The following is a 144,179-nucleotide window of genomic DNA, read 5'->3' as shown; positions in this document are numbered from 1 at the left end:
TTAGTATCTTCAACCTTCAGTGATCTTCCAGAAAACCACAAATTTTATGAGGAACAGACCAAAAATATGAGACAAAAATCTGGACAGTCTACAAAAATCTGTATAGTTGAGAGGTATGCACCCTATCCACAAGGGCCAAGGGTGCTAGACCAGATATGAATTTTCAGTTTCCCACCCATTCTTCCAGATTATGGTTGAATAGAGTAAGGGAAGTACTTTGCTTTATGTGCAAAAGAATTTGATTCCAAAGAAGCAGTATACCTATCTATTCCTCCAGCACGTCTTATTTATGTGGTAGAAAAGATGAAGATTTCTTGTGTGGATGTTTATGACACAAGTGGATTTGTGGATATACGGTTTAGCTAAAAGGATAGGGTCTGCTGAGGCTCAGTAGGCAAGGTAGTGATTATTCCTCAGCATCCTGTATGATATCAAAAACAGGGACAAGGCTTTGAGATAGACAGTGTAGTTTGTATGATTTAGGCCTTTGATTTTCTTGGTGAAAATGTTTTGTGCTCTTTCAAGTTGTGTTAAGTGTTTGGACAGGTAAACAGTGAAGGGTGCATTCTAGTCAATGATCAGCCTAATAAGTGCAAAGTGAGAATGTTTCCAGCTTAAGCTAAAGCTTATAAGGGTCTCACTGCCATATCATCAACATCCTTCTAAACACCCCAATCAGATTTATAGATGCCCATCTCCCTTTAACATAATCACCTGCTTTACACAGCTGTAATAGGCTTCAACATCTTCATAAATCCCCCATTCGGATATATAGCAGCCCATGATAGTGGCATTATGAAGTACAAGAAGGGTCTTGCTATCATAACTTCAGTGTCTTGATAAAGCCTCAGTTGAATACATATCTCCTACCATCTTTGATAATTAGGGATAACTGCTGCAGGTCTTCTCTCAGGCAATCCATCACATTGCTGGATGCCTTCCTTTCCTCTTGCCTGCTTCCTGTCCCTTCCAAATCTTCTTCACCAAATCATCTTCTACTTTCTTGTACTTGTGACCAAACAATCATAATCTGTTGTCTTTAGCCTTCTCTGCAACATGAGCTACTTTGGTTTCTGCTCAGTTGTCCTCATTTCTTCATCTGTCCCACAATGTGCATATTACCACCCATCTCAGGCACTACATCTCCATCATTTCTAGCTTCCTCAACTACTTGCCTCCATTACCCAGGCTTCTGCATCATACAGAAGAATAGGACTAATAACTGTTTTGTACTTCTTACTTTTCATCTTCGGTGGTATATTTCTGTCACACACTACCTTCGACACTCTGTGGCAATTGACTGCAGTCCTTCTGATTCTAGACTCCTCCCTTGTCCACATCAACCCTCCAAGATACTTGAAGCTGTTAATCCATTCTACTATTTTCCCCCCAATTTTCAGTGCCTTCTGATTTTTCCATTTTCTGCTAAGACAACTCTATTGTTTATACTCATTCATCCCATGTGCTTTCAGTTTTGCATTCCATTCCACTACCGTTTACTGGAGTTCCTTTCTTGAGTCTATTTGTAATGCCACACTTTTTTAAACAAGAAACATCTTTATTAAATTATCATGTATGACGTAGGCAATCTTACATTAAAATAAATAAAAATAAATCATAGAGACACAATCTCAGATGCAAACATTATACATTAAAAACCCTATCGACACAACTGTAGCTACAAACATTTGCATAGCTCATTCAAATACTGCCTTCTTTTAAACCTTGTTTCTCCTCTGTATGTATTGATCCCACGTTTCCATTTTTTTGCATGTAATTTACTCTTAACCTTTTCTAAAGATCTAAGTTTCAATTGTTGCTATTTTCGCTCCTTCTAGTAAAGTTGGTTTAGACTTTGATTTCCATTTTCTAGTAATTGCTTTTTTGGCAGCCATCATAGTTAGACTCAGCAAAGCCTTACTATGTCTAGGTTATTCCAATTCGGTATCATAGCTCAAAAAAAAATCATTTGCCTAGTTACTCCAATTTGCTCCCCCAGCATCTCCGACAGAGCAGTCTGTACGGAATCTTTAAAATTGGCCATCTCATTACACTCCCAGAAAATATGTTAACAGTCATCTTTTTCTTCCTCATCACACCTCCAACATTTGCTTTTTACCTGAGGAAAAAAAATCTTTGGAGTGAACTTAGGGTATAAAAATACCTATGTAAACACTTCCAAGCAAAGATCCTAAATCTTCTAGATTTTGGTGCACATTTGGGAGACATACATATATCCCTCATTGTTTCCTTGTGAATTGCTTATCCAGTATATGTTCCCAATCCTTCTTAACCTCCTATGATTGATTCTTATAGTTATCATGCAATATTTTATATGCTCTACTAATAACGCCACATCGTCTGGATACAACAGCTTTGTTGATCTGTCCTCTTCAACCCATTGCTAATTAGATCTATCAACAATATGAACAGTGGTGGGCTCAGGACCCATTTCACCCCTAACTTACCCAAACTCTTCATCATATCTGCAGTGACCTCATCTGAGCCTGCCCCTTTTTGTGAACTAATTTTCCTTATTGCTGTTCTTTCTTCATCTAAAGTGGGCCCTTCTTCTTTCATCATAGATTGAAAATCAAACAGACCAGCTTCTTTATGGATTTTTTTAATCAAAAGCTGATGGAAATATCCCATCCATCTGCCTTTGCTGCCCTCATGACTGTTGAAGAGATTGTTTTTGGCATCCCCTGTGAATGGTGTTTGATGATTTCTTTATTTTTCTGTCTTTGCCTTTTAACCTGATAGAGTTTTGTTGTACCATCTGCTGAGTCACCTTCAAGATTTTCAACTAAATTCTATAAACAGTTCCACTACTGATGCTAAGATATGCATGCTTTAAGACATACATTTGGAGTATACAAATGACTAAATACTGGTTTTGCATGGGGGGAACATGTACCTCACACCTGCTACTTACATATAGCAAATTTGTGATCATACAAATGTATATAAATGTGTGTGTGTGTGTGTGTGTGTGTGTGTGTGTGTGTGTGTGTGTGTGTGTGTGTGTGTGTGTGTGTGTGTGTGTAAAAATGTATAATACGTATGATTATGTCACGAAAAGCAGAAAATTAAGAAGAGAGAAAGAATCCAAATGACATAACAAAAATGAGAATCACAAAACATTGAATGACACATAGCAGTGCTCACAAAACATTGAAAACTTCTCTCCCACTTAAAAAAAGAAAAAATAAAACTTATATAGGTAATCCCCAGCTAAAAACAGGCATTGAGTATCCTCTTTATAGTAATCCTGTTAGGCAAAAATATTTTAGTAATGTAATGGGTTAGGGGCAGGGGTTCAGTTAGGGTTATGGCTAAAGTTAGCAAACATGGGTAAGGTGGGCAAGAGTTAGGGTTGCTATCAAGCTTAGCAAATGTCAGAAACGTGAGCAGGTGGATTTTGCACAACTGAAAGATGCACATAACACATATATCTACATAATATATTTAATAATTCGCAAAAAGAAAAATTCAGTACCAAAAGATCTCCAAAAAGATTTTTAATATGTGTAAATATCACAAATCACATGTATACTCTTCAAAATATCAGACCATCATTTTTGCGGCCTTATCATTACTTAACCTAAAAATACAATACCAGTGTGCCCTAACTACAATCAGATAATATCATAAAAGATAAACAAAGACCGGAAAAATAACATAAGATCTTTCAAAGAGAAAATAACTAATAAATATTAAAATAAAGATGTTCTCTAACATGCACATATTGAATCACATCATATGAAATGTTAAAGACAGATCAATATACAGGGCATGTATTGTGATGATCAATAGAGAATAAAAAGATGTAGAGGCAATCATAATAAAATAATAAAAAAAGAGTGAATTAGCTAAGAAAATATAAGAACTACTGAAATTAAATCAACTGCTTATATTATTTATAAATCTAATATCTATTCCTAGATAAAATTCAAAAATGACTAATATGAGTAAACATTGACATAGTGGGAACCAAAAATGTAACATAATAAAATATCTTCCTTATTAAATTCTTTAGCCTGAAGGAAATAACACCAACATGTTAGATTTATACAAATTAAATATCCTTAAATACTTCATATATTCGTTTAAACTGGGTGCATAAATAGTGACCAGTTTAATTATCCATCCTTGTTCTTTCCTATCAAGTACCTTTTGTCACATTGATTTAGAGCTGACTGTGTTGATTTTACTAAAAATTGATCTGGCTGTTTCATGGTTTAAAACATGTTTGGAAAGAGCACTTCTGTTCCTACAACACTTAATATCACTATGTTATAAAGAAATGCATTCCAGGGGTTCTTAGTGTGGCCCACATGAAATGATCACAGATTACATAGTACCATTTTTAAAACTAACTCAGATGTACCGATAATCAATTGCCTTAAATCATATGCTTTTCTATTATTTGTGGAGGTAAAGTGTTTAATAGAACAAACATTGTCACAAAAGGAACAATTGACACGCAAGTATAACCTGAAGACTTGTATGATGTTATTACATCAATGTCGAAGTGTTTATAAGCCAACATCTGTCGTAAATGCCTCCCTTTGTTATAAGGCAAAAAGACAAGTTTCTTTAACCACATTTGAGAAAAAAGTATTTGTAGCAATTATCTGTCAATGTTTATAAAAACATTCTTAATTTGAAAAGTATTAGTTCCATATCTGATCAAAAATCAGGGACCAAAATCATTTCTTGGTTAATCAGTTATATAGCTATATGTCAACAGATCAGATCATAAGACATTGCTTGACTTATCAAAAGCCTGAGCTAAAACAATTTTACCATAATCCAACTAGCAAATCTATTCATCAAATCCTGGTTGTCACTCTGAAACTCATTTTCTTACTACAAATAAGCTTAGCTCTCAAAAATTTAGAGTATGGAGCATTTTTAACAATATTCCAGAATGGCAACTTGTAGTAGCACTTTCAAGTGAAAGCCTTCCTATATACTGATACTCTAACTCTACCACTCAAAAGTTTAGTCACATCGACATCTAGAAACCTGATGGTGTACAAATGATATGAAAACGTATAACTTAGACCAAACATATTCTTATTAAAAACCATTGCAAATTCCTTAGGTTGATTTAAAGAACTCTTCCAAAGTAACCATCAATCATCAAGGAATCAATATCACATATCTCTGCATTCTATATAAGGATTAAATGTTGTGCTATAAATATATACTGAATTTCCAGAAAAAATATAAAAAATTGCATTAGTCAGGGCAAAAGCTGCCCCATAATTGTTCCATTAATTTAATAATACATAATCCTATTTGTTAACTATGTAGGCTCACTGGACACACACAGTATACATTCAGGTCAGCCTGGGAGTAATATCTGGTTAAGGGACTTGCTTAAACTTACAGAGCAGGCAAATGAGGAATGAGGGAATTGATCCCTGTATCACAAGAACTAAGGCTCACAACATTAACCTCTGTGACAACTTTGATTTGATTACAAATGTTGCCCTTATAATAAAACTCACTACATTAAAGTACTAATTCCAAAAGGGACACAATAAAATCGCTGAATTCTGAACTTAATGATGAAACATCCATATAATATCTAACAATTTTAATATTCTTTATATGAGGAATACTAGAATATAAACCCTGCACCTACAAAAGCACAAATGTATTCCTATCAATGTGTACATCATTCATTAGCTGAAAAATGGGTAGTATCCTTAATGTGTGCAGTTACTAAGGCATTTAAAGGCTTTAATAGCTTTTCCAAATACACAGAAACAGGCTCAGTGAGGTAACCATGTCCTGATGGTGAGTTTATCATTACATACTTTCAGAAGCAGCACAATGTGGGTATTGCGAGTACAATCACCCAAAAATCTGTATTGCCTAATCTTTTGAATGTAGTCAGTGGGTCAAGAACAAAATATTAGTGGGCAAACTGCTGAATCCTAGTTCATCAGTCCAAACTCACTAGATTGAACTTCATCAAAATATGTAGTATTACAATGTAAATTAATGACTGGTAGGGGAGTAGGCTTACTTACATTTGTTCTGTATATTACATCTGGGATCAGACAACCTGAACAGTAGGGTGAACATTTTCAAAAATAATTTTCTTTGAAATTTAACACTTCAAAATTTTATTAGCTTTAAATATCATGTTTGTTTCGGATAAATCAGATTTTACATTTTGTATAGCTGTTAATTATAACCTGTTGTTAAAATATCACAATCTGATTGCATAGATGGTCAAAAAATACTCCATTGATAGGCACTTCATCAGCAATTGTACAGTGAAAATGCACCAATCAACAAGATACTCATATTAACCATTGATATAAGTACTGATAGCACTCCCACCACACGTAGAGGTAAACCATCTGCCAAGCACCTATCTTCCTTGTACCATTTGGTGAAAATGCGCATACAGTTGCTGCAACACATCGAGCAGCAGTTCACTGCATAGAATGGAATGACAGAACAGTGTACTATACCAACAAAAACAAAATAAGCACTACACGGAGGCCCTGCCCCCTCAACCCCCTATGTGAGAACTTTGCATCCCCACACACTTACTTATATATGCTAACTCCATGGTCACACAGCTAAGACCAAAGAGAATTCTCCACTAGAATGCTATAGATAACTATAGCACATATTAACCCAATATGGGTTTGACTGGTTGGACCAGATTTTAACTCCCTGTCAAAAAGGAGCCTTTGGCATTATTGACTTCTACCCAAAATTTAGTCTCATTTGGATAAATGCTGTCCCTTATAAAGTGTTCCAAAGACCTATAAATTATGATTCAGCTCTAAGGATGCAGTAGTATTGTTCAATAATTTGCCCAGGCATATCTGTTCAGGGTATTTTTGCAAAGATTTATCTGCCTACAGCTTTTTGTAGTGCAGGCTGATAACCTAAAACTACATGCTATCTCAAATGTGGTTCATTCCTGGAGACGAAATAGCCTATTATTTTTTATGTTCAACAATTACTCTTTCTCTAGGGTGGTCCATCCTAAGAAGGAGAATAATTAAACAGGGATGACATGCAGGGGACTTGTATATTGTACAAAATACTGGTTGGTGTTATTTTTTAGTGGCTTTTACATTAAATGACATTATGATTGAGTAACTGATTATAGATGCCATGAGTAGTCAAGTAATCAGTTTAGTGGAAATGATGCACAGTTTTGGTAAGTTTCAAGGTATTATATTAAAATCATATAGTTATAATAAATGTGAATATGTTTCTGACTGCATGATACTACCATTATATAATAATACAACAATTTTAATTATTTAAAAAAATTGTTCATTATGTGTTTTGATGTAATATTTTGCCAGGGATTCTGAGCTTGAGTCATTCAGCCATTTTTTCTCACAGTATTCATTTCTGCCCAGCAAAATTCTCTACAAGAGTAATCGTTCTCATGCTAAGCAATGTGTTGTGTGTGGAATCTCACAGTATGACCATGCTAATAATATAACCTCATGAGAAGCATCATATGATAAAACATTAATGTGCACAGAACCATCTATAGTTGTAAGAAGGCCTGTTTGAACCACGCATGCAGATAAATTAGACCAGCTTTATTTATACCCAGAAAACTCTTTATCAGTATTCCATTGGTGACTGGCTTTGCAGCCTGCTTTTTTTTTTTTAGTGTGTGTGCGTGTGTGTGTGTGTGTGTGTGTGTGTGTGTGTGTGTGTGTGTGTGTGTGTGTGTGTGTGCTGTCAAATGATCAAATTAAAAGAAACATTTTGTGCATAGAATGATTCATACTTACTGCTTGAGTAATACTCAGAAATCGGTCATGGCTGATAAGGACTATACTATATTCTGATGCAAGGCAGAGAACAGAATCTGTTACAAGCCAGACTTTACAAAGTTCTTCCCCAAGTATCCACGCCCCAGATAATAGATTGGGAGTATACACAGAGATAGAAAATGCACCTTAAAATGAAATTCAGAAAAGGAATGATTACTAACAAAAAGTAAACAAACCAGAAATAGAAATCAAGCACAACAAAATGCCAACAGTGTTTAAATCTTATTTTCTAATGCCTTCTTACACACTTATATCCACAAATTTTAACTCAATTAAAGGCCTTTTATTTTTTCCATGGACTGATTATAGAGATAGATAGATAGATAGATAGATAGATAGATAGATAGATAGATAGATAGATAGATACATAGATACATAGATACATAGATACATAGATACATAGATAGATAGTGAGCAGATTTGTTTTTATAGATACTGAGTCTGAAGCCAAAACAAGAATATCCTGAAGTACGACTAAGGAAAGGCAAGAAAATAGGTTTTCTACTGCACATACCATGTTAAAAGATTTACTGAACTATAGAAGGATATTAGAAAATTCAGAAGTGCAAGCCAATATAAAACATGATATGGTTAAAGTAATCAAAAGTGTACAAAGTAGCATGTATAGAAAGACAGGTATAGAAAGAAAATATTAGAAAGAAATAATGCTACAGACAAATGGCATATAACAGAAAAATGTGTCAGGATGAATGTGAAAAAAGTGACAACTATTTACATAGAAATGCCTGCCATGTAGAGTAGAAAACATGCATGAATTCCAAAATATAAACCACTTTGCAAAGTTTTAGAGATCAATATCAAATCAACACAAAAACTTCATGAATAAATAAAATGAAAGTGGCAGAATATCAGAAATTAGCAATTTCAAAATAAAATGATTATGAGAGTGACTGAAGAGTCAGCATTAAAGAATGAAAGTGAAAATAGACAGTTCACATGTACTGACATATTTGTGAAACATAATAATCAGAAATAGAATACCACCTCTAAAACATAAAAATAGCTGTTTAGGGATATAGGCATGTCAATCAAAACAGTAAATGAAAGAGTATTGTATCAGTTGAAGACAATACTGGATTTGTGCTGGTGACAAAATGTATAGACTTATAGTTCAATAGTGTTAATACAATGTTGGAATTCTTTGAACATGTCCATATCAATAGAAATATAGCCTGGGAAAAGTCTATGCCCTTCAAATAAAAGTAAATATTCAACTTACTCAACAAACAAACTAGTCTTCGATTAAATTGTACATATAACACAAAATGTAATGCAAAGGTTAACATGACAGGCTAACTTACTGAATCTAATAATTAATTTAAAGAAAACAGCTTTATGAATTATCTCACTGCACATCCATCTCAGTTTATGGAATGGAGAGGAAGTGTGACATATTATCACAGTAAGTACTTTTTATGGCAGACTATACAGTTCCTAGAGCAATCTCACTGACTGAAAATAAGAATGAATCTGAAAAGGATGGCTTGTTATGGAAAGTAAAGCAATTATGTGTGAATAATACCTGCATTAGAAGACAAAAGAATAATCCATCTATCCCCAGACTTAAAAGATATGGATAATACAAAGATGACATTACCCTTCCAACATTAACAATGGATACTTTTAGAATTACCATGGTGGCCATCCCTGGTCCTTTGCAAACCAGAATCACAGAAATGCACACTGCTTGTCTAAATATTATAGAAACAAAATGAATTGCAAAAAAAGATCTGGATCGTTAATATAGATAATATAACAGTAAAAATTATGAACTACCATTTAAAGTGTCAATAAAACACATTTATAAACTACATTGTACCTATTCAGATATTAGAACTGCTAAATGTCATTTGGATAAGCATTGGCATTGATTTTATGGTTATCTTCTAGTTATGACTGATAAATACTCTGGATAACCTGACATAAGTTCCTGATATAAGTTTATCTTAAATTGCTCAATAACCAAGAAAGTGAAACTATTTTTTCATCCAGTTTTGGTCATGGTCTTTTCCCCAAAGAGATATTTAGACTACTTTGAAACATTGACTTTTTAAGTCTAGGATAACTGCATTTTGTAGAAAGAGTAGGACACAAATTTGTACTTTATAGCATATGGTTTCTCTTTTTCCAAGATGTAGTGATCTCTTTCTTGATCATTTGCATACATTCCTGTCAACCTATAACCATTAGAAATGTGAGCAATGCACAGTACCAACATCAGGCTCAGATTATAAATATTGATCTTACAAATGTAGAAAGCTGCTATACAATTTCCAAAGAGTATGAAGAATGAAAATCGAAAGTTTGTAATTATTTAGTTACTTCAGTCCTCAATGATTTTCCAGAAAATCACAAGTTATATGAGAGGTATATCAAAATATGACACAAAAATCTGGACATTTTGCAAAATTCTAGACAGCTGAGACACAGGGTGTCATATGTAAATTAGGGGAGCATGGGGGTGGTTATATTTTTTACTGTAGAAATTTGAAGTGTGACTATGAGACCTCCAATTTTTGCAATGAAAAAAGTAGTTTATTACACAACTTCAAACAACTAAGACCTAAATAGTTACAACATAACTTTAAGACATGAATCAGGCCGATTTGCAGCAATGTTAGCTAAAATGTAATGCTTAAGTAGGGTTATAATATCTGACAAACAGGCTCTGCAAAATGTCAAGCCTTTATACAGTTTTTAGTCTCTGTGGCTCTGGCATGTCCATGAATTTGTCAAGTCTTTGATGTCTATTTTAAGTACACATTTCTGCAAGACAGTCTTATTTGATTAAATATAGTTCTTGCTTGTCAAGGATGTAGGCCTCATTCTGGTGATCATACTTGTCTCTTTTTGACAAAGGTCAGGTGAAGAATTCTTATCTGTGACGTGATAAATATGATATTTCTGTTTTTGTCTGAGATTAGTTATGAGGCCTTTGTCTTGTCATAAAATTCAGTACTGCTGCATGCAAACTGTTTTTAAACCTGAAGACTTTGAATCAGTCTCCAGAGCCGTGGATGAGAGTAAGATGGTTCACACAGCCTACTTGGACCTCGCCAAGGCTTTCGACACTATCCCCCACTCTAAAATCATAGATAAACTTACTAAGCTGGGCAATAATCCCTATGTCACTCAATGGGTTGCAAACTGGCTTACTGACAGAACACAAACTATAAAAGTAGATGACTCCAAATACAGCTCCAGACAAGTGACAAGTGGTGTACCGCAGGGTTCTGTCCTGGGACCACTCTTGTTTAGCATCTACTTCTCTGAAGTACGGGCCAACACTAAGGGACTCTGGCTTACAAAGTTCGCAGATGACTGCAAGCTGGGAGCCATTATTGAATCGTCAAATTATGTGGATATACTATAAAAGGGCCTTACCGAAACAGATACCTGGTGCCAGAGCCATGGGCTCAAGCTAAATGCCAAAAAATGTATATTTGTCCCCTTTTGGAAAAAACACATACCTGTGAACTACCACATAGGTGGCAGGACACTAAACACTGAAAGTGTGATAAGAGGCCTAGGGACTCAGGTGGACAGTGGTCTCACCTTTGATAACCACATAGCCACAACAGTTAGAAAATCCTTCTACGTGGCACACCTCATCACTAAGGGCTTTTCATCCAGAAAAAAGGAGGTCATTGTCCCTCTGTACTCATCCTTCATTAGAACCATTATAGAATACAAAGCCCGGTTTGGTATGTACCTCACAAGATATCTGCAACAACTAGAAAGGCAGCAGAAATACTTCACAAAAAGAATTACAGGCCTAAAACAGATGCCTTATGCTGACCATCTAAAGAAACTCCAGCTATACTCTGTCGCATATCGCCTACTCATTGGCGATCTCTGCCTAACATACAAGGCCATGTCAAGCCCAGAGTTGTTGGACATGCTACACTTAAAGAAATCCCAATCCCTCTGAACCACATGCTCCAGGGATCTTAACCTTGTCATCACAATGAATAGAACATGCTGGAGGGATATGTTCCTGACCTAGAAACTTTTCATACTCTGGAATAGGCTGCCCATACATGTCAGGCAGAGTGCCTTAATGGCCCTCTTCAAGAGTAACCTTGATGATTGGATGGGAGATAGGAAATTCACCCCAGGGATCACATCAGTAGCCCTGCTTGACAGGGGCCCAAGAAAGTAAATAATTGTAAGGAGCAATAGCCAGGGAATCGTTATGGCTAGGCTTATATAGGCCCTAGGGCCAATAGCCTAGTACCTACCTATGAACTGATCACATCTCTGCAATTAGTAAAACATGAATCTTTATAGTACACACAATGTAAGTCTGTATAGCACAAAAAGGGGAAACAGTTTAGCTTTATTTTATATCATGCTATTAGTTACAAAGCACCATTTGGGGTATGCAGGAACCAGCCTACTACAGAAATGTTTTATGGAACTTGTTAAAATGTTTCTAAGATAAAGGCACTTTTAAGTTTTAAAATAATACTGCAGAGCTGTTTATTTTCACTGTGTTGTCTTTCACAGTGGTATAGCAGACCACTGACAGTGTACCCACATGACATTATCTTAAGTAAAAAACTCAAATCTTCACAGGACCTATCTTACTCTTTACAATAAAAAAAATATTGATCTGAAACTGATGTGCTGACACCAAATTAGTAATCAATACTAAGAAACTGTCTGTGATGGTATTTGGTACAGCTAAATGGTTATGCAAAATTTAAACATTTTACATTGCAGACCCCAGTGGAGTCATCATTCCTTTAAAACAGTACAAGATTCCCTAGGCATCTTACTTGACAACACCATCTCCTCTCACACTAACACCAACCTCATAACCACTAAAATTCTATGTCAGCTTAAACAGTTCTTAGTTAATCCCATCTTCTTACTACAGAAGCATGTCATGCAGTGGCCATTGGTATGTTAATTCCTAAAGTAGAGGATGCATACCTATTACAAGTACCCTATCAGAACATAACACTAGTGTACTAAAAACACTGAAAAATAAAACATTGAGATTCAAAAATCTTGCAGGTAACATCAAATAATGCAATCTCGGTGTACAGAAAGCTAAATGGTTTATCACTGCTGCCAAAGCCAACTACTTACCAAACTCACTAACTTTCAAATTGCTAAAAGATAGATACTGTCTCCAACTTGCAAACATCTAAAAGCACACAAATCCTCAAACCCTTTGACAAATACAGACAGCCTGATCTAAAGACTACAATTCTTAGGTGTTTCTGAAAAATCATTTACCAGTCTAGCCCATCTCCTGGAACAGCTTTCCTAATGTACTTACTGTAATAGAAACTGTACAGAGCTTCAAGAAAAAAAATGCAACAACATTTAAAGGAAAAAATTAATGTACATAGAGTTTCATTCTGTATATTGTGTGCTTACAGCACAGTGAATCACATGGCGTAAAAGTCATGTCTTTGAATAAGAATGTAATGAAAAATAAAATCATGAACTGTTGTGCCTGAGTATTTTTAAGACTGGTTCGGAAATATTCTTCTTTCAATAAGGTGTGAGTGCAGTTTGCTATCATGACATGCCACAGGTAACTGTGAGTACATACTGAGTTTTGTAATCCACTGAAGTATTTGGTGAAAATAAGGAGCTAGAAAGGTGAATCTATCAAGCAGAGATTCTGCCATGTCTTCTAGGGATTAGAAACAACAGATAACCTGTAGTCTCCCCATGGAGCTATACCCACTTTAACTTAAATTGTCTTGAACTGCAAGCTGGTTCCTGCAGGCATGTGAACCAACAGGATAGCATACTCTTTTTACATTCATTACTCATCTCAAAACCATTAACAAAGACAGGCAGATCAGCAGTACTTTCTCATCTTTCTTCTGCCAAAATACGTCTAAGAACATTGGAATGCACTCATGACCAAACAAAAGTAATCATCAATTTTTGTTAATATATATAAGTAAGATTGCTACAAGACACAAATATGTCTATGTTTGTGTGCTTTGTGTGTGCGCGTGTGTGCTCGTGTGTGTGCGCGTGTGGGTGGGTGTGCATGTGTGGGCCTGTGTGTGTGTGTGTGTGTGTGTGTGTGTGTGTGTGTGTGTGTGTGTGTGTGTGTGTGTCTGTAGTTACTTCAGTGAGTATATGAAAATATGTTGTACTATAAATACATAGAAAGTTGCATAAGCTGCGCACAAACGAAGAGAGAAAGAAACTCCAAGATCACATGACACCAGGAAAAATGTATAACTAACTTATTTCAGTATTCAATAATGCCAGCTCAATTATTCCACTTCAGTGTTATGTTCTTGATATGCATGTTACTTGGCCCCTGAACAAACAGGCACTTCAAACAGCCTCATTACAAGTCTAGCCAATAACCAATGATCAGCATCAAACCCATACCTTGTATCACAGAGAAGAAGAACTTAACATTTAAGCCAACTCCACTCCAATGAAAATTATTGAAGAATAGTCTCACCAAACAAAATGTGGAAATACCATGCAAGTGTATATACACATATGTCTCTACTTCACTTCACCTAAAACTCATTTGACCGACTTTCATTTGACCGAAACCAAATCACCTAAATTTCAAATTACTGACAACTCATTTGACTGACTCTCATTTCACCGAAAGCTTACAATGCTGAATTTCAACATACTACATTTTACACCATAGACATGCACACTTATAACACCAATGACTACCTCTTTCAAAAACTTGAAAACTACTTACTTACCCTCTTAACAGAATCTGGACAATATAAAACCAAACTAAGTGAGGGCTATGACCCCCACACCCCCCTAACTATATATACTAACTCCAGGATTGCACTACAGTGGGGAAAAGAGCATATATGTTTTTCTTGCCTTACAGTACTCTACAAACTGCCACTACTGCTGGGAATGCACAAAACACCCACCATATTACTTTAGATACTTCCCATAAAAATGTAAATAGACATACCCACATTTAAAAACACTACAACACTACTTTCTACTTGACTATTGGTATTCTGACAGTCATTACTGTAAGTTACAGTAATTCTTTTTATTACAAGCAAGTCACAGTTGCAGGGAAACCCACATCATGTCTATAGCTTAAAAGTTGGTGAAATGAGAGTCAGTCAAATTAGTTGTCACTAATTTGAAATTGAGGTAATCTGGTCTCAGTCAAATGAAAGTCAGTCAAATGAGTTTTAGGTGAAGTGAAGTAAACCAACACACACACACACACACACACACACACACACACACACACACACACACACATATGTGTGTGTGTGTGTTTATGTGTATAAATTTGTTTTATTCAGCTTTGTCTCTTGTTTTAGTCCCAGATTTGTGGTGTTCCTTTGTAAAATAGAATATAATTCCTACCAGAAATGTTATTCTATAACTGCAAGTTGCCTATAATTATTGTGTTTAAAGGGATATAAGTACGACAAGAGCTTTGTAGTAGTCAGGGAGTGACCAGCAATGATTAAATAACACAAAGACCAGGCAAACTTGTGTCAGGAGAAAGTCATGGGTGGTATACCCTTTGCCAGTCGACTTCTGGTGTGGGATGTATGCTGGTGCCTCATAGCCTTTGAAATTAAACAAGTGAAGCAGCACAGCACCAAAATGACATCACAACTAGGGATGCACAAGCTCCTTCAGCTTGCAGCCATTTCCTGGAACAGAGCATTCAAAGCAGTGTACTAGGAATGTTAACATACCTCACTTTCAAAAAAGCAGCATGAGTTAATTTAGTCTGACAAATATATATATATATATATATATATATATATATATATATATATATATATATATATATATATATCACGAGGAGCCTGTCCAAAATTTAAATTCATGGTCAATCTCTGTTGTTCCCATTGCTTCCACTTCCTCCGATTGTTCTCCAAATGACATTCGAGTTCCAACTTCACTTGATAATCTGGACAGAACTTTACTTCAAATGGATGCTGCAACTTTTAATTTGACAAACAGAAATTTCTCTGATGCACACATTCAATTATTACAAAAAGGGTTTAATTTTATACCTGCGCAAAGAGCACACTTACCTGATCTGATTCTACATCTTAAACTGTATGCAAGAAAGCTTAATTTGTGTTTTTTACACAGTTCTAATAGTAACCATGAAAGCAGCTCAGACTCTGATACACCTGAAACATCTGTATTAGCTTTAGATGAGAATAATTCATTACATTTGAGGTCCTTCAGACCTAAAAGTTTATTTAACCCTACTCTTCATCATTCCATCCAATAACTGGGACTTACTAACTGAAACTCAACACATGATTTCTGCTATTGGCACTTCTCCTTCTTTCTCATTTAAAAGAACAAGAACCATCAGAATGGAATTAGAGAATAGAGACTCTCCATTTTTGTTAAACAGTAACACTACTTCCACTGTACCTTTAGGCTTGTAAACACAGTAAAGCATGTTCATCTTTTAACAAATTTAACTTTATTATTTTAGAACAAATTGAAAGCTTTTATGGTGATTGGGAATTATATCTAGAATTAAGGGAACTAAAGTGGCAGTTACTTCTTAATTCAGAAGTATTTCCAGGCTTAAATGAAAATGTTAATATTAAGTGTGCATTAAAATGGAAATTGTGAACTTACACCACTTTTACTGTATGTACTGTTTTACTTCTATATGAATATTCATTTTTTATTATGAATATTCATAACATTCCACATTCTCTTTCCAGTTATAAGCATTATTTGAATTTTAACAGAAAGGATTCTGATCCTGCTATTGGCCTTTGTATTTATGTTCCAATATTTTCACTGTATTAATTGGCTACTGTAAATGCATGTCATTTCTTATGATTTATACTGTATGCTGTAACCTCAAGGAGTTATTCTGAAGAAGCTCTTTCATCCAATAAGAGCGAAAGCTTAACTAACTGTTCGGTGTCTGCATGATTTATTTATTTATTTATTTTTACTTTATTTTGCAGTTGTTATAGTACATTAAGATAGAAGTTTTTATTATATATATATATATATATATATATATATATATATATATATATATATATATATATGTATATATGGGCAGCAGCTACAAGTGAGTGATCCACCATCCCTTCAAAACATGTGATTCTGCCACCAATGATGCCAACTAAAATACACATCTCCAACCTTTGAAACAGTAAAATGTCATATGGAAGTTTTTAACTCTAGCATGCTGGACAACACACGAGATGCTAGAAATAAAACTGTTCTGTTTAGATATGGTAAACCAATGTGTCAGATTAGAGTTTAGGTTTCCAATGGTGCAATAAGTACAAATATAAGATACAGACTAACTAATTCTGTATCATTCCAAAAGTTAGGGGGTATATATTCAGGAAAGCCACTAAAATGTATGACTTTAATTGAAGACTGAAATAAAACAGATATTTGGAACATTGTAGAGAAAAAACAAACATGATAATAATTTCAAGGTTACATTTAACACTGCATACATTTAGAGAGGTAATGTTATTGTGACATCCCTGCACTGGCCCAGTAATCAAGGAGCCGTAAGTCTCAACACTGGAAAAAGTGAGGGATGTACACAATGGAAGGATTACAAGTACACACACTGTAAAGTACAATTTCCCTTAAGAGCAGACAGAGATCACAGTCAGTCTGGGGCTAGTTTCTCCATATTTCTCCAGAACCCCAATAAGACTCCCGACTGGCACAGCTATAGGGTTGAGATCTCAACCGAGTGTCCAAGCTAAAACCTCCAGCACCCTCTTTGTCCAACCAGTGCTTTGTATCCCTGCCCAAGTAGCTGACTCATGCACACTTTGAGATTTGATTTCTATACAAACACACACACACACACACACACACACACACACACACACACACACACACACACACATGCACACACACACACACACACACACACACACACACACACACACACACACACACACACACACACACACACACACACACACACACACACACACACGCACACACCTGGGAAGGGCTGGAACAGGTTCACTAGCTATGTCATTTCTGCCCAGACTATAAGGTAGTTATCACTGCCACCAGCCAGCTCTTTATCAGCTACTCTGAGGCCCTTACAAAGAGTGACCAATCTTATTGTGTAATGTTAGTATTATCCAAATGGTAAGTGTGACCAAGAGCAAAGCTATTTAGGAGTGGCCTGTGCAGTGTCACCAAATACATATGCAAGTACACCAAGAGCTTAAATATGTCTCATAAATATCAGCCACAAAGACAGGTTTAAATATATTTAATAATAAATAATAGAAGAACAAGACAATACTCAATCAACACAGTTCAGAATTGCAGGAAATATTTTAAAACAGCATCGCAGGACAGTCTCACATAAATACAGAAAACATCTTAACTAATCTTTACTACATTCCTATCTATATCTAAAATAAATTACTTTTCCCTAGTTAACTACTATTAGCAAGGCAAGTCCTGATGATGTTGATGATGGATGTTTCTAGGTCCCAGACAAGATTATTTATTTATTTATTTATTTATATTTGTTGGCCGGGAGTGTCCGACTGGACGTAGGTCCATTTTCAGCGGAGACCTGGGGAGAAAAGCTCCACAGTTAAAATAAACAGACAGTAGTTACATTGGATTACATAGTGATTAACAATTTACATAGCAATTACTTACAACATATTTACAGATGAAGAACATAGTACATCAGTAGACAACTAGAATCTTTATCTGTGAAGTACATAACAGACATTAACAAATGTTACAAGAAGAAGTTCCTGCTGTATAATAAGTACTGGCTTATGAGCATCTGAGCTTGCTATAATCAAAGTAGTTATTGGAGTGGAAAGAAAGGTAGTGGTTGGATGGGGAGGGTGATATTAGAGTGGGAGTTGCAAGGGCATAGCCAGCATGATTTTAGGTGCGCTTTTAGTAAAGTTTTGAAGTGGGTGCATGATGGTACGGAGGTAATTGTGGGTGGGAGAGAGTTCTATAATTTGGCTATGGTGCAAGAGAATAGTGCTTTACCAGCAGAGTTATTGGCTTTAGTGATCTGCAAGTGATTTTTGTTGCTGGATCTTAGTGGTCTGGTGGTGCAATAGGGTTGGAGTAGATTCTGGAGGGAAAGGACATTTAGTGGATGATTTACTAGTTTGTGGGCGAGTGAGAGTTTATACCATTGAAGGAGGTGAGGGAGTTCAAGCCAGCCCAGTTCAGCAAGTGAGAGACAATGGTGACTACGGTAGGATGCCCCTGTGGTGAATTTGGCAATTTTGTTGTAGCAGGTCTCTAGCTTGTTTAGATCGCATTGCCTTAGGCTGGTATATATTGGACAGGCATAAAGTAGGGTGGAGATAAGGTGGGAATTTGCTATTGAAATCTTTGCTGCTTTGGTGAGAAGTTGCTTATTTCTGTATAGTGCTCCTAGTTTTTTGTGGACTTCTTTTATGGTCAAGGATATGAGAATGTCAAATTTTAGTTTATTGTCTATTTCCACTCCTAGCAATTTGGTGTGTTCAGTTGGGTATATAGTGGTGTTGTCTTTTGCTGTGATGTTAAAGTGAGAGTTGTTTTGAGTATGTTTGGTGGATTGGAAGATGAGTAGTTTAGTTTTGTTTGGGTTGAGTATTAATTTGACATTGGATAACTAAGTTTCAACAGAGGAAAAGGCTTCCTGTGTGACTTTTTACAGTTTGGGTAAGGACTGGGCTGAGCAGATGATGGTTGAGTCATCTGAGTATTGTATGAGTGTGCCATGTTTGGTGGCAGAGGCTAGATTATTGGTGAAAACAGAGAAGAGTAGGGGTCCAAGGATGGATCCTTGGGGAACCCCTACGGAGAGAGGTAGTTGGGGAGATATGTCATTCTGCCATACAATGGATTGTTGGCGGTCAGACAGGTAACGCTGAAACCAGTTGGTGACTGATTGTGAGAAGGATAGGTTATTGAGGACAGAGATAAGTTGTTTGTGTGGGACCATGTCAAATGCTTTAGATAGGTCTCGGAAAGTAGCAGAGGAGAGATAGCCATTGTTTTTATGCTAAAGGATAGTGTTAGTAAAGGAGAGTAAGGCAGTGGTGGTGCTATGGTTTGGTCAGAAACCATGCTGATTAGAAAGGAGGTTGTTAGTAAGAAGGTAGTCTGAGACCTGAGAGTGCATGCATCTCTCTAAGATTTTGGAGAGTGGAGAGAGAATAGCTATGGGGCAGTAATTGGTTAGTTCTGTGGAGGGTCCGCCTTTGTGGATGGGAATTATATGTGATACTTTCCACAGTGTGGGAAAGTAACTTTCTGACAGAGATTGGTTAATCAAGATGGATACTAGGTAGGCCAGAGCAACAGCTGCGATTTGTAGGTATTCACTTGGGAGGTTGTCTGCTGCTAATCTGGTGGGCTTAAGTTTAGTTAAGAGTTTTTTTATGTTGGATGTAGGTACAGGATAAAAAGAGAAGGCAGTGGGGAGATTACTAGTTGAAGGTGTGGGTTGGAGGTGAGGGGGGTTGTGTTGTTTATCTAATGATAGTATGGTTTATGTAAAGTGTGTGTTGAATGAGGTAGCAATATTTTCTGAGGAGTGAGGGATGTTAGGAGGAGGGGTACTGACTTTACCTGGGTGGAGAATGGAGTATATGGAGGACCAGAATTGTTTGGGGCTGTGTTGAGAAGAGTCTAGGGCAGACTGGTAGTTTTGGAATTTGTCCTGTTTTATTAGCTTTTTGACTCTATTGCGTAGTTCTAGGAATTTCTGTCTAGTTGAGGGGGTTTTGGTTTTGCGCCAGTGCTCCCAGGCTTTATCCCTGTTTTTAATTTCTGACTTAGTGGTTTTCTGTAGCCATGGGGAGGGTTATGCTTTGATTCTGGAAAGTCTTATGGGGGCATGGTAATTAAGGATGCTCAGGAAGGTAGTATTAAAAAATTCAACTGCGTCATCAAGACTGAGGTACTTTAGAGGATGCCAGTTACATTCTTTGAGGGATGAGACAAATGTGAGTGGGTTCAAGTTTAGTTTTTTACGTATTTGATGGTAGATGACAGGTTTAGCTTGGTATAGGTATTTTTGAGTAGGAATGTTGGGGAGTGATCACTGAGGCTATCTGATAAGCAGCCTGTTATATATGACTGAGGGTTCTTACTGACTAGTATCCAGTCCAAGGTAGTGTGCTTGCTGGAGTTTTTATTTATCCTGGTTGGCGACTGGACTAGTTGGCTAAAGCCATGAAGGTTTACATGATGGGTTGGATGGTTGCCAGAACAGGATTGCCAGTCAATACTGAAATCACCTAAAATGATAGTTTCTTGGGGGAGATGGTGGGTAGACCAGCTGAGGAGGTGTTCTAGTGGAGGGATGTTTTGTCCAGGTGGGAAGTAGCATCCAATTATGTTGATAGTTTTGTTTTGGTTTATTTTGAGGTTGGTATATATTATTTCTTCATTGCCTATTTGTGGAGCCGATGATTTTAAGATCTGGATGTTTAGATGCTGTTTAAATATTATAGCTACACCACCTCCTTTCTTGTTTAGCCGGTCTACTCTTAGTATGCCATAACCTGTAGGGAGTATTTGCTCACTGGCAATGTGAGGTTTTAGCCAGGTTTCTGTCAGGATGACTATATCTGGGGAGTACAAGTCTATGGAGGCATGGAGTTCATGGACGTTGTTGGATATACTTCTAATATTTAGGCTTAGTAGAAGGAGGTCACTTGGCTTTCTATTGGCTGTAATATGGGAGAAGTTGTGGTTTCTAGTCTGATGAGGATTGGGGTTGGAGATGGTAGGGTCAGGGTTGGGGTGGATATCTCCACTTAGGACTAGTTTAGATATGCATGAGGTTATTAGTTTTCTCAGTTTTTGAATGTGTTTGTTTATAAGGGAAACTTTATGATTGTGCTCTTTGGGTTATAGGTATGGTGGGAGAGTTACTGTGTTAAGTTATAGGGATGCTTTATGTTTGAGTAATATAGTTGGTAGAATATGTGGGGGTGCATAGGGATGTTTCTTGAGTTGGTGGGAGGGGAGCTGAGTGATGGTGAGACATGAGTGGTGGTGTGAGTAGTAGTACAGTGGTAGTGGTTGAGTGGGGGAATGATGGAGCTTTGGTAGGATGTAAGATATGCAAGGAGAGTGCATGCAATGAGCATAGGTAAGGTATGCTTGTACATGTTAGTTGAGAAGGTGTGCAGTAGTGGGAAGATGGAGGAGGTAGTGTTGGGTTAGTGCTGTGGTTGGCTACTGGAAAGATGGGAGGGGTTTGTGAGTATAATAAAGGTGGGACCACTGGGGGTGGCAGGGAATAGGGGGCAGGGTGGGGAGCGAAGTGGGTAGAGACGCTGTTAGTTGCTCTTATGAGGGGGCTGGAAACAATCAGATAACAGAGTTAACTGATAAATGAACATATGATAGTGACAAGGGTGGTTGTAGTTGTAAAAATGGTGCCTGCCACAGGTAATATGTATTAACTTTGGGATTGTCTTAAGGTAATAAACAGGGAAGGGGGATTGGAGAACAAGGGTGTGAGCAGCACTTCTTTGTACTGCTGCTAATGAGCCAAAGCAAAGACAAGTTTGTGTCTAAGAAACAATCACAATTGACCAAGGACTGCTCTGAAACTGTAAGTCATTTCTTAACCATTACTCAGGTGGAAAAACAGGATAACCTTGTATCAGTAGGCTACTCTGGTCTCAGTGTAAATTAACAAACATACAGTATTGATCAGTTATGGATACTATTTGCTAATAGAAGGGAATAAGAGAGAAAGTGAAAGATGAGTGAGTGAGTGTGTGTGTGGGGGGTGGGGGGAGCTGCTTACAAGCCAAAGCAGAGTGCTCTCCAGGGGAAAATGAATATTGGCTCAAACAGGTAGACACATACTCAAAGTTAACTTTAGCTGTTTGCAGACAGTTCAGACCCGGACTGTGCTTTTCTTATAAGAATGATAAAGGTGGTACCGCAGTTGAATACTTAAGAGTGGTGTTAGGTCTAGAAAAAAAGAGTACAGTGAGGAGTAAGCACTTTGAAATGGTAAAGATATATTAAAAAGATTACAAATAACAATCTGAGCAAATAGCTACTGTATATGCAGGAAAATGTCTTGAACCAGCAATTAGTATATGCAGATACTGAGCCAATTGGAAAGATATCTGTTAGAAAAACCTCAAGACAGTTATGCAGTCTCAGATAAAAATATAGCGAGCAGCACTCTGTCGAGGTTGTCTAATATGATTCTATCCACCAGTAACAGCACAATTATATAGAAATAATTTAGACACCAGTATGAGCTGTCTACACACAACACAATTACATGAATAACATTAGTGAACAAGGTGCAGCTATGCAAACAGACCATACTAGTATACTAAAAACAACTTGGTGCAGATAAAATGCTAGCATGGCATAGTAACTTCCAATAATAAAGCATAAATCATATTAACAAATGGGTATTACTACCAAATGTGGTAACTAGCCTCAAGCACCCTGATCCGTCCCCTTTAGTTTTAACTTTATACTCAAGTAAACTGGATCTCTCACAATTGGTCACCCAATCAATGGCCTTATGTACTACTGGTTCCCTATAACCCCTATCAATAAATCTGCACTCAAGGTCTTGCCTGGCATTCTGAAAATCAATGTCTGCTGAACATATTCTTTTTTATTCTCATAAACTGAGATTTAGGAATGTTGTTGATAGTATGTTTGGGGTGTAAACTAGTTGCATATAGTAAATTATTATATTGTGGATATTTTCTATAAACTTAAGTTTTAAGTGTACCATCGGCCTGCCTCAATATATTAACATCCAAAAAATCGATCTCATTGCTGTGATACATAACAGTAAATTCAATACCCCACCGATTACCATTAAGGTATTCCAAAAACTCTAACAAGTAGTCTACACCCCCACGCCAAATAAGTTTTCTATTTCAGGGGTGAATGTTATTGGCAGCAGCAGGGAACAGCTATGGGGGCCTCTTCCCCCCCCCCATTTATGCTGACCTCTTTATGGGGTATGTTGAAGATCAGATTATATATCATGTGATGCACAACATTTTCCTTTCTGAGATGGATATATGGAGACATTTTTTAGATGATTGTTGGCTTGTTTGGCATGGGGTGTAGACTACTTGTTAGAGTAGTACCAAAAATGCCCCTCTTTGGGCATTTGAAAAAGTGGCAACCCTAATTGACCCATAATACTGGGTGCCCACCCTGCCAACCAGTATTGCACTTGAGTTAACCTCATTGACTGTAATTTACCTCTGGAAACTAGTCCAGTCTAATCACATCTGTTTACACTGCTGAAAACTAGAAGATCAAACTAGAAGGATCCTCCCCTTAGACTGCTAAAGTTCAAATTACTTGACTTTTGATCTCCCTGCTGGCTCACTATTTTCATATTTCTTTAAAATCTGCACATTCTAGTGTTGCAGTACACAGAGATTTATTACAACTTAATTTTATTAGCATCATTCATTTAGTACCCTTCTTCTAGTGTATATATATATATATATATATATATATATATATATATATATATATATATATATATATATAAACACACACACACACACACACACACACACACACACACACACACACACACACACACACACACACACACACAACACACACACACACACACATGCACACTTACTGGGATATATGACTCTGTGACACAATTGCCTTGTTTTAAACTGCATGGAGGAAAATTTATGCCATTTTTAGGCAACTGGTTGCTTATAGATCCTTGAGATGTGTTGTTTGTTATTGGCCAGTATGCAGATTAACATTGTCATTTTTCTCATTACTCAACACTTTAGTAAACACCTAAACTGATAATAAATGAAAAACAACAGCTGTAGAAAATAAGGCAGAACTTTAATCCTCTTTGTCAAACTCTACTGAGGCCACTCCCACTGCAGCCCATGACACATACCATATGAACTATGTAGATTCACTTTCCAACTGTCTCTGTAGCCAGCTTGGTTGAAATGAGCATCCTGAGACAATGTAGTAACTGTCTCATGTTTATTAACAACTACTTACTACTTAAACGTACTGACACAATGTGAGAGAGATGTAGTTAAATAATGAATCTGGAGACAAAACTCTCACATAAGATCATCTTACTTAGCAAACATTTTGTGAGTAACACACAACACCTTACTATACAACTCTCACTCAATGCAGACCAAGCACATGAGCATACTTATACTGAGGTTCATAAAGGTAACTAACCTAAACCACAAAGGTACCCTAAGTATAGCCCAAGAAGCAACTAACCTCAGCAACCTCACAAATATTCAACTCAGGCAGGACCTGTCAAGAAACATTTATCTAAGAATCTTAATGTCTCAGAAGTCCATAAAGCAAAGCTCAACACTATCCAACATCTTAGCCATAGGTGACTGCATAGTGAGACACACTGATGTACCACTCACCAGGTTGTACAAGGAGGGAATTAGGGTGAGTGCCTGTCAGGAGCCAGAATTTGCCACATCGCACATGCACTCAAGTCCTTCCACTACAAGTAGACATATAACACAATCACAGTACATGTGGGTATAAATCACTTCAGATGTATCTCCTTGGACTATATGATATTCTTGAGCAGATTTTTACTATAATTGAGTATGATGTCACAATACAAATAAAAAATTATGGATTTTAACAACTGGCTTAGCTTCAGGTATCATTCAAAGGGGATGTAATATTTATCAACCTGAGATGAGATGGCTAACAATTCAAACTGCTTCTCCCAAGATGGCCTGCTCCTCTTTCTTCAATGTTTTGTATATTGGCCAAAACATTGTCCTCCCCCATAGTGCTTTTTCAGTCAGTGCCAGTCTACAACACCATCCAACATTAATTCTTTGTTATGTTGGATGGTATTGAAGATAACATAATTTTTTTTCTACTGAACCTTAGGTCCCTTAAACATTGAAAATTAGCATATGATTATTGATAATGAAGAAGTGAATGATGAGAGATTCTGATAAAGTATAGTTGTAGGATGACATCACTTTTTGACATTGTAATAAAAAGAAGGGATGGGATAAATAAAGTGTAAGTCAATTTAAGTTTTGGTAAATGAACAATTCAAAAAGGGATGCCATCACAAAGTAGGAATAGTTCCTGAACAACTAAACTTGCAGTCATCTTGCATGATTCATGAAAAGCTACAGAGACTGAAAACTAGATATGTGATTATATCTAGATTAAATAAAATAAAATGCATAAAATCTCTGGAATTAATAAAAAATTTTAACTGGAATTTAGCATATATCTGTATTTAAGAGTTAGTATGTGAGATGAATGAGGATTTTTCTGAAAGTTGTTCTAAGTCTTTTCTATTTATGAAGACAACATAAGTGCCAAATAGATATGTTAAATCTCTTTTAAAACCAATAACTATTTAGAAGTAAATCAGCAAATTAAAAAATACAAAAAAGAAATCCTTGTAATCAGATGGGATAAATACTGAAATATGCAACTATTTCCTCAAAAAGTCATTCACTTATTAAAAATCTATATACATGTACAAATGGAACATATTGTCTACCATGCTGAAAATATGCAGTAGTTGCCCTAACATTCAAATAAGATAAACAATCAATACTCCATTCATCCTATGAAACAATTTCATTGTGAAATATTAATTATAAAATGTTGGTATCAATCTTTCTATCAATCTTTTCCAACTTTCTATCAATCTTTTTATCTCATTTCATTGCACAGTTGTCACTGTTATGCACAACCCAAAGCAAAACCTTGCATATGTAGACAAGAGGATGCACCTTCAAAAATGCCTTGATGAACTTGCTTGTGTATGCGTTCATAACCTTACAGTGGTTACTCAACATGTAAAGGTTTATAAATGTGTAGCCTACAGGCTATGTACTTGTCTTGCAAATCTGTTATGTTAAAGCGACAGTAAATTAACTACTGACACAAGGGTTCATAAGTTCATAGGAGATTACTAGTAAGTTCATAGAAGATTGCTAGACCAATGGCGCAAGAGTCTTTACAAGCCTAGCCAATAATACCCAGTATATGACAATAATATATCTTAATTCCCCAAATATAGGATGGGGTAGTGTCAGAGTAGTGGGACTTTGAGTGTTGAAGCCCTGAGTCATTTTATAGACTGCCTCTGTCCATAAGGGACATGAACAGTACCCTGGGAGTGAATTTATGGTTACCTATCCATTTATCCAAATTAGTTTTGAAGTGTGTAAGTGACAGACTTTGTTTTAGGAAGATTAGAAGTTTATTTCATAGATGAGGTAGTCTTTGGGATATGAATCTGTCTCTCCAGCAAGTTCTGTTAGAGTCACAAATAAGGGTCAGGTCAATGGAATGAATATCCCTTGTATAATTTTTCTTCTGAATATGTAACATTTTCATCAGGGCTGGATCAGAGAATGCGTTGTAGGTCTGAGTTAAGAAATAGGACCTTTAGTCAGTCTGCATAAGATCTGTCTTCTGCTTTGTACTTTTTAGTGAGAAACCTCTGGGGTTGCTCCATTTGGTGTAATTCCCTGGTTAGGTCTATGCAGAAGCTATGGGCCTGATGAGGGGTGAATATAATGGTACAATGACTTCCTTTGATCTTGATCTCATGCCTTAACTTATAACTTGAGCCATGCATAAGGATTTCCGCAATTCCATAGCTACCTGGTGGTCACAGTTTAGTTTACTATTTGTGTTCCTAGGTCCCTCACCACTGGATAGCTGGGTATGGTTATACATTTTTTTAGTCTCACACCATGGTTTTGGCACCAGTCTTTTGTCATTTATAGGCCTGTTTGTAGGATGTCAACATTGTTTGGGTATTCAGTGATTGCTTCCAGTTTATAGTTGTCGGTGAACTTGGTAAACCAGAAGCCCACAACACTTCCCTTCACTTCAGAGAAGTATACTGTATACCAAAAAGGAGGGTGTCCCAATACACTGATCTCTGTGGGACACTGCTAGTAACAGGTTTCTTATCAGAAGTGGATTCACCTATCCGAGCAATATATGCCCTGTAAGTGAGCCAGTTTGCTATCCATCTGATGATGTAGGGGTTTATGCCTAACTCAGTAAGTTTATCTATGATCGCAAATTGGGGGGATTGTGTTAAAACATTTGGCCAGGTCTAGATAACAGGTGTGTACCATTTTACCCTCATCCATGCCCCTGGTGACTTTCTTGATGAAGACCACCTGATTGAGCAGGCATGACCTTCTTTTGGCAAGCCAAATTAGGTCTGGTATAAGTGTTTAGAAATTTCCTATGTTGTTATTGATTATGTCCATGATAATTTTCTCCATGGCCTTGCAGATAAGACTGGTCAATATTATGGGTCTGAAGTTCCCTGGGTCAGTTGATGGATCCCCCTTTTGCAGATGGATGACTGCTGCAGTCCTCCATTCCTCTAGGAAAAAGTCTGTCAGGAGGGTGTGGTTTTAAGTTATTTAAGAAGCATCCTGGAATGTTGTCAGGACCAATGGAGACTGTGGTTTTTGGCTTTAGTAAGCATAGTAAGGACCTGCTCCCTCATAATGACTGGTTGGGGAATGGTTGCTGATATTTCTTTGGTATGATAGGAGATGATGGGGAGGGAGAAGTTTGAACTGTTGGCCAGCAGGATAGCTATTGTTTTAGGCTGGGTGTAAGTATTGCCATTAGTGACTAACTCAGCACATTGCTGAGCATTTCCCATAAGGTTACAAACATAATTAAAAAAAGTCTTATGGTTATTTTTCATCTGGGAGGCTATGTTTGCCTTGTAGTTTGCTTTGGCAGATTTGACCAGCTCTCTAATTTGTTTGCTTAGACTGGTGAGTACCTTTCTGCACTGTTTTGTCTGTTCACTCTTGGCTTGAAGAAGGGTTTTTTTCTATTTGTTGAATAGCCTCTTATGCTAGGGTCTTCCAGTGTGGTTTATTTTTGCCAGTAATTATAGGTTTGACTTGGAGTACTGCTTCCTCTATGCAGCTATAAATGTGGTTTTACAGTGCTTTTGTGTATAGCTCAGAGTAGGCCTCAGTGTTATTCAGGTTTGGAGGGACTTGAAAGTTTAATAAGCTGTCACTTAGTTTGAGGCAACTGGCCTTAGCAAAGTTCTTAAGAGGCTTGGAGTTCAGTGGGGTCTCTAAGTTAGTTTTAATACGAAAGGAGATTATTTTGTAGTTAAATCTTACCAGGGAGGAGTTAGTGCATGGGAGAGAGCAGCATCCCCATGCTCATAAGTACTAAATATAGGATATTTGTACCTCTAGTTGAGGAACAAACTAGTTGCTCCAGGGCCTTTGCATTCATGATGCCTAAAACCCTCTGAGCAAGGAATTTTAGGTTGTATAAGTCTCCCAGTTTATGGAAGGGTAGTCGAAGTCAATCTTACATATGGTGTTAGGATGAATGTTAGGAGATTCCAGTGGGTTTAGGGAGGTGTGGTTGTCCAGACTCATGTTAGATGATCTGTATCTAGCAAGGATATGATAAGCGGTTGCACCTATAGTTAGTTGGGCCCAGAGCAGCTCAAGCGAGTCATTGGACCAGTCTAGCAGTGTACTTGTCCTTTATAAACACTGAGACACCCCCTCCCTTTGTTTTATCCTAAGCTGAGGGACAAGAAATTGTATGAAAGGCATTGTAGCCTTTTATAGCCAGGGTGCTTTCCATGGTTCTGAACCACATTTCCATGACTGCACATATGTTTGTATTCTTCTGGGTCAGGAGTGCTTCCAGTGACTACAGTTTTTTTTTTTTTTTTAAACACCTAGCATTAAGCAGCAGTCCCTTTATGTAGTAGTGAGTGATTTTTAATGTTGAGGGTTTAATAACTTGTCATGACCTAAAAAAGACTCTTTGGGAATAGATAAAGTTTTTGCCAGTATCCAGAAGCCAAGTGATGACAACTGCAAACCATTTCTGACAAAGCATTGTGGTTTGTCGATCATATTTCCCCAGGCTGACAGATACTGGATCCCCTTGTTGTGATACCAGAAACTAAGCCAGTTGTCAGTCAGTCATTTCTTGCTGGTACTGTGGCATCATCACTGGTGAAAGTAAGATGCTTCTCAAGGTGAGATTCATACCCATCTGGGACACATATTCAGAGGGCTCCATCATGTCTCTCTTCATACTGTCTGGTAAGGTAGGTCTTACCTTTTTACACTATGTTGTTGGACTATGACTGTGCCATACTGTTACTTGTGGTTTAAAGACCTAAGTACATGTGTGATCTGGCAGATCCTGGCTCCAGACAGATCATTGTGATCCTCTCCTTGTTTAGCCTGGTAAGGGGGACATCAGTATGTCTTACAATGGAATCCCCAATAAATAGAATGTTTGGCTGTGTGGTGCATTGCCTTATGAACTTGGAAGCAAGGCTGCTATGATTTTCAGACATTTGTTGTGTGAGCTGCTGTCTTTTTTGTGTGTGTGCAGGGCCACTAAGAGGTGCTTTTAGGAGGTCTTGGAGGTTTGGGTAGATGATATGCTAGTACCTCTGCATATGTGGGCCCATTACAGTCCATCTGCAAATGTATTGTTATGGGCCCAAACAGGTCAATGTATAGTCACATCACATCATCATAAGCAAAGGAAATATAACAAGAATACTCACTACTAAATACTTTGATAATACTATAAATATAAACAAGATCAACATCATCTATTTCAACACCATAAGTGAGCTCATCAGTAGCTAGCTTTTTACTGTTGGATCATGGTGGACACCCGTTCCTTTTAGACAAATGCCACTTGAATAATCTCTGCAGTAAAGTGGTCCTTTTGATGAAACAAAACTCTAGCAGCCACAGTATTAGTACTCAACTTGTCTGCAATGACATTGGAGCATTAATTTGACACTTGTCTGAAAAAGTGAATGAAGGGAGAAAAAAAACATTGCCGGGGCACCCTGGACCAATTAGCATACACTCGCATGTCTCTTTTTTCTATTGACTTTGCCAGTGCCTAGAAATCAAGCTAAATGGGGTTATTGCTTAATAGAACCTACATGATAAAAATTGTCTCCCCATGTGCTTCACAGTCATGTCTGTTGCTTCTCTGATCAGCACCTATGAAAGAGCTGGATCATTCATTAGCCTAACTGAGAAAGCATAAATTGCCATCAAGCAATAGATGATATCCTTTATCCAGGAAGAATCAGATTTAAGTACTTGCACAGCATAAAAACTTTATCATCTCTCTCCCTCTCTGTCTCTCACTCTCTCTCTGTGATATATATATCTATCTATATATATATATATATATATATATATATATATATATATATATATATATAACTTTACAACAGGAACCCTCCCAGATGACCTTAGTGACCACTCTCTCATATATATTATCAGACATAAAACATGCTTAAATATCCCCTATTCAGTCAGAACCATCCGCAGCAAAAAACACCTTGACCAAGAACTGTTTCTTACCAAACTTAAACAATGTAACTGGTCTCCCCTAAAGTCTCTCTGTATAGATGAAGCTGTTAATTACTTTAATAACACCTTCCTAGCAATCCTAGACCAACATGCCCCAATCCGTTCCATAAGAAAGAAAAATAAACCAGCTCCATGGCTCTCAAATCATACTAGGAAACTTATACACAATAGAAACAAATCTTGGGCTAAATGGCAGTCCACAAAGAATATAACTGATCACCAAACCTTTAAACAACAAAGAAATATTACAAAAAAAGCTATCCTACAGGACAAAAAGAACTTTTATATACAACTACAACAAACATCCCTTCAACAACCACAAAAATTCTGGTCTACTATTAACACACTACTATCCCCAGGCAGAGTTGAATCACCCACTCCATTAGGCTCCAACCCAGACTGTCCAATGCAAACAGCTAATGCCTTTAATTATTTCTTTACTACCACTATACTAAAACTAGCTAATCACCAAAACCCAGATACATCTAACTTGCCCAGACCAAGCTCTACTCCTCCTCCTCTTCACCTAGAACCTATACCTACCTCCTATATCTCCTCTCTACTTCAAACACCAAAACCTAACACCCCCTCAGCTGACCAACTACCAGCCAAATACCTCAAAATAGGAGCCAAAGCCATTTCCTACCCAATCTCTATATTAATCAATAGAACCTTAAAAGAAGGCTTAATCCCATCAATCTGGAAAATCTCATATATTATTCCTCTTCACAAAGGTAGAGACTCTACTGAATTCTCTAACTTTTGTCCCATAGCTCTACTCCCCCACTTGCTAAAATTATGGAGAAATGTATCCACAAACAACTTATTTCCCACCTACTCCACCATCAGCTCCTAGCTAACTGTCAACACGGTTTTCGGCCATTTCATAGTACCACCACAGCCTTACTATCCTTTACTAACTGTATCAACAATAATCGTAACAATAATACGTTATCCTCTGCTTTCTTTCTAGACCTATCTAAAGCCTTCGACATGGTTAATCATCAACTTCTCCTCCACCTACTGAAGTCCCTCTCCTCCGACCATCCTACCATGAACTGATTCACATCCTACCTGGACAACCGAAAACAAGCCGTTCTCTGGCAAAACCTTCTTTCTGACCTTCTTCCTACCTCTCTAGGTGTCCCACAAGGCTCTATTTTTAGGTCCACTACTGTTTTCCATCTTCATTAATGACCTTCATCTCTCCATTCCACAGTCTATCTGTATCCAATATGCTGATGACTCCACTATCATTTGTTCTGCCTCATCCCAAACTGATCTTCATTCTCACACACAAAAAGCCTTCTCTACTATTGAAAAATGGTTCTCTAACCACTGTCTTCTCCTTAACCCTAAAAAAACCAAACTACTGCTCTTTACTCCATCTCATCTATCACCCCCTCTCCATTTCACACTTACATCTGAAGATGGTACCATTATCTCTCCTGACCCCACTACCAAACTGCTAGGAATTACTATTGACAATCAACTTAAGTTTGACTCTCATATAAATTCTACAATTAAATCTACTAATAAAAAACTTGGATCCCTTTATCGCATTAAACCTTTCCTGACACCAGTAGCCAGAGCCACAATAGCTAGAACTCACTTAATCTCTACCCTGTTATATGCTTCCCCCATATATACCAATCTTTCTAAACATAATCTTAACAACCTGACTAGATCATACAATAATATTGCTAGATTTGCGACCAACTCCCCTTATAGGACCCACCACTGTCAGAATCTAAAACAGCTAGGATGGCTTGAATTACCACTACTACTACAATTTAACCAACTAATAATCACCCACAAAGCCCTTCACCAACCTAATAACACCCCAATTCTCTCTACCCTTATAAGACCTTATAATAATTTGAAGAATCTGTGCTCTGCCAACAAAATGTTGATACACACTTCCTTCTCAAATAACTTAGCAGGTAAATCTTTATTTTCAAACTCAGTGGGTAAAATATGGAATCGACTACCAAATGACCTGACTACCCTCACCTCTCTTCTACTATTTAAAACCAAACTAAAACTCTTTCTCTCCAATCACTGGTTATGCTCTTGTAACAAACCTGACTAACCATTTTCGTTTACTTACTACCTGACACTCACAAAATTTTATGTTCTACCATAAATCTCTACTTCTCATCATTTCATTATAACTAACCCTTCTCCTTAGTCTTTGCACTCTCTTCCCAGAGAATTACTTTTGATCTATAATCCTATTAACCCTTTGTTTCTGTCTTATTCTTATTTTTGATAACTGTAGAACTATTACTCTATACAAATGTCATTGCCTATTTTTGTTTTCCTTGCATTGACTCACAATGGTGTTTTTAAAATGTCTATTTCTACAACTGTAAAATCTAAATGTTATAGAATGTTTTGTATATTTTTATTATGCTTTGTAACTGGAGCTTTTCTCCCCGGGCCTCCACTGAAAATGGACATGTATCCATTTGGACTAGCCCAGTCAACAAATGTAAAATAAAAAAAAAAAAAAAAATATATATATATATATATATATATATATATTATAAGATCGACATTTGAAAACATCGAACAACATATGGTAGACACCATATGGTTGATGTCTTCAAACATCAAACTTATAAAAAGATAAAAAAAGAAAAAGAAAAAAGTTCCCTAATGGGTTTAAGCAAGGGGACAAGCCCCCCTGCACCCCCCGAACACCCCATATACCAACTCCGAGTCCGTTTACACACTCGAGATTCGGAGTGTTTCATATTCTCGTGTCGACAATGTCAGATTCGACATTGTCCACTTTTGAGAATATAACATAGCCCCATATATATATATATATATATATATATATATATATATATATATATATATATATATATATGTATGTATATACTACAGTATTAAGTAATGACATAGCATCAGTATTGTCATAGGAAAGCAGTGCATTTAACCTACAGCCTATGATATGTGACAAATTGTTAACTAACTGAATCAAAATTACATGCATAATTCCATGCTGAAGAGAATACTGTATCACACTTACAATAAAAAATGTGTGTCCTAGTTATATAATGTGTCACATTGTCTCTTCATTTTGTAGTAATTAACGATATTGAAACATTACCTCATCTACGGTGTACAGTGCCTAAGCATCTTGTAATGCTTCATACTTTTATTGTTTATTGGTTACTGTTCTGTTGCTTCTGTCTATAATTCACATGTTCTACTTCATGTAATATATTTTGCTTGAACTTTCAATAAACACACATATTACTGCTACCTAACAGGTTACATGAAATGTGTGAACCATTTTCACTAGCAGGTAACACAACGATAATTGCTGGAACTCAGGTTGGGAACCCTACAACACTTTACTAATAAAATGACATAAAGCAGTAGTATACATTGTAATGAAAATAATAAAACGGGTGGAAAGTAAGGAGCATGCGTCATAATATCCTATCATTGTCATGGAAGAATAATCTCAGATTGGAAATGAATGGATGTAGCTTTAGGTTCATTTGGAAATGTCGATCATGGCACAGTTAGCAGACACACTGGTAGGAGAGATCTCATATCCTTACAATGATGTCCTTAGCACCACATCCTTAGTTATCAGTTGCCTATACAACAGTATTGCCTGCAGTTAACATTGGAAATAATTATTTTCTAACTACCAATGGATGGTGTTGCCTCTAATGTATTGCTTTAAAATGACAAATATAAAGTGCACTTTGCCATCATTGTGCTTTTCAACCTGGTAATGTTGATATTAGTTGCATAGGCAGTTTGTAACATATCAGTGTACAGGATGTTAGCAATAAAACCTGGATGCAAAGGGATTTAGCCAGCCTCAAAATTCTCCCTATACCTCTCAACTGTACAGAATTTTGCAGAATGTGTAGATGTTTTGCCTCATATTTTTCATCTCTTCCACAAAAAAATTGTGGTTTTCTGGTAAATCATTGAGGTTCAATATCACTAAATAATGACAAATGTGAGTTTCAGACTTTATATCCTTTGGAAAATGCATGGCAATGCAAAACCTGTTATTCTAGCAGCTTTTAAAGTTTATAATGGCAACATTTAAAATCTTTCCTTGATTTTTGGCCTTTGCCTCCCCCCTTCCCATTTTGTAAAATAAGATATGTATAGCTAGTTAAAGAATGTTGCAGGATTGCAAATACTATATAAAACATCATATGAATGCTTAGCTATGTACCATTATACAAGACAGAGAAATACATCTGCTTCATCTACCTAAAGATTGCAGTATGGCCTATGTGGACCGATATGCATAGATATCAATGCTCTTAAGTAAAATGTAAACTGCTGTATTAGATATGTACTTTACCTTTGTGATACATGGCAGTTCTGATGTCAAAGAACATGCATGTCTGCTGGTGGCACTGCAGCTACTCTAAACTCCTATAGTTCAGATCACCTATCACTGTACTAAAGGGCAGGCTTACTCACAGGACTCTACATTGTATTAACCCTTTTATACTTTTTTGGTATGTAGATGTAGAAAATACCTGTTTACTATAAGGTAATAAATTTAAAGTATAAACACGTAAGCTAGAATAACATGGACTGCCACTTGGGGGGAAAATGTGACACTAAGAAAAGATCAATAAAAACAGCACAATCTCCTTTACTGTAATGCTGGATAAAGTTAGATTATTTTGTTGACATTATTTACTCAGCCTATAAGTCCTTTAGCAAAGTCACGTTATCAGTTAGCCAGCAAAGTATGGATCAGTTATATTGTCAGAGGAAGTTACCCCATCAGTCACCAGGACTGGAGAGTAAGAAGAACACTTTATGATTGTCATCGTCATACAAACAATGTAAGTAGCATAAGCCATCTGCAAAACAATGCAGATTGCAATGAAACCATGCTTGCCTTGTAACACACTTGTTTGTGAAGACTATCACCCAAGAAAAACATGCCTGTAACCACTCCAGGATAAAAAAGCAAATGTAATTTTTGAGCTATGTCCATTGACGATAGACGGATTTTGTTTGAGCCAGACAGTATGAAATTTCTGCAGCATCTTAACTCAGCTGAGCTGCAGCATTCATGCAAGCGACTGCATTCTAATCACAACATTTCTTGCTTTTGGAGTAAAGTTCCTCCCTAAACCTGATTTGTAAATGTCAATATCTAAATAAAGCATGGCAGATCTTTCTTTCTTACTTTCTTTCATTGTTTCTGTGGCATATCTATACAATTCATTTTTGAAGCATATGCTGCATTAGGTATAATCTCACAATACTTTATTCAGGAATTTAACTCAGTGGCTCTTGCATCATATTATCGACCACTTTTTAATGTTTTGTACCAGGAATAGCCCATATAGTAAGGTGATTGCAACCCTACATCCATTCACATACACAGCATTATAAAGTTTTGGGGATTTGTAATTGATTTACTGTATACTGCCATTTACATTTACTTTCTTTACCTCCACCTGGGGCCACAGATCTGTGTGTTTGGAAATTAGCTGCTGTTTTAAGCTTAAAGGTGGTATTTACAGTCTCAAGGTTCAGACTTTTATAGTGGTTATTTTTGAAAAGTCCCTCTACACCTATATGCAAATACACTAATTGCAGGTTATTAGATCTGACTACATGAAAGTGGAATCTTTTAATGAAAAACATCCACTTTCATGAAATGCATAGAGACTGTCATTTTAATCCTTAAGTAGAAGTACTATGTGGAAACGTAAGTGCTTATATAATTTCAGAAGTATCCAGATATTATGGAACAGCAAGGCTAAGGATACGTATGTTAGAAGTATTTAAGGTAGTCAAAATGCAGTGCAGCTATTTAGATTCACTTTTAAAAAATATAAAGGGTTTTATATGTTTTCTGTAGAGGTATCCTTATGTAGACTCCCTGATTTTTTCTTTAAACGTGTAGAAAGAGGAAGACAGGAAAGACTGAAAATGGGGACACTTAACAAAAAGGGACTGGCAGAGGGAACACATCAAGATGGTTACACTGGATGAAATGGAAGAGGAGGGGAGCTATATTTTTGGAAGGGAAAACACCCCCCATCCCCCATGTTTAAATGTTTTATGTAAGAAAGTAGTTTGGGCAGGAAGAAGGTTAGAGGGTGATGTGAAGAGGAATGTGTCACAGGAGTACACCTGATCCACAGGACCTCCATTTTTTTCCACTGTCTGATGGTATTACAGTGGAGGACACTGATACTGAGGAGTGGAGGCCTGTGGTGGTATGGTGAGTGGCTTTAATATGGGCATGATGTATTCCTCACACAGAAGAGCATATTCTTTTCTGGATGAAAATGTCTCTTCACTACCTACTCCACCATATCCTCAGCCAAGCCCAGAATCTCACAGTCTGTGTGGCTTGCCAGGCTGAGCAATATCAGGGTACCTACAGGACCAGTGCCATCTCCCCAGCCATGTAAGAACATCCCTGGACAGTCACATGGTGAATGTTCCCTGACCTGTGAGGAATGTAGTTGGGCTGTTCCTGGGTATTCTGGACCTGTAGAAAATGAACATAAATGGGAGAAAAAGGAAAAAAAGAAAGGCAAAGTAATGAGTAATTAAAATAAGAAAAAGACAGACAGAGAGAGAGAAAGAAAGAGAGAGAGGAACAGTAGAAAGACGAAAAATAAATGAAGACAATAAATCAACTCATAATGTAATACAGCAAAACATTCATTGTTAATAGTGATATCTTATTTTTTTAAATCTTTATTCATAAAAGATATTCTGTGAAATGGTACTAGAAATTTGAGAACAATCAATATAAGGATATCAAGTGGTTAGGACTTTTACATTTGCAGTCTACTGATAATAAGGCGCATATTTGTAATATCTTTCTGATATGAATCGTGCTACAGTTGTGTACTGAAAGCATGTTACTTTTTGTATCATATTTGTGTGTTAATTATTTCCGAACTTATATGTGCAAAATAAATAAAAAAATAAAATTAGGATATCAACCCTTTTCTATTCTTTGCCACATAGTGCTGTTTCAGTCTTGTCCAGGTTCAGATCCTGAAAGTTCTAGACCATAATTTTGTCTCCTTATCAGACAAGCTTTGAGCTCGGGTCTATATCACATAGATGAAGTTTAATAACTTCGAACACGAACTATTCAAACCATCCTGTCCAAAGTTAAAAAACTTTTGACTATGGATAAAAAACAAAAAAAAGAATAGAAATCAAAATAAACTGTTGTAAGCCCCCTTGCGCCCCCACACCCCCACTACTTAAATATACCAACTCCGATATTGCACCACATTGAACAAAATGGAAACCTCCCCTTATGGAGATTTCCATTGAAATGCTCGAACTTCTGCAAATTCAAACTTATGGTCTCGACCATTTGAGGTTCGAACTTGCAGAAGTTCGACTATCTGATAGGAAACCTGGAGCTCTACCTGGTGCCTTCAAAGGTGCTGTCATTTTTCAAAGTGCTGAAGTTAAGGTTGCAAGAATAGAGATATTTTTGATAGGGTGGGAACTACACCCTCTGGGATGAGGCATCATCATAATAAAATCCAAATGGCATGTAGTGCCATTAAGTATGGAGCTGCTATTACTGACAACATTTGGCTTTACCAAACTGCCTTGTCACCTAGAGATGATTTTTTTTGAAAAAGTAATTATATACCTTTTGCTATGGCAAATGAAAGTCAGTTATTAAGACATTGCTTTATATGTTTATATGTTTTTTTCTTCTGCACAATAATGTTTTATCCTTTATTTCAAAATTGACTTTAAGGCCATGGAGTACTCATTTTTTAAAGCAAGCTTTAATATTTTTTTCTTTCTATTTGTCGATGACACTTTGCTGTAAGAAAACTACTGAGTGGTTGGAGGTGATGAGCTGTGTCACAGTATACAAAATCAGTATGGATTAAGCTTTATAGGTAAGTACACAGCTAGCTGTCCTTGCAGGTCATTTTTAAGCCTAGCCAATTTCCCTCAAAGGTTACCCTGTGTCTCTGAGATAAACACCTTAACCATTATGCAAACCCTCTTATGCTACCCTTCCTTCGTTCCTTCTGCACTCATCAGTTTTACCCTGACAGTGGCCTTGATCCCCTCCCACCAGCACTCTTCCAGTTTATCTCTCTTTTTCATACTGCCTTGTAGTAACCCCTCTATTAGTCCTTGCAGTATTTCATTGTCTCTGTCAACTTCCATTTATAGATAGCCCACCTACACCCACTTCTCATTATTTTCAGCCCTTGAACATGTACCTTAAGGCTCATGGCTGCATGATCTGCATGATATACAAAAGGTTGTGTTACGCTCTATTATTGGCATGATGAGTGAGGAGGACAGAGAGGGGTTATAATCTCTTTTGTTCTGGATACAACCCTCTTACTTATGATGTGGGCAATGTAGAAAAACTTTCTTACCACTGTGGAGATGGGGTGGTCAAAGGAAAGGTTGCTGTCAACCCGTGTGCCCACATCTCTCACCACTGACTGTGTGATTGGGGTTTTTGTTATCAATTTGGTAATCTGTAGGGACATTTCCCTTGCCAAAGGGGATGATAATGCATTTTTTAACTGAGTTGACTTGACATGACTTTGGCATCAGTCGTTTGTCTGTCTAAGTCTGTCTTGTAGGATGTTGACATCATTTGAGGATTCCATGACTGCACCCAGTTTGCAATCATCAGCAAACTTTGTCAACCATAGGCCTTTTAGTTTGGCCTGTACATCCAAGAAGTAGATTTCAAATAATAGGGGCCCCAGCACAGATCTCCATGGAACACCACTGCCACTGGTTATAGGTCTACTGATGGAGGTAGAGTCACTTATTTTGACTGTGTGCATACTATCGGTCAGCCAGTTTGCAACCCACCTGACAATATACATGATGATCTCCAGCTGGGTGAGTCTATCAATAATGCTTGAGTGGGGAACAGTGTCAAAGGCCTTGACCAGGTCCAACTAGGCCATATGCATGGATTTGTCCTTGTCCAGAGTTTTGGTGACTATCTCAAAGAAGTCCAGCATGTTCAAGAGGCAGGATCTCCCTTTAACAAAGCCAAATTGGGTCAGGTCAAGCATTTGGAGGTCTCCTATAGCTTTGTTGATAAGGCCCATGATTATTCTTTCCATAGCTTTGCAGGTTAGGCTGGTTAGGCTTATGGATCTATAGTTCCTGGGGTCTGTGGAGTCACCTCCATTATGTAACAGGATGACAGCTGCTGTTTTCTTTTCAGCAGGTACAAAACCAGTGCTTAGACTGTGGCTAAAACGGGTACCAAGTGGTGCAGCTAGTTTCTGTTTTAATCCATTTAGAATGCAGCCTGGGGTATTATCAAGTCCCACAAAGGCTGTGTTTTTATCTTTGTAGAGAACATTTATGACCTGCTCCTTGGAGATACTAGGTGGAGGGCAGGTGATAGCGATGTTTTGGGGATATGTAGCCAGGACAGGATGGAGATGTTTTAACTGCACCTGTCAGCTAGCAGGTTGGCTATTTCTGTGGGTTCAGTATATGTGGTGCCATTAACAACCAGTTCTGCAGATCTGGGTTTTTCCTTTAAGGTTTATGACATAGCTAAAAAAAGGCCTTATGGTTATCTTTAGCGAAGGAGGCTAATTTGGATTCATAGTTAGCTTTAGAATGCCTTATAAGGTACCATATTTGCTTGTTTAAGCCAAGGAGGGAATGATTCCAATTCAGAGACTGTTTCTTCCTGCTCTCGGACAGCAATTTCTTTCTCTTACTGTATAATCTTTTAATGGCAGATGTCCACCAGGCAGGCTTGTTCCTTATTGCGAATCTTGTTTTGACCCTACCACGTATGGCTGAGTCCTTACATTTGTATAGATGCTTATACAATGAATTATAGGTATCCCAGTATAGGTGTCCATGCCATCAGTGAGGGAAGGGGCTTTGAAGGTATTAATGCTGTCATGTATTAGGTTGTAACTGGCTTTGAAGAAATTTTATAGTCTAGTTGCTGCTAATGGGAGTGGGAGGTCAGATGTTATTGTTACTTCTAATGAGATTGATTTATGATCAGACTTCACTGGGTAGGGCTGCACACATGGGATGGTTCAGCAGTCACCCATGTTAGTGATCACCAGTTGCAAAATGTTTGGGCCCCTTGTGGGAGTGTCAACCAACTGGTCCAAAGCACTGGAGTTGATGAAGTCCAAGAACCTTTGGGCAAGAGGGTTAGTACATGTATAATTTACCCAATTTATGGCTGGGTAGTTAAACTCACCTAAAACTAGGGTATTTGGTTGTATCTTGAGCCATTCAAGTAGATCCAAATATGCAGTGTGGGTATCCTGGTTCATAGAGGGGGTCCTATAACTGGTAATAACTTGGAGAGGGGTCTTACCTACAGTGAGTTGGACTTGGATTAGTTCAAGTGAATCATTTTGTTTCACCAATCTAGAGGTATATTTATCTTTGATGAATATTGATACTCCACCTCTTTACTTCTCACACTTTCAGTTTGTGGTCTGAATGTGTGGAAGGCATTATAACCTAGTATGGCCAGGGTGCTTTCCATGGCCTTAAGCCAAGTCACTGTGACTGGACAGATGTCAGCATCTTCTAAGGTGAGGGCTGCTTAGAGTGAGTGCAGTTTTCGGTTTAGACTCCTAGCGTTTAGCAGTATAACCTTGAGGGTGCTTTTTGAAGATATCTTTTCACATTGAGAATTTTGTTGTTGTGACATTGCCTAAAAAATGAATTATGGGGGAGGACAGTAACCGAAATCCCAGAGGTGACAGATAAAGACTATCTCTGGCAAAGCAGCATGGTCTATCTGCCATGTCACCCCAGGCTGACAGATACTGGATCCCCTTTGAATGACACCAGAAACTAAGCCAATTGTTGAAGTCAATCATTTTTGTTTATATTATCATATCATCTTAGGTGAAGGTAGTATGCTGCTCAAGGCTAGGGACATAGCTGCCTGAGACACATATTCAGAGAACTCAGTCATGTCTCTCTTCATATTGTCCAGTGGGGTACTTCACAAGTCATTCACACCAAAATTAACTATACAGGAATCATAATGGGACTTGTGGAGAGACTTGAGTGAGATTGCAATCTGGTGGATCCTGGCACCTGACAGACATCTGACTGTAACCTTCTCCTTGTCTAGGCTGGTGAGTGGGGCATATGTGTGTCTCACTACAGAGTCACCTATGACCAAAATGTTTGGTTTAGATTTGCTTTGCCTTAGGGGTTTGTTTGGTGAGACACTTCTCCTTGTGGTTTTTATGTGTATTGAGTGTTGTAGGTACTGCATTAGGTGTAGCATGCTTGTGTTTCAGAGGTCCCTGGTATTTCTGTAAATTTCTGGTGAGTACCTCCATGTATGATGCCATATGTGTTGAGAGAATGGCTTAAGAGGTGTAGTATGTGGGTTAACAACCTGTTCAGTGTCACTGTTCTATGAACGAGAAAACATGGATTCCAAATTCTTAGTGTATCTGCATCTCTCACAAATTGAGCTTGAGTGGTTTAGGAGTAGTGGGTTGTCAGTGTACATGAGGCAATTGCTACACTCAGTATACCCATGTCAATCAGGGTGGCAGGACAAACAGAGGAGAGCTGACCATCCCTAATAAGGAGTACATTTACTTACTTTAATGAGGAAGGATGTGGTTTAATTGGGGGCTTAATGTTGTACAAAAGAAAAAAGCAACCAAGATCCAACTGACAGGCAACCTTAAATCCAGCAAGCCAAGCCAAAACTCTTCTTTTCCTAAACGCAACTTTTTATTTAAATCAATAAACAAGCGTTTTCGCCATAACCAATGTCACAGCTTCATCAGAGGCAAACAAGACAGTTAGAAAAAACGCTAGTTTTTAAATAAAACAGCAGGAATTGACAAAAAATTCGTCATGTCCTAATAACACTTATTCTGTTGTTCACAGGTAAAAATACATAAACAAAAAGAATTAAATAACTTTAAATGTTCTAAATGGTTGTTGTTACTTCTATGTGTGTATAAATATAAGCTAAAAACACATAGTCTGGAACTTTTTATGTATAAAAATCTCGTATAAAACGAATCCATAAATTCACAAAATAAGAATATATAACAGTATATAAAAATCTACTATACTAATCCACTATTAAGGATACAATTCCCTTAACTTTAGATAATATATTAATAAAGCCCTATTACATATAAAAATGTGTATTATTACCTCAAATAGCTCCTTAGTTTCAAAACAGCTGAAATGTTACAGTTTTCATTCAAGCCGGGAGGCCTGAATGTGTCCAGCTTTAATTGCCATTCGAGTTCACGATTTTCTAGTATGAGGGAAAATGGACCACCTCTGATACTAGACGGTACATGGTCAATACCCATGAAGTAAAAATTATGCCCTGGATTAGAACTAACATGTTTTGCTAATGCGTTATCATTCTTGTCATTTCTTATTGCATAGGCGTGCTGGTAAATTCGTTCCCTTAACTTACGATCAGTCTTACCTATGTAAAAGGCTGGACAACAGTTACATAGGGCTACATAGATAACTGATTTTGTCTCACAATTAATCTTGTAATATATCTGGTATTTTTTGTTTCTAACAACGAAGGCATTTCCTGTTTTTATTAGTCTACACCAGTTACAAAGACCACATTTAAACATCCCTTTTTGTCTGTTAAAAGATTGAGATGGCCCATTTTTTTGGAGCAATTCCTTAAGATTGCTACCCCTTTTATAGATAATAAAGGGTCGGGGTCCCAATCTTTCTAAAAGCAAAGGGGAACTAGCTATAAAATGCCAGTTTTTTAAAATAATGGACCAGATTGCTTGAGAATTTAAATTAAAGCAAGTAATGAAACTCAAAGAAAAATTTCTTTCAGTCCCATTATCAAGAACTATAGATTCAACAGTAGTAATTGGAGAAGACTCCAAAACAGAATTGTTAGAACCTAAATTAACTTGATCAAGGAGAGGTTTATAAAAACCATCAACCCTTTTCTGGTCCACCTCTTTTATTAGCTCTTGTAAGAGATTTTTTGGGTATCCCCGGTTAGTAAATAACCCACTTAAAAAAAGGCATTCCTGACGAAAATCATCCAAAGAACTGCACATCCTTCCTGCTCTGACAAGTTGGCCTTTAACTATAGATCTCTTTTGTTTAATAGAATGAAAGCTAGAGTAGTGCAAGAAGGAATTGCAGTATGTGGGTTTTCTAAAAATGGTTGACAGGAATACCTTTCTGTTAGAATCCTTAAACAATTTCACATCAAGATAATCAATCTCAATTTTTGAAAACTTGTGTGTGAATTTAAGGAATTCTGTGGTCCCATTGAGAGTGTCAACAAAGTTGTTTGCTTCTTCAACTCCTCCCTTAAATAGGATAAAAATGTCGTCCAAAAATCTGGTGTAATAATTGACATAATTCATCAACTCCATATTGGCCATGAGAAAATGTTTTTCCCAAAAGGCTACGAAAAGGTTAGCTACGCTCGCCCCACAGGGCGAGCCCATAGCTATTCCCTGCTTCTGTAGATAGAATTCTTCGTCAAACATAAAAAAATTGGAAGTGAGAACTATGTCAAGAAGTTCCGTAACAGTATCTATTTCAGACTGTGATGCCCCAAGGTATACAAGAAGTAGTCTTATCCATTCAACTGCTTCCCTATGAGGAATAGATGTATATAGATCGACAACATCAATAGTCAAAAAATTCAAAGTATTGTCAAAGGGGATGTCATTGATGTTAGTCAAAAAGGTCCAAGAATCTTTACAGATACATGGAATTAACTTTAAATATTTTGACAAGATGTTGTCGATAAATCTAGAACATGGATAGGTCAGTATCCAAACAGTAATCCGGCGTCCAATAACACCTTGCTTACTAGAGGGGAAACCGGCATTTATTTACCAACGCAGAAAAATCAGACCAACGGGATTGCTAATAACGGTTCTGCTCTGTCTGGAAATGTGGTATTTCCGAATGAAAATACATCAACAGAAGATGTCAATGTTAATGTGCTGAACGGGGACATTGTCTCCCTTGCGAGTTGGATAAACAACGGAAATGTTTTTTTCTTTTTTACCAACGGATGCTTTTGACTCTAATACTTCTAACAGGTCTCGACAACCTGCTAGTGTGGAGAATATAGGTGAGAAGCTTAAAATACTTGATTACAAGCTACTTAAGCTCAAAAAATTACAACTTGAATCAGCCTACTTTAAACAATGTCTTGCTGAAAATCTAATACCAAAGGGCTTACGTAACAATTTTGCACCTTCTGGACTATTGACTGATAGTTCTTTTTACATTGATTTAAAAGCACTATTTCAGGAACAAGGAGCTCATTTATTAGAGCTTATTGTTAAGCATTACAATGTGCATATTGACTTGCTTATTACTGACATTAATACATTAGATAATGCGATTAAGATGGACATGGATTTTGTGCAATATAAATACGACTACAACCGTATATTTACTAGTATTGACGCTGTTTTGGTTAAGTTAAAAATAAATAAAAACAAGAAACTTATTAGGGATAGGCAAGCATACCATGAAAATAAAGCATATCCCAATCTTGAGATTCCTGTAGTTACTGGTACTAATGTAAGTGAGAACATTCCTTCTACTAGTGTTAGTGAAAGAGATCAACAAAATGATGATACTTTCATTGAGGAACAGGGGGATGATGTTAATCAAGGACTGAGGCGTAGCAATAGGATTAAAGAGAACAAAAACAACAATAATAAAAAAACTGGATATAAAAAATACCCCCCTTCAAAAGGCACTAACAATGGTGTTTTTTTAGGGTCACGGAACAACAGGAAGTATGTGAACAAGAACAGGAACACATACAACTAATTACCACTACTTGTCTTGAATCTAGCCTAGAAGGGAGATACCCAGTTATTGTAACTAATAAGAATAAAGATTTTACAATATACAATTTTTCATCTTTTGAACTCAACACAGATTTAGTTGAATTGTTGGCCTTTGGCTATACTTTTGTCCCTAGTACTATAGGTAATATAGCTAAGGTCATCATAGATTTAAAATGTTTTACGCGTAAACTAAATTTGAAGATGATGTTCAATAATGATATGGATTAAGACACGACTAGATTAAAGCTGCCTAGTGTTTTTAATCCACCACTTCAGCCTAATTTACATCTTTTTGAATCGATGTGTGAAGTCGACTTTAGACATCTTTTTAATTCAATACATCGTAATGTCGACCCCTTAAAGTTTAATATAACTAAGGACCAATGGGAGGGTTTAAATAACCTTCGATCTCTACCTGTCAGGCTTGTAAAACCTGACAAAGGAGGTGGTCTAGTTATGTTTGACGAGTTTCAATATAAAGAAAGAATGTTCTTAATATTGAAGTCACCAGCTTATTGTACTGCCTCTCTTAATGAGATAAAAGTGACATACCGTCGTATTAGAGGATACTTTCATGACCTCTTCTTGGCTGGGAAAATAGATATGGATATATATAATTTCATAGATATCATTTCCCCAAAAACGCCGGTGATGTTCAGCATTCCGAAGATTCATAAGGATGTGGAAAATCCTCCTATGAGAGCTCTAGTCGATGGAAGGTCTTCTCTGACCTATCCATGTTCTAGATTTATTGACAACTTCTTGTCAAAATATTTAAAGTTAATTCCATGTATCTGTAAAGATTCTTGGACCTTTTTGACTAACATCAATGACATCCCTTTTGACAATACTTTGAATTTTTTGACTATTGATGTTGTTGATCTATATACATCTATTCCTCATAGGGAAGCAGTTGAATGGATTGGACTACTTCTTGTAGACCTTGGGGCATCACAGTCTGAAATAGATACTGTTACGGAACTTCTTGACATAGTTCTCACTTCCAATTTTTTTTATGTTTGACGAAGAATTCTATCTACAGAAGCAGGGAATAGCTATGGGCTCGCCCTGTAGGGCGAGCGTAGCTAACCTTTTCGTAGTCTTTTGGGAAAAACATTTTCTCATGGCCAATATGGAGTTGATGAATTATGTCAATTATTACACCAGATTTTTGGACGACATTTTTATCCTATTTAAGGGAGGAGTTGAAGAAGCAAACAACTTTGTTGACACTCTCAATGGGACCACAGAATTCCTTAAATTCACACACAAGTTTTCAAAAATTGAGATTGATTATCTTGATGTGAAATTGTTTAAGGATTCTAACAGAAAGGTATTCCTGTCAACCATTTTTAGAAAACCCACATACTGCAATTCCTTCTTGCACTACTCTAGTTTTCATCCTATTAAACAAAAGAGATCTATAGTTAAAGGCCAACTTGTCAGAGCAGGAAGGATGTGCAGTTCTTTGGATGATTTTCGTCAGGAATGCCTTTTTTTAAGTGGGTTATTTACTAACCGGGGATACCCAAAAAATCTCTTACAAGAGCTAATAAAAGAGGTGGACCAGAAAAGGGTTGATGGTTTTTATAAATCTCTCCTTGATCAAATTAATTTAGGTTCTAACAATTCTGTTTTGGAGTCTTCTCCAATTACTACTGTTGAATCTATAGTTCTTGATAATGGGACTGAAAGAAATTTTTCTTTGAGTTTCATTACTTGCTTTAATTTAAATTCTCAAGCAATCTGGTCCATTATTTTAAAAAACTGGCACTTTATAGCTAGTTCCCCTTTGCTTTTAGAAAGATTGGGACCCCGACCCTTTATTATCTATAAAAGGGGTAGCAATCTTAAGGAATTGCTCCAAAAAAATGGGCCATCTCAATCTTTTAACAGACAAAAAGGGATGTTTAAATGTGGTCTTTGTAACTGGTGTAGACTAATAAAAACAGGAAATGCCTTCGTTGTTAGAAACAAAAAATACCAGATATATTGCAAGATTAATTGTGAGACAAAATCAGTTATCTATGTAGCCCTATGTAACTGTTGTCCAGCCTTTTACATAGGTAAGACTGATCGTAAGTTAAGGGAACGAATTTACCAGCACGCCTATGCAATAAGAAATGACAAGAATGATAACGCATTAGCAAAACATGTTAGTTCTAATCCAGGGCATAATTTTTACTTCATGGGTATTGACCATATACCGTCTAGTATCAGAGGTGGTCCATTTTCCCTCATACTAGAAAATCGTGAACTCGAATGGCAATTAAAGCTGGATGCATTCAGGCCTCCCGGCTTCAATGAAAACTGTAACATTTCAGCTGTTTTGAAACTAAGGAGCTATTTGAGGTAATAATATACATTTTTATATGTAATAGGGCTTTATTAATATATTATCTAAAGTTAAGGGAATTGTATCCTTAATAGTGGATTAGTATAGTAGATTTTTATATACTGTTATATATACTTATTTTGTGAATTTATGGATTCGTTTTATACGAGATTTTTATACATAAAAAGTTCCAGACTATGTGTTTTTAGTTTATATTTATACACACATACAAGTAACAACAACCATTTAGAACATTTAAAGTTATTTAATTCTTTTTGTTTATGTATTTTTACCTGTGAACAACAGAATAAGTGTTATTAGGACATGACAAATTTTTTGTCACTTCCTGCTGTTTTATTTAAAAACTAGCGTTTTTTCTAACTGTCTTGTTTGACTCTGATGAAGCTGTGACATTGGTTACGGCGAAAACGCTTGTTTATTGATTTAAATAAAAAGTTGCGTTAAGGAATAGAAGAGTTTTGGCTTGGCTTGCTGGATTTAAGGTTGCCTGTCAGTTGGATCTCGGGGGCTTAATGTTGGGTCTATACTATTGGGGATCTCAAGAGGTACATCACTATTAGGGATTAGAAGATTTCAGTTAAAGTGGCAAATGTTGTAGAAAGCCCATCTGAGGTGCTGTCTGAGCAGCTAAGCACAATTTAAAGGGCTCCTCAGTTGGAGCACAGGCAGCTTCAAAGGTAAAATAAATCTACTTTAGCTTTTGTGTCTATAATCTCCAATGAGTGAAGTTGCACTATGTGCGAACAGATACCTCAGATTGCTCAGATAAAGATAGTAGAGCAGTGGCTGGTCACCAAACTCTATGGAGCTGTGTTAAAACAGGTGCAAATCAATGCAAATGCGAGGCTTATGTAGCAACTATGAGAACCACTTTTTAAAACAAGTTAAGCAATTTTCAAACAAGCTGGCCAATGGAAATGCTCATTACAGAGCCTTATTCAAACAATCTCCAACTCAAATGGGTCCTTTAATACACTCTTCTGCCACAAGGGTGCAGGGGGCCCTCAATGTAAGAAGGCTGATTTTAGTGCTCAGATAATGCCAAACAGTCTAGATTCAGCAAATTTGAATCTAGCCTATGCTATAAAATAGTACTAGAAAATACAAAGTGTAGGAAAAACAATCTAAAACAACAAACAGTTGAAACTGTGAAACTGCAAAACAGTTATAACAGGAAAAAACAGTTGCAAGTAGGTGTCAGTTGCGTAATACATGATTAAAAGGTGCAGTACAGTAAAGAAAAATACTTATTTTTCTGTAGATTTCAAAGGATGCCTTGGATTTCATTTGGATTCACTCCAGAGATCAGAGAGAGCACATCAGTACTAGAGCACCTCCTGTAAACTATAAATGATATTACTAAGCAATTTTAAGTGAGTGAACAATGATGTACTGGATTTACATCAATCAAATGTGTTGTCAGGATAAGTGCTACTATAATGTGAAATGGGATTTGTCGCTCATGCATAAGCAGTCAAGGCAGTATAAAACCAGAAAAATGGTAGGGGAAGGATTTCAAATCTGTTTGCAACAGCATAAGCATGCTTTTTGAACTTTTATTTGTGTCAAAAGCAGGCATGCCTTCATTGCTGTGTTGTTTGGCTGATGACTGGATCAATGTCCAGCATACTACTTTTGCATGTTTCTTTAGGTGAATGGTTGATGCAGCTGCAGGGATCCAGACAGAGAAAGGATAATTTCAGCTATAAGGATAACATAATCTTCATGGCAGCCCTTAGGACATATGATAAACAACTTTTTAGAAAAGTGATATTAAGACAAGCTGAAGGGGACAAAGGCCTGGAGCCAAGTGGTTATAGATATAAATGCTTATGGTGGCAGGAACTGCACATTAACACACTGCAAAAAGAGGGTCAGGATGTGCCAGAGCAAAGGCAAGACACACCTGATAAGGAGTACCTCATCTACATTTGGGGGGATGACTGTGAAACAGATGAAGATGGCATGGGCATAATCAGAGGTGGAGTGGACACTGACTTAGCCACGTCTGAAGTATCAACAGACATCTGCTCAGGATTGTTACTCTGATCATCTTAACATGCTTACATAAAAAATTGACTGCTCAGGTGAAATGATTATATGTAGCACATGACATGTAACATTATCAGATGAACCCAAACTTTTTATACAGAATGACATTGATGAGAACATGCATGGCAAGTGTCCTCCATACCTCATTAAACATCATACAGTAGTGCCCTCAAGTATGTGAGTAGTAATGTAATGTAATCAATTAATTCTTCACAGCGTTATCTGCAGAAATAAGCAGTTCTACTGTACCAGTAAACGTAGAAGATATCAGTAGCAGAATGGCTAGTGATGATAACATAGTTAAACTTATGAGACAGCCTCAAGAAAGCGACATGCAGCCACAATGTTTAATGGCAGGACCACAAACACCACAATATGTACATAATTCTGTTGGAAGTCACACTGGATCACAAAATCAACTACATGGTGACAATACAGTACAAGTTGTACAAGGAGAAAACCCATGCACCTCACCACCAGTGTCTCCAGAACCACAGGAACACATTTTGAGTGATGGCAGAAATTCAGAGATAAGTGTCTACTTTGACACCTTTAAAAAGGAACTGAAGGCACAGACCCATATCACAACTTCCTCAGAAAGCACATAAAGCATTGGCTACCCAGTAGCAAATGTGCCAAGATTTTGTTAAAGCTCAGAGCACTACCACAAAGTGTTAGCTAGAAATGGTCAGAGTACCAGGGTGCAGGGTCTGCGTGAGGATTTCTAGCACTGCATGGAAATGGTAGAGAACAGGGATATTGCCATAATCACATTGCTCCATAGTATGGTGGCACATCAAGAATTTATACCCACCTCCATTTGTACACCAGTGAGGACCTACCGGACTGAAATAGGAGTCAGTCTTGCACAGGGAAGAGGATGGGCTGAGATGTACAGACACAAGGGAGCATAGTACATTACACTACAAGAGCTTGTCAAGAAAGTACTGGGAACAGTAGTAAGGAACAAACACAAAAGCATTACTTGTAGCAAAACCTCTTATTTGAGGTCTTGGTCCTGCAGCACTATGACAGCAACATATGTAGGGTCACCTGCATCCAGTAGATCACGTCACTGCAGCAAGTCAACATCTAGACACATTTGACCTTGACCTACTGTAAGTCAGGGTACACATTTCAGGTACTTCAAATATGAACTGCTGCATTTCTATACCATGACTTTCATTAGACTGATGTCTATGTTAAACTTCAAAGGTGATTTACAAAATAAACAAACAAATAAATAAATAAATAAAAACTAAATAAAAGTAATAAAAAAACAAAATTTTTATATATATATATATATATATATATATATATATATATATATATATATATATATATATATATATATATATATATATATATATATATATATATACATATATATATATATATATATATATATATATATATATATATATATATATATATATATACGGGATCCATACAGATCCCTGAACACAAAATCACTGAAACTAATTTTGGTTTGGATACTTGCACGAAAGTACTTTTCACTGAAGAAGCACTTTCAGGTAAGTATGCCTGTTTGCGAGACCACACTATGGTATGGATAAGGGAAAATTCCTTTTTCCTCACTGTAGTACTGTCTCGGAGTGAGAATATTAAAGTAGGGGGTGTGTGGGGGGTGCAGGGGGGCAAAGCCCTCCTGCATAAACATAGATTTCTTTCTTTCTTTCTTTTTTTTAACATATATTAACAAAAGTGCTTTTGCAGTGAAAGCGCTTTTGTTAATATATGTTCAGTGATTATGGATTCGGGACTCTGCACATTCGTGCATAAGTCCTAGAACCATATAGATATATATGTAGGGTCCGTGGGTGTGTTTGTTTTGTTGTGTTTGTGTGTGTTTTGTTGGTTTGTAGTGTAGGGCAGAAGGTGTATGTGTGCTTGTTTGTGTGTGGAGTGTGTAAGTGGGCAATCACGGTTTTGAATTTCGCGCTTTTGGGGTTTCGGGTTTTTAAGTTTTCGGCTTTACAGTCTCTAGATACTGAATTTCGATATTTCAGTATTTCATGATTGTAAAGTGAAACTCATATATATATATATATATATATATATATATATATATATATATATATATATATATATATACACACACATGTAGGTTTACCTCCATAACGGTGAATTTGCAGAACACCGAACCATTTCCTTAAAACCTCTACTGCTGGAATCTCAGAAAGCCAACAAAAAAGCAACATTTTCGACTGCACCACACCTATAAACAAGTGCTAACATGTGTCAAAAAGGGGGCAAGATTTTGTGGTTCGGACATACCTCTCAACCGTCCCAAATTCCTTGTTTTTTTCCAGTTTTGAGGTCGCAACTAATGGGGTGCCACGATTCTCGAGTCACACCCATTAATGTCTGAGTTTCCTGGCTTTCTTTTTAAATTTTTTGTTTTTGACTGATGTCATAACATGCATGGTGACGTTAGCTCAGTGAACAGGCTGCCAGCCTGTCGGAATTGAGCTCCAGGAATGATGTGCGAGCATTTTCGGCTAGGACAAGCAGTTCTTTTACTTCCATGAGCAAGGGCCAGGGCGGGCTTGCAAAGTTAAATTGCAAGAAAAAAGGAAGGCTTCAAACATCCGTAAACTACAAGGGAAAAGGAAGGCTTCAAACAGAACAGCCATGTACTTAAGTTGGTGGTTCCAGGAATGTCTGTTAAGGCTGCAAGGTCCAGGAACATTAGTTTGAACTTTGAAGTAGTAGTTTGTGTATTTCTGAAGTCCATTAAGGCTGCAACATCTGGGAGCATTGGTTTGAAGTAGTTTGTGTATTTCTGAAGTCCATTAAGGCTGCAACATCTGGGAGCATTGGTTTGAAGTAGTTTGTGTATTTCTGAAGTTCATTCGGGCTGCATAGTATTATTTTTCTGGTGTGTATGTATACATGTGTAAAATGCCCCAGTTGAATATAACTGGTGGCTAGAGTTACACAGGCTTGATTTTAAATCATATTTATACATACATAATACATACATTCTTAGAGTAAGTAATCAAATACACAAGTGGAGGATGTAATATTTCACACTTATGTATATTAATTTTATACATTATATTTAAGTTTATGTAGTACACATTAACTTTGTATAGGTAAATTGAACAAGCAAGTTCAGATACTAGTTGGTGCACTTAAAGTTTGTCTTGAAATTAATTAATTGGTAATTAAGTGTAATTGTTTAATTTATTTTAATATAAATTAGTGGTACTGCATCACCAATCTGATGAAGTCATTTCCTTGGGACGAAACCTGGGTTATTGGTGATTTTGGTGCTGCTACTTTGGAGTGTTCTCTGTTTTTATGCGTTTGGAATAAACCTGTAATTACACCTTGGGCAGTTTGGATATCGTTCATTCAGTTTACTTTTGAAGTTAATACTATCCAGTACGGTTTTTGGTTCTCAGTTGGTTCTACATGGAGGACGGTACTCCTACTGCTGACATCATGGGTATGCTCCAACGCATTCATGAACAGTTGGGTGAGCACACGGTTCAAATACAAAAATTGATGGAAAGGGGAAACTCTGGACATTTACCAGTTTCTGGCAGCAGTTTGGGTCTGCCTTTAACACAATGTACCCCAGAAACTGTGTCTACCAACATGGGGAGGACAGGCACCAGTGAGACTTGTGATTTGGACTGTGTAGATATGGGTAAATCTAATACCATCTCGAATAATTCACAGTTAATGCAAATTAAGGAAAAATGGAAAGAAAATCAATATGAGTTCCAACAAGACAGTGTCCCACTGTTCAAAAGGAAAAATGTGCAAGTAAGAACTTTAACAGAATTAATGTCAACTTTTGAGAAAAAACTATTTAAGTTAAAGAGAACACACATTGAAAATAGTTATCTTAAAAGAAATATAGAATTAAGGATGGTACCTAAGGGCTTACGGGTCTGGCGTTACCCCAATGGATGTGTTCAAAATCCGGATATGTTAAATGATTTACATCAAGTATTTGACGAAACTGGCATCAAAATAATGGGGTTAATGATAAAATATAACAACAAGAAAGTAGATCAACTGTTAGAAGAACTTGATGACCTAAACACTAAAATTACTCAAGATTTGTTGTTTGTGCATCATTACGATGATTATGTCCATTTAATTGCAGACATTGACAAAAGCTGTGAGGCAATTTACAACAAAAAGCTTTCGAAAATACAACGAGACATCAAAGTGTATGAGGAAGGGCGCATATATCCGTTTCAAGACAAGGATACAGCTGGGTTTACTGAATCAGATACTACAGCCCACCGGAAGCGGAGGCGTGATGATGTCATCGAGCGTGGTCAACCATCTGAGAATAATTACAGTCGTGAAAGTGAGGAGGACCCTTTGGGAGAGGGCCTAAGGCGTTCGGAATGCCTACGAAACCAGGATACAAACCACGAGGATCCTCAATCGGTTTGGATGGGGGCGCGAGTAAAAAACAAGTCCGCGAGTGGCCAACCAAAGGGATGGACAAAAACTGCCAACAGACAGTAAGTACGCCTTATGAGATAGCTGTTGCCAATGAATGTGAAACCGCTTTCGTAACTGAAACAGTTTCCACGACAACCAAAGTAGACGTATTATTTAAAACTTCTGGCGATTACGGCAATGTACTGTTTTGCAATGATTTTGAATCACTTAAAAAGACAAAATATAACGTTAATCGCAATGGAACGATTACTATGTTGGACACACATAATGATGCATTCGACAATGTTGCAGCATACAAATCTGTAATTTTAGGTGATATTATGTTTGTCAATGGGGAAGGTGGGGCAACTGTTTGGAATGTTACAATGAAGTTAACGGTCCTTATAACCACGCTGCAATGATACACGAGACAGCACGGAAATAATGAATGTTATAAATGATAGTAATAATACTTGTGAATCTGTTTTATTGAATTTAAGCACACATTTGCTACCTAATGATCCTGAGTTGCATGAAAAGTATGCAAATAGTGACAGTATAGGGTCTGATATTCATATAGATGAAGAATTGGTATCTGAATTTGATAATCAAGAATTTATTAACACAGAATTAACAATAGTGGACCAATTTTTGAGTCCAACAAAGAATATGTCTGAGGTAGACATAGGTCAATATTCAGATGTAGAGAGTATTGTGAATTTTTATGAGCAGCTATTACATGAAGACACAATTTCAACCATCACAGTTTACAATGAAGGCATATTAAGCAAGCCTAAGATAATAACAAATACAAAGAAAGATTTTAAGGTGTATAATTATTCAAACGCCAAACTTAGTATTAAACATGCTGATTTTTTATCAAAAGGATTTAACTTTGTGCCAAGTAGAAGGGGGAATATTGTTGATTCACTAATAGATTTAAAACTCTTTACCCATAAGATGAACCTTAAGTTGAATGCTGGGATGGACTTAAACAACAGTAGTCATGGAAAGGATGATAGAATTTTAAAAAAATCCAGCTTATTTAATCCTGTTATGAACCAAGTTGTGGCAACTTTTGAACACATCTGCGAGCATGAATATAGGGAGTATTACAGGCATAGGGAGTATGAAAGTAAATTCAACCTTACAAAAGATGAGTACAATGTATTGAAGTTTATTAGCAACAAGGACTGTATACGTATAATGAAACCAGACAAGGGCAACGGGGTTGTGGTGGCTAACAAACAAGATTATTATAGTATTATGATGTCCATGTTACTAGAAGAGAATTATAGTGAAGCTAGCATAAATGAAATTAATATAGCTAACCAAAGGATAGATATGGTTTTGGATGATATGGTATTCCAAGGAGAGATTATTGAAAGTGAGTATGAGTTCATGCTTAATCAATATCCTGTTGTAAGTTCTATCTTTGGAATACCTAAAATTCACAAAGGACTCAGTAATGTTAAATTCAGACCAATAGTTGATGGGAAACGTAGTAAAGTGAGTTTTATTAGCCAGTTCTTGGACCAAAAATTAAAGAAAGGTCTTGAAGTTACACCACATATAGTTAAAGATTCGTGGCACTTTCTGGAAACTATTAAACACTGGGATACACCAAAAGAGTTTTATTTCGTAACTATAGATGTTTGTAATCTATTTAGTGTGATTCCACACGATGTGGGCCTAGAATGGCTGGAGGAACAGCTTTATGTCACTGGAGCCTATGAACAGGATAAAGTTAACACATATGTTAGATTAATGGAACTAGTACTAAAAAACAATTTCCTATATTTTGACGGCCATTATTTCAAACAATCTCATGGCGTAGCTATGGGGGCAGCTTGTGCCCCCATCTACGCCAATTACATTATGGCCTATTGCGAAAGAGAATATGTACACAAAAGTGAATTTAGTCCATATATTAATATGTATTTGCGATTCCTGGATGATATTTTTATCATTTGGACAAGAAATAAACCATTATTGGACAATTTTCTTCATTACATTAACAACACTGTGTGGTTTTTGAAGTTCACACATCTAAGTAACATTGAGAAGGTAGATTATTTGGACGTAAGTTTAATTTACGACAAAAAAGAAAATAGAGTAAAATCAACTATATATAGGAAATCTACCTTCTCAAACTCGTATTTACATTACGACAGTTGGCATCCCAAACATCAAAAGAAAGCCATAGTGAAAGGCCAGATGGTTCGAGTAGCGCGTATGGTTAGTGATAATGTGGACTTTGAGAACGAACTAGATTTTGTAATAGGAATGTTTCTAAATAGAGGGTATCCAAATAGATTGTGTGAAGACCTGAAAAAAGAAATTGTTTTCAAAAGGAACAACAAGATCATGGTTCCAATTATATTATCGGAAGCAGATCAGTTTGGGTATTCCACATATAATAGAGAACAAAACACATTTGGTAATGACACCATTTTATACATTTTAAAGTATAATAGGGATACTGAGTTTATAGTCAACATTGTTATGAAATATTGGGAAATTTTTCAAAAAAATAAGGAGGAACAAAGGCTTTTTATACACAAGCCAAAATTTGTATTTAGGAAGGATTTGTCACTGAAAGATATTTTTGAAAAGAGTATGGCTGATGGTAAGATTATTAGTAATAAACCCAAAGGCAATTATAAGTGTGGTAGATGTACCACATGTAAATACATTTGGACATCGGGACACAAAATTTCTGTAAATAACTGTGATATTGTAATCAATGGTCATTTTGATTGTTTTACAAAAAATTTGGTTTATTTGGCCAAGTGTCAACAATGCAGGGCATTTTATGTTGGAAAAACCTGTAGAAGGTTTAGGGATAGAATAAAAGAACATATTCTAGATATACAACATAAAAAACCAACAAATGCCCTAGCCAGACACATTATGACCAATGGTAGTCACAATTTTAAGTTTTGTGTCATACAGCAGGTGATCTTTGACCCACAAGGTAGAATTACCCAGTTCCATTTAGACATGAGCGAGTTTATCTGGCAACTCAGACTTGATGCTTGCAACAATCCAGGCTTGAATGAATTTATTTTAATCAAGCCTTGGCTTAAAATAAAAAATATTCAAAATATATAACTTTTTAACCTTTAAATAATAGCATTGAGTGAATAGGACAATATTTAAGATGTGCATATGTTTATTGAGACATTTGATGTTCATTTTTATTGATTTTAAATCATATTTATACATACACAATACATACATTCTTAGAGTAAGTAATCAAATACACAAGTGGAGGATGTAATATTTCACACTTATGTATATTAATTTTATACATTATATTTAAGTTTATGTAGTACACATTAACTTTGTATAGGTAAATTGAACAAGCAAGTTCAGATACTAGTTGGTGCACTTAAAGTTTGTCTTGAAATTAATTAATTGGTAATTAAGTGTAATTGTTTAATTTATTTTAATATAAATTAGTGGTACTGCATCACCAATCTGATGAAGTCATTTCCTTGGGACGAAACCTGGGTTATTGGTGATTTTGGTGCTGCTACTTTGGAGTGTTCTCTGTTTTTATGCATTTGGAATAAACCTGTAATTACACCTTGGGCAGTTTGGATATCGTTCATTCAGTTTACTTTTGAAGTTAGTACTATCCAGTACGGTTTTTGGTTCTCAGTTGGTTCTACATGGAGGACGGTACTCCTACTGCTGACATCATGGGTATGCTCCAACGCATTCATGAACAGTTGGGTGAGCACACGGTTCAAATACAAAAATTGATGGAAAGGGGAAACTCTGGACATTTACCAGTTTCTGGCAGCAGTTTGGGTCTGCCTTTAACACAATGTACCCCAGAAACTGTGTCTACCAACATGGGGAGGACAGGCACCAGTGAGACTTGTGATTTGGACTGTGTAGATATGGGTAAATCTAATACCATCTCGAATAATTCACAGTTAATGCAAATTAAGGAAAAATGGAAAGAAAATCAATATGAGTTCCAACAAGACAGTGTCCCACTGTTCAAAAGGAAAAATGTGCAAGTAAGAACTTTAACAGAATTAATGTCAACTTTTGAGAAAAAACTATTTAAGTTAAAGAGAACACACATTGAAAATAGTTATCTTAAAAGAAATATAGAATTAAGGATGGTACCTAAGGGCTTACAGGTCTGGCGTTACCCCAATGGATGTGTTCAAAATCCGGATATGTTAAATGATTTACATCAAGTATTTGACGAAACTGGCAACAAAATAATGGGGTTAATGATAAAATATAACAACAAGAAAGTAGATCAACTGTTAGAAGAACTTGATGACCTAAACACTAAAATTACTCAAGATTTGTTGTTTGTGCATCATTATGATGATTATGTCCATTTAATTGCAGACATTGACAAAAGCTGCGAGGCAATTTACAACAAAAAGCTTTTGAAAATACAACGAGACATCAAAGTGTATGAGGAAGGGCGCATATATCCGTTTCAAGACAAGGATACAGCTGGGTTTACTGAAACAGATACTACAGCCCACCGGAAGCGGAGGCGTGATGATGTCATCGAGCGTGGTCAATCATCTGAGAATAATTACAGTCGTGAAAGTGAGGAGGACCCTTTGGGAGAGGGCCTAAGGCGTTCGGAACGCCTACAAAACCAGGATACAAACCACGAGGATCCTCAATCGGTTTGGATGGGGGCGCGAGTAAAAAACAAGTCCGCGAGTGGCCAACCAAAGGGATGGACAAAAACTGCCAACAGACAGTAAGTACGCCTTATGAGATAGCTGTTGCCAATGAATGTGAAACCGCTTTCGTAACTGAAACAGTTTCCACGACAACCAAAGTAGACGTATTATTTAAAACTTCTGGCGATTACGGCAATGTACTGTTTTGCAATGATTTTGAATCACTTAAAAAGACAAAATATAACGTTAATCGCAATGGAACGATTACTACGTTGGACACACATAATGATGCATTCGACAATGTTGCAGCATACAAATCTGTAATTTTAGGTGATATTATGTTTGTCAATGGGGAAGGTGGGGGCAACTGTTTGGAATGTTACAATGAAGTTAACGGTCCTTATAACCACGCGTGCAATGATACACGAGACAGCACGGAAATAATGAATGTTATAAATGATAGTAATAATACTTGTGAATCTGTTTTATTGAATTTAAGCACACATTTGCTACCTAATGATCCTGAGTTGCATGAAAAGTATGCAAATAGTGACAGTATAGGGTCTGATATTCATATAGATGAAGAATTGGTATCTGAATTTGATAATCAAGAATTTATTAACACAGAATTAACAATAGTGGACCAATTTTTGAGTCCAACAAAGAATATGTCTGAGGTAGACATAGGTCAATATTCAGATGTAGAGAGTATTGTGAATTTTTATGAGCAGCTATTACATGAAGACACAATTTCAACCATCACAGTTTACAATGAAGGCATATTAAGCAAGCCTAAGATAATAACAAATACAAAGAAAGATTTTAAGGTGTATAATTATTCACACACCAAACTTAGTATTAAACATTCTGATTTTTTATCAAAAGGATTTAACTTTGTGCCAAGTAGAAGGGGGAATATTGTTGATTCACTAATAGATTTAAAACTCTTTACCCGTAAGATGAACCTTAAGTTGAATGCTAGGATGGACTTAAACAACAGTAGTCATGGAAAGGATGATAGAATTTTAAAAAAATCCAGCTTATTTAATCCTGTTATGAACTAAGTTGTGGCAACTTTTGAACACATCTGCGAGCACGAATATAGGGAGTATTACAGGCATAGGGAGTATGAAAGTAAATTCAGCCTTACAAAAGATGAGTACAATATATTGAAGTTTATTAGCAACAAGGACTGTATACGTATAATGAAACCAGACAAGGGCAACGGGGTTGTGGTGGCTAACAAACAAGATTATTATAGTATTATGATGTCCATGTTACTAGAAGACAATTATAGTGAAGCTAGCATAAATTAAATTAATATAGCTAACCAAAGGATAGATATGGTTTTGGATGATATGGTATTCCAAGGAGAGATTATTGAAAGTGAGTATGAGTTCATGCTTAATCAATATCCTGTTGTAAGTTCTATCTTTGGAATACCTAAAATTCACAAAGGACTCAGTAATGTTAAATTCAGACCAATAGTTGATGGGAAACGTAGTAAAGTGAGTTTTATTAGCCAGTTCTTGGACCAAAAATTAAAGAAGGGTCTTGAAGTTACACCACATATAGTTAAAGATTCGTGGCACTTTCTGGAAACTATTAAACACTGGGATACACCAAAAGAGTTTTATTTCGTAACTATAGATGTTTGTAATCTATTTAGTGTGATTCCACACGATGTGGGCCTAGAATGGCTGGAGGAACAGCTTTATGTCACTGGAGCCTATGAACAGGATAAAGTTAACACATATGTTAGATTAATGGAACTAGTACTAAAAAACAATTTCCTATATTTTGACGGCCATTATTTCAAACAATCTCATGGCGTAGCTATGGGGGCAGCTTGTGCCCCCATCTACGCCAATTACATTATGGCCTATTGCGAAAGAGAATATGTACACAAAAGTGAATTTAGTCCATATATTAATATGTATTTGCGATTCCTGGATGATATTTTTATCATTTGGACAGGAAATAAACCATTATTGGACAATTTTCTTCATTACATTAACAATACTGTGTGGTTTTTGAAGTTCACACATCTAAGTAACACTGAGAAGGTAGATTATTTGGACGTAAGTTTAATTTATGACAAAAAAGAAAATAGAGTAAAATCAACTATATATAGGAAATCTACCTTCTCAAACTTGTATTTACATTATGACAGTTGGCATCCCAAACATCAAAAGAAAGCCATAGTGAAAGGCCAGATGGTTCGAGTAGCGCGTATGGTTAGTGATAATGTGGACTTTGAGAACGAACTAGATTTTGTAATAGGAATGTTTCTAAATAGAGGGTATCCAAATAGATTGTGTGAAGACCTGAAAAAAGAAATTGTTTTCAAAAGGAACAACAAGATCATGGTTCCAATTATATTATCGGAAGCAGATCAGTTTGGGTATTCCACATATAATAGAGAACAAAACACATTTGGTAATGACACCATTTTATACATTTTAAAGTATAATAGGGATACTGAGTTTATAGTCAACATTGTTACGAAATATTGGGAAATTTTTCAAAAAAATAAGGAGGAACAAAGGCTTTTTATACACAAGCCAAAATTTGTATTTAGGAAGGATTTGTCACTGAAAGATATTTTTGAAAAGAGTATGGCTGATGGTAAGATTATTAGTAATAAACCCAAAGGCAATTATAAGTGTGGTAGATGTACCACAAGTAAATACATTTGGACATTGGGACACAAAATTTCTGTAAATAACTGTGATATTGTAATCAATGGTCATTTTGATTGTTTTACAAAAAATTTGGTTTATTTGGCCAAGTGTCAACAATGCAGGGCATTTTATGTTGGAAAAACCTGTAGAAGGTTTAGGGATAGAATAAAAGAACATATTCTAGATATACAACATAAAAAAAACAACAAATGCCCTAGCCAGACACATTATGACCAATGGTAGTCACAATTTTAAGTTTTGTGTCATACAGCAGGTGATCTTTGACCCACAAGGTAGAATTCCCAGTTCCATTTAGACATGAGCGAGTTTATCTGGCAACTCAGACTTGATGCTTGCAACAATCCAGGCTTGAATGAATTTATTTCAATCAAGCCTTGGCTTAAAATAAAAAATATTCAAAATATATAACTTTTTAACCTTTAAGTAATAGCATTGAGTGAATAGGACAATATTTAAGATGTGTATATGTTTATTGAGACATTTGATGTTCATTTTTATTGATTTTAAATCATATTTATACATACATAATACATACATTCTTAGAGTAAGTAATCAAATACACAAGTGGAGGATGTAATATTTCACACTTATGTATATTAATTTTATACATTATATTTAAGTTTATGTAGTACACATTAACTTTGTATAGGTAAATTGAACAAGCAAGTTCAGATACTAGTTGGTGCACTTAAAGTTTGTCTTGAAATTAATTAATTGGTAATTAAGTGTAATTGTTTAATTTATTTTAATATAAATTAGTGGTACTGCATCACCAATCTGATGAAGTCATTTCCTTGGGACAAAACCTGGGTTATTGGTGATTTTGGTGCTGCTACTTTGGAGTGTTCTCTGTTTTTATGCGTTTGGAATAAACCTGTAATTACACCTTGGGCAGTTTGGATATCGTTCATTCAGTTTACTTTTGAAGTTAGTACTATCCAGTACGGTTTTTGGTTCTCAACAGGCTCAAACCCTGTACCTTTGTAACAGGTAACAAGAGCATGAATTCCCTACCTACCACCACTTGTGGAAACTGTCCAGGTTTTTGCCTCATATTTATGTTCTGTTTTTCATAAAATCTGTGGTTTTCTGGAGGATTGAGTTCACTTAGTAATGACAGGTATTTGAATTTCAGACTTCATATTCTTCAGAAAATGCATGGTAATGCAAATCTTTATTCTAGCAGTTTTCCAAATTTATAAGATCAATATTTGAAATTTGTCCCTATTTTGGGGCTGTGTTCCCCCATTATTGCCTTTGTCCAGGATTTTTGTGTTAAAAGGTTAAGAGCTATGGTGAGAACTGAATTCACTAAATGATAGCCATTTAAGTTTCAGTCTTCCGCCTTTTTAGGAAACAGCTTATTTGTCATAGTGGTATGTTACTCTGACTGTACTGCACAGGGTCCTGAGTTCAAGATTACCAATAAAATGCATATTAGTAACACATTTTATTCTAGCAACTTTCCAAGATTATACAAGCAATGTTTATAATGTGTCCCTTTTTTGGCTTTTTCCAGATTTCTTGTGCTGCAAAGTTGAGAGATACTATGGTTGAGTGTTGAGTGGATTTTTACAAGGAGTTAAGGGCTTCAGGGGAAGAGAAGTTTAGTGCTGCTTATGCTGAGTTAGCTTATATTGTTAATAGCATAACAGGTTGAATGCTTGCTTTTGATGCCAAAGGCTGTGGATTCTACTCCCACAGTATGCAGATGCATTGCTGATACTGTACTGTATTGTTCTTTTAAAAGGGGGGTGGTGGATGCTGTAGTCCTGAGAATGTCCTCTTTGGCGGCGATAACTAGTAACTATGAACCTGTTATCAGTTTGCTATCTATTCTTTATTGCAATGTTACTAATCATTTTTTAATGTACAGTAACATAAGCAATTTATTCCTCAAAGAAAAGAGGCACTTTATTTGTAGATGAAACAATGAAATATAAAGTTGTTCGCTAGCAGTAACCTCTTCATTAGTTACAGATCTCTTTAATGTGGAATTATTTAGTTGACTTTTACTTTTGCAGAGATTGTGCATATTTACTGATACTGGTGGATTGTAGAAGTATGAGTAAACTTTTACTATAGAAATATTCTGAATTGGGCAGTTTTATCATTATTGGTTCATGCATTTTATTTCATTGCTTACTGGAAAAATGTTCAAACCAATAAATTTAAAATGCGCTCTAATAAGTGTGCTGTATTATACAAGGAATATAATTTAATACAATCAGGAAAGTGTTTCAAAGAACATGAGTACGTTTCATGTGCAAGGGGCCTATGATTTCAAAACAGCTCAAAGGTAATCTTTATCCATTAGTGACCAGTTGCATTTTCTTTGAATGTGGGTTTCAATGCTGTTTCAATGAATGTGAGTTTCAAGGGCAGGGAAGTTTTAATGCTAAGTCTATTTTCATTGTGAGATTGTTTGGCTTTATTTAGCAGATGTTATTAGTGTTTGTGCTATAAAATGTAAAATAAAAGTTTTAAATGAAATCCAAATAATCACTGTAGAAGTAAAGCAGTATGCACATTAGTGTTTATGGTAAATGGGGTGAAATAGCCAAGTAATGGAACATTGGAATGGCTGCAGGGGACTCTGGGGCCATATTTTGGTTGTCTGTTCTTCAGTGTGCATTTGAAAGTTGGTATCTGACAATTCCATTGGAGTGGGTGGGGTTACATAATTTTGTATGCAAATGTTATATTAATTAGCATACAGATGTGTACCTATTTTCATGGGCCTTTGTCCAGATTTTTTATGTTTCCAGATTGAGAGGTATGGGTTCAGAATATCGGCGTTCAAGGTTTTGTGAAGGAGCCATTTGAAGTTCATGGAATTGAGTTCTCCGTTGTGGCCATCGACATTATGAAGGTATACCATATATACATATATATATATATATATATATATATATATATATATATATGTGTGTGTGTGTGTGTGTGTGTGTGTGTGTGTGTGTGTGTGTGTGTGTGTGTGTGTGTGTGTGTGTGTGTGTGTGTGTGTGTGTGTGTGTGTGTGTGTTAGTAATGCCATACCTCTAATTTCCTACCAAACCTGGGAGGGACAAAAGCCCACAAACAGGAACAGATATATATTGCTCTTATAAACTTAGACAGTTGCTAGAATAACAAAACTTGTCTTAGCATACATTTTTTGAAGGCTATGCAGTCTGAAGATGAAATGTATGTCATTATCTAGTGATTTCAGTCTTCACTGATATGCCAGAAAAACACAAGTTTTGCCAGGAACAAATGAAAAAAATGAGGCAGAAATCTGGAAATTAGACATTTCAGGGATATGATTAATAGTAATGCTTACAATAAAAGAAAATAATCTGGAAATAAAGGTGAAAGGGATAAACTGCACATTGCAATGTTTAACACAATTAAGGGTCTATTAATTATCAGGAGATTTGGTTCATTAATGTTAAAAGTAACCGTAAGACTTAGATCATACTAGGAATAATACACAGGGTGTCAGTTATAGTCATTATGGGAATCCATTAAGGCTGTCCTTTCTGTCTGCAAATGAGTTCAGCAAAGCCACAGTTCATAAAGGCCATGTGTGCAAAGGTGTGATTGTCGTTAATAAGCCTAAGCAAATAAAGACAGAATGAGATGTTAATAAGGAATGATGTAAGCCATTGTTTGATAATGAAGCATTCTTTCAATCGCAGAGAAATTTTTCTCCTTCTCTACACTGTCTGCAGATATGCTATTTAAAGAGGAATCACTTCCCCACCAGACTGGTGTATCATTATGTTGTGCAGAATGCAACACATGGTAAACATCTCCCATGCAGTAGATGGTTCATACTGAAGGGTAGCCCAGGCTCATCCAAGCATCTGAAATTAACTTTTAATATGCTAAATACTATCTTGATGACAATACAAGTGTGAGATAGTGCTGTATTAAAATTATCTTCTGCAGCTCCTGTCAGATTTCTCACCGGTGTCATAAACCATGGCTCTAGCAGATAACTAATTGGTTTAGTATTAAGCAATATATTTTACTAAGAATAACTAATTAGAAAATAAAAATTACAATTTCTGCTTACCAACAATATAACCATAGGGCATCCTGCCATGCAGGAAGAGCACCGGCAGTAGACTTAGCTAGTGTGCCAGATTTAGGAATCATGTGCAGTGTCAGAATGCTGTGCACACATATTGGTGATGCACCGCCATGCATCACACACTACCTGGCAGTTGATGAAATAGTTGCTTTTGCTATTGCAGTACCTCTCCCCTCTGGACTGGATGAGGTCCTAATGACAACATGAATGCATTCTATCTCACCAAGTACCTCAGGAAAATGTGCAATGCCACAAAAGACATGCATAGTTCAGGTTCAGTCCTGAGGAGGAACCAGGAAATAAATGCACTGATCCACATGTGCCAAATGTATGTCCAGGAACTGGTGTGGTATAGCCGAGGCAGAAGCCTGAGAACTATGCAGTGTATACCCAGTCTGCCTCTGGAAGGCCTCTGTGGCAAGCATAGTGAGACCATGCACACCTTAGTATCCACAAGGATGGGAAGGCCATACAACCCCCAAGTATCCATGTGTGGGCCATGCATGCTCAGTACGACCCTTACAAAATCCATGTCCACTCTGAACCAATTAAGGACTTCCTAATTATCAACATTGATGAGTTATTCATTGTTTATATCTTTGCCTTGTGGCTGGTGAGCACTGCTGGAGCAAGCAGTTTGGGCTCGGCCAACACAAACAGCCCACACTGGGAAATATCAAAGCTAGTAGTGAGAGAGAGAGCATCTTCACCATCCATATAGTAGATAAGAAAAGTTGCAATTCCACCTTTTATACATTCAACATTTGCTATGAACAGTTAAAAAGACTGGGCTACCCAGGGGTTGATTACCCAAGCCAGCCCTGGTACTGGTGGAAATTATTCTGCTGCTGGAATGAAGCCAATTCTACACAAGCATCACAACCCTCACTATGCCAAACTAAGCTCTACAAGTTCACACAAAATGCAAGAATACATGTGTCAAGTTATTCTAATAAAGGTGAAGGGTGTTTTTTGTTGGAGTCAGGCATGACCCTATCCATTCTGTCAAAGTCTCAGCTAATGGATTCTGTCTTAAAGATATTCATGCCAGGTAGACTTCATGGGCTTCCTTGATAGTGTTGCATTCTGCTGTTAGTAAAGGTAATAACTGATCTTACTGTACAAGAAAATTCTTCACCACCTGGAAATAATCCTTGTTGGAGACCATTCTCAGACTTATATGGCACCTCTGTAGTCTGCATATATTGTTTGTGTGGTCATATTTAAATACCTGTCACATTTGAGGATGAGACACTTTAGATGAGAGTCCCCAACTCTTAACCCAAGCCTAGAGCATTAATCTGACTGCTTTCTACTTGTGGGGAATAGCTGCCTTAGTGGTGACTTTAAATTCATTAGGGTCTTGTTTTTTAGTGATGCTGATTAAGTATGGAAACAATAGATGGCTTGAGAGAGAGTGGTTATGATTTTATTATTGCAAAACCAGTCTGTGGTTGAGAAGCAGGACAAGTGTCATAAAAAAAAATCTTCAGAATATAGTCCTGTATGTCTTTTCATCTTCAGCTATGGTCATCAGTTGTAGTTAGACCCTAAGGGAGTGTGGTCTTTGGTAAACGAGAAAGAAATTAGGCTTCTTCATAGTTTCACTGGGTTCAGTATCCAACAAAATGTGAGAAGCTCTGTGATCAGTAACACTTCAAAGTACAGCCACTGTGCTTTTGGCTTGAGAGGGGCCAAATTAAATAGTCTGGCACATTATAATAAAGTTTCATGTGTAGCCATTTTGGAGACATCCTAGGCAGGGCCCATAGAGAACAGTCCATGCGACAGTGCCAAGACACACTGGAAGGACTACATTTTATCTCACCTGAAAACATTTGAGTTGAGTCACTGAATAATGGTCAAGGTGTTTACCTCAGAGACACAAGGTATAAGGACTGATTCTCACCTTTGAGTGAATTGCATAGGCTTAAAATGGCCCACAAGAGCAGCCAGACAATTACTTATCTATGAATTCTGAAAGAAACAGATGAAGTAAACACTGAGATGAATGCAGACCTTTAATAGACACAATCATTGTATTTAATAAATGTCTGTATTTGCCTCAGCATTCAGTTTGTTTACATAGCTATGAACCTATGACCCATCAGGACAAGTAATCCTGAAGAAAACGTTGCACCAGAAGGATCAAGTGATCATAGTGATGAAATCTTCATACAAGCAGTTTATAGACACCTCCATGGTGAAACCTGGCCATTTTGGCTCACATGCTGATGGGTTATATTGTGGACAAATTGTAGTGTCTGATTTGTTTGGCTTCTTACATCATCAGCTTGAATTTTTGTGCTGTTGCTGTTTTAAAAGCCAGTGTCTCCAAGTTTCAACCCTTACGGTAATCTGAGTACTAAAGTCCCCCATCCTTCCTTGATTGCTATTGTCAGTTGTGTAAGCTGACTAAGTACTTTTCCCACCCATTATTTTACGTAGATACATTGTACAGAGAGCCCACTCAGCAAACAAGTATGGCTTTTTAGCTAACCTCCTTTACTACAAATAATCATTTTCACAAAACTGTCATCTGCCTAACATCCTTGCCACACTGCGAGGGTCTTGAATACATTTTGTGCCATTTCTGGCAGATAAAAAATTTATTTTGCACTTCATTTAACTGCTTTATATGCCATTTTTTTCTCTTGAAATCTTTTTCAGGTACCCCTGATATTGCACTGCTTACTAATTGCTGAGAACTGAACTTTTGAGAAACCTTACTGTGCAAGATGCTACTTTGTATTTTTGTTGGTACTTAATTGTTATATTCCTGTAATTCTGACCCTGCTAAAGGAGTTCTACACAGTTTCCATTGGTTTAAGTTGTTGTTGTTGTCTTTCGGCTTTTCCCGGTTAGGGGTCGCCACAGCGGAACTCCGGTCTGCTAATGATTGGCAGTAGATTTTGACAAACACCAAGGTGCCAGCTCAACATTCAACCTTCAACGAAGTCACGCCCATTTACACATGTCTTTCGATTGCCCACCCAACCGTGGGGAGGACATGCAGACTCCACACAAAAGGCACTCCCCGCACTCCAGCCGAGAATCGAACGGGAGAACCTCTTGCTGTGAGGCAACAATGCTACCGCTGCACCACCACGGATTTCCATTGCTTTAAGTGCTTGTATGAATTTGGCATGTTTGAGAGGGTCTTGGCTTATTCTTACAGAGCTCAGCAACTCTTGGTGTCCTTGCCTGATCTTCTGATGTGATTTATTTGTATCATGTGCCACCCAGGCATATTCTAATAGCCCATCCTAATACATGATCAGAAAACATGCATATGCAATTTCCAAATGTCTCAGTAGCCAGCATGGTAGATTTGGGCCTCCTGAGACAATGTAGCAGTTGTCTTGTGTTCACTGACAATATTTTAATCCTTAAAGAAATCAACACAGTATATGACAGATGTATATACATAATTTTATTGGAGGCAAAAATCCCACATAGGATCATAGGAAGTTACTAAGCTAATGGCCCTAGGGCCCTTGCAAGCCTAGCCAAGTTCTGCCCTTGTTTCCACAATCAGCACCTATTGCCCCTGTCCAAGAGAGTCACAGGTTGAACCCCCAGGGTGAATTTATGGTTACCCATCCAATCATCTGGATTGCGCTTGAAGAGGGCCAAAGAGTTGCTCTACTTGACATGAATTGGGAGCCTGTTCCACAGTTGTGGTAACCTCTGGAAGACAAACCTGTCCCTCCATCAGGTTCTAAAACCATTATGCCAACCTCACTGAGCAAATAAGTGATATCTAGATTTGAACCCTGGATTACCTGTATGCTGTTTCTTAAGTCATTGCACTTACACCTTGTGCCAGAAAAAAGGCTGTCAAAAACACACCCACACCCCCCACACACACGCACACACACACACACACACACACACACACACACACACACACACACACACACACACACACACACACACACACACACACACTGCATCTATCACACATAGTATCTACACCCATAGACCATATTATGCTGAGACACTAAAAAGCGATCTCCTCAATCCTGAAAGACCATCTAAGCCTGCAAGCAGCAATGCCTATTCTCAGTACTCAATAAAAAGCATACACCAAAAGCAACACCAAACACTGCACATAAGCCTACATCTAGTGGACTCCCAAAACAAAACACATAAGACAAGTAAACAATTTACCTAGAACTCTTGTCATAGGGGACTCCTGTGTACAACACACAGATTCCCCACTTACCAGCCTGAACAAAGAGAAGGTTAAGGTCAGTTGCTTATCTGCAGCCAGGATCTGTCAAGTTACACACTCACTCAAGTCATTGCACCCCAGATACCAGAATGATTCTATCATAATCCATGTGGGCGTAAATGACATGATATATTCCTCTCTGCATTATATGAAGAGAGACATTATAGACCTCTGTGAATATGTGTCTAAGACTGGTATATGCCTTGTGTTGAGCAGCATTCTACATTCACCAAGGATGATGTCACAGTATGAAAAAAAACTTATTGACTTTAGCAATTGGCTTACTTTCTGGTATAAGTCCAGGGGGATTCCTTGTAGCTGTCAGTCTGGGAGGACATGGTCAACAGAAAACATTGCTTTGCCAAAGATGACTTCCACATGTCCCCTTAAATTTTATCCACCCCCTTAGAGCCTGTTTTTGGAAAAATGCCAAAGGGATAAACCAACTGATGTAGCAAATAAAACCCAATTGAACCTAAAGGTGTTAGTGCTGAATGGTAGGAGCCTTAACAAGAAACTCCACACCCTGCAAGCTCTCCTCACTCTGGAGAATATAAACATCTGTGTCATTACTGAGTTCAGAAAGTACTCCAGCCGTGCAAGGCTACAATGCCTTCCATGGACAGATAGGGATTAAAGTAGGAGGTGTCTCAACCTAGATTAGCAAAAATTATGCCTCAATGTTGGTTAAGCAGGAGGATACCTTGGAGTTTATTCATGTGCAAATCACCTTAGATACCCTTCCCATATCTTAGAAAGCTACCAGTCCCCATCTATGTCTCAAGAATTCCACAACTCTTTTCTAGAACTACTGGAGGCACTCTACATCCAACCAAACACTCTATTCATAGGAGACTTTAACTACCCCTCTATGGAATGGGAAACATGCACTGCCACCAACTTGCAGGCAGAACATTTCCTGGACTTTATAAATACAAATGCCATTGATCAATTAGTACACATTTAAACCAGAGGATCAAACATACCTGACCTTGTTCTCAACAAGATGGGAGAGTGCTGCCCTCAGTGTCACGTCCTCACTGGTAAAGTCAGATCACAAAGCTGTTTCATTCAAAATGAAAATCAACTTGGAAAACCCAGCACAACCTGTTACAGTTAGAAACTATTCTAAAACAAACTACATCCTGTTAAGTGACACTTTCTCAGAAATCAATGCCCTGCCCAACCCAGAATTCACAACAGCCTATGCAGAATTATTCACAGAAATACTATACAAATGTAAATGGCTGCAAAAAAAGGCTGCTGTACCTACCAGACGGAAGCCCCCAAACAAACCACACTGGTTGAATTCTAATCTTAAGCGAGTGTATAACAAAAGGAAAAAAAAAAAGTCATGCCCAAAGTCAGAAAGAGCAGCTGTCATACTGACAATAAAATAAAACGAAAGAGCAATCTAAGAGGAGTAATTCAATCCAACAAGGCCTATTATGAGGTCAAGCTAGCTTCTCAGGTTAAATGCAACTACAATGCCTTCTACAGTTATGTCGAAAACATTAAAGGTAACACACAACAGTGTTCTGAACTAATAGTAAACAGTAACATCTTCACTGAGCAGTCTCACATAGCGAATCTTCTGGCCAACAAATTCAGCTCAATTTTTACCCCAGGCAGCAGGTCATAAAGGCACTAACTATGGCTTAAAACACAGCCTCAATGGGGCCCAACAATATCTGTTCGCCTGCTAAATAGCATTAAACATGACCTATCAGGACCACTTGAGTCATTTTTCAACTACAGCCTCAAAAAAGGCTATGTACCAAGTGAATGGAGGATGGCAACAGTTTTTCAAGGGTGGACCATGAACTGACCTCAGCCACTATAGACCCATCAGTCTGACTAGTGTAATATGCAAAGCCATGGAACGAATCTTCATGGAAATGATCAACAAAGACACTGGCAGCCTACAGACACTGGACCCATCACAATTTGGTTTTGTGAACGGAAGATCATGCCTACTTAACCTGGTAGACTTTTCTGAGAAGTTAATCAAGGCAATGGATAAAGGGAAAACAGTGCATACTGCCTACCTAGACCTAGCTAAAGCATTTGGTACAATACCTAACTCAGGTATTGTGAATAACCTCATGGAACTAGGCATAAATCCCTACACAACTTGCTGGATTACTTGTTGGCTCACAGAGAGGACCCAAGAAGTCAGGATTGGTGAAACCATCGCCACCTAGAAGCAGTTCACCAATTGAATACCACAGGGCTCTGTGCAGGGCCCACTCCTGTCTGGCATCAATTTCTTGGAGGTCAAATGCTAATGCCAAAGGCCTCTGGTTCTCCAAGATCATAGCCAACTGCAAATCGGGAGCTATCATAAATTCTCCCCATGACACTAACATCTTGCAAGAGGGTGTAACACAGACAAGTGGATAGTGCCAAAGCTATGGATTAAAACTCAATGCAAAGAAGTGCATTATAGTACCTTTTGGGAAAATCTCCACCCAGGCAAATTCCTCTATTTATAAGATACTCCTAAGAACTGACCAGTAGTTTATAAGTTCATAGATAAGTACTAGGCTATCGGCCCAAGGGCCTAAGTAAGCCTAGCCAACAAGGTTCCCTGGTTTATGCCATCCAAGAAAGTTATTTTCCTGTGCCCCTGTCGAGCAGAGCCACATAAGTAATCCCTGGGGTGTATTTCCTATTTCCCATCCACTCATCAAGATTTTTCTTGAAGAGTGTTAACGAGGAACTTTGCTTGACATAGATGGGTAGCTTGTTCCAGAGTATAAGAAGTCTCTGGGACAGGAATCTATCCCTCCAGCATGTCCTGTTTATTGTGGTGAGGTTTAGGTCCCTAGAGTGTGTAGCTCAGAGGTATTGAGATTTCTTTAGATGTAGCATGTCCAACAGCTCTGGGTTTGACATAGCTTTATATGTTAGGCAGAGATCACCTCGGAGTAGGCGATATGCTATGGAGTAAAGTTAGAGTTTTTTGAGATGCTCAGTGTAGGAAATCTGTTTGAGGCAAATAATCCTCTTTGTGAGATACTTCTGTGGTCTTTCCAGCTGCTGCAGATGTCTTGTGAGGTACATTCCAAAAGGGGAGTTGTATTCTCTATTGGGTCTAATGAGTGTTGAGTAGAGGGGAACAATGACCTCTTTTTTCCTGGATGAGATCCCTTTTGTGATGAGCTGTGCCACATAGAAGGATTTCCTGACTACTGTGGTGATGTGATTATAAAAGGAGAGACTACAGTACACCTGGGTTCCAAGGTCTCTTATCACACATTCGGCTTTAAGTAGACTGCCGCCTATGTGGTAGTTCATGGGTACAGCATTTTTACCAAAAGGGATGACAATGCACTTTTTTGCATTGAGCTTGAGGCTATGGCTCTGACACCAGGCATCTGTCTCAGTGAGGCCCTTCTGTAGGATGTCCACATCATTTGGGGACTCGACTATGGCTTCTGGTTTACAGTCAGCTGTGAACTTAGTTAGCCAAAGGCCTTCTGTGTTAGCCTGTACTTCAGAGAAGTAGATACCAAACAGGAGAAGTCCCAGGACTTAACTCTGTGGTACTCCACTTGTCACTGGTTTGAAGTCAGATTTGTAGTCTGCAACTTTTACAGTGTGGGTTCTGTCAGTGAGCCAGTTGGCAACGCACCTTGTGACATTGGGATTTATACCTAGATTAGTGAGTTTAGCTATAATTCCAGAAAGGGGGATGGTGTTGAAAGCCTTGGCAAGGTCAAGATAGGCTGTGTGAACCACCTTACCCTCCTGTACAGCTTTGGTGACTGACTCAAAGAGGTCGATCAGGTTCAGAAGGCATGATCTGCCTTTCACAAATGCAAACTGGGTGGGGTCCAGAGTTTGGAGGTTACCAATGTCTTTGTTTATGAGTTCCATGATGATACATTCCATGGCCTTACAGACCAGGCTCGTCAGGCTAATAGGGCGATAGTTCCCGGATCAGCGGTGGCTCCCCCTTTGTCTAGTGGGATAACTGTTGCTGTGCGCCATTCAGTGGGCACAAAGCCTGACATGAGGCTATGATTGAACATGGTGCTTAGAGATCATGTCCCTATCACATTGCCGGCTGAGACCATATTGCCAAAGTTTTGAAATGCCGACAATTGTCTATTGGGAAAGCTGTATAGTGCGGAACCCGGGATTTGCCATTTTCCTCATTGTAGTGCAATCGAGGAGTTGGTATATTTAAGTAGTAGTGGGTGTGGGGGGTGCAGGGGGACTTGCCCCCTGCAAAAACGTGCAGGTAAGATGTTTTTTGTTTTTATTTTTTTTCGGCATTTCAAAACTTGGGCAATATGGTCTCAGCCATATCGTCTTCAGAGTTTTGAAATTTGGGCTATGTGATAGTGATCCCTAGAAACATATCTCAACAGCAATCTGGCCTTTGACCAACACGTAACCAAGGTAGTAGGAAAGTCATTTTATGTCACTCATCTTATAAGCAAGGGTATAACATCCAGGTCCAAGGAAGTTATAGTACCACTTTATTCATCCCTTATCAGACCCATTACTGAGTAGAATCCCCCCTTTCACATGTACCTGACTAGGCATATGCAACAGTTGGAATACCCACAGAAGTTTCTTAGCAAGAGAATCCACAGTATTAGCACACTGCCCTATACATATTGCCTTAGACCCCTGTCTCTATACTCTGTCTTCTACAGGTTATTGAGAGGCAATCTATGCTTGATATATAAAGCATCAGTAGAGCAAGCCATGAGGGAATTTTTGCACATTCACAAAATGAGCAGCACCAGAAACAGAAGATCCAGGGATATGAACTTTGTTGTGACATAAACAGAACATGCTGGTGATACAGATATGTCACTCAAAGGATTCCCAGGATCTGGCATAGGCTCCCTATCCATGTGAAGCAGAGTCCATCCCTAACCCTATTCAAATGTAACCTTGACCATTGGATGGAAAATTGTAAATTCATCTCTGGGCTGGCACCCATGTCTCTTATAGACCAAGATCAACAGTAAATATTCCCTAACTAAAATACTGTCCCCGCATAACTTTTTAGCAACCTCCTAACAAACATACCCCCATTTAAGATGCATATATTACCACAGGATGTAATTGGCTTGGGTTGTGTGGCTAAGTTTATAAAGGCCCTGGTGGTGGTTAGCCTAGTATATACCTATGAACCTATGAACATCAGATGCTTTATACCGATCTTGTTATAGTGGTCCACGCTTTAGTTTCATCCCACACAGACAGCTGCTATACTCTTTACCTCAGACTTTTAGAAGACACCCTTGACACCTACAGAGGTTACAAAATTCAGCTGTCAGGTGACTGAGCACAGACACTTTCTTATTTTCATCATGTGAATGCTGTGTTGTGTGACTTGCACTATTTGTCTGCACAGCAACAGTTTACAGTTAAGAGCACAGTGCTTAAGTGCCAAGCTTTACATAAACTTGATACTTTCTATTTAAAGGAACTTTTAATTTCTTATCATTTTTCTCACTTCACGTTACAGGGCAATGGCTTCTGTTTGCTCCTAGCTCTCACTTCCAGACATCCGATGGATAGTTTTTTGATTACCTTACATCTGTCCTGTGGAATTCCACACTTTCTTTCCTTTGAGAGTGTAATTGTGAAGCCTCGTTTACAATGTTCCTGAACTATCACCTCTTCAGCATCATTTATCCTAACATCTACAGGGAGTTTTTTATGGACTGTCTTATTTTACTGTAATTTAATCACTTTTTATTATTGTTTGACTGACATTCTTTAGGGTGCTGATCTTTGATACTAAGTGCTCAGTTTCAACCATTCAGTTTTACTTTCAGTCTTGGTCAAAATTCTTAAGTTTGTTGTCATTTTAACCTACACTGGGAAAAGAAGAAAAACAAGTGAGCATATGCAATTTACTGATATTCCCTTTTGCACTTTAAAACTTGAATACTGTATTCCCCTCTTATTTCACATTCATTTTCTTAACTGTAAAAAGAAACAGAACATTTTGAAATAAAGACAAATGTATGTATTGTGCTGCAATATTTTAGCAAAAATCCGAAACTGCCCTAACCATATACTCAATAGTCTAAATTCAGGAGGAAAATATGGTTTCATATATTGACAAGCTGTGAAGTGGATGATGAAAATATAATCAGTGTAGCAGCATATTCCATAACACAGATAGTTAATTATACACATCAAAAATATGTCTTGTATTTTTAATAATTTTCATAAATGTATTTTTATTTTACCGAAACATGGACATTAACGTACTTCAAACCCTTACTTAATGTCTATAACCACTTATTTGACAAAACTGTTTATATGCAGACAACTACTGAAGTAAGAGTATAATTGCTGCTTAATGATTTTAACCTTTCATTAGAATTAAGTGGCAAGGCCTTATCACATGAACGGTAAGTTGTAAAGTCAATAATTTTACCTTGGCTTTGCTGGGTCATTCAGTATAAACAAAGCACACTCCATGAGGGTTTCTGATTTGCTAGAACTGGCCCTGTTTATAGTTTTCATACTTTCAGTCTGCTAACTCACAGGAAGGACATTATGAGATTGTTTTACCTCATATGAATTTACTAGGTTCAAAATGCTAGTCTAGTCTGATTTTAAAATTTTGAAGGCTGAGGCTGTATAGATTTCCATCTTATTTTAGAATGTTATACAATAGTTTGGCAAATCGTAAAAGAAAAAAATGGCTTAATTTGATGAAAAGTCCCTAGCTGTTAGCAACAGTTTAGCCTGTTGTGGTCTTTTGTTGGGCAGTATATACTTAAAGATATAATAAGAGTTTTTTTTTTTTAACATGGTCTTTCAAAGAAAATAATATTTTACATAAATGGTCCCTAATGAATATGTAGTTCATAGAATAAAGCTCCAAGTATTTTAGGACTCCAAGATAATTATCCATTTCATGTCATGAATAAGAATTTAACGGAAAGAAACCTGAATACATTTTCTACATATAGCAAGGAATCATGACAAAGACTACATTGCTGCCTTGGGTCTTTTTTATTGTTTATGATGGAGGATCACCCTATTAATAACACTAGATGGCTAGGAAGAAATGCTTGAATATTTGATTAGGAGCGAATGGCCAAAAATATGATGAGGATAGCTGTAAAAAAATCAATTAGCCACTTTTTATACAAAAATATCAGCTTGCTAGTTGGGTAAGGTATTAGAGAAAGTGAGGAAGCATACTAATGAATCAAGTGGAATATTTAACTGGATTTGAAAAGTAATTAGGGAATTGTCATTTTCAAAAGATGTGTTTACATGGCGGTGGTTCTCCTTTGGGAGATAGAGAAGGTGGTGCTACACCAAGAGTTCATTGAACCTGTTCATGATTTTATTGCATAGTTTATGAAGATGAAGACATGTTTGGTAGGTTGCTTATTTCAGGGCTTGAGAGACAATATAAGGGGAAGTTATGTATATGGGCTAGGATTGGCTGGATAATGACTGAATGGTTCTAGAGGAGGTTTTCCTTTTGTTTTGTACATAAGGAACCAAGGAGTAGTCTCACACTAATGAAGTGAATACAGGTTATGCAAGATATTGTAAAGTTACTCGAGAAAGAGCCTCCACTCCTTATAATCCCCTTCTTCCTTCCATGTGTTAGATGCGTATGTTCCTTCCATGTGTTAAATGTGTATGTTCCTTTCATGTGTTAGATGTGTATGGTGCTGACAATCTTAGCTTTGCTGTTAGTCTTTGGAGGGCAGGTCAAAACATTTGGTGTGTTATTATCACATCAAATTAAAACCAAAGAGTAGTTATGTGGCTGGGCATGCTGCAGAGGTGGTATAAGATAGCAGCCTGGGTTCTAAGCTCTGTCCTATGCTTGGGTTTTAGCTGTGATATGTTGTAGTTACCTGGACATTGTTCTAAGAGGAGAATGACAAGATGGCAATATTGTATTGCTGCTCTGGTGAAATTTAAAATTGTGAGAGATTACAGTGGAGGAGAAATTTGACACTATTATTCCTAAATTGGATACCATTGTGGCTGATCTAGGTATATTGCAATCTACTGTGCATTTTGCAAAGTATGAAATGTAGAGGTTATGAGACTGAGAACTGGCAGACAGATGTGTAAATTCAGTAAAGTGAAGACAGTAGTCAATAAACAGGGAGAGAAGCAGTTAGAATAAAAAAACAGCTAGTAACAATCACCCATAAGCTAGGCAAAATTAAAAATAGGTCCTGCAGGACAATATTTACATTAAAGACTTGCTAGAAGGGGGAGGAAGAAAGAGACATACGGAAATGTTTGCGGGAGTGAATTGTGTCCTTATTTAGACAGAGAGTGTTGGATTGAACCAACAAACTAACAGAGTACACCGAGACAGGATGTTTGTTGGAAATCGGTGTCAGAGAAGTGGGTATAGCCAGATTAAGCTTCACGGATATTTAACAGGAGAATAGGTGCAGAGGTAAGTAGCAAGAAGAAAATGGCTGATGATTAATGGTGGAAACATAAAAGTGATAGATGACCTTTCAGTACTGATGCACTAACAAAGAATGTAAATGGCTTTACAGTTGTGGCATATAGGACAAACAGGGGTGGCAGTGTGTTTTGATCACCCTGCTATACTACAAAAAGACAGGACTCATTTCTGACACACTGAGAGGAAGCACTCATTTCTACAAAGTGTTTACAGAGGGCAGGAGGGGACCACTGAAGAAAACATGGTTAAGGCAAAATATGTAAGGGAAAGAGGAAATGTAAGGAGACTTTTGTCATTACCACAGCAGAGAATGACACAACCTGAAGTTGGAGAGAAATGGGGGAGTCAAATGCTGAGCAGGGAGTAATGGTAATGGCACTGAAAGAATTATATAAAGTTTACAGAATGCAAAATTTACAGTCAAAGCTACATTTTAAATGTGACAGTAGAGTCAAAAGCTCACATCCCATGAATGAAAAGAGTGCATCATAAATATTAAGCCACAGGTTCAACTCCTATATTGCACTTGTACAAAGGGCAGACAAGTAAAGTTCCAGATTTATATCAGTTCTCATGCAGGCACTGCAGTTTACCAAGCACACCGAGTTATAGGCCAGCTCAACAAGCTGAATTAAAAACATTATTCTTAATAATAGTTCATGCAGTTATGCATGCATTTTTGGAACAGGAAAAAGGAGTGCCAGGTGACATTAAGTGTATTTATGAGGAAACTGCTGACATATTAGAGCAATGTGCTCATAGGCTAATGAAAGAGAGAGTAATGAGTGACAACAGAGATATTTTTAAGCATAATATTTTTTCCTTGGTACTGATGAAGATGGGTTTGAAATAGTAGGTGTGGTAAAAGTAGAGAAAGGTGGGGGATGAGAACAGGGATATATTGAGAGTGGCATCAGTCCCTCCAGCTACGGGAAGCAATGATGATAGACAAATTGCATGTTTTTTTTTTCTGTAGAAAACTGGGTCATATCAAGAAGAACTGTATACTATAGAAAATGGAAAAACAGACATACAAAAAAGGAGTATTTTCAAGAGACTCAGAAGAAAATGAAGTCAGAAAGGAAAAACAAAAGCAAAAGTTGCAGGATGTTAACATAGAGGCTTGATGAAATATCCTAAACTGTTGAATATACGCAGATATTCAAGTGAAAAGGGAAATGGCTAGCAGAGCAGAAAAGTTTACAGACTATCCTATCAATGAAACAACATTTCAGTCTGGCAAGGACTGGTTTTCTCTGGACTGAGATAAGGATGCAGACAAAAAAGCCTTTAATACAGGAAAATAATGTTTTCATCAAGGACAAAACTTTGAAACTATAAAAGTGGTTATAAAGACTTTTCGATGGACATTTTTGTAATATGAGTCAGCCAAGGAAGTACAGTACATCTGACAGTGATCTGTGTTGTAAAGAAAATGTTTTTAATCTCACAGTAGTGCTTGGTCAGCTTGTTTCAATAAACTTCTAAGCATACAAATATAGAGTTGCACAGTTTGTCTGTGTACCTGCTGATAATTAATTTTAACAGGCACAGCCCTGAATCTAGACTAGAACTACAAAGGTTGTGACCAGGAGCTTTGTCAGAATGGAAAGGGACATCATTTTGTTTGATGGCATAAGGAAGGAGTATGAGTGAGTCAAACTTGAGTAGGATAATGATAATTAAAACTTGATACAGGTGAAGGTGTATGGCAAGAAGGAAGTGGAGGGTAAAAAGGAGAAGCTACTTGTGTTGGAGAGGAAGACAGATATTGGAATACTCTCTCATCAGAAGATGGGTGAGAAAAACATATCAGGCTCAGATCCTGTTAGTTGAGGTAGGCATCCTATGCAGAGATAATATAAATGTGATGGCTCTATCAGAAACGTTAATTGATCTGAGATATTTAATAATTGTGCCTTTTTATCTGTGTTACTCTTTACTTGTGAGCATGTTTTGGTAGTGGATAACCAAGATGATAAAGATGAGTCAGATGTCAGGTGGTTGACTGGAAGAAGAGTGGATATTTTATTTATTTATTTAGTTACTTAGTTATTATTTTATTTGTTTATCAAAATGTTTCACCTGAGCAGGAGTTACAGCAATATAGAAGAATCTAAGGGTGCAGATCATTGCTAATGGATGTGTCTATGAGGCAGTTCCCTGATCTGATACCCCTTTAGATATGAGTTGAAGAACAAAAACATAAAAAAGTCCACTCTCAAACAAACAAACAAACAAACAAACAAACAAACAAACACTGTAGCAAACCCCTTACTGCAAATGTAATAACTGGTTTGCTTCAGCAATTCAACACTGAATGCTGGTACTGGAATCCCACCACATCAGCAACTGCTGATTGTGCCATCTAACACCTTCCACCAAGGGCAAGTGTCCCTGTCCCTTTCATCCCTCCCTAGTTAAGCTTCTGAGATGAGGTATGACAGCAGGTGTGGAGGATAAGTAAGTTGTTAAATGTACTAGGGTCAGTGAGGGCTCTCCATTAGATATTATTTCTCAGATAGTATAGAACCCCAAGATGTGTGCAGAGACAGAAGTAGATCATCTGCATATCTGGTTATGCTGCTCACTTGTACATGAAGTATGGGCTGCGATGAGGGTCATTTAGAAGGAGATCCATAAAAATAATGTAGTTGAAAGAAGCAAGTTTTTACTCATACTGTGCAGAAAGACAGAAATTGCAAAAATGTGGAAAGTGAAACAGATAAGGAAAGATAAGTATGTGATACAGCTGAGAATTAGGAAAACTTAATAAATAGTGCTGAGGTAATAGAATATGGTTGAGAAGTTTAAGAGAAATGTGGCAGCTATGTAGAGGAGTTTGTGGAGGAAGAGAAAGTCAGGCAAAGGATAGCATTATAAATTAAATTATATAACTTCTATGTGTATACAAATATGAATAGAATAATTAAATTTAAACTAGAGGCATTGCCTTTGTTGAAACATGCTGTGAAGTGAATAACTTATTTTTAAAAAATGATAAGTTATTTATAGACATTGAGGGATAAGGTATTTTTGCATTTTACATGCAGGAGGTAGGGTATTTTATTTTGGCGCTGACTACTTTTATGTTAACCTTTGATTTCTACCCTAAGTGGAACTGGATAGCATGTTCATAGGTAAGTACTAGGTAGTTTGCAGACTAATACAATTTTATTCAATAATCCACATTCAAAAATTCTCTCCAGCCTCAAGGAGAGCAATACAAGACAGACAGGAGAATTTGAGGCTGCTCGTTGTTGTGTTTAGTCCCTATTGTGGCTCCCATGGGATGTGTTAAATCTTGACAGAAGCTGCCTTTATAAGGGGAAGTATACTGTTTTCATGATAGTGTTAAATGAATGCATCTAGAACCATTTATTTACATTTTTTAAATGGATAAGTCCACTGGAAACAAGTGTCCCTTTTCCAGTGTGACTTGGGAGCATTTTCTGTTTATTATTTGCTCAGTCACACAAATGGTTGGGGGATACAAGAAGTCAAACCCTATACCCTTTGGTTTTAGGAAGCAACTCATTGACAGTTTATAGCCTTAACCCTCTAAAATAACTACCTAGATATTAATTTGTGTAATTTGTGTATAGTGCTAGAGTACAGGTACTTCTTTTTAGGTACAATGACTGGTATAGCCTTGTTTCTTGGAATTTTCTGTTTTAGATGTCTCATTGTTAAAGTGAAAAAGTAATGTATTTTGATGTTTTCCTTCACTTATAAAAACTGCAATTAATGCTTAGATGAAATTTAGAATAAGGAAAAGGGGTTGTAGATCAGTATAAATATGTAAATCATAAGATTATGCCTAAAAATTAGTATTGGTGAATCCCTCATCCACCAGAGGGACATTTCAAGAGTCATAGGGCTTATTAGAAAAAATACTGAACATCTAATCTTTAGTAATATATTTTGGAAATCTCCAGAAACTCCAGGCAAGACGAACATAAATATCAAGACAAGTCACATGTAGTGCTCTGAGATAAGGAGGACTCATATTATGTGTGGCTAAATACAACAGAACAAGGACATTACATCTAACATGTGAACAAATAGGCAACCAGTGCATACTCCACACAGTTATATGTTGTTATTTTAAGGTGCCAGTAACTAACCTGGGAGTGAAGTTCTGCACCAGCTATAATCAATTAACTTATACTTTGGAAGGCATAGGTGTAAACATTTGCAATGGTCCAAATGAGAAGAGACCAGTGAATATACACATGCAGATAGATGCTGCATATGAAGAAGATGTTTGAAGCAGGTAATGTTTCTTAAATGAGAAAAGGATGGTTTTACCACAGAACATACCTGACCCATTCAATGACAATCTGATGGTGATAAATCACACCAAGATTTCTCACCTCTGTAGATATTAGTGAGAATTAGAACCAGAAATTTTGACCTCCTCATCATGAATTAACTATTCAATCTTGTAAGTGCTGGGAATGAGTTATTTACAATTTATCCAGTTTTAGTAGCTTTCCAAAGTCTTGCAGAGTGAATACACAACAGGCATGTTGTCCTGAAGAAAGCAGAAGCAAAGTTTCATATCATCTGCCCTGTGGGGATCATGAAGATGCAAATTAATAAGGAATTCAAAACTGAACCTCTAGGACCCCAGAACCCACTTAGTAAACAGACAAAGTATTTAAACCAGGAATGACCTACTGAGTATACCCAAAAAGATGAGAAGCACACCAGCCTTGATCAAAACCTGAAGCCCCACAATAAGAATACAAGTGGTCAGACAAAATTTTGTAGTTCAGCAAATCAAGTACTAAAGGGAGATCAAGACATACCAAAAAGAATAGCAGTGTTAATCTCTTGCCATGAAGAGCTCACACATGCCCAGTAATTACAGCATTCTAGGCAATGTTTTCAATAAAAAAAGGCTAGATACAGTATGGTAATTATGAAAGTCATCTGGTCTGAGAGAAGACTTCCTTATTCACCTTTAATGCAAGTGCTAACCTCTATATTCAGAGATGGTAACATGATTTGATAACTCAAGGGACTCAGTACATCAAAACAGGAAAATGCCAGTTTAAGTGAAACATGAATCCAAGTCACAAGTGGTAGGCTGCATGTCTGAAAGTAAGAAAATGAGGTCAGGATAATCTGACATCTGAAACTTTCAACATATTAAGGACAGAGAGAGATACAGACTAGACATTGCAATCTCCTCCTGAACTTATTATGTAAGATGAAGCTATTCAAGTGTTGCCAAGTTGGCAGCAAGGAACAAAGTGCCACTTCATATCCTTCCAATGAAATCACTCTTTGGCTGAGTAGACAGATGTGTTGGCTTTGTATGAAATAGCTCCACTTGCTAAGCAGCACCATGCTTATCATGCCTACATATGACATCAAACTAGACAGAATGTTTGCAGTTATGTTCAGTCCTCCACCCTGGTCTCCTCATTTCACAGAAACTGGTATCAAGCAACGGTTGACATGGAATGGATTTGATAAACAGGCAATGGAAAGGCCTCATTGCCATATTATAGGTTACCAGTAATTTATCTGGCCCACACTGAGCACATAGGGAAACAGGCAGAAGGTAGCACCAAATTTATCAACAGTTACAAAATGAAAATTATGGCATTGCACAAGACACAAATTGGGGATCTGTAAAGGGGATAAGACAACAGAAAACTGAAGAAGATAGTAATCTATTAATGAAAAGTTCCCAGAGCTAGAAACGCTGACTTTTAAGACCAAGTCCAGAATATGACTCCAATTATGTGATAGAGTGGAAATTACCTGAGGAAAGCCAAAACCCCTCATATTGCAGAATAATTCACTAAATGGGATATTGACTCATAGCTGGCCATGACATTAAAATAACCCAGCACTAGCCAGTTAGAGACCACAACAATGAAGCTGAGAAGGAAGTCTAAAAACTCTTGTAGGAATTTCCCTATATTGTTGGATGAGAGAAGATGCAGAATCCATAGTTTGCTCCTGTTCCCATGATAGTTTCTTAAGAGTTCTTATCTCCTGATTTAACCGTCATCAGTAACAATGGAAAAAAGAATGCCAACTCATTCCTGATTCTGGCCAGTCATGAGTATTTCATTATGAAAAAAGATGAAGCTAGTGGAACAAAATTTTTATCCAGCTTGTAAGCTTTACCTTGCTAGCATACAAATCAAGTAATTCATAATTCATGATTCGTAATTTAATGTCAAGTAATTTATAATTCATAATTTCAGCACCCCTGTTTTATTATCTTTTTATTTGGAATTGAAATAAAAATTAAACTTTCCCCATTCAATGGTTACATTTGTCTTTTTTCAAATTGGATGATAAATTACTAGTAGCACTGTAACAGCATCATTTTCTAGAGTTTTAAACAACTCATCTGGAGTTCAAACATCACCTATAGCTTTGTTATTACAAAGACCATTTGGGGTTCATTTAATTTCTCTCTTCAGGATGTTTGCCTCCAGATCAGAAAACATACCATCGTATTTATCACTGATGTTAGGGTTCTTCTTACATACTTTTTCATCTGTGCATTCCTGTAACTTCTTTTTAATAGTTTATGCTTTTGCTAGGTCCCTACTATCTTTATTTTTTGTGATGCCCATTGTTACATGGAAGCTTCCCTTAATGTTGACAAACTGCTTCAAGCGATATCTTGCCTTTACCATTTATTAGCTTGTTCCATTTATTTGCACTGCTCATTTAAATAATCTTTCTTGTCTCAGGGCATGAGTTATTTACAATTTCTGGGAACTCTGCATTCAGTTTATTCTGTGTTTATCTATTGACATTGAGTTTTGTTATTCTCCTTTCCTTGACCACTTCTAAAGCCATCACAGACATCCGTGAGTCCTTCTGTATCATCTTTCCATTGGCAATATTTTTGCTGTCACCTACTAAACAACATCCCAAATCTCTAACAATAGTTCCTGGGGTACTCTGTTCACAAGATCTAATTATTTATAGTTTCTTCACTTCCACTATATATCCATATGGAATATTGTTGAGTTCATATCTAGTTGGACTAATGGTGTTTTGTTACTTTCTTTAATTTGATTCTAAACTTTGTAATAAGCTGATGGTCTGAGCCACAGTAAGTTCCTAGTCTTGGTTTTGCTATTTATATAAAGATCTTCCATTTCTGACTCAAAGTACATAGTAAACATATTTTTGATGTAAAACACTACCACTTAGATGCTTAAAAATTATCTGCCATGATGAGAATTTGCCTTGGAAGATCAGTAGCTATCCTTTATCTCACTTCATTACCTATACCAAGCCCAGTTTTGCCTGTTAATCCTACTGCTCTTTGACAACTAAGTTTAACATTCTAATTATCTTTGTTGAATACAAATGTGTGTGTGTGTGTGTGTGTGTGTGTGTGTGTGTGTGTGTGTGTGTGTGTTTGTGTCAGTCATATCTAGAAGGTGTTCATAAAAAAATTGGTTAAGTTCATACTCATTGGCATCTGTAATTGTAGCATAAACTTGGATCACTGCAATGCTCAAATGCTTGTCTTGGAGTTTGACTGAAATAATAGTGCAATTTTTAAGAGTATTGTAGCCAAACAATAATTGTGATACCTGTTTATAGACTATAAAGGCTACCTCATTCTTTCTACAAGGTACTTGTCTTCAGGACCAAGTATGAAAAATAGTTGATGTAAAATTACCCATCACAGTCCATTTTAGTTCAGTATTTCCCTCTAAGATAGCCATGTTCATTTCATGGTTGGAATCCAGAGTATTAAGGCCCACCCCAAGGCTTCAAAATGTTTAATTCTATCAAAAGGTATACCTATAACAATGACAGGGAAGAAAGATAAATCAAAAGTGAGGTAATAAGGAGTGACTATAGGTCAAAACAATTTAGCAGGACGTATTTCTACTCACAAACAGTTCATATTATTAAGAGGGTTCATAGTTGGTCCTACAACCATAGCAAATATTAATGATTCTTTTAGATTTAAAATGATTTTCCATAAAATTATATCCTAAACGAGTTTTTTAAAAAGTTAATGTGACTAGTAATTTACTTGTAGGTGGGTTACTCCTCTAAAAAGTATATTAAGCTTTTGCTGCAAGGAACAATTCCATTTTTTGAAGCTGTATGGAAATTCAACATGTTATGTAACGCTGCTCAGAATAAATTTGTTCTCGTTACGAAAGGTCATCAGTAAAACAACAACCAGAAATGAGAAATATCTACACTAGGAAAGCTGAAAAAGATAGGGGAGAACATAGTGACAATGGGAAATAACACATATGTTGAGGTGTATAACTTAATGATGCATCTTATTATAAAGAGGTACATTTGACTTATAATATCAAAAATGTGATTTTTTTTTTATGTTTACTGCTCAGTTTGTTAGCTGGTAACGGTACTATGTTTTTTGTCATTGAAAAAATAAAAATAAGGAGTACTGTTTGATATTTCTATGTTACAGAGTTGAACAATAAATTCAAACATCAGACTAATAGGAGATAGCTTAAAAAGAAATACTAATCATGTTTCCTAATCTGGTTAGACACATCCCAGTGTAATCCAATATCCATTTGATGGTACAGCAAATGCAGACCAAAACATCTGTTTTTTTTTTTGTTTTTTTTCTGAGAGTACACATTTCTCTGGAATCCCATATTCCAGAAATATAGAAAGAATCAAGCAATCTAAAACCCATACAACCAGACACATTGTCCCTTCAGACCAACAAATAGGTATATTGGGAAGCCAACCCTCCATGGAAGTCATACAAATATAGAATATAGTTATCCAAACAATCATAAACAGTACAACAGAGTTTCAGCCAAGTTAGAAATGAAATTCCACTTAGCTAAAACTATAAAATAGGCATTTAGTAATAGATAAACATAGTATTGCAAGGCTGGGCAACTGAACATTTTCATATTATAGTATGAGAATTATAAGATTACCAAAATATAAAATATGCTTGATGTTCCTGTCTCTGAAGTTATACGGGACAACTTGTGAAATGCACTCTTAAGTATACCACTAATTAAGATAATTTAATTTACCTTTGCTAACTTCCCAAGTTCTCACAGTTTTCAAATTAGAATTTATCAGAAAACTAATAAAGCCAGCAGTTATTGAGAGAAAGTTTGGTTTAAATAGATTAAATAATAATGAATCTGATTCAGAATTCTGTGGCTCTCCAGTAAATACAAGTTTTCATTGTCCTTTAGAAATGTTGTGTATATAATTGACTTAGAATTAATTAACCCAATCAATAAGAAACATTTGTTAATAGAAAAAAATCTATTAATAGGTTTATAATGTTGAACAGTATCAGGCAATTTTATTACAGCCACTTAGGTTACAGTGATATGGGAAATCAACATCAGTAGTCTTGCTGACACAGTTTTGAAAAGCAGTTCAATTTATGGGACAATATATCAGTGTTAAATACCTATATGGCTGTAAATCAAAATTATTTACATTTTAGAGAGTCTGTAATGATCTCTGCAATTATTTTGTCATAACCTATATCCGTGATATTGATAAAGCTGATGAGGTGATATTACTGAAGGTCTAATCTGTCACTTTTCTTGAATCCTTCAGCTGTGGAATAACTTCAGCCTGTTTGCATAGTAAAGGAATATAACCAGGGTGAACAGAATCAGTATATTCTTGGTGAAATTTAGAAGGTAGAAAATTGTTTAGTTCAGAAGTCAGAGTACCTAGGCTGACATAGTGCTCAAAACAGCTTTTGGTTTACCGATTTCAGTACATAGTATACCGCAGCTTCAGAAAAAGGGAGTTTTATCATGAACGTCTCGGTGTTACTAAGTGGATCATTTGTAAGCCTCTTCCTGTGCTGGAAAATAGTAACTTTAACATCCACATTGTCACCACTTAGTTCATAGATACCATTGTAAAATAAACTAGTAAATGGTTAATTTATGTTCTTTTTTATATTAATGAAATTAAAGCTGGACTTAATTTTGCCACCTTCTATAAAAAACAGTGACACTCTAGAAGTGAAGAGTTTTTGACATTCTGATTTCTAAAAATCACAGTCATATTAAAACCATCTATAAGAGTATGTGATTTATTTTATGATTCTTAGAATCCTTTTAGTCACAGTAACATATTTTAATTACTTATGAAAGAAAGCTTTCTGAAACTGTTATGAATACATTTATTTTTTATTTATATATACATGAAAATTAGACAATACCTAACAGATCTGCATTTTGTGGTAAAAGCCAAACAAATAATGACTTTATTAAAACATTTTTTTTAATTTCACAAGCAAATAATCTTTCATTCTGAATAAACTTCCCCAAGCTGAAAACAATTATGCTCAAACCAGTAATCTAATGACGCTACAACCATGTGACAATCAAAGTCAATTTAATTATAATCTTTTATATCACTGGCATTAAGTTACCTCAGAAACTAGATAACAACAGATTAAAAATATTTACATATTATAAACATACAATGACAATCCATTAAACTTTGTGTAATTACTGACTGTTTCTTTTTAAAGTTAATTTATTTAATAAGTGAAATAACGAATACAGAATAACAATTACAAAACTATAAAAAATTATGTTTTCACTCTTATTTGAAAATGGGCATTGTATCAAGGGAGCTGAAAATATTATTGTTGCCTCTTCTTATGGAAACACTTAACCAGCCTTACTGAAAAAATGACACAAGCTCAATTCCCATTAAGCTTTGAAAATGTGAATTTTATGAGCAATTTCCTTGGGAACATTGAAATTGTATGTTTTAAAACTATTCTTAACTTTGAAAAGTGTTAATAAATTAGATGTGGATTATTCCAAACTGTGTATAACAATACCTTTGATGACCTTCAAGTGAACGAACAAAAACTAATATCAACAAAGAAGAGATTATTAAGATCTGTCCTAGATGATGTTAGTAGGAGAATATTTTTTTCATGGCTAAAGACAACATAAACTACAACAAATAACACATCTCATTTGAGAAAAAAATCCTGCCAGGAATCAGACCAATGTGACTGAAACCTCATCTGCTCCTGCTCTTACCCTAATGTTGGCTAAGTCATTTCTGCCTCTGGAGTACAATCTAGCAGTAAACTTAAAAAGTTTTCCACCACTTACATGACATTTACATATACAGTTTCCACAGATGATAGAAATATCTAAATTGAGGATGAGAAAGAGGAAGAGGGGTGGAAAAGTTATGATACAACTGGGTTTTGTCACACAGAGCAAACCCAGACATAACAAAGACAACAAAAACAACAGGTAATCTGTAATTAATGTATGTGTTTGCAACTTTCTAAGTGTATGATTGACACTTGTATAGCATGTGATGGAAAACTAGCAGAGGTACTCATATAATTAAGACTTGTAAGGCAGAATTATCTGTCTATGTTTATTTCCACTGTAAACTGAAAGAACAAATATTGAATTGAAAAGAATTATTACTCTTACATGCATTCCAAACAACTTGCAAACAACAAATCTATGAACTCTTTTTTACGTGTGCATATTTAAATATTATTATTTAATTCTACAAGAAAGTACAACTGTTGAAGATCTTGAGAGATGGAATTAAAAGAAATACTCCATTAAAACATAGATAAAGATGTCTCAATAGTACGGATGGGGGTTTTAAATATAAAAAGATGACGGAATTAGATAAAGATGTCTCAATAGTACGGATGAGTGTTTAAAATATAAAAAGATGACATTAGTAAGGAAAGTAGTTTTAAGGAAATACCTGTTTCATCTGCACATAAATCGATTATTAATTGAAGCAAACAATATATGAACTTAATTTATATCATGCCATTACAAGTGATTAGCTTTGGCTTTCTACATGTTAGACATCCAAAGTATCCAGCTATTTATGGACTCTAAAAAGTCCCCTAATGAAACATATTGTTTGAGAAAGGAACAGGTCATGGAAACCAGCTCTACATACCTAGAAACACCTTTAATACCACACTTAACATATGTATAAAGCTATATAAAAGATTGAAATGATTTTTAGAAAGGTTATTCATCATGAAAGTTATAGTTATTTTGGCAATTATGCTTAGTGAATTCCTTTTTAACATCCAGAATCAATGTGGGGTATATACTGTATGTAATCATATTAACATCTTTGGTGAATTGTTTAGTAATAAAATAATACTATTTGCCATTTTGTAGAACTAGCAATTGAAAAGTTAAGCTTCTGATTTCCTAAGACTCATAAATGTGAGGTCCAGAATAGTTAGACTGACTGAATGAAAATGTGGACTTTTATATACTAAAGTTAAGATTGTTCTGTTTTAATGTATTTCCTTTTCTATGAAGTATGGCAATCTTATATATCTATATATCTATGTATATATCTATAGCTATCTATCTAGCTATATATATATATATATATATATATATATATATATATATATATATATATATATATATATATAGGAGTGCTACAAAATCCTGAGACCAAAATCTTGAAAATTCAAAATACAGAAAACTCAAAATACTGAATCTTATAATACTGAAAACAGACAGGATACCAACACTTACTATATTCCAGCACAAGTACATACAGAAACAATTAAAAGCAAACCATATTACTCTTCTCCAAGTATAAGCAGGGGGGCAAGCCCCCCTGCACCCCACCATGTGGGGGTCTGTGACCCCAAGACCGCATGCCACTTAAATATATCAACTCTGAGATTGCATGTAGTGTAATGAAGTGCAATCTCAGAGTTGATATATTTAAATACCAGGGGTGTGGGGGATGCTGCCCCCACATGGGGGGTGCAGGGAGGCTTCCCCCCTGCTTATAGTTGAAGGGTAATATGTTTCTGTATATACCTGTGCTGGAATATAGTAAGTGTTGGTATCCTGTGTGTTTTCAATATTATGAGATTCAGTATTTTGAGTTTTAAGTATTTCGAACTTTCAAGATTTTGGTCTCAGGATTTTGGGCTTTCAAAATTTTGTAGTGCTCCCATATATATGAAACTTTTAAAATTATGCGTGGACTTGCTCCTTCGGAAAAAGAACTTTAAACTAAGAACAGTGATATTTGACATTTGCTGTTATCCTATATTTTCATACTGTTTTTTTTTTTTGCAGAATGACTCTCAAAACTGCAGTAAGTAGCCACTTGAAATGTGTCATTTTTCTGTAAAACTTTTGAGGATGACATTTTCTTTTTGCTTTTGTATCACACAGTAGAAGTTAAATTCAGTGATCAATATTTATTCTATTTCTTCACTTAACATGGAATCATTCTAGTGAAATAAATAATTTTAGATATAATTATCATGGAATTAGTCTAATGAGAGAAATAGGTTTTGGTGTAGCTTTTGTATATGATAAGAGGTGTAACACTGGTTACCAGCATTTATGAGAAGACAACAAAATGTAACAACTGGTATACTTGCTTACCATTTATCTTAAACATGCTTGCTATTATATCATATAGCCAAATGCTTAGAACATCAAAACTGACTACAAGTAATAATAAAGTAGAAATTGAATTAAATTAAATGGTTAATGCATCTAAAAACAGAGACATTGATAAAGATACATTGTCTGTTTTGAAAGACAGAACACAGAATGAATGCAATACAGTACAGGAAACTATGTTCTCTGATAAGGATATAATTAACACATAGCAGGTAAGACAAACAAGAGGTTGCATTTCCTTGTTACACTCTAAAAAAAATAGTATTGAGAAAAATTTAACTATTTTAAGTAGCTATGGAAAACATGTATATGAGAAACCATACTGTGTCTTTAAGAGTACAGGCACTCTTAGGTAGAAGTTATGCTATAAAGATATGCCAAGAAAGAAGACCAATAAATGTATGAGACAGTAAAAAGGAATGTATCATTGTTACAAATATAGTCAATCATTGTGCATCACCTCATAGGAAAAATGCTTAATTTTACATTTTAAGCTGATTGTCACAACATAAATATAATATATTTAGTCAGATGTGGAAGTCTGTGTAAGAAAAAAAAAATACTTGAGGCTTAAGAACAGGATAGCAGAGCATAACTGGGACTTTAGTGGAATGTATGTACTGATATACTTGCTAGACAAACATCACAAGAAGGTAATGTACATGCTGTTAGTTTCAGGGTTATAGAACTAGTAACTGCAAGTGTGAAAGTTGGTAGTTTTAAGTTGTATAAAGAAGTGAGGTAACATCAATAGATTTCATAACTGCAGACTAATAGACTGCCAGGCCTATATATATTGCAGCTAGCACTGACCCGGTCTTAAAAAATGAAACAAATAATAAGAAACCATTAATGATTTTGTGTTTTAGTATATGAATACATTTTAAGTGTGTTTCTATTACATTTTTCTCTCTGTCATTTTTGTCTACTGCAGCTATGTTGTCTCTATGCAACTATGCTGTACTACAACTGCTGTTATAACTGTAATTTAAATCTAATTGATTTGGTGTTGATGTTAAAAACAGTGTTTACTGATTTAGCACTGCAGTTGTGTCTCTGCTACTGATTCAACTGTGCTGTTAAATGTTCATTTTACATTTTATTGTATGCACAGAATAATTGGCTAAGTGTATTGTGCATGATTTATTAACTTGCTTCCAAACCAAGTTATGGCACTGTGATGTGTTAACTGTTGAAGTACTCTCAAACTGTTGCAGTAACATCTGTTCTCCTGCTATCTATAATTTCTCTCTTGCTCTCTCCACTCTATCCCGACCAGTTTCTTTTATTTTCTCCCTAGCATGGAACTGGAACTCACTTCCTCCCCATATTCAAACTACCCAGAACCTCTGTACTTTTAAGACCTTACTCCACTCTTATCTCTCTTCTAAATGGGAATGCTCTTGCTCCCACTCTTAATCTCTAGGCTATACTTCCACTGCCATCAAGTATACCTTCTCAAAACTTTACCTTCCTACCATTAATGCAGATAGATGGAGGCCTCAGTTTAACATCTCATCCAAAGGATGATGCACTCAGGAGTGCAACATACATCCCCTCCAAAGTGCACTGCGGTATCGGCAGTCCATGCACATGGTTTGTAAGCAGAATACAGAGCCTTCTGCATCAAAGGCAAGTAGATCACCTGCTGTGCTTCTAACACTGCTTTTGAATTCTAGACATATACACCAATGGCTAAATAAAACAGTTGCACACTGAAAACAGACTTAGCATGAGCAACAGTAAATGCCTCTTCCCTTGAAGCTCACATTCCTTGAAAATGCACTGAAACTCACACTCATTAAAAAGAGAAGTAAAACAAAATGCATGAACTGATAAAATACAAAATTTTCCATTTCCAATCAACTCTGACAACTATAGGGGATTAAGGCGCTAGTTACCTGTCACCAAGATACAGGGATTAAGTCTGAGTAAGCTAATTAACTAACCTGTCATCCATAACTAGGGCATTTCACATGCACACAATAATTAATATACTGCTAAATCCTTGTTTTGCATAACTTTTGCTCTAAGTCAGAGACTCAGTTCTGTAAATACAAATAAATGCTGGTAACAGGTCCTGTTCATTTATATATACTGTTGCATTTTTTTAATTATGTCATAGCAGTGTGGTGAAACTTTGAATTCCTCTGTCTTACTTAATATGGTTTATATTATGATCCTGTAGCTTATAACATGAATAAATCATACTTGCATGGTACTCCTTTTCATGACAGATCGTTTTGACAAAACTGGAGATAAAGTACAACTTATGCCTTGCGTGCTTATCCGCCAGGTGATAGGTAACACATTACACAAAAAGAACTGCCAGGTGATAGGTAACACATTACACAAAAAGAACAGTACCTTTTCCAGAAAGTCAAAAAGGCATTCTAATAATTCAGTGGTCAAGTTCTCTAGCATTACTCTCAGGCAAGATAGTTTTAATTATAATACTAATACATCATATGCTAAGAACATTATGATCAAGAAGTGAATTTGTTTTCTGTTCTGATGTACTACACCGTTGACAATATCCCAAGAGCAAGAACATTTGGTCTCTTCAAAAAGTTATTCTTTTAAAGATTTTTTTTTAAATCTCTAATATTTGGTTCCTCTTTACTTCACTTGTTAGGTAATTCCAAAAAAACAGGACACTGTTCAGGAGAAGGCTTTTTCACCTATGACAAGCATAAATCTGGGCATTGAAAGTATTAAGTACATTGTTCTGGTTGCTCCTAAAAGAATAATTTTAGTCCCTGAGTTGGAACCTTCTTTTAAGTGAGGAACGCTACCCCATTATAAGTCATCATAACAGATTACCAATAATAATAGTTAGATATGGATTCCAGGTAGTGCCCAGTTTCAGAAATGTGTCCTTTAGGTACATATCTCATACAATATATTGTGTTTATGAACAGTGAATTTAGAAAAGGGAAATATTCAATGGTTCAATGGATAAACTATCAAACTTAGGGCTCACATTGGTCAGTTTAAAGTTTCCCCTAAGTAAAATTGGTCTTGCAGTGCACTATGGGAATGATTATTTTGTATGGCATTATTGTGGACACATAAGCAAACTGTCCTTCCATGACCATACAAACTGCAGACACAGGCAGCTACCTTAAATATACTTACTGTTTGCTATGAGCTACATCAATATATTTCATGGAATTTAGCTAATGGGTATGATTTAGAGTTCAATCCATACTGCACAAAAGACCCACTGTAGGTACTGACTTGAATGCCATGCTGACAGGAACACAGTTTGGAAGCAGTCAATTGTTCATCTTTAAAATGTAGATGTGAGACCACCTGTTCAGCATAGATCAGAAAATGGAATGAATGGCAAACAACATAGCTGTATGACTCATCTTTGCTTCAAACAGCACACTGAGCATTGCACAAGAGAGCAACATTTGGGGTATTAGCATGACTAAAGGACACAGAGAAAGGTAGCACAGTATGCCTTAAACTTAAACTATGCAGAAGGCATTCAGGGGCAGTATGTAAAAAATAATGTGCTCAGCATTGCAGTGCCAAGTGCCACTTATTGCAGTAGTGAATAAGGCATCTGAGGATATATAACACTAGTTAGGGAGCACAACATGACAGTACAATGATCTATATATTACAATATTGAATAAGACATCTTAGGGTATATAACATTAGTTATGGAAAATATATGGTAGCAGTGAGTACCATAGATTTCATAGTGAATAAGGTATCTAAAAGTATATAATCTAACTTAGAGCATATAGCATGGCAGCACTGTGAACCACAAAATACAGTAGTATAGCACATGGTGTAGCAGCACTGGGTACCACAAAATACAATAGTATAGCACATGACGTAGCAGCACTGGGTTCCACAAAACACAGTAGTATAGCACATGGCATAGCAGCATTGTGTATCACAAAATACAGTAGTATAGCACATGGTATAGCAGCACTGTATACCACAAAATACAGTAGTATAGCCCATGGCATAGCAGCATTGCGTATCACAAAACCGTAGTGTTGTACATGGCACAACAGCATTGTGCACTATATTTTATCATGGTGAGTAAGGTAATTCTTGGAATCCTGTGCTACTGCATATGACAGGGTAGTACTGTGTACCACATACTGCAATAGTGAATAAAGCATCTGAGAGTATGCAATATTATTCATAGCACATGATGTGACAGTACAGTGCATCCTATATTATAATGATAGACAATATCTCCAGTGTTCAGCAGTGTGAAATGGAGTTTACTGCACAGCAGTAATGTGTGCCTCATAAATGGTTACTAAAAATGTTCTTCGGTCCAAAAAAACAGCTAATGGTATGCCACAAATCAAAGCAGCATTGTGTTATAAAATAAAGCAGTGTACAATAAGAAAGTGTGGCAGTTAAACCCAGAGCAGCATAATATTTCTTAAATCCTAACATTTCCCCATGTACCAATGCAGCCTAACAGATGGGTATACATTGACAGCAGTGTACCAGATACAGCGGCAGTATGTACTGCTGCAGATAGACTATTGGTAGAAATATATGACAGAACTCAGAAACATTTTGGAATATGTCATGCTGTTTATGTTCTGCTGCATATTACATGTTAATTTTCATCTCATTTTGTCATTGTAGTTTCTGATAGCCATGCAGAAAGTTCTGGCACCTTAACATGCTCTCTGGTTTTACTGATGTCAGCATAGTCCTTATCTATACATTGCTGCTCCTAAATAGCTGTAGTGCTACAAGAGTACTGGTAGCACTACCACGGGGTGATGACTGCTGCATGTTGTTTGTACTTTATGTGTGACTTGTGTGCATATGTACACTTGTCTCTCTATCTGTCAGTATATGTCTGATTGTCTGAACAGGTGATCATGTCTGCAGTGGAAATGATGCACCATTAATGTAAATCGTATTTTGCTGCTTCTGCTACAGAAACATAATAGATCTTCTCTTCTCGGCTTCTCGGCTCAGTGTCTGTTATTCTAAAAGTGTATTAATTCTGGTTTAAGCACTTGGGCTTGAGGCCAGTTATTTTACATTAAGAGGGTTCGTGTTCTGCACTCTTGTGGGAGGAGAGGCTGGACTCTATCCTTCTGAGTTGGGAATTTCTGGTTAAAGGCTTATAGTGCCTGCATATTTGAACTGCTTCTTACTGAAATTGGTACATCTTGTTTGCTGTAGCATAGACTAGATCCAGGCCTGCTGAATCTAGCTTTGTTTGTATAACTTGAGCACTAATCCAGGCATTCTTTAAAGTATTCAGTTGTATTTATTACTGCTTGGTAGTAACTTGATTAAAGTGTAGCTATCATTTCTAAGTCTTTTGGGTTAAGCACTTGGGCTTCAGACCAGTTGTTTTACATTAGGAAGGTTTGTGGCCTGCACTGTGGTGGCAGAACAGGTAGCTTACATCCTTCTAAGTTGGGAACTGCTGATTGAGGGCTCAGTGTCTGTTATTCTAAAAGTGTATTAGTTCTAGTTTAAGCACTTGGGCTTCAGGCCAGTTATTTTACATTAAGAAGGATCGCGGTCTGCACTCTTGTGGGAGGAGAGGCTGGACTCTGCCCTTCTGAGCTGGGAATTTCTGGTTAAAGGCTTATAGTGCCTGCATATTCTAACTGTTTCTTACTGAAATTGGTTCACCTTGTTTTCTGTAGCATAGACTAGATCCAGGCCTGCTGAATTTAGCTTTGTTTGTATGCTTGTTGTTTGTTTATTTCCCTGAAATGCTAATTCCACCTAAAACGTGGCCTTTTAGCACTTCTGTGGATCCCTAGTGATATCTGCATTGCTTACTGTACTTATTTCCTTGTTTCACTTGAAAGAAAGTTACTGCTTGTCATTTTTGCATTTAAGTTACCTGTAACACATTGCATTTAAGTTACCTGGCACTTGCTCACTAAAGCAATTATATAAGTCAGCTCTAAAAAATTAAAAGCACTACACCCTCACAAACTCCCCTTGAGTACCTTGTTCCCCATTGGCCCTTTTTTTTTAATTATAAAGGAATTCCCAATACTATTCTAGCATGTTCAAAGGTCAGTTGTCAATCTCCTCTCCAGTCCAGCTGGTGAATCTGGGAATCTTGAGGCAATGTTACAACTGCCTCATGTACACAGACAACCCTCTCCTCCTCCCAACAAATTCCAACACATGTGAGAGATGCAACCATATAGCCAAATTGGAGGCTAAGCTCTCTCAACTCAGTACAGGCGTAACCAGTCAGGAGGAGAAGGAAACCACACTCACTACAATTCCAGTCTCACATAGACCTACCACGACAACAAACCAAACACATAAACACACAAAAACATACTCGGAGGCTCTAAATAAAAATCTGCCTAAGCAGCAGAGACCTCCAAAGCAGACACCCAAGCAACCACTACCCCAAAACAAAACACGTGCAACACATAGCTCACAAAGCCAGTGTGCCGAACAGTCACAGCCCTTAAGGCTAAACAACACACCTGATACACTTGTAATAGGTGACTCTATCTTAAGGCACACTGACGTCCCGCTCACCAGGCTGAACAAGGAGAGGGTCACGGTGAGCTGCCTGTCGGGTGCTAGGATCTGCCACATAACACAAGCACTCAGGTCACTCCAAGGCAAGTACAAATATGACTCAGTCATTGTCCATGCTGGTGTGAATGACCTGAGACGTACCTCCCTGGACTACATGAAAAGAGACATAGAGGAGCTCTCTGAGTATATAGCCCAGGCTGGTATGACCCTGACCTTGAGTAGCATCTTACCCTCACCAAGAATGATGCCACAATATGAAGACAAGATGATCAATTTCAACAAAACTGGCTTAAGTATTGGTGTCATTCAAAGGGGATCCAATGCCTGTCAGCCTGGGATGACATGCTCAACAAGCCACGATGCTTCATTAGGGACAGCTTGCACCTGTCACCCTGGGCTTTCAGATATTGGCAAAGGCTCTTGCTACCCCCATAGTGCCTTTTTTAGGCAAGGCTCAAAAGACAAACCCACCTCCATAGGTATCACAAGAGACAAGAAACTAAGAGTAATTCTACTCAACGCCAGAAGTCTAAACCTCAAGATGCACGTACTCGAAACTCTCCTTAGCATGGAGAACATCGATATCTGTGCACTAACAGAAACCTGGTTCAAGGCTCCCGAGAGCACCCCAGCACTGCCAGGTTATACCTCATACCATGCTTTTCGGCCCCAAAACTTGGACCGAACCACAAAAGGAGGGGGAGTATCAATATTCGTCAAAGATACCCACACCTCCAGGTTGGTGGCACAGCATGAAGTATCAGAGACTATCCATGTGCAACTAACAGTGGGTAAAACTGCCTTCCAGTTTATAGCCTGCTACAGACCACCCTCCCAAACACAGGAACCCCACTTGGCCTTCCTGAGAATACTGGAAAATATGAATGTCTCTCCAAACACCATTATATTGGGTGACTTCAACTACCCAAACATAGACTGGGAGCATTACTCTAGCTCCAACACCCTAGCCCAAAGGTTCCTAGAATTTATAAACTCAAATGCTATGGAACAACTTGTTACCACTCCCACAAGAGGGAAAACATACTGGACCTGATCATCACCAACATGGGGACACTATGCTCCAGACCAGAAGTGTATCCCTCACTGGTAAGATCAGACCATAAACTAATCTCACTGGATATTCACATCCCGACCCCACCCCCTGCCCAGAAAACCACAGTGAAAAACTTCTCTAAAGCAAATTTCACATGCCTCAAAACCAAGGCGGAATCCTTCAAAGCCCCCGGGCCTGTGGAAAATACGGCCCAGACTGCAGAATCCTTTACAAACGCATTCTATGAACACCTTCAGGAATGCATGGATCATGCAATCCCAAATAAAACCAAGACCTAATCCTCCAAAGGCAGACGTCCTGTCTGGTGGACCCCAGCCATAAACAAACTATACAATAGAAGGAGGAAGCTACTACATGATAGAGCAAAATCCCAAAAAGGGAAGTTATCTCTGATCAGTATTAGCAAAAAACTATGGGCACTCATAAAATCGTCTAAGGCCAGCTTCGAGAGAAAAATTGCACAGGACACTAAGGATAATCACAAGGCTTTCTTTAGTTATGTTAGGAACCTGGGTGGGAATTCCCAGATATGCTCAGAATTAGTCCAAAATAACAAAAAATACACCGAGCCCACAGACATTGCCAACATCCTAGCTGACAGGTTCAGTTCAAACTTCTCCCCCCCTCCCCACCAAAAGGGCAAATATCTATCCCAACAGAGTGCTGCCCCCCTGACATCTCAGATGCTCAGGTAAGAGCCGCCCTCTCCAAAGCAAAAAACACAGCATAAATGGGACCAGATGGTGTCCCGGGCTGCGTCCTACATGAACTCCAAGAACAGCTAAACCCAAACATAAAACTACTGTTCAATCTTAGCCTTACTACAGGATATGTACCCAAAGAGTGGCGTACAGCAACAGTGGTCCCTCACCACAAAGGTGGTGCCTCAACAGATCCTGGAAACTATCGCCCCATAAGCCTGACTAGCTTGGTCTGCAAAGCTATGGAAAGGATCATCATGGACCTCATAAATAAAGATATTGGGGACCTACAGACACTGGATCCTACCCAGTTTGGCTTTGTTAAGGCAGATCCTGCCTCTTAAACCTGGTCGATTTCTTTGAAACAGTCACCAAGGCCATTGACGAGGGGAAGGTGGTCCACACAGCCTACCTGGACCTCGCAAAAGCCTTCGATACAATACCCCACTCGGGCATTATAGATAAGCTCACCAGCTTAAATATAAACCCCTATGTCACTAGATGGGTTGAAAACTGGCTCAAGGACAGAACCCACATGGTTAGAATGGCCTCAAGCTAAACGCCAAAAAGTGTATAGTCATCCCCTTTGGCAAAAACAAAGTGCCCACAAATTACTACATAGGTGGTAATCCATTAAGTACAGAAGAAGTCATTAGGGACCTGGGGACCCAAGTTGATAGCAATCTCTCATTTGACAACCACGTGGCCAAAGTGGTTAGAAAAACATTTTATATAGCCCACCTAATCATGAAGGGATTCACATCTAGATCAGGGGAGGTCATCGTGCCTCTCTACTCATCCCTCATTAGGCCCATAATTGAGTACAATGCCCCATTTGGGATGTACGTTACCAGACACCTGCAGCAACTGGAAAGACCCCAAAAGTACCTCACCAAGAGGATCAAAGGGCTCAAACAGATGCCATATGCTGCCCGGTTAAAGAAACTCCAGCTCCACTCAGTGGCATACCACCTGCTCAGAGGCGATCTGTGCCTGACGTATAAAGCCATGTCCAACCCCGAATTAATGGACATGCTGCACCTCAGAAAATCCAAATCCCATCGAGCTACGCGCTTGAGAGACTTGAACCTCAGCACTGAAATAAATAGGACATGCTGGAGGGACAGATTCATAACCCAGAGGCTCCCTTCACTCTGGAATAGAATCCCAGTCCAGGTTAGGCAGAGTCCCACATTGACTCTCTTCAAGAGGAATCTTGATGAGTGGATGGGAGATCGTAGGTTTACCCCGGCTATCACTTCTGTGTCACTGTTAGACAGAAGCACAGTATACTAACCTCAAAAAAAGGCATAGTAAAATTAATTTAAAATGGGTGGCGAAAGCCAAACACACTCTGGCTAGGCTTATAAATGCCCTAGGGCAGATAGCTTAGTATGAATCTATGAATCTATCTATGAACCTATCTTGTTATGGCCCCATGCCTAATACACTGTACCACAGTTTCAAAAAAAGCTTTGTTATTCTGTATAGCTCTCTTTGAATCACAGTAACATGTTTATTCCTACTTTGCTGCTTATTTGCATACATACATATTGGCACCCCCTACCTTCCTGGTGATCAGTAACCTATTGCTTTGAAGCACTTATGCACAGTTCTCTTTTACCTGTACTCTGACCTAGCCTGTTCACTGTATTTTACATTGCATTACTCCTACACAGTTCAGACTGTGTCTTTGAATTTAGTCCACCCTTCAAGAACAGAGAACAGTTTCCTGAAACATAGTTTGCTGAACACAAATACCTGGCAATAAAGTCATAGTCAGGATATATATTTAGAAGATATATTACAACTAACCTACATTTCTACAATAATTGCATAATGAAAACCTCCCAAACATACAGCTTGCTGCTGGATAAGGCTTTATTCCTACTTTTACATTGCAGTTTTGCCCTTATATCTTCACACATGATTCATGTTGACTAACTAATAGAAACATATACAGGTTGACAAATAATAATGTATAAAGACTACAAGTATAATTTTCTATATATTTTATTTTATATATATTTAAATGTGCAAAGACATTGCTAATATATTTACTCTAGCATTTCTACACCCCAACCTAAATTCTGCCCCAACAACCTATAACTGTTTATGTCTTATCCTTAATGTTACACTTCACCACTTTTGTCCCGCCTCTTTGTTCTCTTCTGTCTTCTTTCTCCTGCCTATCTCTCAGTTTTAATCCTTCCCAAAATTCTTTCTTTCTCATTCTACCCCTTTGTCCTATCTCATCCTTTAAAATAATTATTTTTTGAATATTGTAAATAATGAAAATATTCAAATGACTAACCAATAGCATCACATTTTACTCTTCCAACCTTTTACAATATAAGCAATTTATATATACAACCTGTAACAATTATGAAATAGTACAACTTCTGAAATTAACAGAAAAATATTTAATCACTTGGTAAAGAATTTTAGCTGTTTCACAATTTTATCCAACCAGCAATTAATAAATGGCTACATTGTTTAAAGTGGTTCTCTCCAAAACTATTAAAAATATTGTTTTTCAATTAACAATCTTCTCTGTAAGCAAGTTATGCACCTGTTGTTACAGGCATTACTTTAGACAGCTCTAGACATGATATAGCCTGAAAAAGTTACAAGGTACTGAGTAATGCAAAGAAAAAATGTACTTGTAGAATGCAAAGAGTATACCTGGCTGCACCCTTGTCTCACATTATTTATTTCTGCACTTGCTGTGAGCAGTGCAATTAAAGTTAGTTGTCATCATGGCTGTCAACTATTAATGTGTCATTGTTTTTCAACAAATTGTGATTATTTGTTTATATATAGTTTTAACATACTTACCCACAAAAAAGTCACAAATAGCCAGGTTAAGCAGGAAATAATTTCTTGGTGTTCTAATTTTCTTTTCCATGAAGAATGCCAAAATAACTAGTCCATTTCCGATCACAATAACTGAAATTGCAAGTGAAATGCTGATAACCAGCAGTATTCCTGTACTCCTAGAGTAATATAGAATTATATTCTGCAATGAAAATGGGTCTTCACTGTGAATGCTTGACAGATTCTTCTCGAGAGCTGATGAATTATTTACATCAAATGTCAAAATATACTCAGTCATAGACATTTCAAGTTCTAAGAGAAAGTCTGCTGTGTGACTTTTGTCTTTAGCAAATGGGTAAAAATGAACTTAGAGAATGAGGTAATATATACAAGTTTAAATCTAAATGATTTTACCTTTTGACAAAATATGTATGCGTTTTACTGAAAAATAAATATAAGAAGATAACCATAGCATGTTTTTGAATGTTTTGTTTGTTGAGTAATTTGATAAATTAATAATTTATAAGAAAATCTGTTTTGCAGTATTTAAAAACTTAAGAATTACATCTCTGCTAAAATGTTGTTACCAGTGTTTTTTTGTTTGTTTTTTTTTTACTTAGAAGTATACCTTTGCTTTTATTAATGCAGAATAAACTTTCAGAACACATATCAAAGTATTGCAACATAATAGAAAAAAAAAAACAAATTGTCAATTCAGATATATGGACTCTTATTTATGCTTCAGTTTACATTTATCTCCCATCTCCTGGGGCAATTATTTTTCACTCATCACATATCACTGCTCATGCTCCTGCAGTAATTATATTTGATTACTGTTACATGGGGAATAAAAATCTGCTCAGGAGATTTTAGTGAAACATATTAACATATATTTTTTATGTGGCAATCATTAATCTTTTGTAGAAAGGGATGTTTAAATATTTACTTGCAATGGAAATTGTATAAGAAGTAGTAAAGAAGTTATATTATATAAATGCACTCTAATGCAAACATTACTTCCTTTAGAATTCATTGTCATTTTAGATCCAAAGTTGTTTTAAGATGTAAGTGATACCTGCATTGACAGCGAGTTTAACCAGAAAGAATGCCGCATAGGTGTGATTTTTTTTCACAAAAGGAATTCAATATCAGAAAGAGAACACTGACACTGCATATGAAAATTATTTTAATTTCATAATTTTATGATAGTACCATAACAATGGTTTATTTTAGCTAGTCAGAATGGGTATGCTGTGAGAGGATGAATGCAAACTGTCTGCAATATGTGGAGATTGAACTTGGATGCTTGCTTGCCTGATCCTAACAACACACACACACATACACACGCACACACACACACACACACACACACACACACACACACACACACACACACACACACACACACACACACACACACACACACACATACACATACACACGTACAGATTAAGAAAAAGTGACAGTTCTATTATTGCATCCAGGCAAATGTCCATGGTGTACATACAATGTTGGAATACAGTGGCATGTCTATTTATTTGTTTTATTTGTTAAAGAGGAAAGTCCAGCTTGGCATATCATACTTTTAATGGAGAAAAGGAAGAAATCATTCAAAAAGAACAGTTATAATTAACATAAAATTCATTAACATGCATATATGCAAAAATATGTCCAACTGGCTTAACAAATATAACAGCAGGGGGTGGAGCCTAGATGGCTAACTGGTAACAGCTTTTTTCTTGAGCTCCATATCAGTTACTAAGAAACAGGAAAATTATTATTTAAAATTCTATTACCAGCGCCTTAGAGTTATACAATCTATTTGGGAATCTATAATCTACTAGATTCTCAACTTTGGAACCTTTTCTTAAAAAAAATTCCTGTCAAAACTAATGATTATACAACTAAACAGAGATGAGCAACTCAAAGTCTTCACATGCTGATTCCACATTAAGGAAGGAGATCCAGTCTATATCTACCACTCTCTAGGAACTGTCTTTAAAAAATGGATAGATTTACTGACCATCTTGAAACTTTAAAGATGAACTGTCAACAACAAACTGATGTTCTGAAGGAAATCCTCCAGCAGCAACAATCCAAAATTCTGAACATTGAAACTTCACTGAATGACATAGATAAAAGGCTTAAGGAAGATGAATCCCACTGTGAGACCATACTGCAACAAAATAACCGGCTGATAAATAAAGTAGATGACATTGAAAACAGAGAGAGGAGAACAAATATTAGAATCTTTGGTCTCCCTGAAAAAACAGAAGGAGAAGATATTATTTCCTTCCTAAATTCCTGGCTGCCTGAATTCTTAGACTTAAAAGAAGGTATGTCCTACGGGATCGAGAGAGCACATAGAGCCATAGGGAAACCTATTTCTTCTTCCCCTAATGCTTCTCCAAGATCTATTGTTGTGAAGTTCCTATCCTTCTTAGATTATTCTGAGAACAGCTTGGAGGAAAAGTCCCTTGTCTTTTAAAGGAAACCAAATAAGGCTAGACAATGATTATTCCTCAAGAGTCCTGGAAATGAGAAAAAGCTCATGGCCACTGGTAAGGCTTTTAAAGCAAAATAAAATTAAAACACAATTAGTCTATCCAGCCAAAATCAAAATCTACCACCAGAATGAGATGAGATCTTTTAACAATATAGAAAAAGCTGTTTCTTTTATCCAAAACAATAACACCATTACAATCCCAGAAGGTATGGACTGGACACCATCTATGACCCTTAAATGATCACCTGAGAAAAACAACTGGATGGATGTTAGAAAGAAGAAATTGAAAACTGGAGCCAAAATTACTGGACTTCCTAATTCTCTCAAAGATCAAACTAAGTCATAAAATGTTTATGGAAACCTAGACCTAAGGAAGTATGTATCATCACTTTATTTGTCTTGCATATGTCTTTATAAAACTTACAATATAAAATTAATAATGCTATACTATTATTAGATACAACTGCTAGTGATACCTAGTGATACCTGCTAGTGATACCTAGGGTATATAGCTAGTTGAATCCTGCACACATATGTTCATTTATTTATTGAATTGTCTTTCCTTCCTTCCATTACTTTGTTAAGGGAAGAAGAGGAAAGTGGTGTAGGGAGATGTTTGAAACAGGTAATTTTAGAACTGTCTGTTTAATTAGCAATCTGAAATAGATAATTTCAGAATCTGATTTTATATATACAATGCAAAGAACTCTTGTTATATGTTTATTTATTTATTTTCCTTTTTTTTGAAGTCATTTCAAGCATTCTGTCACTATATGACTTCAACATATTATAATATTCTTTCCCGACTCTATTTCCAGCTTAGCATTTTAACATTCCAAACTGTCATTTCTTTCTTTCATGAGGAAAGTAACCTCGAGCACTGCACTGAATTCAAAAGTTGCTTCTCCCTTTTTTTTTTTTTTCACTCAAGTATTCTCGTGGCTGCCTGTAAACTGAGCTTTGTTTAACATTAAGAAGCTCGTCTGAGTTGCCTTTGCGTACTGTGTTAGAAATCCGTGGTCAGCTGTACGAGTGTTTCTGACGTGCAACGGAGATCTCCTTTGCCTATCTCGCTGAATCAGCAGCCTGAAGTTACTTGAAACATAACGCAAATAAGACATTAAACTAAATGTTAGAAATTATTAGAATTATTAGAATTGTTAACTTGATCTAAGTAAAATGAATTAGAAACTGATCTCTATAGTAACCAAGGCGGAACTATGTAAATGGCGATGACATCACTACTACATTACAAATCTCCTCGAGTGTTTGGGAAAATAGATAAAAAATTAATAGATTTGGCTTTACATAATATGTCACTAATAATTAAATACATTATTACCCTAGTCTACACAAAAGCAACTGTATATATAAAAAAAATGAAAGTATTCTGTAGATAATGGATAGGAAAAGATAATAAAAAAAAACTTTCTGTTAAATAAAAGAATGCTTACAGCTGTCATTGTTTTGTAAGGTCTAACTATTAATGACAAATGGAGCTTAGAAATAATTAAATACTTCACTCCATTAGGACTTACCAGTCCCTCTCTAACTTGTTTCTTAAGTGGTATTAAACTTAATTATATGAAAGTGGGGCACAGAAGTCTACCTCATTGTGGGAAAAAGTTTAGTTTATAGATTTCCTAGAAATCTTCATCATTTAAATAGCCTCTAGTAAAGTGATATTACTCTTGAGTGACATGAATGAGGAAATATAAAGAACACTGGAAATCCGTTCCAATTCACAGCATGAACCATACACTGGCACAATAATAATTCTCCGAATGTCTCTTTATTGACCACAATAAAATACAGGTTAAGCGCTTTCATCTATTCAAAATAGACTTCATTGGAACACTCAATTTAGAATCCACTCAGTTTAAATATAATTGTCAACCAATCACGTACAATTATGAATTAATCCATTTAAAACCTTAAAGTGCCCAGTGCATATTTCCCTTGACACAAAACCCTGATATGAGTGTGTCTCAAAAGAACTAAATAAATAGTTAATTCCATTAAAATCCTAAGAATGTATTACGTGAAAATACATATTTGATAAAAAATACATACTTGATAAAAATTATACAAATTCACAGGCCACTGTATTCCATCCTGAACAGATAACCCTTACATATAGCTAAATACATATCCTCTCTAATCCATAATCCATAATAGTAAGGTTATATGCTTCAATACAGAAAAATAATAAAAAAATAAAAAAATAAAAATTAATCCCAATGACCATAGGTCTATCTATTATTCTCTAATATGGGTTTTATAGATATGTGGTCATTAATACCAGGGTACACGGAGGTGTTTAATTTAATCTGCCATCTGGCCTCCTTCTCCCCTAGTTTTTTCTTTATACAACTCCCCCTGGGGTTACCTTTAATTATTTCTAATATGCCGAAATGGAAGGCTTCACAAGTTTTATTTGCATCCATATGCCTCCATAAAGCATTATTATCATCCTTCTTTTTCATGCTGTAGCAGTGGTCATAAATTCTGTTTCTTAAACACCTGTCCATCTTTCCTACATAAAAACAAGGACACTTGGTGCATTTTGCTAAGTACACTAAATGCTGAGTCCTGCAACTGCCCTTTTGGAATTTAACCTCTGTCATATTAACATCCTTTAATTTAAGCGAGGGAATGTTAATAATTAAACAACACTGGTTACAGGTGCCACATTTTGTGGTGCCTTTCCCTACCTCCTGAGTGTTGTTCCCCATTTTTTTCTTTTCTAACTCAAACTTCATATTTTTTCCATTCCTTGAAACAAATTTAGGTTTTTCCCCTACTACTTTAAAAACATTCCTATCAGTTTTTAAGATATTCCAGTTCTTCAAAATAATATTCTTAATGTCACTACAATAGGGTGCAAATTGCAGAACACATGCCTTTGTGTACTCATAAGTATCTCCATCATCATTGTCACTAGTTCCACCTCCTCTTTTACTGGGTCCACTCCCAATGAGGGGCCTGTATTTTTTCCCCCATTCATTCTTCACATGTTCTACAATGTCAGTCACCATCCCCGGGGGGTATCCCCTACTTTTAAACAGATCTCCTATGAAATCTAATTCAACTATCAAATCTAAATAATCTGAAGCCATTCTATCTGCCCTTATGCATTGACCTTTAATGATGCTCCTTTTTTGGCTAGATGGATGGCAACTGGAATATTGCAAGTAGGAATTACTAAAAGTGTCTTTTCTGAAGACGTTAGATTTAAATTTCCCATTCTGCACAGTAATACGAGTATCCAAATAAGAAATGGATTTACTCTCAATGTTAAAGGTGAACTTTAAATAGCTAGTCCTAGTATTTAAATAATCTTTGAACTCATTTAATTCTTGTGTGTCTCCTTTCCAAATTAAAAAAATATCGTCCAAAAACCTAAAATAGCATGTCATATTATTATACCAGTCAGTTTTAAAAATATATTCAGTTTCCCAATCTGATAAAAACAGGTTTGCAAAAATAGGGGCGCAAGCCGCCCCCATAGCTACCCCTTTTCTTTGTATGTAATATTCACCTTCATAGGTTCATAGGTTCATAGGTTCATACTAGGCTATCTGCCCAAGGGCATTTATAAGCCTAGCCCATAGTTATGTGGCTTTCGCCACCCCTTTAGTTTGAATAAAAACTATGCCTATCATTTTTCTGTGCCTCTGTCAAGCAGTGACACTGAAGTAATCCCTGGGGTATATCTGCGATCTCCCATCCATTGGTCAAGATTCCTCTTGAACAAGGCCAGTGAGGTGCTCTGCCTCACATGTACCGGGATTTTGTTCCACAGCATAGGGAGTCTCTGGGTGATGAATCTGTCCCTCCAGCACATTCTATTTATAACCGTGTCAAGGTTTAAGTCTCCGGCCCTTGTGGTTCTGAGGGATCTAGATTTTTGAGGTGAAGCATATTCATCAAATCTGGGTTTGACATGGCCTTATATGACAGGCACAGGTCACCTCTGAGCAAGCGGTATGAGACTGAATAGAGCTGGAGTTCTTTCAGTTGGGCAGCATAAGACATATTTTTGAGACCCTTTATCCTTTTGGTGAGGAACTTTTGGGGCCTTTCAAGCTGCAGCAGGTGTCTGGTCAGATACATTCGAACGGGCATTGTACTCAATCATAGGTCTAATGAGTGATGAGTACAGGGGGACGATGACCTCCCTTGATCTAGATGTGAATCCCTTCATGATCAGGTGGGCGATATAGAAGGTTTTCCTAACTACTTTAGCAACATGAGTGTCAAACGAAAGGCTACTGTCAACTTGGGTCCCCAGATCCCTGATGACTTTTTCTGTGCTCAGTGGATTGCCACCTATATGGTAGCTAGGGGTAACCTTGTTTTTCCCGAAGGGTATGACTATGCATTTTTTGGCGTTTAACTTCAGGCCATGCCTCTGGCACCAGTTATCCGTTTCTGTGAGGCCCTTCTGGAGGATATCTCTGTCAGATGTGTTTTCGACTATGGCGCCCAGTTTGCAGTCATCTGCAAACTTTGTCAGCCATAACCCTCCTGTGTTTGCTTGTACTTCGGAAAAGTAGATGCCGAACAAGAGTGGACCCAGGACTGAGCCCTGTGGGACACCACTTGTGACAGGCTTTGAGTCTGACATGGCTCCAGCAACTCTGACCCTGTGGGTTCTGTCACTTAGCCAGTTTGCAACCCATCTTGTGATGTATGGGTTTACATTCAAGCTGATGAGTTTTTCGATGATACCTGAGTGGGGTATTGTGTCGAAGGCCTTTGCCAGGTCGAGGTAGGCTGTATGGACTGCCTTTCCCTCATCAATGGCCTTGGTGACTGTCTCGAAAAAGTCAACCAAGTTTAAGAGGCAGGATCTGCCTTTGACAAAGCCAAACTGGGTTGGATCCAAAGTCTGCAAGTTCCCTATGTCTTTATTTATGAGTTCCATTATGATCCTCTCCATGGCTTTGCAGATAAGGCTTGTCAAGCTAATGGGGCGGTAATTTCCAGGGTCTGTGGAGGCACCGCCCTTATGAAGTGGGACCACAGTCGCCGTGCGCCACTCCTTGGGTACGTATCCTGAGGTGAGGCTAAGATTAAACAGCTGTCCTAACTGTGGGTTTAATTCCTCGTTGAGTTCATGAAGCACACAGCCGGGGACACCATCCGTCCCATGGATGTTGTGTTTTTGCCTTAGTGAGGGCAGTTCTCACCTGGGCGTTGGAGATGTTTGGGGGCTACAATCCTCTGGAATAGATATCTCTCCTTTTGGGGAGGGGAGAAGTTTGCACTGAACCTGTCAGCCAGTATGTTAGCAATGTGTGTAGGTTCAGTAATTTTCACATCATTTTGAACTAATTCTGAGCATATCTGGGAGTTTCCTCCTAGGTTTCTAACATAGCTAAAGAAGGCCTTATGATTGTCTTTAGAGTCCTTGGCGATTTTTCTCTCAAAATTTGCCTTGGATGATTTTATGAGAGCTCTTAGTTTTTACTTATAATGATCAAAGGTGTCTTACCTTTCAAGGATTTTGCTCTATCTTGTAGTAGCTTCCTCCTTTTGTTGTAGAGCTTGTTTATGGCTGGGGTCCACCAGACTGGACGCTTGCCTTTGGTACAGAGAGTCTTAGTTTTGTTTGGGATTGCCTGATCCATGCAGTCCTGTAGGTGCTGGTAGAAGGCATTTGTAAGTGATTCAGCGGTTTGAGTAATGTTTACCACTGGCTCAGGGGCCTTAAAGGAGACCACACTAGTTTTTAGAAGTGTGAAATCGGCTTTTGAGAAGTTTTTCACTGTGGTCTTTTTGTTTCAGGTGGGGCGGGATGAGGACCTCCAGCAAGATTAGTTTATGATCTGATCTCACCAGTGAGGGGTATACTTCCGGTGTTGAACATTTTGATCCCATGTTCGTGATGATGAGATCAAGTATGTTTTCTCCTCTTGTGGGGATGGTGACTAGTTGTTCCATGGCATTTGAGTTTATGAACTCCAGGAATCTTTGGGTTAGAGTGTTTGGGCTTGAGTAGTGTTCCCAGTCTATATTAGGGTAGTTGAAGTCACCTAGTATGATGGTGTTTGGAGATACATTTATCCCTCCAATGTTTTCAGGAAGGCCATGTGAGGTTCCTGAGTTTGAGAGGGTGGCCTGTAACATGCTACAAATTGCAGAGCAGTCTTGCCTATGGTTAATTGCACCTGGATGGTCTCCGATGCATCGTGCGTTGCCACCAACCTTGAGGTGTGGGTGTCCTTTATGAATATGGACACCCCCCCCTCCTTTCTTGGTGTTGTCTGGATTTTGGGGCCGGAACGCATGATATGAGGTGAAACCTGTTAGTGCTGGGGTGCTCTCAGGAGCCTTGAACCAGGTTTCTGTCACAGCACAGACATCGATGTTCTCCATATTGAGAAGAGCCTCGAGTGCGTGCATCTTGAGAGTGAGACTTCTGGCATTGAGCAGCATTACCCTTAGTTTTTTTCCTTTTTGGTGTTCTAGGGTGGTAGGTTTAGAATTTGAGCCTTGCCTAAAAAGGCACTATGGGGTGGCAAGAGCCTTTGCCAATATCCGAAGCGCAGGGGTGACACGTGCAAGCCGTCCCTTGTGAAGCAGCGTGGCTTCTCCAGCATGGGATCGCAGGCAGACAGACATTGGATCCCTTTGAATGACACCAGAATTTAAGCCAATTATTAAAGCTGATCATCTTATCACTGTATTGTGGCATCATTCTAGGTGAAGGTAGGATACTGCTCAAGGTCAGGGTCATACCTGCCTGGGCTACATAATCAGAGAGCTCCTCGATGTCCCTTTTCATGTAGTCCAAGGAGGTGCGTCTCAGGTCATTGACACCAGCGTGGACAATGACTGAGTCGTACTGTACCTGCTGTTGAGAGACCTGAGTGCTTGCGTTATGTGGCGGATTCTAGCGCCCGACAGGCAGCTTACTGTGACCTTCTCCTTACTCAGTCTGGTGAGCGGGCGTCAGTGTGTCTGACTATGGAATCACCAATGACAAGTGTGTCTGGCATTTTGTTTGGCCTTAAGGGCTGTGACTGTTTGACACTCTGACTGTGTGGTCTATGTGTTGCATGTGTTGGGTCGTGAGGTGGTAGTTGTTTGGGTGTCTGCTTTGGTGGCCTCTGCTGTTTTGGTAAATTTTTGATCAGAGCCTCTGAGTATGTCTTTGTGTGAGTATGTGTATGATTTGAAGTTGTGATGGTACCATGTGTGACTGGGTATGTATTGTGTGTGGTTACCTTCTCCTCCTGTCTGGTCTTGCCAGTCCTATGTTGAGAGAGCTCAGCCTCCAGTTTGGCCGTATAGTTGCATCTCTCGCATGTATTTGTGTTTCATACATAATGTAATTATACGCTAAGACAATATCCATAAATTCTAAAATAAGAGATACTCTATACCAAGATAAGTCACTATAATTCCTAATACTGTTACTGAACCTTGTTGGTCCCTCATGTTGTGGTATGCTCCGAAATAGGTCAACTACATCTATGGTAACCAGCATTACATCATTATTAACCATATCTGGCTGTAATCTCCCCACAAAGTCCCATGAATCAATCACAATATGCATAATTTTACTATATAAGGGTTTTAGCCATGTATCTATTACCTTCCCAAAAGGGAAGGTCTTAGATTTATTTCCGGAAATTATAGGTCGAAAAGGGTGGTCTTCCAAATTTTTGTGCACTTTGGGAATGCCTACAATAGTACTAATAATAAGATGCTTAACTTTTAGAAATCCATATAAATCTGTGTCAATTCTATCATCCAATAACAGGTCTTCCAAAAACAGATCTATTTTATGGTATCCAATGTTAACTTCATTAATAGATGACATAGCATAATTTCCTGAATTTAGTAAAATGCTATTAATTTTATTTATATATTCTTCGGTCTCATATATTAATGCACCACCCCCTTTATTGGGTTTCATCATCCTTATACTTTTATTATTTTGAATGTCTTTTAATATTGTGAATTCATTTTTACTCAGATTATGATTGCTTTTGCATGCTCTTCTTTTGTTTCCATATTCATATATTTCATCAATTACCAATTTCTCATAGGTGGCTAGAGTGTTATTCAAAGGGGGTGTAAATACACTTTTCTTTTTAAACTCCCCACTCTCCATACCCCTCTTACCCTTAAAAAATACAGCTAAATTAAGTTTCCTCAAGTACCTTTTAAACTCCACAATACAATCTACTACACTAATGTCTTTATTAGGAACAAATTTCATCCCTTTGGAAAGTAACAAAAAATGTTCGTCCTTAAGTTCAATGTTTGTATAATTATAATTCACCATAGCTACTAATAATATTGTTCACCTTAACAATTCTTAATTTCTTCTCTGCAGATTTTGGTCTCTGTACCCCCCTTGTTTCCCCCAGTGGTTGTTTCCCCCAGTGGTTTGTACTCCACTTTCTCTTCCCTTGATATTGTTCCCTGTGGGTTGTCCCCCATCTTGTATCTTCCTCTAAAAAATCAGGGGTAGGGGGTTTCTTTCCTTGCCCGTCTCCTTTATTATACATTCTATTATCATGTTTCTGCGGTGGACCAGTTTCATTTGTCTGATGCATACTTTTTTTGTTGTTATTGTCAACTTGTTCCCATCGATATGCATTACCTTTTTCATATTGTTCAATGTCCCTTCTTAACTTCTTACATTTCCTGTCATATTGCTTCATAACTTGATTTTCTACCCATGTGTATTGAGTGTTTAAATACATTTCACATTCATCGTATAATAAATCATTCAAAATAATATCATTTAACTGTTCTAATTCTGCCATTAAAATGCAAATTTTTTGTCATTACAATTTACAATAAATCTCATAAAAATAAAACCAAAATTATCAAACATTTTAGAACATTCATCAATAGCAGCAACATCCATATCAATACCCATAGGGTATTTGAAAAACCTTAGTCTCATAGGGACAATACCTGTATCTAAGCATTTTTTCAAATACACATTATCAAGCTGTAAGCTTTTAAGCATTTTTAACTTTTTTCCAAACTCATAAATAAGGTCTTTAAGTGTTTTATTATCTTGCACGTCATTTTCATTATTTTCAGCTGCATTGCCGTGCTTAGACCCTCGTTTAAAGTCAAAGTCAGCTATCAAAAAGTTGTTAAAGTTATAATGCCCACCCGAGCCGACATTTTTACAAGTGTTAAAATCTGCTTAGGTCCTAATGGACAGGAGAATGGTGTACAATGGGAAGACAGAGCCTCTTATGGATCCAATCTGGGCGATAAAGACTGTGTTGGCCATCTTTCTAGTGGCTTAGGATGTGGGTCGGAGGTGGATTATAACATTTTGGGCACAAAACCTAAGCGGATAGCGCTTAAAAGAACGTATACCATGGGAGGGAATACCACACGTGCAGGTACTGTTCAAAACCCTAACACTTGTAAAAATGTCAGGTCCGAGGGTCTAAGCATGGCAATGCAGCCGAAAATAATGAAAATGACGTGCGAGATAATAAAACACTTAAAGACCTTATTTATGAGTTTGGAAAAAAGTTAAAAATGGAGTACAAACCACTGGGGGAAACAAGGGGGGTACAGAGACCAAAATCTGCAGACAAGAAATTAAGAATTGTTAAGGTGAACAATATTATTAGTAGCTATTGTGAATTTAATATTTATAATTATACAAACATTGAACTTAAGGATGAACATTTTTCGTTACATTCCAAAGGGAAGAAATTTATTCCTAATAAAGACTTTGTATTAATATACAGTATAATACTATTAAATTTACTAACCTAGATTACTTAAATCATATCTATACGTCCTTTAGAAGCTTTGTAAATAACAATATTGACATAAAAATATGGATCCAGCTTTTATTCCCCTTTAAAGCTACAAAAACATTTTCAATAATATTAGTCTAGATACACTCAGCTATTGGGAAAGGAAAAAAAAATACATGCTGGTTTCACTGCACAAAGAATTCAGTTGCCATAGATACACAAATTCTGAAAAAAGAATATGATCTACCATCATCAGACTGGCTAGTTCTCAATAGTCTGCTTCCATTCACTCAAGATTTGTGCAGAGATTTCTTCCTTTAACTCTCCACCTAAATACATAACTCTTATAAATGAAATACTACATGGTGAATTTAATTGGAAAAATTTAATTTCAAAAATTTATAAAATTATTATTACTTATAAGACTACTCCTAATCAGAGGTTTTGGGATTTTGTTACTAAAGACTGCACATTGTCCCTAACTTCTATGAATAAAATAAAAATTTTACATTCTCTTAAATTAACCTCTAACTTACAAATGTGGAAAGTTTTCTCCTGGAAATTTTTGCATAGAGGTTTTACACGCCTAGTAAGATTGCTAAATTTAACTCCTCGGAGCAGGTGACGTGTTGGAGATGCTCTTTAAAATGCAAGGCTGATTGGTCTCACATATTTTATGATTGTTCACACATTAAGAAATTTGGAATGATATTGAAAATTTTTTCCAAGCCATCGTTACTGATTCCTTTATATTATCAAAACCGTTATTTTTTCTGAATGTAAATGAATCTATTGTATTGAATAACTAAAATAAATATCTTCTTTGGACTAGCAGTAGCCAAAAAATGTATTACAAGAAGATGGAAGTCACCCTCCATTCCAACCTTACAAGATTTCAAGACCCTCTTGGTTGAAGTAGCGTCGATGGAAATAAAAATTAAATAAGCAAGAATATATCGCCCAGAAAATGGACTAACAACCCCTGGACAAAAGTTGTATCCCTTATTCAGTCATTGAATTTAGATCTATCTCCATCAAATTAGTCACTTTGAAAGTATGAATGAATGAATATTGTACCCTTCTTTATATCTATAACATTTCATACAGTGCCTGAGGCCTTTGTAAAATCTGTACATAGTTGTATCATAATTTGTTGTTTAAATGATTGTTACGGAAAAATCAATAAAAAACTTTGGAATAAAAAAAAAACAAATATTAAGGCATACTTTGTGCAAATGTCAGATACAAAGACATTGCATATATGTTCGTGTATTGACTAAAACATGACAAACCAAAAAAGCAAGGTGAGGGTCACAAGGAGTAAAGGTAGAACATGTAGTGGAATACAAGGAGGAAAAAAAGAAGTGAACTGAAGAAGGGATAAAATGGGGATTGGGAATGAGATGAAGTTGGAATGAAGAGTCAAAAAGACTGAAAGAAAAAAAAAACAAGAGGAAGAAGTTGAAAAATGTGATGATGAGGGATCCTAAGCTAATTTGTGCAACTGTCTTCATGACAGAATGGAAACAGTTTACAAGGGCTGATACATGAATCTTGCATTGCATTGCTTTGCTCATGTTTCATTATATAAATGAGCTGTACTTGAATATTAGAAATAGGTTGGAGACCTTTATAAGTGTAGCCAACATTATTTAATAATAAACAATCTACAAATGACCAATATATAGTATGCTCCTATTTGGAGGGGTGCCAATAGGTGTGGCTTTTGTGCTTGATCCTGTGATTCTACATAGCCCTTCATACAAACCTTGTACTCATGTCTGGAGGACAGGGGATTTGGGGCAGGTTAGTTTTGTGTCTATAGTTGTGCTACTGCACAGCCTGCCCAAAGTCCACATCACCTGTACCCATACCTACGATAAAGGTAAATGCTGTAATATGTCGGCTACAGCTTGATATTGGATAATGTGTACATATCCTGTGTAGTGCGTGCTCACACCTAAGACAAACGTAACTGCTGCAATATGTCAACTATATCCTGAACATGATGTAAAAATGTCATCAAAAACAACCTCAAGGTTATGCTGTTTAATGCTTGGAGTCTTAGCATGAAACTGCACTTACCAGAAGCAGTCCTCACCTCGGAAGGCGCTGACATCTGTGCAGTCACAGATACCTGGTTCAAGGCTGTGGAGAGCACCGCAGCCATACCAGGTAGCATTTCATATCTTCACATTTAGACCATGAATGGAAGGGATATCAATATTAATTTATGATAAATATACCTCCAGACTGGTTAAACAGTATGACTGCCTGGAGACACTTCAGGTGCAAGTAACTGTTGGTAGAACACCTATTGAAGTCATTGCCAGCTACAGGACCCCCCCCCCATGAATCAAGACACCCATTCTGCCTACTTGTATCTACTGGAATACATCAAGATACATCCAAACACCATGGTTCTGGGTGATTTTAATTACTCATCCATTGACTGGGTAAATTACTCATGCTCACACTTACTTGGCCAAAGGTTTCTCTAAACTACAATGGCCTGGACCAGCTGGTGGACACCCCAACTTGGGACGACAACATCTTAGATCTGTTGCTTACCAATATTAGAGACTGCTGTAGAACCCCCACTGTGAGGTCTTCCCTTGTCAGATCTGTCCACAAATCCATCTCATAAGAAGTAACTATCACACTGCACCCCCCCCCTTCCTCAGCAGCAACTAAACTAAGAAACTTCTCCAAAGCAGATTATATCCTTCTATTGGATGGTATGAATAGCTTCACTGCACCTCCCTCCTCAGATGGAACTGGCAACTATGCCAAGTCCTACACCAATGCTTTTTATAAACACCTGCACAACTGCATTGATGTGGCTGTACCTGATTGCATGAAAACAAGCTCTTCAAGGAAGAGCAAACCTGCCTGGTGGACAACTGCCATTAACAGGCTTTACAATAATAAGAAATTATTGTCAAAAGTAAGAGGGAGTTTGCTCTAAACTGAGAACACTCCCACCACAGCTTAAACAAGCAAATAAGACTTCTTATGAAGTCCTCCAAAGCAAACTATGAATCCAAATTACTGTCCTCAACTAAGGACAACCATAAGGCATTCTTTAGTTACCTAGTTAGCGTAATAGGTAAGACCCAGATTTGCGTCAAACTGATAGTTAATGGTACCACATACAATAAGCCTGTGGAAATAGCAAACCTGTTAACTTACAAGGTTAACTTACAGGTTCTGTGAAAATTTCACTCCCCTGTCCCCACCACACATACCTCATGACATTCTTTTCACCTGTCCCCCACCTTGTATCTCTAGAGATCAGGTCATAAATGCCATCTCTAAGTCAAAAACACATCATCTATGGGACTTGACAATATACCAGGCTGGTACTACATGGGCTCCAACAAGAATTAGCAACATCATTGGGTACTCTTTTCAATCATAGTCTAAGCATCAGCTTCATTCAGCTGAATGGAAAATGGTCACTGTTATCCCCTTGTACAAAAGTAGTACTTCCACTGACCCCAGAAACTATAGACCTATTAGCCTGACTATCCTTATCTGCAAGGCCATGGAGCGAATCATCATGGACCTTATCAACAAAAATATATTTAATCTCTAAACACTTGACCCTACTCAGTTTGGATTTTTTAAAGGGAGATCATGCCTGTTAAACCTGCTGGACTTCTTCGAGACAGTCATTAGAGCCCTGGATGTGGGGAAAACTATGCATACAGCCTACCTGGACTTGGCCAAGGCTTTTGACACTATTCCCACTTAGTCATTATTGACAAACTCACCCAGCTAGGTATAAACCCTTATATCATTAAGGGGGGTCACTAACACACTCACCAATAGAACCCACACAATAAAAATAAAGGAATCCACCTCCAACACCAGACCCGTAACCAATGGTGTTCCAAAGGGATCAGTCCTGGGACCTTTACTGTTCAGAATTTATTTCTTGGAAATACAAGAAAAAACTAAAGGTCTTTGACTGACACAGTTTGCTGACAAGTGCAAACTGGGAGCGATCATAGAATCCTCAAATAAAGTCAACATCCTACAAGAAGGTCTTATGCAAACAAATGATTTGTGCCAAAGTCACAGCCTTAAACATAATAAAAAAAATGTATTATCATCGCTCTTGGTAAGACCAACGTTCTGGCTAACTACCAAATCAAAAGAAACCCCCTAAGCATGCACTCAGTGGCGAGAGACCTTGGCACGCAGGTTGACACAACCTTACCTCTGATCACCATGTCTCCACAGTGGTAAGAAGGGCATTCTATATTGCTCATCTCATAAGTAAGGGCATTGTCTCCAGAAAAAAATAAGTTATAACCTCCCTGTACTCTTTCTTCATCAGGGCAATAAGTCAGCACAACACACCTTTTGGTATGTACCCCTCCAGGCACCTGCAACAATTGGAGAGACCAAAAAAGTTCCTCACAAGGAGAATTCAAGGTCTTTAGTATTTGTCCTACATGGATCACCTGAAATCACTAACACTTTACTCCATATCATACAGACTACTCAGAGGCAGTCTCTGCCTTGCGTGTAAGTTAATCTCTGACTCTGCTTTATTGGAAATGCTGCATATCCGTAAGTCCAGTAGCTCTTGGGTTACTCTCTCTCTCTAAAGACTTTAACCTGGTATGTGACATTAATAGAACATGCTGCTGGGATCGATTTGCCTCCTATAGGTTACTGGCCCTCTTCAAGTGCAATCTGGACAATTGGCTGGGCAACTGTAAATTTACTATGGGAGTTCCAACTGTGTCTCACTTGAACAGGGGCAATAGGTGCTGATCATAGAAACAAAGCCAGAACTTGACTAGGCTTCTAAGGGCCTTAGAGCCATTAGCTTAGTAATTTCCTATGATCCTATGAACTTAGATATCCTGTACATAACCCACATAAACTGGGCTCACACCTAAGATAAAGGTAAATGCTGTAATATGTCAGCTATATCCTGAACTTTGATAGCCTGTACATGACCCACTTGGCTTGTGTTGAAACCTAAAACAAAGGTAACTGCTATAATATGTCAGCTATATCCAGATCTTAGATAACTTGTCCATGACTCACATGGCTTGTGCTTAAATCTAAGACAACATTAACTGCTGTAATAGTTCAGTTATATCCTAATCTTAAATAACTTGTACCTGATGCACTTGACCTGTGCTTATACCTAAGATAAAAGTAAATGCTGTAATATGTCAGCTATAGCTTGATATTGGATCCCATCAGTCTGTGTTCATATCTAAGGTAATAACAATTGCTGTATTATGTAAGCTATATTCTGATTTTAGATAACCTGTACATAAACCATGTGAACTATGCTCACACCTAAGAGAAAGGCAACTGCTATAATGTGTCAGCTATACTATTGATCCTGCATGATATTTACACAACTTAGTACTGCAGTGGTGGTGCTGCTGTAGCGTTGTTGCCTCAAGTAAGACATTTTCCTGTTCAATTCTCAGCTAGAGCATCTTCGGTGTGGAGACATGAGTGAATGGGTGTACCTTCGTTGAAGGTTGTGCGTCAGGGCTGGCAACTCAGCATGTAAAAATCTACTGCCAATCATTAGCGGACCGGAGTTCCGCTGTGGTGATCCCTAACCAGGAAAAGCCGAAAGACACAACAACAACAACAACAACAACATAAACTGTGCACCATAAGGTATAAAGGACTGTAGTTACATGAAGTATTTGCTCTGTTTACTCATCTCACACTATCTGTATTACTTTTTAAAAGGACAGATTTAGAGGAAATCCAAGCTACCTATATTCTTCATCTCGTACCATGGAAACAGTACTTACTAGCTTCCCCTACTGTGATCAGAGTGTGAGTCACATTCACTTTACTACAGGTGACCTAATGTTATCATAGGTTCATAAGTGTGTACTAGGCTAATGGCCATGGAGCCTTTACAAGCCTAGCCCATAGAAGTGCCACGGCATTGTGCCACCCGATGTTAGTTCCCAGTGCCTCTATCAAGTAGAGCCACTGGAGTGATCCCCAGGGTGAACTTTCTAGTTCCCATCCACTCATCAAGATTTCTCTTGAAGAATGCCAGCGAGGTGCTTTGCTTGACATGTATGGGAAGTCTATTCCAGAGCATGGGCAGTCTCTGGGTTAGGAACCTGTCCCTCCAGCATGTTCTGTTGATTGTGTTATGAGGTTGAGGTCTCTGGAGTGTGTGGTGTGGAGGGATTAGGATTTCTTTAGATGTAGCATTTCTAACAGAGCTGGGTCAGACATGGCTCTGTAAGTCAAGCAGAGATCGCCTCTTAGTATCCGATATGAGACAGAGAATAGCTGCAGTGTTTTGCGTCTGTCCATGTAGGACGTGTTTAAGGCCTAGGAGCCTCTTCGTGAGGTACTTCTGTGGCCTTTCTAGCTGTTGCATGTGTCTAGTGAGGTACATGCCAAATGGGGCATTATACTCGATGATTGGCCTAATGAGGAAAGTGTAGAGAGAGATGATGACCTCTTTCTTCCTGGATGCAAAACCTTTAGTAATGAGATGTGGCACATAGAAGGACTTTCTGACCACAGTGGCAATGTGGTGGTCGAAGGAGAGGTTGCTGTCAACCTGTGTCCCCAGATCTCTTATAATGCCTTCAGTGTTCAGTTGGCTCCCATTGATGTGGTAATTAGTGGGAGCTGAGTTTTTCCCAAAGGGTATGATGACACATATTTTGGCATTAAGCTTAAGGCCATGGTTTTGACAACAGTCATTGGTCTCAGTGAAGTCTTTCTCTAGGATGTCTACATCACATAGGGAGTTAATAATGGCTCCCAGCTTGCAAGTAGTCTGTGAACTTGGTCAGCCAGAGTCCGTCCGTGTTGGCCTGGACTTCTGAGAAGTGGATGCCAAACAGGACAGGATACAGGACTGGTCCCTGTGGGACTCCTCTCATGACTAGTCAGCAGTCATAAATTCATTATTTCTAATATAGTTGTGCACTATCTTCTGAAGTTGGTGAATGTACTCTGTTAGAAAAATATGTATCTACAGTATGTGTTCATTAGTTTCTTTGTCAACCATATAGCCTTCATGAAGTTTATTTGTCCAACCTCATAAGAATACATGCACATATATACACATACACACACACACACACACACACACACACACACACACACACACACACACACACGTATATATTTAAAAAGAAAAAGAAAAACAAACTAATATATATATATATATATATATATATATATATATATATATATGTATAAATATATATATATATATACATATACATATATATATATATATATATATATATATATATATATATATATATATATATATGTGTGTGTGTGTGTGTGTGTGTGTGTGTGTGTGTGTGTGTGTGTGTGTGTGTAAAAAAGTTTAGGTGGTTATAAAAGGTCAGAAATGGTGCAAAAAAATCAAACTAATGAACACCAGTACACCAACTGTCTTTCACAGTTTATTAACACAAGACAGCATTTTTACCTAGTAAGAGCTGATGTATTTTTCATAATGTAAATCATAGATAACCCAGCAAGCTAGATATAATTCAAATCAAACAGTCATATACATCAATTAATCAGCAAAAACTTTTATAGTGATTAAAACCTTAAAACACTCTGTAGGGAGATATCCTCATTCAAACTGAGTGTTATGAGTGTTATATCAGTCTGCAATGTTAGTTGCTACCTTAGTTCCTAGTAAAGTAAATATTTTTTTCCAATCACACCTTCAAATAAATAGTTTTTCCAATCACTTCCCCTTCAACTTTTATTAACTGTTTTCAAGATAAAAAATAAGAACTTATCAATCTTTCTCATGTTTAGCTACGGCATTATTCAAAACATAAGAGATGATAAACCAAAAGAAATATATTCCACACTTTTTGTCTCACAATCAAAATGCCCTTGACATTTTAAAAACTTTATTCCCCTGTCTTATCATAATACATTTACTGTTATGAATGTATTTACACTGCTTGCATCAATCACACTTAAACGTATCAGCAGGTCTATTACAATTTAACTCATTCCCTCCAATGAAGCTTTTTTGTGTTTGTACTCTTTAACTTCCAGTGGATGTGACCTGAGCCTTTAAAAAATGAAGTTTGTACCTCACAATTGAAACAAATGCTCGTATCTCTAGACCTGTGTTACTAGAAAACTATAAATGTCAAACTATTCGGCACAAATTAATATTTAGTGGAGTCATTCATTCAGTTGTAGGTCTTAAACTGGATATTATAAGCCATAATAAACACCCCCAGTAAATATTAATTTTTGCAATATTGTATAAACAGCTTATAATATCTGAGTAACCATGCAAGCAACACATATACTTTGCACACATTCTAATATGCATCTATTTATTACCTCATAGCAATGATATTCACCCAAACCCCGGCCCTTCCCTCTCTCCCAATACAAAGCACCCCCCCTTTCCTTACACATAGCCATAAACACTCTAAATCTTACTATGATTACAATCAACACAAGGAATATCTGTGATAAAATTAATGATATAGTAGCCATGACAGAAACATGGCTAAAGCCGTATGTATGGCAGTAATATTTATATTCCCCTAGGCAAAATATTCTTACTCTTGAAAATTTCTTTGAATGGACAACGCAAAATGTATCTAACAAAACCAACATTCTAGGAGATACTAACATCAGCTGGCAAAAGTTAACCTCAGATTCCCCTGCTAACTGCATTAATCTGTACAGGTTCACACAACTGGTCACATGCCCCACTTGAATACTAAAAATCAGTTTGAATCCACCCTAGCCTGGATCTTAGTTTCATATCCACAAAAATACTCTAACACTGGCATCGTCTACCTGCCCTTACACATGGAACCTATACTCAGATACCAACATTTCACTCATATAGAGCATCCAGGATTCTTACTAATTTTGGCCAAACAACATTCACCAATGCTATAAACAATCACAATTGGACCCCTCTAAAATACCTACTACTAGAAGAAGAAGCCCATTATTTTAATACAATCTTCCTTAACACCCTAAATAATTTAGCCCCACTAAGATAAAAAAGAACAAAACTCAGTCATGCTCCCTGGCTTACCAAAACCAACTAAACAAATGCTTCAGTTAAGAGACCAAGCCTGGAAAGAATTCAGTAAAAACAAAACTCAGGATAAGGAAACTAAATTCAAACAATTTCGTAATAAAGCAAAAAAGAAAAAAATAGTTAAAAATGGTAAATGAAACTATTTCTCACAACAGTTGTCTAGTTCAGGAAATAACCAAATGAAATTTTGGAAATCAGTCTTAGCTCTCCTAAATTCTGGCATGCCACAAAACTCGTCACCTTTTACAGACAAAGACCCACAACAAATAGTGCCTATTTTCAACTCCCACTTTATAGATAACATTGCTAAACTTGCCAACAAACCCCCAATCAAAACCAATGAAACACCCAATAACAAGAACACCTCCATTAACTCTACTGCCAAGGATCCCAGCACACACCCCTCACTACATAATGGAATAAATAATAACACCCCAACAAATCCAACTTTCTCCCTAAAACCTGTGCCCACTTCCCTCATACTCAAGTTACTAAATAAGCTAAAACCTTGTTCTTTATCTGCTGACAACCTTCACTCTGAATATCTGAAACTCAGTGCCAAAGCAATAGTTTACCCTGTCAGTATTCTGATTACTAGATCTATCTCAGAGGCCAAAATCCATCAGATTTGGAAGAGGTCCATTATAACCCCATTACACAAAGGTGGAACCACAAATTACTTAACTGACTATCGTCTAATTTCCATTCTATCTCCATTGTCTAAAATATTAGAAAAAATGCATACATGGTCATTTACTAAAACACCTCTGTGATAAGCATCTCCTTGCCCCTACCAAGCATGGTTTTTGACGTGCAAATACTACTATAACAGTCTTACTGTCCTTTACTGATGCTGTGAACGATTCTTTGTACACTGGTCTATTAACATCAGTACTTTTATTAGATATGTCAAAGACATTTGACACAGTATCTCACACCAAACTAATTCAGCAACTTGCAACCCTAGGAAGTTCCCAACATACCCTTACCTGATTCTCTAACTATCTGAGTAACAGACAGCAGTCAGTTAAAGAAAATAAATCTGAATACATCATCAATAAAACAGGTATTCCACAGGGATCTATTCTAGGACCTTTGCTATTTAATGTGTTCATAAATGATCTTCACCCTGTCTTTCTTCAAAGATAAATCATTCAATATGCTGATGATTCTGCCATTATATCCTCCTCCAATAACTTCTCTGACCTCCAAAATATAACAGAAAAGTCCTTCACAAACATAAAAACTTGGTTAAATGAGGAACAACTCCTTCTAAATCCCCCAAAAATCCAAACTACAATTGTTTTCATCAAAACCACCTATGCATGAATTTTCACTTTGCTCTCACTACAAGAACAGAATTGAAGTAGTAAGGTCAGCTAAATTAATAGGTATTACTATCGATAATAAACCATCATTTGAGCAACACATTCTAAACACAATAAAAATGGACACTTTAAATTAGATAAACTCTATAGACAGAAATCATACATAGATAAACCCACTAAAAAAAGCTTGCAAGTACACTCCTACTCCCATCCCTTCTCTACAGTTCCCCCGTTTTTACAAACCTGCATACATCCCTAAGCAACAAATTGCAAATCATGCTACTATAAAGTAGCATAATCCACCACTGGACTGCCATACCAGACTCACCACTGTAAAGCCACTAAGGAACTCAAATGGCTAGAATTCCCTAATTTCATTCATTACACTCAACTAACACTAGCTCATAAATTAATATACAACACAGATAATTGTCCTTCTCTCCAGTCTATCCTACAATTCTATATCCCCAGCAGAAACCCAAGTTCCATTAACAAACAACCCCTACATGTTTACAAACCCAATAAAGGAGCTGGACAAAGCCTGTCATCACATGCCATGCCTAAACTATGGAATGCCCTACCTACCTCTATCACTCAATTGGATTACTTACATCACTTTAAACTCACGTTAAACAATCTTCTTCCTATTCTTAACCCCTCCCCCAAGCACCTCCTCAAATATAGACTAACCTATAACACTCCCTACTCTTTTCCATGTCAATAGCAGTACACTTCCTTCTGTGGCCTCTCATCCTGACTTCTTCACTTTCAAACCTATTTTCCTTTTCCAAAAAATACATAACTGATATATATATATATATATATATATATATATATATATATATATATATATATATATGTGTGTGTGTGTGTGTGTGTGTGTTTGTATATTTGTATTCACATCAAGATTTTGTACTTTGATTTGTTTATTTTTAAGCAACCTTTTATTAACATGCAACAATTAAATCTGAATAAAATGTGCATGATGTCTAAACAGATTTAACATGTTAACAGCTGTCCAACAGAGTAATAAAAATAAAAAATTAGAAGTGCAAAAAACTATGTTCAATCCACTTATCAAAAACAAATAAAATAGCATATTGACTATTCAGCATATTCCAAGATGAACAAAGTGTTGAGTATTAATATAATTTAGCAATATCCCTGTAAAATGAGTAGGAGTCACCTTCCCACAGGGTTATCTCCAAAAAGCATAAATAGCTAAACCTCTTAAGTGTCCAAGGCATCCAGTCAGTTATCAAATTGAACCCATTTCTCAGCCAGATACTTGGGTATCATTTCTTTACAGTATTCCAACTCCAGACAATGAAAATCTAACAGCAATGATTTCAATTCCTGAAGTGCCGGAGAAACCCCTTTGTTTCCACTTCCTAATAATTCCTCATAAATCATTTATTTGTGGCCAGTAGCAAAAGATTAAGAGCCATAAATTGTGGCACTGAGGTATGTTTAGGACAATCCACCCCCAACAAAGCATTATGGGCACAAAAGAAACTCCTTGCTCCCAAGTCAAGAAAATATGTCACTTATTTCCACCTTAAATTGACCAGAAAGGGGCAATCCTCTGCCTTTTCTTTGCTTAATCATCACCCACAATTATTCTACAAAGAGAGAAATATTCTAAATAACTTAGCTGGTTTACAAAAATATTTAAACTTGTAGTATCAGCCAAAAAACTTGTATTTCTGAGCATGGGTGGCATATCTTGCTGCTTGCAAGATATCAGCCCCTATCATCAGGATGATTGGAGTCCCAGTTCCCTTTCTCACAACAATCTGATATATTTTCTTGCTGTATCTTGTCTGCAAGTATCCTATAGGCTTTGTTTATTGAATCCCTATTATAAAAATCTAAATGTACATCCAAATCACAGGTGAATAATAAGGGATAGTCTCTTTAATCATCTTTATAAAGATTACATTCCTTAAATTCATTTACTAAGAAATCATAGAGATCTCTTTAAGGAAGGGCTACATTAAATATCTCTTTAAAATTGGACCAGGGCATTATACTAACAATGCAGATATGTTGACTTCATTAAGTCGGATCTGCACAGTCAGTCATTTTTCTAGAAAGAAGAGAAAAAAAACTGCTCCACTTAAAAGTCAAAGTGATACTCCTTCCACTGACTAAATAAACCAGCTTTAGACAAGGTCCATCCAAAGGTAATGAGCATGTCCTGGCAGATCCTCGGTACTTTACTAATCCTATTGGTGTGTTTAATATCTATTAATCCAAAATCATGAAGAGGCCTACCAAGAATGTACATCACCATTTCCTTCCCATGAGAGCCATAACCCATTGAAATATGTAGTTCCTAATCAGCCTTTCCAAAGAAGGATGGATAATAAGAATGTCCCATCTGATTATATGCTGATCAACATACCAGATAAAGGTCAATACATATCTTCTAAGATTAGCAAAAAAAGAAACTTTGGAGAGGTAGATTCCCTTCACAGTGTACAGTACTCAACATAGTATAAACCAGGATACTGCCTGAAGTTTCTGTGACATATCTAAATGTATCCTTCTCCATTGCTCAACAAGTCTATGACTCTTCCAAGAATTTGACAAAAAATAGCCTCCACAGATTCGACAACAGAGCAAGCAAACTAAACCCCTCCTGAAAGGTCATCTGATTAGATAGGTTCAAAAAAGGAACATCCTGTATTAGCTGGGAGAAGGGGGAGAAAGATAATCTCATGGCCTCCATTTTTTATATATTAATATTGTGCTCCAATATATCCAAATCTATGAAGGGTTTAAATGCCATTGGAAGCTTCTCCTCAGGTCAAGCTAGATACAGAAGCAAGCCATTGGCTTACAATGCAATTTTAAGCATATATACCATTCCTATATTTTAGGTTTGATATAAACAGTTAACAAAACAGATGAAAGGGAACACTCCTATCTCATGCCCCAAGAACCTGAAAGCTGTAGGATAACCTGGAATCAGATTTATTTTTCACCAATAATCCCGTATAAAACTTATTCAAAGGATTAAAAACAATCAGGAAAATCCATATATTGAAACACAAGAGAAAGTCCCATTGAATTCAGTCAAATGCTTTCTTCAAATCTCTGCTTGCTAGTAATAGACAGGTATTTGATCTATCAGCATCCTCAGTTATTACTAATGTCTTTTTAAGTTATCAAATGTGGAACAGCCATTAATGAAGCCCATCTAGTTACACAAAAAGGCAAAATCTTTGACCTCTATCTAGCTAATATTGTCATAAATAGCTTATATTCATAGATGAGTACAGTGACTGGATGATAAGAAGCTATCTGAACTGTGGCTTGTTTTAGCTGACTTAAATGATTTACATTTCCACAAAAGAGAAAATTCCTTGATAGCAGAAGAGAATTTGCTAATTCAAAGAACTTTATAAAGAAATGTTTCTCTAACACCATTAAAAACTCCTTGAGGTAGTCTTGGTTTTTCCTTTTGCCAGATTTCTATAAATCCATTCAACTTGTTGAAGAGAGGTTTCTCTGATCAGCTTACACCTATGATTTTTGTTAACTTATCTGACTGTTTCTAAAAAACATGGCCTGACGTCTTTAACACCACACAAAATCTTAAAATACAAGACAAACACATCTAGTATCTTAGCAAGGGAATTTACAGTTAAGCCTATACGACATTCCTTAATATTGGTGACTGTTCTAGCAGCCTTTAGGATTCTAAGGCTAATAGCCAAGTATCTTAGGGAAAAGGTGTGGGGGGGTTCTTAGTTTCAATACCTGTTTATCTTGGTCTGTTTTAAAATACAAAGACTTGATACAATTACTCTGAAGAGAAACTATCAAGTCTTTGTCTTTCCACTCCCTCCTTAATGCTGCATTACATTGTGCCTCAAGCAACTGCTGCTCTGATTCCCCCAATGTTTTATGTGCCAGTTTAATCCTAGTGCTGTGAACTCCCTTAATGCAAAAATAAAGTGTTCAATCTGTTCCTTAAACTGATCCCTTTGCTCTGCAAAGTTTGCTTGGTAGTGAGAGACCACGTTAAGTACCTGAACTATTTTTCATAATAAAAGTCTAAATTAAGAAAAAACACAAATATTCACTCTTCTCATTTTTTCTTTATTATAATATTTTAAAAGGTTAAATTAAGTTTCTGGTGCCTCTCTACCTTCTAAGAAGACCTGATACAGTCTTGGAATCAATACCAAGAATTGCACTATAGTGTATTTTGGTAAGATAGGCAATTCTGCAAATTACTACATTGACAATACACCCCTAAGATTAGACCCAATAGTCACGGATTTGGGAACGTATGCCGACAGTGACTTGGCCATTGACCATCATGCGTCTACGTAAGTAAGAAAATCATTCTATGTTGCACAACTTATAGGTTCATAGGTTCATAGGTTCATACTAGGCTATCTGCCCGAGGGCATTTACAAGCCTAGCCCATAGTTTTGTGGCTTACGCCACCCCTTTAGTATGGGGAACTATACCCATTATTTTGCTGTGTCTCTGTCGAGCAGTGACACTGAGGTAATCCCTGGGGTATATCTGCGATCTCCCATCCATTGGTCAAGATTTCTCTTGAACAAAGCCAGCGAGGTGCTCTGCCTCACATATACCAGGATTTTATTCCACAGCATAGGGAGTCTTTGGGTGATGAATCTATCCCTCCAGCACGTCCTATTAATAGCCGTGTCGAGGTTTAAGTCTCTCGCCCTTGTAGCTCTGATGGATCTAGATTTTTTGAGGTGAAGCATATTCATCAAATCTGGGTTTGACATGGCCTTGTATGTTAGGCAAAGGTCACCTCTGAGCAAGCGTAAGCGACTGAATAGAGCTGGAGTTCTTTCAGTCGGGCAGCATAGGACAGATGTTTGAGACCCTTTATCCTTTTGGTGAGGAACTTTTGTGGCCTCTCCAGCTGCTGCAAGTGTCGGGTCAGATACATTCCGAATGGGGCATTGTACTCAATCATTGGTCTGATGAGTGATGAGTATAGGGAGACTATGACCTCCCTTGATCTAGATGAGAATCCCTTCATGATAAGGTGGGCAATGTAGAAGGTCTTCCTAACTACTTTAGCTACATGGGTGTCGAATGACAGACTACTATCAACCTGGGTCCCCAGGTCCCTGATAACTTCTTCTGTGCTCAGTGGATTGCCACCTATTTGGTAGCTAGGGGTAATCTTGTTTTTCCCGAAGGGTATGACTATGCATTTTTTGGCATTTAACTTTAGGCCATGGCTCTGGCACCAGTTATCCGTTTCTGTGAGACCCTTCTGAAGGATATCTGTGTCAGATGTGTTTTCTACTATGGCGCCCAGTTTGCAGTCATCTGCAAACTTTGTCAGCCATAACCCTCCTGTGTTTGCGTGTACTTCGGAAAAGTAGATGCCAAACAAGAGTGGGCCCAGGACTGAGCCCTGTGGTACACCACTTGTGACAGGCTTTGAGTCTGACATGGCGCCAGCAACTCTGACCCTGTGGGTTCTGTCACTCAGCCAGTTTGCAACCCATCTTGTGATGTATGGGTTAACATTTAAGCTGATGAGTTTTTCAATGATACCCGAGTGGGGTATTGTATCGAAGGACTTTGCCAGATCGAGGTAGGCTGTATGGACTGCCTTTCCCTCATCAATGGCTTTGGTGACTGTTTCGAAAAAGTCAACCAAGTTTAGAAGGCATGATCTGCCTTTGACAAAGCCAAACTGGGATGGATCCAAAGTCTGCAAATTTCCTATGTCTTTATTTATGAGGTCCATTATGATCCTCTCCATGGCTTTGCAGATAAGGCTTGTCAAGCTAATGGGCGGTAATTTCCAGGGTCGGTGGAGGCACCGCCTTTGTGAAGTGGGACCACAGTTGCAGTGCGCCACTCCTGGGTACGTATCCAGAGGTAAGACTATGATTAAACAGCTGTCCTAGCTGTGGGTTTAATTCCTCGTTGAGTTCGTGGAGCACACAGCCGGGACACCATCAGGTCCCATGGATGCTGTGTTTTTGCTTTGGAGAGAGCAGTTCTCACTTGGGCGTTGGAGATGTTTGGGGGCTGCAATCGCTTGGTATAGATATCTCTCCTTTTGGGGGGGGGAGAAGTTTGCACTGAACCTGTCAGCCAGTATGTTGGCAATGTCTGTAGGATCAGTAATCTTCACATCATTTTGAACTAGTTCTGAGCATATCTGGGAGTTTCCTCCCAGGTTTCTAACATAGCTAAAGAAGGCCTTATGATTGTCTTTTGAGTCTTTAGCTATTTTTCTCTCAAAATTTGCTTTGGATGATTTTATGAGAGCTCTTAGTTTTTTACTTATAGTGATCAAGGGTGTCTTACCTTTTAAGGATTTTGCTCTATCTTGTAGTAGCTTCCTCCTTTTGTTGTAGAGTTTGTTTATGGCTGGGGTCCACCAGACTGGACGCTTGCCTTTGGTACAAAGAGTCTTTGTTTTGCTTGGGATTGCCTTATCCATGCAGTCCTGCAGGTGCTGGTAGAAGGCATTTGTAAGTGATTCAGCGGCTTGAGTACTGTTTTACGCCGGCTCGGGGCTTTTAAATGAGACCACACTAGTCTTTAGAAGTGTGAAGTCGGCTTTCGAGAAGTTTTACTGTGGTCTTTTTATTTCAGGTGGGGTGGGATGAGGACCTCCAGCGAGATTAGTTTGTGATCTGATCTCACCAGTGAGGGGTATACTTCCGGTGTTGAACATTGTGCTCCCATGTTCGTGATGATGAGATCAAGTATGTTTTCTCCTCTTGTGGGGATGGTGACTAGTTGTTCCATGGCATTTGAGTTTATGAATTCCAGGAACTTTTGGGCTAGGGTGTTTGGGCTTGAGTAGTGTTCCCAGTCTATATTAGGGTAATTGAAATCACCTAGTATGATGGTGTTTGGTGATACATTTATCCCCTCTAGTGTTTTCAGGAAGGCCATGTGAGGTTCCTGAGTTTGTGAGGGTGGCCTGTAACATGCTACAATTTGCAGAGCAGTCTTGCCTATGGTTAATTGCACCTGGATGGTCTCCGATGCATCGTGCGTTGCCACCAGTCTTGAGGTGTGGGTGTCCTTGATGAATATGGATACCCCCCTCCTTTCTTGGTATTGTCTGGATTTTGGGGCCGGAACGCATGATAAGAGGTAAAACCTGATAGTGCTGGGGTGCTCTCAGGAGCCTTGAACCAGGTATATATGTCAGGATATGGCATCCAGGTCTAAAGATGTCATTGTTCCATTGCACTTCATCTTTATAAGACCAATCATGAGTACAATACCCCCTTCAGCATGCAACTGACCAGGATTTTGTAACAACTGCAGAACCCACAGGGGTTCCTTACAGCAATCTAACTGACCAGGGTTTTGTAACAATTGCAGAATCCACAGGGGTTCCTTACAAAAAAAAAAACATGGTTTAGAAAGGAAATCTGGTGTGGACTGTTTCAGACTCTTGTCCTTATACTAGGTCTTCTACAGGCTACAGAGAGGCAACTGATGTCTGATGTACAAAGTATCCTCTGATCCAGCCTTAATAGACCTGTTACATATCCTTAAAACAAACAGAAATACCCAATCCAGGGGCCTAATTCATGCCTGCAACATAAATTAAACATGCTTGGTGGACAGGTATGTGTCTCAGAGGCTTTCTCTTCTCAGGAGTCATGTGAAAAAATCTCTTCTCTGCACTTATTCAAGTGAAGCTTGGGTCAGTGGAAGGAAAATTGGAAATTTACCTCAAATCTGGCACTTATGTTTTATTACAAAGAAAAGCTTGCAAATGCTTGACCACTAATGCTTAGGTTTGTATACCTCCCCTACAAAACCAATACCTTTCTAGTATTATAGGAAGCATGGGTAGACTTAAGAAGACCTTTAGAGTCATTAGTCTAGTATTCTCCTATAATCCTATGATCCTGACCAAACTGAAGGTACATAATATAGTCCAGTCACCCTCCAAAACAAACAAAACAAAACAAAAAATCCTCCTGAAAATACATCAATTCCCGATGAATTTTGGAAGCATCACTCAAGGAGGTAGTGGGGAAAAAAAATAAAAGTAACAAGTTTCTCTTACAGGTGACCTTTATTCCCATATGGATCTTCTAAATGAGCCAAAAACACAAATTGTGTGTTTGTTTGTGTGTGTGTGTCTAGTGGTAAAACTAAAAATTCATCTCCTCTTACCACCAGGATAGTTTGAAAATCCCCCTACCAAGTATGTCTCTGGAATTTTTGGATGTTCACTTTTAGTTGAGTGAGTGTCTTGCAACAGCACAATATCAAGTTGTTATTTCTTTAACATTCCAAGATACTACTGACAAATTTCCAGTTATATATGACTGATTGGAAAATATGCCAGGGCAAAGAATAATATAGTAGAAAAAAATTAGAGGTAACGCCTTACCAATACAGATTACTTGATGGCATTAGAGCCTAAAAGGAAAGTGCTCCATAAGCATAAAACACTACACAAAAGGAAAGCTGAATCATCTGGTTAAAACAGTACTAACAAATAAAATATCACAGACAATAACTATTAAAAAATTTTCACATTCAACAGAGTAGCTGGGATTTTATGAGTAGGGTAATGTAAGCATTTACATTCCCTGATACAATAATAAGGTTAATTAGGAGGATATATGAAGGCTCAGAGGCAAGAATTAACGCAGGAGGCTTCCTGTCTTATAAGCTGTCCTCTTTCCCTGTTGTTATTTGTTTTATATTTTGAAGCATTACCAAAGAGAATAAATGTCTCATAAATTCAAGAATATAATCGGTATGGTATACTGGCATCTCGGGTCATGGCTGAAAAGGGTCAATATACCAGTCAGCTTATCTGATGAACAAGTAGTAAATCAATGAATAAATGATAATCAAGAAAAGTTGGCTTTATTTGCAAATTATGTTATTTTGTACCTGACAAATCCAGATAGGACATCTCATTATTGTAGAACATATTGAAACATTTTTAAGATTTTTGGGGATATAAAATTAAAGAAGATAAAGACTATAGCCATAAATTATGTATCCACACAGAAATTAGTTCAGCTATACTCATTTTTATAAGGGCATGGTAAGGTGAAGGATTTAGGAGTTTGGATTAAAAAGGCTTTTATTATGGTAGCTAAAGATATGTGAGAAGAGACTAAACAAAAAATAATACAAAAAATGAGAAACTGGATGCACTAGTTTATGGATACAGATAGTTAAATACAACCAGTAAAAATGTTTTTAGTCCCTTTAGTTTTATATACGGTCAAGGATAATTTTGTCAACAAGTGGAGAAGTTGTGGATAGCAATTAATAAAGTATTGAAGGAATTTATCTTGGAGGAGAAGAGGGCAAGACTTAAGTGGGTTAAGTCGATCCTTCCAATAGAACAAGATGGTTTAGGATTACCTGATTTGAAGGAATATTTTACAGTTCATATATATATATATATATATATATATATATATATATATATATATATATAACACAAGCAGAAGGTTATAATTCAAAGTGGAAAGGGATGATGATGAAATGGGGGTGTCAAGAAATAAGGACACAGTGAGAATTTGGATGCAGATCCTTAAGGAGAATAAAAACAACCATTCAGAATTTTATATTCATAAAGTAGCAAAAAGTATTGTAAGAAATAAACCAATACATGAATAGAGAAAGAAGGTTTTGGCAGTAAGGATGACTGCAAGCAGCAGTACAGAAAATAGGCAAGGAGGGTGAGCTGGAATTTACTGGAGAAAACTGGCAAAGGAACTTTATTATCAGGAGCAAATAACTAGACAGGGAAAGGTAATAGTGTAGGATGAGGCCAAGAAGACATTTGGACTGCAGGCTAGAGACTGCCTTCCCTGTCAGGTAGTGATATCAGAGTATAAGCAGAGTGAATGGGATAAGGGAATCTTAAATGAAAGACCCGCTCTCGTACAGTTTTAGATGACTCTAGCACAGAAGCTGCTTCTAAAAAAGGACTAATTAGTAGGGCATATAAAAAATGCATGATGACCATAAGAACCAACCAAAGTAGGTTAGAAAAGATTGGGAAGAGAGACTGGAAAAGCAATCTGCAAAGAAACTATGGGAGGGAATATGTATGGCTTCAAAGTATGCAACAAAGTCCAGATTGTTGCTTGGAAGTGTGTACATAGTTATTTTTATATCCCAAGTAGACTTAAAAGTATTTTTCCTCAGGTTGATAGCAAATGTTAAAGGTGTAATGGGGGTAGACAGAGGTAACCAGGAACATACATTTTGGGAGTGCAATAAGTTGACAGATTTTAATAATTCCCTACAGAGCACTCTGTCAGAAATATTGTGGGAGCAAATAGCTGTAACTAACCATATGATTCTTTTCAACTGGGACACACTAACATAGTAAGGCCTTGTTATGTTTAAGTTTGTTGGCTGCTGAAAAAAAGCAATTGCTAGGCGATGGAAATCAAAGTGTAAACCAACTGTATGTAAAGTATTAAATATTATAAAAGAGTTAAAGGAACTAGAAGGAGGATCTTCAGAATATGGAAGGAGCAAATTACATAGAAATAAATGGAAATGGTGGAAACAAGATATACAGAATAATGATCTGGAGGACGAGGACAAAGAAGAGTCAGCTTTAAGGGAAGGCAAGAATTGAGCAAAAATAACATAATGTTGGTCTAATGATAGTTATAAAGAAAGAAAAGCTATGTGATGTATAATTTATGCAAAAGGGAAAATGTTAATATGCTTTGTTTCCTTTTCTGTTAATGTATGTTTGCATATGTTCTAAGTGATAATGTAATAAAGCTGTTAAGGGAAATAAAAGTAACTAGAGAACCTTAAAAAAATGTAACTATATACATAATCAAAAGATCTGATACCTGGGGAGATGTCTAGATCTCTTAACAGAACTACAAAAAATAGTTGTACATCTTTAAGGCACTCAGGGTATCTGTGAACAAATGTACCAATCACTCACTGCCAACACATTTTAGACAGCCACAAATCCCTTCTAACATAAGTGCATCAAAGCACCACCAGAAAAGGAAATAAGCTCAGTAAAAATGGGTTTTCACCCCGATATAAAAGTAGCCTGGATGGAAAACAGACAGTTTGAGCTCTCTCGGTAGTTATCACAGAATACAGGATTCTAGTCCATTTGACAAGGCAAAGCTGAATAACCTTCAAGCAAACAGTAGACACTTCAGTTTTTTTTATTTTATTTAACATTTGTTGACCGGGATAGTCTGACTAGGTTCATCGGAGCCTGTTTTCAGAGGAGGCCCGGGGAGATATGCTCCAGATTCAAACTTTATAATATCTTAAAGCATAGATTTTTCCTTCTGCAATGATCTTCTAAGTCAACTGGTTTCATCTCTGTATACACGAGTGGAGATTCCATGAGCTCCATCTTCTAAGAGAGGCCATTAACGTGGACATACTTAAAATTAATCAACATGATCCAGTAAAGCTCCTGCCATATCTTTCATCTTCAAATCAGTCTTAGCAATATGAGCCATCAAAGATTTATTCTCTTGGATCTCCAGCAATAAGAGGTCAAACTTTTTCTTGATTGTCTCCATATCAGCAGGGTGTAAAGTACTGATCTCGGAGTCCCATTTGGGAAGCTTTAGGAGCATGCACAGCTTGTGAAAACAGGGATGAGACATGACTTCCAGCTCAGAGGCACTTGTGAGTATCTTACTAAGTTCATGTTGTACAGACATATTAACTGACTTTAATACAATAGGTATTCTGCATGAAAAATGTCCTAAAACTTAATTTCAGAAAAGAAGAGGCTAAGGGAGAGAGAGAGAGAGATAAGAAGTAGTCTACTCCACCACGGCCAAAATAGTAATCTTGAATTCTTTTTAATTTTGTTCAACAATATAACAAAAAAGGAATCTCACAAGAATTCTAAAAGGTAAAAAAAAAAAAAACTCAGGAAAACCAGAAACTAGTTTGTGCAATGAATGTTCCTGTTTTTATACTGGGTGGGAACAAGGATACAAATTTTAAGGATTGTATATGTGAACATGTATATGATATTAAGAAGATGAATGTGAAAAATACCTTAGTGAACCATGTAGTTGAATTTGATATTAAACATTCTTTTAAATTTGTAGTAATACAACTGTAAGATGAACATATTAATGGAGGCAAAATTATTAATAAAACAGAGATGATAGAAAGTACAAGACTGAATGCAACTGCAGCATACAGTTTAAATGATGTATATATAGTCTGAAACTTGTTTGGAGAAGGAGAGCTTTAAAACATTAATTAGCAATTTTAATTGATGGGGAGTGACCTATAATTATATTTTTATTCACTCTATTTATACCATATGCTTAACATGTATTTCATCTTGAAAAAGTGCATTGAATGTGAAAGCACCTGTTGTATTATGGATTTATGCATATTTTACTGAGGTTCCTTTGTTTTTGTCTTATAATAATTGTATTCTGAACACTGATGTTTTGTATACCTGGAGCTTTTTTCCCTAGGATTCCACTGAAAAACAGGGGCAGACTAGTTGGGACTACCTTTGTCAATAAACAGAAATAACTAACCAAATAATTAATAAATAAGAATACATAGTGATGCATCACCAGATAGATGCCCATCTTGCTACAATACAGCTGGTTCCCATAACATGCATTGCAGTGTCCATAAATTCCATATACAAAGAAAATGACCACTGACATCAACCAAAAGTAAAATCTATGTTGTTTGCTTTGTGGCATAGTGGATGAAACCTTGACTACAATCCATATATAATGTGTATGATTTGTGGCTCAGGTGCTGAAGGAGCTAACAGTGAATGAAAGAGGAATCATGAGGCAGTACCTTTTCACCTCTTTCAGCAGGAGAACAGAGACATATGCCAGGGCTGAGACCATAATACAAACCCCAGAGTACAACTGGAGCCATTATAGACAGCTGCTGGACTGTTGGGTGGTTGGGCAAAAATGAGGTGTGTATCACTATGCTCTTGCACATCTACTTATACGACATGACCTGATAGACCTTGGATTTTTTCAGGTTCAGACCTCAACATCATTCTCAATATGGCACATATGACTCTAAGGGAAGAACCAGTTCTGCATCACCTTCAACTGAGGCCTCTTAAATTCCCATCCTTATGCATCAAGCCATGTTAGTGACTGTCAAGTTATGGTCTGAGAGGTTACACTGGATAAGAAGACCCTGGAGAATGAGGACAAGCATTTGTCATTAGATGGCTAGCTGCCTCAAGAAGGAGCCAAAAAGAACTGAAAATTGGGTACAGACCTCCATAAAGGATAAATTGAGAACAGCTTGCTAAGCCATAAGTCAAAAAGACATCTGTGAATTAACCCCTGTGTCTACAAGGGATGGCATTATTAAGATAGTAATCAACATAGACTGATGCAGCAATATATATTTGAAGCAGCATATGCTAATTGAAGGCAAAATGCATCTGTAATAAATTTGTAAAATATGAATCTTAGGGTCTATGTTAAATCATTGAATGATTCAAAAAGTGAATGATGATTTATCAAACCCAAGTGAAAGCTTTCAGTCTTGAACGCTTAGGATAGCGATTTTTTTCCACCCACCCCTACTTAAATATACCAACTCCAAGATCGCAAAACAGTCACGAAAACGGCAAAGTAATGGAAACAGCCAAGTGATTTCTTTCCCAGGGAAAGAATTTGCTTATATGCCATTTCTCTATTTTGCCTTTTCATGCTTTCAAGTTCGATCAAGATCCATTTGAAAGAATTTGAAATAATGCGTCTTCGATCATTTAATAGGAACCCAAATCATACTGCTATTCATATCTAAAATTACATATAATTATGAAGCCACACTGAGCTTGTTGCCACACTGTTGTTGTTATATACATTTGGGCAACCACACAAATAAACAATGCTGTTCTATCATGCAAACATGGAGTGCAGTAAGGTAATACAAACTGACAAAAGATAGTGATAGCAGAGAGAATAATATACTTCACATATAATGTAGCAATATAAAGATATATGTTACATTATACAAAATAAATCCTATGTGTAGGTATTGTTTGAAGACTGCATTAAAAAGAAACAATATGTAAACAAAGCCAAACATGTGACATCATCAATACTTTCTTAAATTTAGAAACTGAAAAATGTGACATCTTGTGTATCTCACATCAGTGATTAAATCTAACATTATAGTACCAGCTCTGCTCTGTAGAGTAAGGAAGTTCTAAGTTTATCCAAGGTGACCTGTGATCAATTAGTGACCTATATGCTGGAGAATCCATCAGATGATGGAGAAGGTAAGTGGCATCTTTTTGACCCCTTCTTGTAGCAGTAAGTGAGAGATAGTTCAGCCCATTGCACTACTAGTTCCTAGTAGATGCAGAACTAGTGTGCCACTGCACTAGTGGTCAGTTTGAGGCCTTCATGTTCACCATGCTGGGCATAGCACAGTGCCAACATTAGGCAGATATACAGGTGTGTGTGAGTATCAGGAGAGACAGTGAGTATCAGGAGAGACACTGTGGAAGTCTATAGGTATCAATCTGCTGCAGGAAACCTTGAATATGTCAGGAGAGAAAAACATTCACTGTGCATGCCTGTATGGATAACCACCAATCTACAAAGTCAATCTTACTTCACCATGGACGGGAGATCAGACAGAAGGGGCTTGGTAGTCAGCAGGCATTAGAGGCAAACATTACATAAAATAATCTTCAGAAACTTATGCAAAATATGCAAAGTCTTCTTTATCTGAAGCTCGTGTTGTCCTTCAACAATATAAATGGTCCAAATAATATGCATATCTAAGTCACTATATTAGCAGTATAACACATAACATTGTGTACCTCACACTAAAAAAAAAATCAGAAACGCAACTAGGGCAGGGCGAAGAGACAGCCAAAAAGTGTTGGGGGGGGGGCTGAACAGTAGAAGCAGATATGGGGTGCAGTAGAACACATTTTTGTTTTGCTCCCCAATTTAAAGATTGGGAGATGGATTGGGTGCCACAATAGCTAGCTACACCTCTGAAAAAAATTGCACCATTGGGAATTGTATATAGTTATCTGAAGAGTTAAATATTTTAACGTGTCATAATATGGCTTTGTACTAAATCAAATTTCTCATAATATGCTTGTAAAATAAGTAATGTGTCTCAGTCACAACTCTCATGATGAAAACATGTCTGCACTGTATAGACGTTATTCATCTGAAGTGAAATGAACATCCTTTACAATAAAAAAACACACTTAGATAACCAATGTCCAAGAAATGTAATTAAAACATTAAGTGCTTTTGTCCTTCTTATACAAAGGCTTCATCAGTGTAAAATTACAAAGACAAATGCTTCTTTAAATACATAAGACATCACATGACATAACGCACCAACCAATATAACAAACGTATCTGTTTTTATATTGTTTCAAAATGCAATCAACTGAAATACAGTCATTAATCCGTGGTGATTTATCTGTCCCAAAAGAATGCGCCAGTATAACTCCCTCCAGAGTAACACAATATCCCAGTCATATCTGCATTCATTCTTTATTACTTTTATAAAGTGAAAATGTAAATTTATAAAAATTAAGACACTCCATACTATATCTTGCTAATGCTTTGCCTACATGTAAAGTCAGACAGATTGCACATAAGGCCGCATAAACTATTCCCTTTGTGTTGCAATTGAAACAGCCTTTACATGCAATCACCTTTGAGTAATTACCAAACATAATGAATTTCCCCAGATGTATCGATCAGCATTACTTATAATCATCCCAGCGCAACATGACATATCTTTGTGACAACTAGAGTATTTAGATTTCTCAAAAAAATCACAAATATTACCAACATTTTTTTAAAGATAAACTGTGGATTGACCCAAATTTGTCCATGATGTTTTTAAAATGACTAAAAATTTTCCAGTGTTTTCTCATATGTTTTGTATGTCCATACTGTCTTTTACCATCCATACTATGTTTTACAATAGTAACAGAGGATAAAATCACACATCTATATTAGAATATAACAAAGACATGATGTGTATGACCTGACTGCATCATTGCACCCAATTTTACACGAGTTGCCTCATCTTAAAGTGTTTTCCAAATACATATCTGAACTCCCTGAATCCATTCAAATGCAAAAACTTAAAAATATCCATGAATGTCATTATTAAGCACAGACCTTATGGTACATATGTATGGTATCCATCTAGGCCATGGCTGACCTGTGTTTAGGAACATACTGAATTCACTGGTAAGGTCAGAGGAAGGGTGATAGAATAAAGCAGCTGCTGGCCAGTTATCAAAGGAAAACACTGCATGTCTCGTAGAGACCCACAGCCTCGCAAGTGGCCTACATTGGGGAATACTACTACTCCCCAAGTTAGGAATTCTAATTTAGTTTTGCATACATAAATGCTGCTGTTGCCAAATTCCCCACTTTCCCATTGCATCCTTCAGTCCATGACCACTACTAATATGTACAGGAAGGTTGGCTCTTCAATAAGGAAGAATTGGGGAATCCAGAGTGTACCGGCATGGAAGTCAGGTGAACAAACAGACAGGCAGACAGAACGACAGCTAAGCAGACCAGAAAGGGAGACATATAAAAAGTCTTCCAAGCACAACTCATGAAAAATATTATTCTGTGTGAGAAATTCAACAAGCAGTATTTGATATAGAATCCTACAGTATCAGCCTGCTATTCAGTTCACCTTTGACATATTCCTGGAACTCTTAATACATCTGAACAGCTCTATAGCACACAGTACATAAGAAGGACACAATTTCTCAGAATAAAATACAGCAAGGTATGCAGATCAGCTAAGACCCACCTCCTAATTGTGGTCAGCAACCTTCAGTCTGTTTTATATATATATATATATATATATATATATATATATATATATATATATATATATAAATATGCAGTGTCAGGGCTGGGTCTTGAAACTGGGGACATTTGTGCCATGACATGGATGCTGGACAAACAAAAGGTTCTAATACTTGAAAAATACATAATATATAATAATACATAAATAATAAATAAATATATAAATGCATAATATATTGGTACTACAAACACACTACCCGTCCCCATCCGAACTCAAGCCAGCATACAAGTACTGGCAGTTTTGTTCAATTCAACAAGGTATCCTGACTATATGGAGTTTTCTGTGATCCACAAAGATAAAATGCAAGATGGCTGAACTAATCAGTCATTCGCTTATATAATCTGTACAGATGAATTGCTTTTGTTGCCTGTTTCCTAATTTTGAAGAACTTGAGATAACTAGGTATTTGGTTAGTCATTTTGATTGAAAAAATAAGGTGTAGATTCTGAATATGAAAGAGTTAAAGGAACACTAAAATCATAGGTATACTTTGCAAGAATCAGCAATGTTAATACTACAGCATGCATATAACATCAGTAATAAAGGGTTCAGTCGCACAGCAAACAGTCATGCATTTTGTTCCTGATTAATGGTTCTAACACTAGTTATATATGCTATATATGTTAATAGTATTTTTTGGAGCAAATGCATGTCTACAAAGTATGCTAGGCAATATAATAAATTGGATATATCAGGTTTATTGGGGTGCTTTTGACATAAATGCTATAATATGTGTAAAAGCTTAGCTTCAATTACACAAATGCATATCTTTCCAGTGACCTCCTGCAATCTATGAAGTGCTCCTAAAAAGGGGACTGTTTGAATATTTGATGTGCTATATAATCTGCAATGAAATGTAGTTTCCTCCTTCTAAAATTAGTGTTCAGGCAATTGTTTAGTGAAGGTATCTGTGATGTATGCCACACAAGAGAAATGCATCTATGAAACAAAGTGCAATTTAGTTTAAAATGTA

The sequence above is a fragment of the Protopterus annectens genome, chromosome 3.part0, assembly GCF_019279795.1.
Source record: "Protopterus annectens isolate FY-2018-M chromosome 3.part0, PAN1.0, whole genome shotgun sequence".
NCBI classification, from domain to species: domain Eukaryota; kingdom Metazoa; phylum Chordata; order Ceratodontiformes; family Protopteridae; genus Protopterus; species Protopterus annectens.
This window is presented reverse-complemented; position numbering follows the sequence as displayed.